Raw genomic sequence first — 144,179 nt, 5'->3', positions numbered from 1 at the left:
GCCTCGCTCGTCTCTGGTGGCTCAAAGGCTTAAACGTTTTTGGGTCCCTCTGGCTAATAAATGTTGTTGTTTTTTTGCAAATGATACACCCTGCTGAGCACAGAGATGAAGCTGAGGATGTAGAATGCTTCAGTGGGCAGTATCCTGACCTATGCGACTGAAACATGGACCGTCACGGTTAAGATTAAAAAGAAGTTGGACACCCTTCAGATGAAGCATCTCTGAATGATCAAAAAGATAAATGGTATGAATTGAAGTGAAATGAAGACCTCAATTTTCTAACTAAACAGGTCCTGCTCTCTCAAATGGTTTTTCCAGTGCTCTATGAGGTGGTATGGTCATCTGCTATGAATGCCTACCTACTTCCCTGCAAGAATCACATTCAACTTTGACTCAAAATAAGAATGAAAAAGACCCCTTGGAAGATCTGAAACACATCAGCTGAATGGTGTCAAAAGATATCTGTCCCTCATAGGCACCCTGCCCTTAAAGGCACCAGATCTGGCTCAGGACAGAACATCAAACAGGTGCATAACATCTTCGGTGACCTCTACATCGTCCAAGCAACAGCACAAGAACTAACCTGGCTAATAAAACAGCATAACTGTAAAACTTGGGGCTAGATTGCAAGTTAAACTTCTCTGCCCTTGCAAGTAGTGGGTGGGGAGTAGGAGGAACCTTAGATCCACCACACACACACTCACCAGTTGCACCGCTAGTAGGACTGGACCAGTAGGACTGAACCAGTGTGAGGGTGAGGGGAATAGACCAGAAACAAGTTACTGGGTGGGGGGAAAGGGGATGGAATTATGGCTCTTTACGCCATTTTTTTTCTTGGGGGTGCTTCTGCATTGGCAACACCCCACTCCTTACTATGGACTGTGCCCACACAGCATGATCCACCCGTTAAACAGCTTGTACAATTAAATGTTGTTATAATCTAGGGTATAGGTTAACTGAGAACAACAATTACCTACAAATCTGGCCTCTGTTATCTGGTACAGCGATACACATCAGATAAAGTTTTGTTTTTGTGTCTATGATTTGGTTCCCTGGAGTTCCATAGCAGTGCTGGTTGGGATGTTATCTGAAAGCCAGAGCAATTCTGACCACTACAAAAAATAATGTAGATACAGTAGTGAATCAGGATGTTTCTCAGTTCATGACTGGAGTGAATTGTTTAGCATTTGTAAAGCTCCCATCTGAACCGCTTATTGATTTTTTTTATCAGAACAATCTAATCTAATCTATCCATCTTTGTCTCTCAGATCCTTTCACTGGTTTTCATTTCTCTTCATTCTTTCATATTGCTGTCTCTTTCAATGTCCCCGGGCCATTACTATTCTTCACTTTCCAGCACCACTCCATACATTTCCCCATTTCTCTCTATACATTGAAATGTCAGGATAGATTGAGTATTTACTATATATTCAGATGGCAGCTTAGGAACCTGTCAGAAGGATAATTTCCTTTCCTAAATGTCTCCTTCCTCTTACATTGCTACAACTGTATAATGACATAAAATACCCTAGTGCCAGCTGCTCAGCGCCACCAACAAAATGAAGGTCCTTTACCTCCATCTTACTCAAACTCATTCCCTCTGAAGCAGTGGCCACTGTCAGAGATAGGATCCTGGGCTAGATGGACCATTTGTCTGACCCAGCGTGGCAGTTTTATGTAAGCTTCTACGGAGTATTGTCTTCTAGACTGAACCCCCTTTAGGGAAAGGGTGGTTTTTATTCAACATTATTACTTTTTATTTGCATTACCATAATACCTCCAGGCTCCAGCTGAAATGGGCCCTCACCATGCCAGGCTCTGTGCAAACACAGAGTAAGAGAGTCTCTACTTTAAGGAGCTTGCAACTTAAAGGGACAACAGGTGGCTGGGGAAACATATCACTTCTCTGTCCCTCTCACTCACCTCAGATTGCACAACAGAGATGATTGAGTAGTAGAACATAGGTCTCACAACTCAGGCCAGTGCCCTGTGCAGTAGGTGATGCTACCTTATTTTGTGTGTTTTGTACAGCACCGGGCACTTCACTGACATGAGTAATAGACCTATGCCTTTACTCACATTGAATAGGACCTTCACCCTAATACCATGTCACTGGTTCCAGTGGGACTACTCATAGAACAAGACACTGCTCATTGTAAAGGAGGGTGGCAGTTTTAGTTCCAGTGATAATAAGTAGAAGAAGCTACTTACCAAACTACTGCCCATGGAAATACTGTACCCGAATGCAGTACATTACTGCATCTCTTACAGTCAAAGACATTGTCAAGATTACTGTATTGCGGGTAACATGCTTAACTCTTATGGCACTAAGCAAGTCTTTTTGGCTAACTATCATGTCATTTACAGCTCTAAATATACTCATTGGGAAAGTTTGATTCTTAGCTAATTATATTCTAAATAGATGGTGCTATAAATCCTCCCTTATTATTTCCAAGTTAATGTAACAAGGTTTTCATGAATCTATAGATTAATAAACATTTTCCATGGGGATGAACTTCAAAAAAAATTGTTATGTTCACAGCAGTCCCAGTAAGCTGCTCATCCAAAGCACATGACCCTTTCTAGTATAGAACATTAAGTTAGACATCTTACCAGTCAGAGATTTCCTTGTATCATTTTTCAGGGTTTCTTGTTCCTGGCTGGGCTTGTGAGGAGCTAAAGCAAAGGGTTGTTTTTTTTTTAAATTGGATGATAAAGTTAGGCTTCTAAATCCATATTTATGTATCTCAATAGAAATGGGAAGGCAACAAACTGAAAACTGATATCAGGAAATGTACATTTGCATTAGCGACTCACCACTTGCCTATTTTTGTGCACGCAGTTGAAAGAAGCACATGGACGAACTGGATATTTGTGCCTGCAAATGCCCAGTTAGGCACAAAAACGGCCTTTGCGTGCAGAAATACCTGACACATATGCCAAAACAAATAAATATTTCAATTGCATATGCGATTTGCACACACGGTTTTGAAAATCAGCCACATAGGTGAAAAACAGGCAGTTAGACACAGGGAGAGGCAATAAAGCAGGAAAGTAAAGCCCTAGTCACATGCACCAAATATAAAATAGAATGCTGACTTCTTTTTTTAAATCACAAAGGTATGCTCTAAAGCACACGAGGGACATCAGCTCCACATCTGCGCCCTATTGATTGTTACCACTACTCCTTGTGTCACATCCAAAATTAGACTGCAAACTCTCTGGACATGGACCGTGTCTTTTTATTCCTTCTGCAGGGTCCCACTGTAACTCCTATTGACATCAATAGGAATCTTTCTGTAGACTTTTATGGGAGTTGGATCAGACCTAGATGTCTAGACCCTTTTGTGTACTGTAAAAAACAAACAACGAGGGTAAGCGTGACTGCTTGTTAATCTTGCACAAGTCCAAAGGAAGTAATGATTGTTTTTGCCACTGGTGACCAGCTGCCTGTCATAGTGAAAAATCATCTCTAAGATATGCATAGCATGAGGCAGAAACCAAAACAAAATCATACCCTTTCTGTGGTGGAAGAATCTCCTGAGGGAAAACAGAGTTCAATGAATAATGCAAAAAAAAATGTAGAGTAAGCCCATTGCTGACAGAGCTGAGGACAGAAACACAGCCTGCTTTTTGATTAGAAGAAAGGAGGACTGTTTCTATTGTCCTACAAAGACATTTGAGTCTGACTATATTAATGAAATTTGGTATTGGAGCTTTTGATCTTAACATTTTCTTTTCAGCGGTGTTCAAGTGAGTTAAAATAGGGACCTCAGTCAAACCATGTGCTTTATTGCATGTGCATTCTAGCATTACCATGCCCTAGTTTTGCCCTCAGTGTGGTGGTGTTTTACACTCATTTTCCCCACATGTAAATGACTGGTTAAAGTGTAAGACAGTGGAGAATCAGGTCCTTGGGTTCATTTCCATTTTCTGCTACTGACTTGCTGGATGACCTTGGCCTCATCTTTCTGTTCCTCAGTTTCCTCAGTTTTTGTACAGTGCTTTAATGCCTACGGATAAAGTGCCAAGTACACCTCTACCTCGATATAACGCTGTCCTTGGGAGCCAAAAAATCTTACCGCGTTATAGGTGAAACCGTGTTATATTGAACTTGCTTTGATCCACTGAAATGCGCAGCCCCGCCCCCCCCAGAGCGCTGCTTTACCGCGTTATATCCAAATTCGTGTTATGTCGGGTAGCGTTACAGCGAGGTAGCCGTGTATTATTATTACTAAGTTATTTACCTACAGCACCACATTAGGAGTGTGCAGTGGTTAAAAACACTGTTTGTAACGTGCTTTTGAGACACTCGGGAGCAAGATGCAGGGCCGGCTCTAGGCACCAGCATTCCAAGCATGTGCTTCTCAAGGGGCGGCACTCTGGCTTTTATTTTTATTTTTTTGCTTCGGGTGGCAAAAAACCTGGAGCCAGCCCTGGCAAGATGCTACAGAAGTGCAAAGTATTATTACTGCTGTTTAGCTATTGCCATGATGCTGACTATGTGAAAGTAATTCCAGAGTTAAGGGCTTGATCCAAGGTCAGAAGGAGTGTTTATATGGGACTCACTCAGCCTCTAAAGGTCCTATTAATAGAGAAGCATTTTTCTGAGTTCATGTCTGTGAAAGTACCACCCACAGTTCTGTGAAATAACAACAGCGGTCATATCAGCATTGGAGGCCAAGACTACTTGATGCATGTGGATATTGAATCACGCAATTTACTAGGCTTCAGAAACTGACATAAAGATGAAGGCTATTTCCAGATGGAAAAATACATGTTTAGTAAAAAAGGGAATGAAGGCATATTTATATCCTCTTTCTGGAGATATACCTACCAACCTTTCTGCATTTCTTGCTTCTGAAGAAAATAGTGAAACTTCGACAGTATTTCGAATTATTCTGTATGTCAATAGCACGTTGCAAACTTCCCTTGTCATCCATTAAATTGGTTTGCCCATAATCAATAAATTACAGCAATTAATTAAGCCATCAATTTTATCATTGCTGTCTGTCTCTTGTTACCCTTGTGATTCTGATGTGGAGAATTTATTTGTGGATGAAGAGTAATAGTGTAAAAGCAGCAAAGAATCCTGTGGCACCTTATAGACTAACAGACGTTTTGGAGCATGAGCTTTCATGGGTGAATACCCACTTCATCGGTATTTCACCCACAAAAGCTCATGCTCCAAAACGTCTGTTAGTCTATAAGGTGCCACAGGATTCTTTGCTGCTTTTACAGATCCAGACTAACACGGCTACCCCTCTGATGAGTAATAGTGTGCCTATTTTGTATGTTAGTGGTTTATTTAACTATTAAACAAGGGAATTGTGTGACTTCCATTGCTTAAGGTTTCCTTTCTTTACTTCTCCTTCAGTAAAAGTCATATCTTATTTTTATGGAAGATCTTTAATCTCAAATGATCCCGAAGTGCTTCTCAAACTTAAACTCTATTTAGGAATCAATTTGCCCATCATGGAATACGCTCCCATATGGGGTGAAATGTGGCAGATTTTTAACTATGCACAAGAGCACTCTACACCTTTCTGAAAGGAAGTGAGGAAACATACAGTATTCAACTTACAAATAAATTAGGTAGGAAGAATGATATCACCTGAATTAGACATGTCCAAGACATCAGCATTAACCTCCACTATGCAAAAAAATGGCACAGGACTGGGGTATTTCATAATAAAAAATGGCAGAGCCTTAGTCTAACATTTTCAAAAGTTGATTAGTGCTGGACACCTAGCACCTCCACTAAAGTCAATGGAGCGGATGGAAGAAAATACTCAGCATTTTTTAAAAGCAAGTCTTTTAGGCTCAGAAATAGAAACTTAGAAGCCTAACTTTGCAAACTCATGTTGGCCTTTTTTTCACATCTAATTGTAAACACATAAAATACTACCTTACAAGATGTTGATGCATAGGTTAAGAAATGACCTACACAAAAGAGTTATCTAAGATTTTAGATGTTTCCTTAGAGGCCACTTATACAAACATTGATTCAGGCTAAAACTACCCGGCTTAACAGATCTGATATGATCATCACACCTCCAGTTGGCCTTGAACCACGTAAGGTGCCCCTTTCTACCCAGGCTGGGGAGGGGGAACCTCTGCAGATAAACCCTCGAATTCTAGGGCTGCACTGACCCGGGACAGAGACTTTTGGATTGTGGGACTTTTGGGATTGTGGGTGATTTGGGGGTTGCTGGACTCAAGGGCCCAGAGGGAAGGACACGGCCCAATTTGCTGAGGTGGGTCTTTGCTCACGGTTTGATCTATGAACTCTAGCTGAGGTATTTTCCCAATTTAATGCTTGTTGTTTATCTCATGTAATTAAACCTTTTCTGCTACACCACGACTCTGTGCTTGAGAGAGGGGAAGTATTGCCTCCTCGAGGCACCCAGGGGTGTGTGTAAGATTTTCCCAGGTCACTAGGTGGGGGCTTGAGCTGGTTTTGCATTACGTCATGGGGAAGGGACCCCTATGTATTGAACCCAGCCCTTGCTGCTATCGTTTCGGCCTGGCAGAAGGGTTACACTTCTGCTACTCACTCGCAGACTATCTATTAGATACCCTTATGTACACAACCTGCATCTTATTATACTAACAAATCTACATAAGTTATCTGCAAGGTAAAGCAGTACAGCTTACGTGTTCTGTAAATCCCTCTCCTGAGGAATTAAAAAAAGAAAGAAAGAAAAAAAGAATAAAAAAGGCAAAGGGAAAAAAAGATAAAGAAAAAAAGAGCCCTCTGTTCATCTCCAAGGTTACTGAGGAACAGTGTGAAAACATCTTCAAATTATTTTCCACGGCCGAACTACATTTGTATTTAATCTTCCAGTCTCCCAAGAGAGCTGTCACTGCTGCTCTGTACTCTTTGCTTTATTTACTAGCTGCTCCGTTGCAATGACAACTGCTCTCCAAGCAGAGAGAAAAGATGGACAAAGGGATGCAGTGTAATGGCCATTAAAAAGAATTTGATGCAAGAAACTCACGTCAGAATTCACCTTAGGTAATAATAGGAGATATACCAATCTCCTAGAACTGGAAGGGACCTTGAAAGGTCATTGAGTCCAGCCCCCTGCCTTCACTAGCAGGACTAATTTTTGCTCCAGATCCCTAAGTGGCCTCCTCAAGGATTGAATTCACAACCCTGGGTTTAGCAGGCCAATGCTCAAACCACTGAGCTATCCCTCCCTAGGCAACATCCCATGATTAGCAGAGAAGACAGGGTGGTTCAGCTCCTTAATACATGAAAATGGGCTCAGGTCCACTGATTTCAATGACAATGCCTACTTACAAGAGCTAAGGATCTGGCCTACAGCATCCAGTCATTTGCAGCAATGATTCAAAACATATGAGTTGTAGGCAAACCTGGAGAGGTATTATCTGGCATGTAGAGTGAGAAATAAGAATATACAGAAGCCACCTTGAGGACGGAAGAGAACAAAGTTATTTACTAGTAATTGTTTTTTCTGGAGGCTTGTTCGGGATATTCATGCTATTCCATTTTTCAGAGTTCTACTGCCTTTAGCAGTAAGTTGGGCTTGAGCTGTTGGACTTAGAGCAGTGTTTCCCAAACTTGGGGCACTTGTGTAGAGCTGGTTTATTTACCTGCCACATCCACAGGTTTGGCCAATTGTGGCTCCCAGTGGTCACGGATCACTGCTCCACGCCAATGGGAGCTGCTGGAAGTGGCGGCCAGTACGTCCCTCAGCCCACGCTGCTTCCAACAGCTCACACTGGTGTGAAGCAGCGAACCACGGCCAGTGGGAGCTACAATCAGCCGAACCTGCAGACACGGCAGGTAAACAAACTGGCCTGGCCCGCCAGGGGCTTTTCCTACACAAGCGGCGACCCAAGTTTGGGAAACACTGACTTAGAGGAAGGAATCAAGGCAGCTGGCGCTAGAGCTGATTGGATTTTTTGTGACAAACCTTCCCCCCACCCCCGGTCAGAAAATGCAGATTTGTCAAGCCCCAAACTTTTTACAAGAAAAAGCCTGGTTTTGATGAATTTCCCATTTAGAAATTTGTTTGAACAGATAAAAGTTTTGCAGTTGTCAAACTGTCCCATTTCAAAGTTTTGGAAATCAAAAGTTCCAATTTTCAGTTTAAAATGTAAGTTTATTTATAATTTTAAAAAAAGTGTAAAAGATCAACATTGAAATAAAACTATCCAAGAGAAAAATTTTGAATGACTCAATCCAAAAATATTTTTGGATTTTGAGTTCACAAGAATTTGAGTTTTTTTTACTTTTTGTTCTGATTCAGGATGGGAAATATTTTCAAACTCTCATTTTTTTTGTGGGATGGGAAAACCACCCCTCCCCCCCAACAGCTCTATTGGGGACCTCAAGGCCTCTTAAGGGGCACTGATACAGTCCAGACAGGTACTTTTTCTCATGAAGCTTCTGGGCAACAAGCAGGGCTGCCCACAGGATTCAGAGGGCCTGGGGTCTTCGGTGGCGGGGGGCCCCCACCACCGAATTGCCGCTGAAGATCCAGCACTTCAGCGGCAGGTCCCGGGGCGGAAGAACCCCCTGCCGCGGGTCTTCGGGGCACTTTGGTGGCGGGTCCCGGGGAGGAAGGACCCCCTGCCGCGGGTCTTTGGGGCACTTTGGTGGCGGGTCCCGGGGCGGAAGGACCCCCCGCTGCCGAATTGCCACCAAAGACCCAGACTGGAAGAAGCTCCGGGGGGCCCGGGGCCTGGGGCAAATTCCCCCACTTGCCCCCCCCCCCCGCCGGGTGGCCCTGGCAACAAGGGACATAGCCAACAAGCATCACTACACAGAGGCAACACTCTCAAAGAAACACCGTTCTTAGTGATTAATCTTTCTTGATCTACTGAAACTAGCCTGGGTGCCAGGGGGATTAATTAGTCAATGTTGGTAAAGTGCTTTGAGGGTGAAACATATTAGGTATTATTAGATGGGTTTAGTAAATCTGTTTTCTAGCCAAGCCTGTAAATAGCATTATTGCTTTGGTTTTGTTATTCTGTATTCCAAAAAGGGATTGGGCTAAATATTAGCCCTACTGACATTAATGGCAAAACTGCCATTGCAACAGGATTTCCCCCTTGACATTTATATTAAAAGTAAGGATTTATCGAGATCAAATTGTAGGGGATAACAATGCATAAGGGATATAGACCCAAAGCTTCAGGCCATAACCCCACTCTGCCTCATGTGTTACGGAAAAATATCCTTTCTCTGTGTGTGTTATTGCACCGTTGTCAATTATGAGGAACATCAAACTTGCTATACTGGATTAAACCCATGGCACATCTAGACTAATGTACTATCTCTGACATTGTGCAGCACCACATGCTGCAGAAGAATGTGTACAAATCCCACAGTAGGCAGATGTGGGATAATCTGCTACATAGCTCTCATCCTGGTCTCCAAAATTAGAGACTGGTTTAAACTCTGTAGAACAAATGTACAGTCACCTTACCCTAAAATTTCTGGTAGCAGCCAGTGCCAAATCCAGATTGCTAGCCCCAATAGGTAGAACGTTGGTCTAAACTGGTGTGGCAGTTCCTATGTTCCAATGTATGTGAAATAGCATAGACCTGATTCTTCCCATATCTTGCCCCTTGTGAAATTACCGTACTTATACTGAAAAAATGAGTTTAAAATGCTGCCAAAGGAGAATGATCAAATTTTACACCTACTTTGCATAGGCAAGGCTGGCCTTACCGTGAGGCGAACTGAGGCGGCCACCTCAGGTGCCAGGACTGGGGGGGGGGGCACCACTAGGATCCAGAGTGTAGAAAATTGTGTCTGCTGCTGGTGCATATGTATTCTGTCTGCTCTAGATGCACAGAGATGGTGGAGTGTTGTGCTGGAGGAAGGAGGGCACAAGAGACATAACAGGCATATAGAGGAGAGGAATAGCAGCGCAGCGCAGCAGGCAGGAGGAGAGGAGAGAGGAGCCTCCTCTACCTCTCTAGCCACCCCCAGGAGGACTACAAAAAAAACAAAAAAAAAACTTATGGAGTACTTAGAGACTAACTAGAGACTTTCAAATTTATTGAAGCTCACTTCTTCGGATGCATAGAATGGAACACACAGACATGAGATATTTATACATACAGAGAACATGAAAAGGTGGAAGTATGCATACCAACAGGAAGAGTCTAATCAATTGAGATGAGCTATCATCAGGAGGAGAAAAAAAACTTTTGAAGTGATAATTAAGATGACCCATATATGCTTCTCTGAACCCACTTGAGGAGAACAGGCACTCAGCTGAAGTATTAGGAGCCAGTTAGGCCCTTGAGACATTAATATCTTCCCTCACTGAGAACCTGCTACCAGCCTGCTTATTTGTCCCCTTCAATTGAGTGATGAGAGCCACTATAGCTGGCACAGAACAGCAGTCATGAGTGAAAGACGAAAACACCCCTCTGGGGCAGCATTCAGAAAAAGAAAGCAAGCAAAGGAAGCTTTTCTGTCTAAGCAGGAAGGAGCTCTCCTGAGATACATAGACACAAATGTTCACGGTGAGCCTTCCAGCCCCAGTGAGGATGTGAGTGCTGAAGAGATGCCTGACCTTCTGGTTAGTCAGAGTGCAGGTGACCTGGCAGCTACGGCAGCATCCATATCGCCATCTCAAATGGATGTAACCATGCACATTCCTGAAGAAAAAGTGTAGATCAGAGAAGAATGTGGTAGAGGCGCAAGAAACAACTGCTGCTGAGTTTAGTTCCTTAAGTCTAGATGATCCAGGACTGTGGACCCACTTGAGAAGTAGCCTGAGGGACTTCCTTGTACTGCATTGGCCACAACAAGTGAAATACTTCATGTTCCCTAAAGACAATGAAAATAGAAGTTTCCATCTAAGACATTACTGGCATGAAATCCCTAATGGTGACAAAGTGGAGAGGCCATGACTTAGGTACTCAAAAACCCAGAATGCTGCATACTGTTTTTGTTGCAAACTCTTCCTGTCTAATGTTCCAGCCACATTGGGTTCTACAGAAAGAAAGGACTGGAAAAATCTGGCTAGAAATCTGGCATGCCATGAGAAGGCAGCAAATCACCAGAGAACATTCCATAGGTGGAACGAGCTTGAGATGAGACTAAGGTTAAAGGCCAGCATAGATGATCAGCAGCAAGAAAAGATTGCATCAAAGTCTCTTTACTGGCAAAATGTTCTGAAAAGGCTCATTGCCATTGTGAGAATGCTTGCTACCCAAAACCTAGCACTATGTGGCACTTCAGATACGTTTTATGTGCCAAACAATGGAAACGTTCTTAAAACTGTGGAGCTGATGGCTGAGTTTGATGCTGTACTCCAGGAGCATCTAAGAAGAGTCACCACCCAAGAAATGTACACACACCACTATCTCGGAAAAACAATTCAAAATGAGATATACAGTTACTGGCAACAAAAGTCAAACAGAGATTGTGGCAGATCTGAAGTCAGCAAGATATTTATCTGTCATTCTGGACTGCACACCTGACATCAGCCATACAGAACAAATGACTTTAATGGTGCATTTTGTGACAACAGAACCTAGTAAAAATGTCCCTGCAATGGTGACTGTCAGAGAGCATTTTCTAGAATTTATTGACATTGATGATACTACAGGAGCTGGTATGACAAATGTGCTTCTTAAAAAGCTGGAAAATACGGGAATTGCAATACCTGACATGAGAAGTCAAGGCTATGATAATGGTGTCAAGATGAGAAGAACAGAGGAGTGCAGACACAGATTTGAGAGTTAAACCCTCGAGCTTTTTTTTGTCCTATGCAGTTCTCATTCATTGAACTTGGTGGTCAGTGATGCAGCATCAGCTTCTAGTGAGGCTGCTGAATTTTGTAATGTAATTCAAACTATCTACATATTTTTCTCTGCATCAACTCAATGGCAAATTTTGAAGCCCCATCTGGGAACATCCTCTCTGACAATGAACCCACTGAGTGCCACACAATGGGAAAGTCGAGTGGAGGCGGTAAAGCCTATCAAACACTAAATTGGGAAGATAGATGATGCCATAGTTGCCATTATGGAGGCTAATGCTATGACAGGAACTATTTGTGGGAGAACAGTAGCAGAGGGAAATGGAATCACCAGAAACATACATAACTTCAAATTTCTGTGTGGCTTAGTGTTGTGGCATGAAATACTGTTTGAAATAAATGCTTTGTAAGCAAGAGACTGCAAGGTGTTGACCTTGATATATCTGGAGCAATGGAACAACTGGACAAAGCAAAGTCATACCTACAGTCTTATCCGTCAGATGAGGGATTTCAAAATGTTCTGAAGAGTGCACAGAAGTTGGAAGAGGAACTTCAAACTGAAGCTATTTTCCCACTCATTCAAGAATGCAAGAGTCACCGAAGAAGATGATATTTTGATTATGAGACGTGGAATAATCCTGTAAGAAACCCCAAACAACAATTCAAAATTGAATTCTTTAACCAGGTGCTAGATTGTGCAATATAGTCAGTTGAAGAACATTTCATGCAGCTCAAGAAACACAGCAGTATTTTTGGGATGTTGTATGATATTCCAAAACTCCTCACTATACCTGAAGAAGACCTACACCAGCAATGCAGGGCACTAGAGAGAGAGTTGACACATGATGGCATGCACTATATTGATGCAAGTGATTTAGGTGATGAACTGAAAGCCCTTTCAAGATACATTTCAGAAGGATCAACTCCAAAGGCTGTTCTGGAATATATGTGCACAAATAAGATGACCACACTCTTTCCAAATGCTTTTGTTGCTTTGCACATACTTCTAACACTTCCTGTAACAGTTGCCAGTGGAGAACGCAGCTTCTCCAAGCTGAAGTTAATAAAAACACATCTACGCTCCACAATGACACAGGAGAGGCTGGTCGGCCTTGCAACCATCTCAACAGAGCATGAGCTGGCCCAGACTGTGGACCTTCAGCATGAAGCAGTTCAAATCTTTGCAACCACGAAGGCATGGAAAGTACCACTTTGGTTATTCAAACAGATAAAAATACCAGTGTTTACTATGCAGACAAGAAAAGTTACATTTGCTGTTCAGCCATTTGAAAGTTAAGTGCTACTTAAAATTCTCCTTTATTGGGGTAGGTAGCAGAGCAGTAACATGAGAGGAGTAGAAGAGGAAGAAGGCAGAATTGAGACCTTTCAAAGTTTTGGCCCAAGCAAGGGGGCATGAAGGTGTCATTTGAGCTCCCGGCCTCAGGTGCCACAATGTTGTGGGCCAGCCGTACCGTTGCTGGACCGTGAGTGGGGAATACAAGCACAGTTGTCCTGAACTGTGACAGAGCTTTATCAGGTGTAACATGTGTGCATGTCTTCTTGCTGATATGAACTCATATTCAAATTGTGAAATTTTGAATTCACAACATAGGCTTGATAAGGGACTGAGAACACGAGAAATGTTCAGAGGGTGTGGTTACAAACACTGGATGCCTTTTGGGGTTAACAAGGAATCTAAGCAGCTAAAACTGAAGCACAAGCTTTCATTGCTGTTTCCTAGTGGTGATTTCACCCGCTGTGTCACTGTGCACCGTGAATGACCGAAAAAGAGAAATTAGAGATGAAGGTGGCCTGTAATTTATTTATATGGATTTTTACAAGCTATACAAAGAGAAAGCCCAGAAAGTACCCTCTGTGCTCTTGACAATCTTTGGGACAACAACAAACTTCATAAGGCCTGTCATTTCCTCCAGATCAAATCAAATAAGTCAGAAACAACAGAAAAACAACAAGAATTAGTCAGCCCCCACTCCACACACATACACAATCCCCATGGTCCTATATCATCATTTCCCAGTTCTACCACACAACACCCATCTCTTGGGCAGTCTTTAGATAACCACTAGTTCCATCCTCATCCACCATTATCCGCTGCACATAATCCTCTGAGTCTCAGTACCATACAGAGAGCAGGGCAGGAGCCATACACATAGGTAGAAAGGCCCAGGTGCAACTAGAAGGGTTTGTGGTGGTTACTAGGCATGTTCTTTAACTGCCTTTGAAGCTGTGCAGAGGGTTTCCATTAAGGGCAAGCAGTCTAGCAGGTACTACATATCCATTGTGGGTTGTTGTTTTTTAAAGTGGAAAAGGACAAAGTGAGACAGGTTTAAAGAGGGAGCAAATTCTGAACCAGTAGGCCCAGAACAAGAAAAGCATGAACACCTGCTGGCTTCAGATGGAATGGAGAAAGCTTAATCAATAGGTGTTGTGTGACTGCGGAAACCCATCAGCTCAAAGCTTTTAAAAGTGGGTTGTTTATTGTGGTTCAGTGGCTTCCATACCACATATACTCAGTTTTCAAGTAAAAAGACATTCAGAGCTCTGTGGAGGAAATGTCAGAAATAGGGGGAGCAGTAGACAGCTCTGTTAACTCAGTGGCTGAGTGATGCAGGAGTAAGATGTGTCTGCTGTGTGAGCTGCATTCCGAAGCCAGTGCCATTTGGCATCCACATTATAGACTCCTTGTCTCATTGGATGCTGAGGAGACAGCTAACTATTGACTCAGGGGCTGGAAATGCTGTTGACCATGAGGACCTTTGGGCTGCTTTTGCTAAGGAAATGTTGAGGTGTTTGGAGCGGAACGGTGGGGCTGCCATTCTCCTCAGGCTCTGAGGAGTCTAAGTGATACATGGGCACTTTTGATGCCACACTCCAGAGATGGAGACAATTGGAAGGCTGTGAATGTGTGCTAACGTATCCCTTGCACGGCATCTTATGCAACAGCAGCAACATGGGGAAGGCTGTGTGAAAATACCAATAGAGTTATCACATAACACGTGCCTAAGAGGTTTTCACAGGCGTTCCAAATGCTGGTTGCAGATCTTTATCTATTAAACGTTGTTCCTTAAGAAATCATATGACACTCTTTCTTGATGGTTTAACTCCATGTAAGGAATGAGCGGTGGCCTGCACTTCAGCAAAGATGTAGGCTGAGGGGCAGGAGGGGGAGTATATTAGTTATGTATAATACAGCACCCGTAACACAAGGATTTCAGAACTGAGCCCATGTTTATATTCTTATTGACAAGTGCCTTGCAAGTCTCAGCCTCCAAAATGTTTTTGTGTGTGTCAAAGTGCCATACAAACACACTGCACTCTGGACTTATGGTGCAGTTATCAATTAATTTGTTATTTAACACTTATATGGCAGTAATGCCTAAAGTTCACAACCCAGTTGGACTCATTGTGCTAGGTGCTGTACAAACATAATACATGATAGTCTCCGCCCAAACGTATTTTACAACCAGTAAGGTGCTGCTGTTGAAATTAGGAGGAAACAAATGTAGCCACTGTTGTATTGCCATAGTAATGCTGCATTTCTAAAGGAAAGCTTGAAAATCTTTATGAGTGGCATGTCCAATAAACTGTGATTTGATGAAGTTTAAATGCTGTGCAGATGGCTTATAGTCTTGACAGCTGTACATTTACATCTGATTTAAAACATAGTGTGTATATATATATATATATATATATATAAGTTTAAAAATCAAACAGTCCAAAAGCTTCTATTTATTAGTGTTTTTTTCTCTTGTGCTGATTTTTATGTCACTGGGAGGAACAAAGATAACCCTAAATTCCAAACAGAAAAGCCATTTGATAGTTCTGCTCTCCTACAATTATATTTGTTTTCAGCAATAGATGGCCCATGACTTCAGATCCATTTGGGTATGGACGCAACCTTACAGTTAGCTGCATGAAGTCATCTAATTGGACCCAAGGGTTTCATTATTCATAACATACTGTATCTTCAAAACGGGAAGGAAAAAAAGACTTAGGCTGATAACATTCTACAGTGACTCCACTCAAAGATATCTATACTAAAATATTTATATCTCCTCATATGGATATTTTCTCTCGTAGAGAGGAGCCATTTAAAGTCCTCAATGCAGTGATGTTGTGCAGAATGATGATGCTTCAAGCTACTCTGCTGAATGTATCCGTTGGCAAAAAAAAATGCACAGGGCCTCTTAGACTCCCCTCCCTTCCCTTAGCTTCTAGCTATGGACACTTCTCAGATGCACCCAGGAAGGAAATTGGATTCACATAGACAATTACCTGAGTGACAAAGGCCTGACTAACGGTGAAACATCACTCTGCCACTTTACCCATCTTACTTCAGTGAGCAGATCCAAAGCCTGTGATGTGTTTCCATTGACTTCAGTGGCCTGAAATGGTTACAAAGGACTGCAATGGTACTAGTCTGTGTTAGGTCATTGGACAACACTTACAAACTGCATCGATGGGTGCTCTATGTATTATATAGAGAGAGACAATAAGAGATATTCAGATTGTGCTAGTCAACCACATCAGGAGTTGTGCACAGACAAGGGAAGGCGAAAGAATGGTCTTGTGTGAAGGTATTGATCTAAGTTTAATTCCTAGCTCTGTCACAGACATCTGTCTCTCTCTGCCTCAGTTACCCATCTGTAAAATGGTGAAAATGATGCTTCTTTACTCCCTCTGTCTTGTCTATTTAGTCCATACGTTCTTGGGGTTATGTTTGTACAACACTGAACATACAGGGCCATGATCTTAGTTTGGGTCTCGAGATGTGATTAATAATGAAGGGAAGCTCCTGATGCGATCACTATAGGTTTCATCTGCCTTTGCTCATTTTTCTCTCCAAAATGATTTTTTAAGACCTCTTCCTGACATCTACATCTTTCCTGAAGGCTTTGAAGTTGGGTCAAAAAGTCATATGAAGAGATGCCTGAAGCCACACCATTAGTCTCAGTTTAAGTAAGAAGTAGTATCTGATAAATATCAGGAGGAATCAGAATTAAAAACAAAAACAAAAAACAAAGCTTCTGAATTTTGGCCACGTAGTGGAGCAGCAGAAGCGATCAAGGAAAGAGGTGGAAGCACAGAATGTATTATTAATGTCCAATTCAGCAAGAGGATTCAGTGAGTGTCACTCCAAATGAGTTAGAAAATCTGGAATAGCAACTGTTCAAAAGAGAGTGGAACAATGTCAGAGCTACGGGTACCCGAGGAGTTTGCTTACTCACTGCTGTTTGTTTCAAACTTTGCTTTCTTATGCTCTGTCTGGGACAATGTGACAGAGATAATTACAGAAGAGTGATTTAATCTAGAGATCTGTCATACCATTGCCATGAGCCAAGAGTAAGAGGAAACACTCAGGAGCAGGCTACCACTTTCCTCCCAATTTCTCTACTTGCTCCAAGGAGCAAGTAAACTGAGCTGGATATATACTCTCAGATTATATTCCCCACCGCACCAATGTAGCTACAGGGGCCATTGCACTGAAGAAGCAGAGCCAATGTTCCATTCCCAACGCTGTTATTTCTCTCCCTACTCTCCTGCATGAGTGGAGAAATACAGTGTCTCTTCAGAGTCTGCTCACCTACCCATAATGCCGTGCTAGCCAGCCCACAACTTGGCCCTGCAGGTTTGAACAATTTGTCATAAGGACCGTGTCTTTTATACTTCTGTTAAGTACGATGTACCTTTCTAATGCTATGTAAATAATGAGTAGCAACAGCATTAAAAAAGTTGCTCGGAAGGAACAGCGCTTCCTCCAGTTTTGCCTGGCATCATCCATAATGAAAAATAAATCCACCATCAAAGTTACAAGTTACAGAGTAGCCTGATGCACCATAAAGGCTTTTGAACCGGGAAAAGAGTTGAGAGGGAGGGGACAGCCAGAGTTCCACACTGTTATGTAGTATGAAGCTTGCTCATATAAAGAGAACAGAATTATCATAATTGTAACCCAGGTGGCATCAGCAGCAACTAAGGCCAGGTTCAATATTGAGGGGTTCCTCTTAAAAATACAAACGAGAACTGGCTCCAGCCACCGCCCAGGGAGCTGGGAAAATTAAACGCCACTCGCTGGGCACTTCTAAGAAGAAATACTTTCCTCCTCACAAGTGCTTAGTCTGTGTATAGCGAAGGAAATTTGTAATAAAAAGGCAAAGGGAACCCAGTGTTACTTTGGGAAAACACCACAACCATGATTCAAGAGCATATGGCCATGAGCAATACTCATGCAACAATATGCTGGGCAGTGCCTTGGCCTCAGTTCCTCACCTTGCGATGTGAAAGTCTGACAGACAAATGTGCCTTTAACGTGCCACTCCCCTGTCCCTCCACTGCACCCCACTTACAGCTGCTGTCCTTGGTCAGTGAAGATGGACAGTTCAGAGGTGTGTTCACGGGAGTTCACCTCCCACCCCAGGGGGATGGGAAGAAGCACTGAGCTGCTGCACCACCACTGCAACTGGCTTCCAGTTCCTGCCACTCACTCTAACACCACTGCTGCCACCCTCTGCTACCGCTGTCTCTCTGCAGTGACATCACTGTCTGAGTTCCATCACTTAATCCAGCTCCCAGTGATTTCAGCAGGCAATGGGGAACCCCAGTGCTTGTGCAGGCTTTATCACTGCAACACTGTACAACACCACATTGAAGGCTCCGCACAGAGTTATCACAGATTTCAGCTCTGGGGATCACTGAACAAAACAGGGACTCTCAATTGCATTTAATAAGCTCTGCCTTTAAACAGTGGAGAAAGGAGGGTGAAATGGTATCTAGGACTCATTAGAGAGAACCTGCACCACCAGCTAAGAACACCTGTCCCCACCCTTTCTCCCCTTCATTGGAATTTGGCATCCCTACCTGCTGCTTAGCGAGTGACGTTCAATCAGGGAAAGCTAAGTACAAGTTCTACTGACCTTTGCTCATACAGTAAGAATAACAACATTTAATTACCTCTGCATGCTAAGGTGACTTGTAACCCAACACGAGCCAAAAGGAATTATTTTAGCAAAGCACACAATCGTGCTGCACAACTGGGCAGAGTAGGCATGTCTTCGCAAACATGGTCTTTTCCCAAAGTCTTTCCCCCCCAGCTCATCACTAGATGTCAGGCAGAGCTCACCCAGACCCTGCTTACATAATTAATCACTTGATGGGTATTGGGATAGCTTTCCTTCCTCCATTAAGCTCAAGTTTCTCCCCCTTGCTTTGAAAGCTCTGACCCTAAGGCTATGTCTAATTTCAGCGGCACATGGGTTCTCCCATCCCTGTAGTTAATCCACCTAGCCAAGAGACAGTGGATAGGCTGACAGAAGAATTCTTCTGTCAAACTAGTGCTCTCTACACAGGGGGTTAGATTGGTTTAACTACATAATTTGGGGGGTGGATTTTTCACACCTTTGAGCAATGTAACTGGGTCAATTTAACTTTTTAGTGTAGACCTGTAACGGGGCCCCTGCAGGGCCCTCCTGGCTCCTGCCCCCGCTGGGCTGAGAAAATCCCACACAGACCTTTTGGTGCGGTGCTCACCTGGTGCTTTTGTCTTTGTCTTTGTCTTTGTCCCTGTCCCTGTCCCTGTCCCTGTCCTCTTTCCAGCTCCTCCCCCTGGCTTCCTTCCTCTGAGGCTCTTATCTAGCCCCAGCCTGATGAGGCAGCAGCTGTTCCAGCTTCCCCAATCAAGGCCAGGTGATCTACCCAGCCCTAATTCACCTCCCTTAATTGGAGCTGGAGTGACAGAGGGTTGGCTAAGCAGTTTTCTGCTTAGTACCCTGTCACATGCCTGCCCCCTTTTTCCAAATCACCCGGTTCAACCATAAAGGTCCCTTCTTCCCCCTAATAGGTGGGGTCCTACTGGGTAGGATTTCCTCTTTGAGGTTACCTGCTGGGGCTTCCTTGCAGGGTTCAGCCATCCCCCATCTGCAGAAAGTACATTGCGTGGGGGCGTGGGCCACCCATAGAGCTGCTTGCGCCCAGAGGTCATCCTTCACCTCTGACAGGGATTTAGGATTGGCCCCAGCTTCCTCCTGGGCACCCAGAACTTCCGATTCCCCAGTCCCCTCAAGCAGGATTTGGGCCTCATCTTCCAAGGGTCTGCCTACAGAGAGTTCTGTTGGGCCCCCTGGCTCTGCTGAGAGCCTTGGGGCAGATACTCTCTCCCTATCTTCTTTCTCCTTTTCCATCCCCCATTCTTCTTGGCTTGGGCTCTGTTGTCTAGGGCTTTATATTTCCGAGACCTCTTCCCCCTTTCTCCAAGGGTCTCTCCCTTCTCTCACCTTGGGCCTCCTTGTCCAATCTCCCTTCCTTCCTGGGCAGGGGTCCCAGTCGGTGCCCACCACCACTAGGTAAGGCAGACCCTCTACCACCCTGACCTTTTTCCAACGGAACTGACCCCAAACATAGTTAAAGACGTATGGGATGGATGAATGAACTGTAATGTGGATAGAAAGCTGGCTAGATTGTCGGGCTCAATGGGTAGTGATCAATGGCTCCATGTCTAGTTGGCAGCCGGTATCAAGCGGAGTGCCCCAAGGGTCGGTCCTGGGGCCGGTTTTGTTCAATATCTTAATTAATGATCTGGAGGATGGTGTGGACTGCACCCTCAGCAAGTTTGCAGATGCCACTAAACTGGGAGGAGTGGTAGATACGCTGGAGGGTAGGGATAGGATACAGAGGCCTAGATAAATTAGAAGATTGGGCCAAAATAAATCTGATGAGGTTCAACAAGGACAAGTGCAGAGTCCTGCACTTAGGACAGAAAAATCCCAGGCACTGCTACAGACTAGGGACCGAATGGCTAGGCAGCAGTTCTTCAGAAAAGGACCTAGGGGGTTACAGTGGATGAGAAGCTGGATATGAGTCGACAGCGTGCCCTTGTTGCCAAGAAAGCTAACAGCATTTTGGGCTGTATAAGCAGGGGAACTACCAGAAGATCGAGGGATGTGACCATTCTCCTCTATTCGACATTGGTGAGGTCTCATTTGGAGTACTGTGTCCAGTTTTGGTCCCCACACTACAAGATGGATGTGGAAAAATTGGAAAGAGTCCAGCGGAGGGCAACAAAAGTGATTAGGGGGCTGAAGCACATGATTTATGAGGCGAGGCTGAGGGAACTGGGATTGTTTAGTCTGCAGAAGAGAAGAATGAGCGGGAGGTTCCAAAGGGGGTTCCAAAGAGGATGGAGCTCAGCTGTTCTCAGTGGTACCAGATGACAGAACAAGGAGTAATGGTCTCAAGTTGCAGAGGGGGAGGTTTAAGTTGGATATTAGGAAAAACTTTCACTAGGAGAGTGGTGAAGCACTGGAATGGGTTACCTAGAGAGGTGGTGGAATCTCCTTCCTTAGAGGTTTTTAAGGTCAGGCTTGACAAAGCCCTGGCTGGGATGATTTAGTTAGGTTTGGTCCTGGTTTGAGCAGGGGGTTGGACTAGATGACCTCCTGAGGTCCCTTCCAACCCTGATATTCTATGATTCTATGAAAGTCCCTATGGTGGGCTGTCACCTACTACTCCACACTGGAACCCATGCAAGGTATCATCAAACTATTACAACCCATACTTGATGGGGGCCACATCCTGAAAGAAATCTTTCCTGATCCTCCTCTTCTGGCCTTCAAGCAATCCTGCAACCTCACCAAGATCATCATTAGAAGCTAGTTCCCCACAAACTATAACACCAACGCAAAGTGGCACCAGACTCTGCCAGAGTGTATGTGTGTGCAAATGTGTGTGCCTATGCGTGGCTATCTGTATGTGTATGATAGTGTGTGTGTGTGTGTGTGAATGCATGAATCGCTGTATGTGCATGCACAATTTTGTGCATGTTTCTGTGTGTGTGATTCTATATGTGAGTATGTGGGAGAGAGACACACTAAAAGAGGGACTGATTTGTTTTGCTGGCTTTGTATGCAATTACTGCTGCATTTCTAAGAGCTTAACTGAAGAAAGCACATTGTGCCAATGAAAATAAATATCCATGTGGCAGTTTGCAACCAACGCCTAGCACTCAAACGCCTGTAGGAGGAAAGATTATTTTAACAAAGTAATTTTTCAAGGTTACCAATGTGCGTAAGCAAGTTCCTATTGCTTCCTAAAAGGGTGAATATGAAACTGTCAAAATAATGAAACCTTTTGTAGATGGCAAATGATAAGGGCAAAACGATAAAGGGCTAAATCTTGATTGCATTCTCGGGTTTTCCTCGAGAAAGTCAGAGAAATGGAAAAAAGAGCTGAATGAAATTCAATTCTCTGACTCTGCTGTTGCTAAGAGTGATGGAGACATTAAAATCAAACTTTACTGAACAATCTGACTGCAGCAGAATTTATTAGCATGGCACTCGATGAAAGCCTTGATATCCGTGACACCTCAGTCTCTGATTTTTCGTCACAGTGCCTACATGGAAATTGGCTATGACAGAGGAGATTGGATGTGAAACTCTTGCTTTATGGCACTAAAGGTGAGGGCATAATTGCCATGATGGATGCTTCAAAGCAGCTTGAAGTAGCTCTGCAGAAAACAGTGGCTAATATGGCTATTGCCGAAGCACCTCCTCTGACAGAGAAAATAAAAGGTGCTGGTACATAGCGTTAAAAAATAGCATAAATCAGTCAGGTCAGTGCCTGGCTATTTTCTTCCCACTTCGGTGCTGTTCCTCAACAACATACATTTGCACATTTGACATCTATTTGGGATACAATAAAATATATGTAGGACATTAATTTTCGCCAATAGAAAAAGCTAGAAATATAATCAACAGTCCCAGCAGCTAGAAGAAATCTGACAACCAGCCTGGTGATTCTGTGTTGCATAGAGCTTGCTGTCAGGAGAGTTATTATTGGCCTTTTGTCTACCATAGGTATATTTGAATCCCTCAGAAAAGTTGCATTATTGACTGGGATGTGATGATGACACAATCTGGGGGCAGGAGGGTGTCCCTTTATTTGCGTGGGACATGGGTGTTTTTTGTTTACATTCAGTTCAAGGCTGCTTTTTTTGCTTGCTTGTTTGTTTTTACATTGTTTTACAACACAGAACCATTTTTTGGCCAAAACTTTTCTGGGGCAAAAAATGCAAATCATACAACACTAAAATGTTTCATGATTTCATGTAGATTTTGCTGAATTGATCATTATGAAAAATTATTCTAACAAAATTGAAGCACTTTGTTTTTACATTTGCTACATGAAATGTTTCAGGTTTTCGGTTTGAAACAACTTTCAGTTTCAAAATTTCCTCTAATTTTATTTTTTAAGTGCAAAAACATTTTAAAATAGTCAAAATCAAAATGAGACACAGCAATTCTGGAAAGATTCATTCAACTCAAAACATTTGTTTGATTATTTGTTTTGTGTATCTGAAAGTTTAGTTAGTAGTGGAGATGTGGTTCCACTCTGCAATATAACTGTCTAAGGGCTGGTCTACACTAGGGTGTGGGGGAATTGATCTAAGATACGCAACTTCAGCTACGCTATTCGAGTAGCTGAAGTCGAAGTATCTTAATTCGACTTACCTGGCTGTCCTCACAGCGGCAAGTCGACTGCCGCAGCTCCCCCGTCGACTCCGCTTACTCCTCCTGCCAAGGTGGAGTACGGGCATCAATTTGGGGATCGATTTATTGTGTCTAGACGAGACGCAATAAATCGATCCCCAATAAATTGATTACTACCCGCCAATCCAATGGGTAGTGTAGACATGGCCTCAGGCTTCATCTACATACTGACCTAACTCCTGGTGTAGACAGTGCTATGTTAGATGGACTTTTCTCATCAGCATAGCTGCTGCATCTCAAGGAGTACGTAGGCCAACAGGAAAAGCCACAGCACTGCAACTGTAGCCTGAAGGATATCATGCTTTTCCTGTTTTGGGCTGTATGGGTTTGGAATGCACTCTCCTTTTACACCTGTCTCCTTTTGTCCCTCTCCACCGTAAGAAATAACACTTCAAAATATTATATTTTTGAATGACTACTGTTGGTCTTATACAATATACTCCCTGTTTTTTTTAATGCAGAACTCTTTACTATACTATGACATTGTGGAACAGAAAGTCCCACGTGTGACTGAGTTGCAGAGTAGTTTGCAAATGCAGATCAATTCAGCATAAAGCTTGTTTACTGAATAAGCTTCAAAAGATTGTTAGATGGCCAGGATCATGACAGGTTATAGCCAAAAACTTCCTACTGTATTTTCCACTGCATGCATCCGATGAAGTGGGCTGTAGCCCACTAAAGCTTATGCTCAAATAAATTTTTTCGTCTCTAAGGTGCTACAAGTACTCCTGTTCTTTTTGCAGATACAGACTAACACGGCTGCTACTCTGAAACCCATCCAAAAACTTCTTTGTTTTCAAGTGGAATCGCGTTTCATTGCAAGCATTTTTTGAAACTGTATCAGAACTCAGTGCACACACATTCAGTTCCTATGTGGTTTAGGTCAAATTATTTAGCCTGGCTACTTAAGTTATTCTTTTTTTAAAAGAGGACGGTAATACTTCCACCTATGTTAGTGGTGTGTTGTGACAATAATACACTCTGTGATCCTGGGACCTCTTTGTGCCAACTGGCAGGGAGCACAGGGGTACATAAAGGTTAGAGAGATTCCCTGGGTTTGGGTTCTACATACTAGATCGCCAAATAATATCATGTAATGTCTCTAATGAAAGCCTGCATCACATTGGTCATCATAATCAATGTGAGATGTATGTACAGAAAATATATGAGGAGGTATGTTTATATGCTGGGAATTATGGTTTCTAAGCCTTGTAGTTAAAGGCAGGTCATTGAAGGTACCATGCCTTGTGACAAATTTCTCTAGACAGGAAATGAGAGACACTTATCTTCCTGGTGGACCACTGTATATTGTGTGTCTTACAATAGAAGTGTATTAGCATATTGAGTCAAATGCTAATGAACAGCTTGCAGAGGCTTCAGAAGGAAATTAACGGGAAAAGGTAGACAGCAGGGAGGGGGGGGACCCTGTTTCAGGCGAAGATCAAAGGTCTGGTCTGGTATATTTGAGGGTCCAGAAAGATGCCTTGGCTTCCTTCACTAAGGAAGTAAACTGCTAATGCGTTGGCTTTGTGAAAAAGGGATCTCAGCCAGGCATGGCTGAAAATGCTGGGGAGAACTTCGGGTAAGATAAACTTCTTTAGACAGGAGGGTAACATGTTAGTTAAGTTTAGACCATAGAAAGTGTGTTAAGATGTTGTTCTGTAGGTAACCCCTTTATTTTCAATAGCTCTCTTTTCTATCATAGGAATCTCTGCTCTTTGTTAAAGAAACATATACTCACTTTCTCTGTAAACAAATCAGAGTGTGGTGTGCTAAGCGGAGTGGGGATCCCGAGTTAACTCTAGTACACTGTTCCTGTGGGAGCAGAGAACCAGAGAGTTTTGTGAGTGCTTAGCCAGCCAGGGGCTTGACACTCCAGAGGGACACTCGGAAGACTTGGGGAGTGTTGTGTGCCTAGTGCTAAGCTGTACAGAGTAAGGCCAGCAAAGGCCTGGAAGTCAGTGCTTGTGTTGTCAGGCTGGGGGTTTCAGGGAGCTGACCCTCAGCAGGCACAGACAAGACTGCTTCACGCTAAGGGCAGGTGGTAGCAAGATGCCTCACATGCCTGGGCACTCCTCAGAAGCGCCACCCCCCGTACATTTATGGGAGGATGTTTCATTTGTTTTGACTAGCAAAGTGTTTTCAGGGTGAGGAGCATCATAAAATTGCAAAATATCCTGATTTGTAACATGACCTGCCCTTCTTTGGGGGTGAATGCCTCTGCTACCAGGTAGCAAGGGGATTCTGATGGCATAGCGATATAAATTACACCTCTCTTTGGAGGTATAGGTCAGACTTGTGCTTGAACTTGGAGAGTTTAGACTGCATTAATTTTTAAAGGAGCTAGTGGGGACGATGAGCAGTCAGGACTTTTTATGCTAGGGGAATAAGTTACCTACAGAAATATAGCAACCAAACATATGACTGATTTGCCATCTGATCCCAGAGTAGGCACTTAACAGCAGTTCTCAGAATTGAAAATACCAGCTGCTTCCATTTCACTGGAAGTTTATGACACAGAAGGAAACATAAAGGATGCTACAAAATAGAGTTTGGGTCATTTCAGTGATATAAGGTACAGACACAAATGCATGAGAGTGATTCTGTGGTGTTTTGGAAGATGTAGTTCATCGCCTTCATATCTTGCTAAAATTACTGTTTGTTCTTTCTTAGCATCTTTAGATGTGAGTTTGAATCTTCTGCTCTCATACAGCAGGATTGAAGACTTTCTAACATCCTAGCACAATGCTATGTTTGCATTGCTGTTAAGTACTTGATTTTACAGATCTCTCTCTCTCTCTCTAATTACATCAAGATCTTTGACAAATCTATTATCAGACCCTTATGATAACCAGTCTATTGGCTTTGTGCTAGTTTTATGCTGATTTACATTTAACAATCCAGTTCTGGTATTTCCTGAAATTGATTAATTTCGTTCAATAATTGAGAGGAACTATGATTGCCATAAATAACTGTGACTTATATTACACGAGTGACTAGTGATCCCCAGTAAGATCAGGGATCCACTGTGTTAGGTGATGTATAAACACATAGTAAGAGGTAATTGTTGCCCCAAAGAGATTACAGACTAAATAGTCAAAACCCATAAAGGGTGGAAGAAAGGGAATATTATTCACCCTGTTTTACAGATGGGGAACTGAGGCAGATAAATGAAATGATTTGCCTTGAGATCACACAGAAAGTCAATATTCCAGTCCTGTCCTTTAATCCCAATACATCCTTTTTTCTCCCTGTCTGTAGGAGCATAAATGTTTCTCCTGGTATTTGTGATGAAGATAAGTGAGTGGGAACCTGAAAAGGTGTGGAGTAAATCTGAATAAACACTCCAAAGGTTGTATGTGTGGAGAGTCATCTAAATTACCTAAACTTTTGGGGCATGTATATTTCAATTTATTTCTTGCTTTTCACTTTTACAGAAGCTTCTATTTGAGGATCTCACAGCACTTTACAGACATTGATTAATTAAACCTCACAATACCCCTATGAGGTAGGTAGTATTGTTACAATGTAGGTGGACTGTAAGTTAACTCTTCTGAGTCCTTATACTCCATCTTGATTTGGTATGCTCTTATTCCTTATAACACGGGGATGAATGCTTTAACTAGACTTAATGATGCTTTTGAAGTCATGGGGAGTTGCCTGAATATATTCCTCTGGGTAAGGATAACAACATTCAGTCCTGTGTATTCAGCCTTGCCTGGGTATAAAATGACATTGTGATAAGCGAGATCACAGTCCACCTTCTCATCTCACAAACACTCGTGCAAGTCCATTAAAGTCAGTGGGTCCCAGATGTAGAAATGAAATTTTCTTAAGTGCCAACTATTATACAACCATGTGTTATTCAACAATAGCTAGCGCAGTAGTTGGATGCTGGATCTCAAAGATACTTCTTTCAAGGACTTGGCATGAGAATTACAACAAGGTGGCAGTTAGTAACTTGCCAATAACTTGGCAAGAAAAATAGTGAGGTTTATTATTAGCCTTTCACTATGCCAGACACAAAATGAATCCATTAAGTACAGCTATCCATCTACCCTGACATCAACAGCACAGCAAAGTTCATCACAGACAGGATAGGAAATGAGAAAGTGCTGTGTCACATTAGAACAGTAGAATGTAATTGCTATGTGCTCCCAGGCAATAAATAACAATGCACTGAATTTCTACAGCATCTTCCCCCCATCTGCCCCAAAAGGAACACTGTGAAGTAGTTAGCAGCATACACATTTTACAGATGGGTACACTGAGTCACGGGGGGCTAAATGCTTTGGCTAAGGTCACTGTGAATAAGTAGCAAAGTTTGGCATAGAACCTAAGAGCATCACTCCCACATGGGGCATCCATTGGCTTCACAGGTGGTCCTGCATGTGGAGATCTTCAACATCAGGGCCAAGACCTAAGTCCCGCTATCTTCAGCTCTTCGATCATATTGCCTGCTATTAGGGAGATTGTTCACACATCCCTGGAGAGTGGAACACTGCTTCATTGGGTTAGACTGAGGATATTTATTCATGAGTAGGGCAAGTCTTAGCTATGTGAACCCATTATGTGCCCACCGAGTGAAATATCATGTCTCTTGCTAAACTTCACCATGTTTGGTTGAGTTTCTTTTGCCATAGCTACAGTACCATCTCAAGCAAGGGCTTTTGGAGCATGACATTTCAACCTTGGACAGATTGGTTGGCTGAGGCGTGGATATCATTTCTAAGTGTATTGTTATCAATGATATTTCAACAGCCTGAATGGTATAATGAAGTCTGGGGATCAGTTTGGGCTGATGTCTGGGGATTCAGTTAATACTAGGCATCAAACCATGTAGAGAAATTACATGGAAATGAATCTGAAGATCAAGAAATTTACCCAATCACGATGATGTTTAGTAAACATAATAACTGCTGAATATCTGATGTATATTGTAAAGTAGACTCTGTTGTATATACACTGTTGGAATCTCTTGTCCAGCCCTTTAAAATCTGTTTTCCATTCTTTAATAGTACTCATTATTATATCGTGGTAGTTTTTAGCATCTTGCTTTTGAATATTGCCATATTGAGGGTAATGGTTTGGGGCCATAACCAAAACATCTCCCTTGTTTCCAGAAATGATGAAACAAATCCAGATCAACTAAATGGGCTTTGGGAACTGTTTAGGGATGGAAATGGAAGGAATCCACCCCTAATATTGAGGGCAGAGCGTGTGGCAGCTCCACATTCCCCAACTTCATCCTTGAGTGGAAAAAATGAACATAACCCCTGTATGCAGTGTTGTTGTAGCCGTGTTGGTCCCAAGATAGCTGTCCAGACCTGAAGAAGAGCTCTGTGTAAACTCAGATCTTGTCTCTCTCACCAACAGAAGTTGGTCCAATAAAAGATATTACCTCTCCCACTTTGTGTCTCTTATAAGCTCTGTAGACCAGCAACAGATCAAGTGGCCAAACTCCTGCCCTCATCCTTCTATTGCCTACTGAAAACCTATCTGTGCTGGGCTATTGAGAATTGTTTTATACAGGCGTACGGAGTCCCCCTACCCCAATCCTTTACACAGTTCTTAGCACCTCTGAGTGGCCATATTGCAGTTGCCCAGTCCTTGTGCAACAGAACCAATGGGGTTTTGCTACATTAAGGGCTACCTGTACTTTCTACCCTGGTGGATGCATTTTACCTTAAGCGCACACAGTAAGGTACAGTTCGGGGGCCATATCTGGACTAGGGACAATTCATTCTGAAAACACAGAATTTGATTTTTCAAGCAGGGATTTTCAGGGAAGAAGCTAGATGTGGTTTGATCTCACCCTAGGAAATCAACTTGATGTTACTGATTAAAAAAACTTTTACTCAATACTGTTTTTCTTGTTAGAAAAACCACTGCAAGTGGCAATGCCAAATGCTTCTCTGGTACATTGAACAAAAATAACAATATTTTAATAATAATTTCAGAATGCATATGTGCAACATAACACATGGCAAGTGCATCATACATATTCATAGGTACCGTGTCCTATTGTTGGGGATTTTCTCAAATTGCTCCATATCATAAATCGTGTTCTGTTACCGCACCAGTTCATTTCCTTTTCAACTTTTTTCACTTTTAAAAAATTTCTAAACAAATCATCTTGAAAGAAATCATTGACCCTTTTGTGACATCTTGGAGTCACCAATGAGAGGCTGTGTCACTCCTGCCCTGCAACCTTGCATGCCTTAGAATACCTTGCTGGTAGTAACTTCTACTGGGGCTGCTCACAAACAGCTTTCTGGATGTCTTCCTTCCTTGTTGCAAGTTACACCCTGAATGTCTGTGTGTAACTGCAGCCTGCCAGCCACACTTAGGTTACGCTCTGGCCCTACTTATATTTCAGGGTGACCCAAACACATTCCCAGTCCTGGATTTTCCCACTGAAATATATGTCTTTTACTGCCCAGCCCTCTCCTGGACAGTCCAAATATATTAAGTCCATCATTCCTTTAAGGGAACAATATAAACCACTTTACCCCCTTAAATGGAGTTACCCAGACACTTTAACTTAAACACACCAAATTAGCTAAAACAATAAAGTTTGTTAACTACAAAGAGATAGATATTAAGTGAGTACAAGCAATGAGGCATAAAAAGTCAGAAATGGTTACTAGAAAATAAAGATAAAAGTGCTTTCTAGGGCCTAATTTAAAGCAAAATTATTCATCGCATGCTTCCAAAAGTATTACAGGACAAACTTTCAGTTTAGTCATAACAGTAATTTTCCGATGGAAAACCTCTTTTGATAATTTTCAGCTCAGCTCTAATCCTGAAGTGTCAAATTTTGAAATCATGGCATCTTGATGTATAGAAAAACTACTTTAGACAAGCTGTCAAGCTTACACAGAGCTGCCCTTCAAAAACGTGTCTCTTTCGCCAACAGAAGTTGGTCCAGTAAAAGGTAGTTCCTCCCCCACCTTGTTTCTCTAGGGCCAGACATGGCTACAACAACACTGCTTTCTATGGAAAATGTAAACTTTTCATTGAAAAACCAAAATGGCTGAAATAATCATTTTTTTTCATTGAAAGTGCCAGAATTTTCAGCAGAAAGGAATCCCCATTTTCCAATCAGACCTACTCATTACTGTTTTGGAGCACGCTCTTAAGAAAAGAGGTTGCTTAATAAGGGTGTTCTCTTGTACCACCCGTTTCTGTATTGTGTCCCCTCTGCTGATCTGGGCTCAGAAGGTAGAGTTCAGAGGACGGGGTGCTAACTGGGAAGCTGTGTGTGGGATAGTACCAGCTAATTGTTCCATACTTGAAAGGAAGGATGGTTTTGCTGGTCTTGAAGTGAGATCACTGACACTCAATTCTCGAGTCTAATCTAGATTTCCTGTGTGACATTGGAAATGTCGCTTAAATCTCACCCTGCCTCAGTTTCCCCTGTTTTAAAAGGAGATAATAATACTTTCTTTTGCCTACTGTTTGTCTGTCTTGTCGTATTAGGCTGTGAATGAGCAAAAGGATTGCCTCGTTCTGTGTGTCTGCACAGTGCTCGTGCACAATGATACCCTGAGCTCACATGGGGCCTCTAGATGCTACTAAAATATAAAGAGTAATACCGTTTAATAGTGTTAATAGTGCATTCTGTCATTATCACCATTTATATTTTACTCGTACCTAGAGATCTGAACTGGCGTCAGGGCCCCACTGTACTAGACACGGTCCAGACACACAGTGAGAGAAAGTTCCTACCTCAAATAGCTTAAAAGCTGAAAACCAAGAAAGGAATGGAGAAATAACCTCCTCAAGGCCACAGGTTACGTCAGTGGGCAGCAGAGTAGGGATTAGAATGCAGATCACCTGACAGTGTTTTATCGACAGGACTATACTACCTCTTTTGGTCCCGCCCCCTACTATAAAAAACTAGACCCTATTTGCTGCCAGCTTACTAGGAATCATCGGTGAATAAGAAGTGGGCCCTGCCTCATTTTGTAAATAGTTTGTGGTGGTGTTCTCTAAAGTACACTGCCATATTATTTTCAGCGTAACCCAACATGCTATTTGTTTGGTTTAGTGAGATCCCTCCGGGATTAATATAGTTGCACTTTGTTACTTTCAAGTCTGAGAGCAGTAAACAGGGGGTCTACTTAATGTACCAGCAAGGGGCCCTCAAATAGCATAGACAAAGAGGAAGGTCACGCATAAGAGAGAAGAGGTCACCACATTATTTTTCTACACTTCATTTTATTGCTGGTGCCTTGCACTGCTAGGGCAAGCACCAGGTTTTTCAAGCTGTGATTATTTCTTTCAGCTCAAGTAGGCTTTATCTTGCTTCCAAAGCCGGCTTGTTCAAAATGTCAGTGTCTGCTGACTGCTAAAAATGATTTGCATCTACATTCATTTTAAATTAAAGTAAATAGTTTGGTTTTATCCACTCTATTGTCTAACCAGCTGCCTCAACGAAAAGAAAGAAAGAAAGGAAAAAATACCACCATCAAAAAATACAACCACAAAATGCACTTATGTTTATGAACAATTTAGGCACAGCGGAGCTGCTTAACCAAGGATGATTGCTCATTCCACTTTTGTTAGAAACAGGACATGTCCAAATTTTAAAAAATGGAGCAAAAATTGAAATTTCCACTTAACCAAAGGCTATCACTCCCAGCCCTAGTTCATAGCTACAAGGATATCTACTTCACGCAGCGCTTGGTGGAAGAACAAAATGTGTTTATTGAAGGAGACATGGATTAAGTGCCATTTATTTCACCTTGGTCCTAATTCTGCAGATTTTACTCAGGAAAAATACTCACTGAAGTCAAACTCACTGTCCAGATAGGTTCTTGTATTGGCACCCACTGCTGTAATCCATCGGATGTCTTATGTCGTTACTCAGACAAAACTCTTTTTGAAGCTAATAGGAGTTTTGACTAGGAAAGGACTTCAAGATTTGGGGCCTGACGCAGAGTGTATTGATAATGGAATGATGCCTACTGGTCTCTTTGGCTGCTGGATCAGGCCCTTGGAGCATAACAGTGCTTATTCAGCAAGGTATTCAAGCACATGGCTTCAGTGGGATTACTCAGGGACTTAGGTTTAAGTATGTGCGTAAGCTGAATTTGAGTCAGTTGCTGAAATCCTGGCTGCATTAGAGACAATGGCAAAATTTACAGTGACTTCAGTGGAGGCTTCAGGACTTCCAGGACTTCAGCAAATGTGTCCTGAATCCAAATCTGCTGATACAGTGGCAAAAATCCAATTGATTTCAGGGAAAGCAAGATTTGGGCTGTTTTTCTCTGTGGGTTTGCTCTAACATTTTGCTCCATTTGCTATATTTTCCATAAGACTTCAGATTCCACATGTGGGGACCATAAAAGAAAGCAACAGGAACCTAGAGGAACATATCTGTGTGAGCAAACTGGAGGCTGGAAATATATATAAACATACAAACATCCCTCTATTTTTTCATCTTTTTTGTATTAAATGCATGTGTGATTTCCTTTCCTCATACTGGCAGGTATTTAATAGTGCTTAGAAAAATAACAAAGTATTTTTTAAAAGAATGAGATGGAATGAAGGGAAACAAAGAGAGCATGTGTGAGAGGAAAAAGAAAGGTTGGGCAGGGGAGGAAAGAATAATGAGAACAGTCTATCCATGTTAGTTTATTTTCCTCATGGCAGAATTACCTGAGAGTATATACCTGAGATTCCCAGAAATGCTGACCAAATATTTTCAATAATGAGTAGGTGGGGAGAGTGGAAATAATGTCCAAAGACTGTAGGCCTTATACTCTCATCAGGAAAAGAGGCTTTAACAACTTTCATATGCGTTGCCTTCATCGAATCTTTGGAATGTCCTGGAGGGATAGAGTCACCAACACTGAGGAACTCAAGCAGGCCAGCATACCCAGCATGCAAACACACCTCAAACAGAGACGCCTCCACTAACTTGGGCATGTGTGCTGAATGAATGATGGGCGTGTCCCAAAGGACATGCACTACGACGTATTGGAAAAAGACCCAAAGGACGCCCCAAGTTGTGTTTCAAGTATGTATGCAAGTGAGACCTCAAAGAAATAGACATGGATGTGGACAAATGGGAAGATCACACTCAGGACCACAGCCTTTGGAAACCAGAGCTTAACAAAGGTCTCCAGAGTTACGCAGGGAAGCAGTCCAGCTTAGCAGAGGAGAAAAGAGCTCGCAGAAGCAGAACCCAAAGGGTTGAAACATCACTTTTAAATGTGACAGATGTGGCAGAGATTGTCTCTCTTGAGTGGGTCTCTTTACCCACAGCCATGTATGCAGCTGCCATAAAATCAATTGAGTAAATTCTTTACCTCTCAGGGGCACATATCCATGGTCTCTCGATACTAATGGATGCCTACTAGTACTACAGTGCAGTTTTAAACCCATGCCACATTTCTTCCCGCCTCTGGCATTCATCTACACAGTGATACCTCTGAGCGTCTACTTTAGGGCTGGACAACTAATTGCTTAAATACCTATGACTGTCTTCACTTCCGGTGGAGCAGAACTAAACTCAGTACCAGGACTGGTTGGAACTATTACATCTAAACTGTTTTTGACATAAAACTGGGTTTTGACAAACCAATTTATTGACTGACTGATTGATTGATTGATTGATTGATTGATTGCAAAAAGTGTCTGCTTTCCGTGGGACAAGGTAATAATAATGAAAGCATCTGGTTTTGGGGTCTGATACAAAACCCACTGAAGTCAATGGAAAGCCTTCCATTTGCTTTGGAACAGGCCTGTTATTGGCATAGTGTGTGTGCTTGTGTAACCCACACACCTCCTGGGTTTGGTCGGGGTGAAAGTAGAAATAGGGACTTACCGGTACGGGGCTGGGTTGGGGCCGGCTCTGGCCCCCAGAAGGGACAGGGCCTTGGGCAGAAGGGGCAGGGATGGTGGGGTCAGAGCCAGCCCCAGCCCGCCCTGTACTGGTAAGTGCCCTCCCCTCCCCCGCCGGGGTAACAGCGGCAGCCGAGGGCTCCGGCAGCAGTTTAAAGGGCCCAGGGCTCAGCCGATGCTACCACCCCAGGCCCTTTAAACTGCTGCCGGAGCCCCCAGCTGCTGCTGCTACCCCAGGGCTCTGGCTGCAGGGCTCCGGGAGCTATTTAAAGGGCCAGGGCCGTAGAGGCAGCGGGAGCCCCAGGCCCTTTAAATAACCCCGGAGCCCCACTGCCACTACCCCAGGGCTCTAGCAGCGGGGCTCTGGCAGCAATTTAAAGGGCCTGGGGCTCCAGCCACTGCTGGGAGCCCCAGGCCCTTTAAATTGCCACCTGGGGAAGCCGGGCCGCCCCGGTACGCCGTACTGGGGTGTACTGGCTTACTTTCACCTCTGGGTGTGAGTTAATGAGTCTGCTAGAGCCTTAGCTAACAGCCAGTTGGCTTTTAGCTCATGCGGTAGAGGCTCGTGCACTAAGCTCCAGAGATCTCATGTTCAGTCCCACCTGCCAACGACAGGGGTCTGTCAACGTTACAGTTGTGCACAGATTAGTTATAGATATACACATGCATAGCTTTCAAGGGACTGGAAATGGGGGAAGAAGGTTAGTTTAAACTGTGTTTTGTGCTGACCCCAAGTGGTTTGTGCCTCTTGCTAGAAGGGGCATTCAGCACATAAAAATGCATTTGCTTCGTTTTTGTGCAAGTATTTGCAGGTCACCTTTCCCCTCAATGAAGGAATGGAAACTTTTTCCAGTAGCGTTCCATCTATCACGTTGTTCGTTTAGGGCTGGCAGAGAGGCGGGAGCCGAAGTGTCAGACACAGAAAATGAGAGACAGAACAAAGAGAAATAGGCCCCCGAAGGAAAGAAAGAGAGAGGTTCTGAAAGCAGAAATAGAAAGAGAAAGAGATAAGGGACCTTAAAATAGAGATAAATCAACAGAGAATCAAGTGCCTTGAAACAGAAGGGAAAGAATACCCTAAAGAGAGAAAGCCAAGGACAAAAATGCATCATCATATGAGCCAAGCCTGGGAGATCTGTCCATCAAAAGGGCTGCAAGTCTCCAAGCATTTTAATACCATATTGTTATTCCTGCCACAAGATGGAAACTTGTCTATGTCATTCATAGATGTTTTACTAATCATGCATGTTAAGTGTGACATTTAATACTGATTGCGGAAGAACAAGCCCTCTTTTCCATCTCCTTGGCCACACTGCTCCCTGCCTATTTGTGAGAAGAATACAGGAGGCCTCAACAGGAGATGCAGTGTGGTCTAGCAGATAGGGAGCTAGACTGGGCCTCAGGATAACTGGCTTCTATTCCCGTCTATCACTGACCTACTGTGTGACTCTGGGCAAATCACTTTGTGCCTGTTTCCTTTCCTAGTCTTTGCCTGTCTTCAATTTTTCGACTATAAACTCTTCAGGCTAGAAGTTATCTTTTGCCATGTGATGTAGGGTGCCTACCCCATTGGAGCTATGGTATTGGTTGGGAATTCTAGACACTATTGTAATCAAATAATAATGAGGCTCAAAGAATGACGTCTAAAATGGGTAACTGCACTCCAATACAGTGCCAGTCAAAAATAAATGTATGTGTATATCAGTTCTATAGTGCTGGTAATTTAAACATTATTTACAACATACAAATAATAATGAAATTATGCCTCTGTAAAGAGTTCTAGTTGTAGTAGAAAGAGATACTCTGAAGCACTGCACACTCAGAAAAGCCAGGCCATGCTATAAGCAAAAGTCAGGCCCTGGCATAAAGCAGACACTTGCTCATGAGTTCACAGTCTGGTACATGAACTTGGCAAAGGTACGGCAAGTGTTGCTAAAACACAAGCACTCCTAAGTACTAGGTATTGGAGTAAGACAAGGATGGGAGGGCAGAATAATGAATGGAGATGTTTTGTTAGATGGTACAAGGGTTGGTAACTAACGACATCAGGAGTGTAATATGCAGCTTGCTTGTATCACTGTATAGAAAGAGAAAGCATAGGAGGGGAACCCTTGATCGACTTAGGGGGCAGCAGAAAGTCCTGCCGCTGACTGAGCTGGTCCATTGTGACAGGCATACATGTGTTAGTGTACCTGAACCATGCTAGTACCATGCTTCATTTACAATAAACATGTCCGAGCACCTTCACCCTCAAACAGAGTCTGTGTTTTTTCTGGGCAATATTATTGAGGTCTGCTGAGCCAGCTAGGTGCACAAAGCTGGGACGGCACACAGTGAGCTCACACACACATGCCAACTGACAACACTAGACATTGAATGGTCATTGAGCAACAGGTTCAACTGAAGGAAGAATGGCGACCTATTATCCACCATTTCTGTGGCAACTCTGACCAGTTTAGATGGTGGATGGAGACCAACCATGAATGTCACTGAAAGAAAACACATAGACACTTGAGTCTTCATCCTGGTGATCAGGCACTTCAAACATGCGGTACGTCAGGCTTCATTAGCTCAGGGAGGCTTGACCAAACTTCACTTCTCACCGGCTTCTTCTTCCAGGTGAAGAGTTGATGCCATTTGGCTGTGATCAGTGTTACAGCGCTGGGCCTCAGACAAAAAATGTGAGTCAGCACTTTCCTAGAGTTTAGGGAGGATCAGAATATTACTCAATCTAGTCAAGTACAGTGGAAACACATGGAGGTGAGGGTAAAAATGGAATTGCTTGTGGTCATTAGAGTGTTGAAGACCATTATTAATTTGAATATAATAATAGAAATGTAGGGCTTATGTCATTTGGTTCAGGTCCCTGCAATGAGGTAGGACTAAGAATTATATCCTTGATCTTTTCAAACTGTAGCCCTGGTGTTCTGCAAATCTTTTCCTTTACCTTTTCCTTCCTTTATTTATATTAAAGGGGATTTTTGTCTTCTGTTCAGGAAATGGCTGTGGAACAGATACATTGATTTAAGAGCCTTTTAATGGCTTAAATGTCTATTGTATTTTACCACACTGGTGAATGGAGTTTATTTAATCACATATTGAGTTTTAAAGCTTTCAGTGTTGATAAAATCTCTGAAGACAGGTGTGAAGTAAATTTTGTTCATTTAATAGGATGACATCAGAGAACAAAGTGTGAGGACAGGTCCACCACTAGCTCCCATGTCTCCCAAATTTGTTTAACTCTTTTGAGGATGTCTCTGCTTACAATCTGTTCACCAGATTGTCATTAGGATGGAAAAAGCATTGCACTGTAAAAACTACCAGTTTTCCCTTGTTTTCTACCTGTCATTTGGTGAACCAAGAGCTAAGATTTGTTTCCAGTTCTGATGTTTGTGTAACCCCCTTTTTGAGCCAAAATTCAGCAGTGTTATTTACAAATGAGAAATCTGACAGCGGGTCATATTTTGCTTTTGTGCCATTGAGCTCATGGTTCTGACACATGTAAGGAGCTGTGGGTAAAGTCTGAAAGAGCCTCTGTTGGTTTGAGATTAAGGACAGGTAAACCAGTTCAGATACCATAAGGACTAAAGAGATCCTTAGCTTGAAACTCAAACTGAACTTTTGCTGAAGTTCAAATATTTTCTGATACCTCATTTCCCCATTTTTTTTCTTTTTGTGTACCTCAGTATGTCTTGGTACCTGAGGCCGTACTCCCTGCTTGACTCCCTTGAACAGTCCAACTGAGATCACTCAAGTGAATGCAGCCAATGGGATTTAGACCCAGAAATTCAGGGATCAAAATAACATGAGAGGCTATTCTTATAGTTTAGGGGCAAGAAAAATCTTTCCCCAAAGCCTGTTCTCATGTGATTTTCATTTCAGTTTAGCAGGTTGAAATGGTTCATATGCTTTGGATAAGATTCATATAAGTATTACATTTTTGAAAGCTTATCTAAAATGAGCCTAGGAGTTTGAGTTTGTACTCCTCAAGCTTATTGAGATGGCACTGGGGCCAAGCACTTAGCTCCAGTTTCTCAGCATTTATGATAAGCATGACGGGAGGTTCATTGGGTTGTATACCTCAATTCCACCTGACCAGAAACTCAAAAAAATAAATCACCTTATTTAAATCAGCCTGGAAACCCAAAGGTTAGGTTGCAAGAATGAAAATCTTCAAGGAGATCTAACATTATGGAGTGGTAGAACAAAGATTAAGTGACCTGGCAAATATCTCTGGCACAGAAACTCTCCTCTTGCTCTAATGATCCGTGGAAAAGGCTTTCTATATGAGGTGTGAAGGGAGACCTCACCCAGGCGACCAAAATAGGGTATGTAAAAAGATTTGCATGTAACTAATGACTAATGTGATTCCGCAGCACAGTGGCCCCTTGGAAGGCAGAAAGTGGCCCCTTGGAAGGCACCAGAGATTTGGCACTGCACGGTTGATACTGAAGTGAGGGAAAGACTGAAGCTGTTACATGGTGGCCTCACTAGTCTGGGAGGAGCACTGGAGAAATTGCAGGAGGACAATCTCTTCTAAGGCTGCCCTTCGCACACAGTGGTTTAGCAATCAGCCCTGCTCTGTGAGCTGGCACGGAGTGGGGCCCTGCCTCTCTGTACCCCGTTTTCAGAGTCCCCAGGGATAGCAGAAGTAAGCAGAAGTGCCTATCCCGAAGCACTGCCTGTTGTTGTGAGAGGCCCTTGCACAACTGTACAAGGGTGACAGAGGCTTCTTGGGTTGTGGAGAGAGGGAACTATGTTGATATGTATCAGAGGGGTAGCCGTGTTAGTCTGGATCTGTAAAAGCAGCAAAGACTAATGTTACAGCATGTTGTGAGGATTCTGCAGCAAGTATTCATATGGGAAATACCCCAGGCTAGTACAACAAGTAAAGAAAAGTCAGAGCATGTGCATCCTTCTTGGTGTACCTGTATTCCTACTGGGAAAAGGAGATGAGTGGAATAGAGTCATTACCATTATTTGTTCATCATTATCGCTGATTAGGTGGGATAGCTATGTACTTTAGTCCTGTGGTTTTAGTGCTTGAAAACAGCTGCAAAATATGGCTGTATTTCATAGAAGACTCCCAGAAAAGCTCAACCTTTGGCAGAGAACAGAGCTACCTCCAATAGAAACCAGAGGAGGCACTCATTAAGGATAATGTGAGTTCTGAATGTGTTTTTACTTTTTCTTTCCTCCTCGTCGCCTGCTGCCTGGTGGCTCTAAATTGATTTCCAACTGTGTTTCCATGTTAATTCTTATCAGAGCTCAGATGTGAACTTCGAGACTGTATAACATTGTCAAGGACTCTCCCAGCTCATAAATCGGAAGTGTTGGCCTGTTCAGAACTGGGGCATAAAGGCAGTAATGGTTTAAAGGCCTATTTATATCCTGTTATCAAAATTGGCAATGTCCTTATAAACATTGCCACGCTACATGAATGGTTAATTCAGTCCACTGAAAATGAAATACCATGGGCTGGATACCATTATACGAATGTGGTATAAGAATCAGAATAAAGGAGGGATAGTTTTAGAATCAACAAACATGAGCTAAAATGAAGGAAAGATGGTCTAGTGGTTATGACACTGCCTTGGGAGACCTTGGTTTGATTTCCCTTTCTGACATGGACTTCCTGTAGGATCTTGGGAAAGTCATTTAGACCCTCTGTGACTCAATTCCTCATCTGTAAACAGGGATAACAGCACTTACTTACCTCACAGGGTGTTGTAAAGCTAAATAAATGAAAGAGCTGAAGTTGGCATCCATCTCTGCTTTTTGCAGATGGATGCACTGAAACACGGATAGTTTCTTGGCCCCACTGAAGTCAGTTGAAGTTTTGCTATTGGATTCTATTCTATATAGGTTCTTTCACTGTGCTCTTCATTGTGGTATCTGAGCACCTTCCAGTAGTGCATTAAGCAATGTGACCACACAGCTGTAACATGTTGTTCATTCTCTCATCCTCTCCCAAGAGGGAGAAGTGTCTGCAATTGAGTGTCTTGTTTTGGTAGGTGTATCGGGGAGGAAAGGGTTTAATCTACATGGTACTATGTATTTATCTTAGAAAATGAAAGTCAAAGACATGTGCCATGCATTTGCAGCAGAAGGTGGTGAGTTTTCTGATGGCCCTTAGTTCCTGAGGGAGTTCATTCCACAAGTTCAGACCAGCCCCCGAGAAGTTCTATCTCCTTCCCTCATTGTAGAGAGTTCCATTGTGCCAGATTGACTTCAGTGGGGCTGGGGTTTCACCCCTAGAGATGGAGGGACACATAGTGACAAGGAATAGAATCCAGGAGTGCTTGCCTATAGCCATCTGTAGTGACAACTATCACATGGACCACTGGGTCTGAAACTACAGAATAAAAGCTAGTCAAGTAACAAACTTTTGTTCTTTCAAAAGTAAAATAACTAGAATTATGGGGAAAGCACTGGGCAAATTAAAGAAATGACACAGTGATCTGGAGAATAGTTCTCAATGAAGCAACTTGGAGCTTCCAGGTAGTCTGCACGGATTTGAAAATAATGAGACCATCAGTTTTCTTCAAAAAATATTACTTGGGATTTCAAACTGCTGACTAGTTATCCAACTATTGAAAGAGAGTTCATTGCTCTCTCCGGAAAGGATGTGGGGATGGAGGTGAATCCTAAAATGTTTTCAAATGCTTCATTTTACAGGCTATAACTGCCTTAAAACAGCAGAGACTCTTAAATCCATTAGCTTTCACACTGTGTTAACATATATTCTGATTTTTCCTCTGGGAAGTTCCTAGTTTCAGTTCTAGTTTTAAATTTTTTATATATATATATATACATACTGCAAAGCAGAAAAAAATCATATATCACAGCCACCCTATAGCATGGTAATAAAGTCACTATAAAGGCAATCTCCAGCTGAAGATGTGATAATATTTGTGAAAGCAGAATGTCCCCAGGCTACAAAGAGTGACAAAGACATGGAAATAGGTCCAGTTTTTAGTACTCACATGTGAGAGCTCATGTTTGCACAATAATTATTTATCTGAATTATTATGTTTCCTTTATTTATTAATTATTTCTCTTTCTTCTTAGCTTTCTTCTTGGAATGTATTGGAGACAAATTTTTTTTATTTCAGAAAGTGGAGAAAGCTACTACGGGGAAGGCTGTTCTATATTTGATTTTGACAAATAGGGAGGAACTGGTTGAGAATTGGAAAGTGGAAGGCAGCCTGGGTGAAAGTGATCATGAAATGGTAGAGTTCATGATTCTAAGGAATGGTAGGAGGGGAAACAGCACAATAAAGATAGATTTCAAGAAGGCAGACTTTAGCAAACTCAGGGAGTTTGTAGGTAAGATCCCTAGGGAAGCAAGTCTAAGGGAAAAAACAGTTCAAGAGAGTTGGCAGTTTTTCAAAGAGACATTATTAAGGTCACAAGATAAACTATCCCACTCCATAGGAAAGAGGGGGATAGCTCAGTGGTTTGAGTATTGGCCTGTTAAATCCACGGTTGTGAGTTCAATCCTTGAGGGGGCCATTTAGGGGTCTGGGGCAAAAATCTGCCTGGCAATTGTCCTGCTTTGAGCAGAGGGAGGGACTAGATGATCTCCTGAGGTCCTTTCCAACCCTGGTATTCTAGGAAGCATGGTAAGAGACCAGCAGAACTTCAATGATCTTAAACTCAAAAAAGTCCTACAAAAAGTGTAAACTAGGTCAAATTAAAAAGGATGTATATAAGCAAATAACAAAAGCATGTAGGGACACAATTAGAAAGGCCAAAGCACAATAACTGGAAATAGCAGGTGTGTTAAATAACTTTTGTTTCAGTTTTCACCAAAAAAGGGTAGTAACGATTGGGCATCAAACATAATGAATGCCAGTGGAAATGAGGTAGGATCAGAGCTTAAAATGGGGAAAGAAAAAGTTAAAAATTACTTAGGTAAGTTATATCTTCAAGTCATCAAGGCCTGATGAAATACATCCTAGAATACTTAAGGAGCTGATTGAGGAGGTATCTGAGCCATTAGTGATTATCTTCGAAAAGTCATGGAAGACAGGAGAGATTCCAGAGGGCTGGGAAAGGGCAAATATAGTGCCCATCTATAAAAAGGGAAATAAGGACAACCTGGGATATTACAGACCAGTCAGCTTAACTTCAGTATATGGAAAGATAATGGAGCAAATAACTCAGCAATCAATTTACAAACATCTAGAAGATAATAAGGTGATAAATAACAGTCAGCATGGATTTGTTAAGAACAAGTAATGTCAGACCAACCTAGTACCTTTCTTTGACAGGATAACAAGCCTTGTGGATGGGGGGGGAAGTGGTAGATGTGGTATATCTTGAATTCAGTAAGGCTTTTGATACTGTCTCATATGACCTTCTCATAACAAAACTAGGGAAACACAACCTAGATGGAGCTATTATAAGGTGGGTGCATAACTGGTTGGAAAATCATTCCCAGAGAGTAGTTATCAGTGTTCACAGTCAAGCTGGAAGGGCATATCAAGTCGGGTCCTGCAGGGATCAGTTCTGGGTCCAATTCTGTTCAATATCTTCATCAATGATTTAAACTGGGACATTAGTAAAGACAGTTTGTACGAGATTGCAATGATTTTAATATACTGTAATTTAATATACTGTAATTCATGATAATGGAATGATGTAGTTCATAACAATTGAATCATTTTTAAAATAGTAAAGATACCAATGATAGACACATTCAGTAATTAGAATATGAAAGAAGTGTATAAATATGCTGAAAATAGCCTCCCCCAAAAACTGACAGTGCCCCCACCAAACACATACACCTCTTCAAAAAAAACCACCAGCAAAACCAAAAGTCTTATGGGAGAAAGTCCAGGGAAGTGCAACAAAAATGAGGAAAGGTCTAGAAAACATGACCTATGAGGGAAGATTGAAACAATTGGGTTTGTTTAGTCTGGAGAAGAAAAGGCTGAGGGCAGACATGATAACAGTTTTCAAGTACATAAAAGGCAATTGTTAGCCATTTGGGCCATTCCTGAGCAACTGCAAAGCTTTGATGGCCTGAGAGCCCAACATTGGAACAGATTTGATGAACCCATGTAATAGGGGGTCTGACTCTGGGCCGCCTCCACCCCTCAGTTTGGAATTTAATCCCGGATGTTATAAGCTACTCGGAGAATGGTGTTCGCTGGAATGTCCTGTGGCATCCTTGTGACACGTCCGGAAAGCATAAGGTGGATAATGGCCCCAGTAGTATGTAGCATCCACAAGCATCTGAATTACAGATGAAGTAATTCCACTTTATGCCCAATATACGACGTTGACATTTTGTGTGGAAAGCCTCCAGATTTGTCCAGTCTGAGTGGCATAGAGTCCATGTTTTGCAGCCGTACAATAGTATGGGAAGGATAGAGCTTGAATAAATCCTGAACTTGGTTGTCATACTAAGATGATGTTGATTCCATATCTATTGTAAATGGCCCATGGCAGATGCTGCAATGCCAATCCAATGGAGAACCTCCGTGTGAGAATTGGAGGAGCTGGTAAGTATAGAATCCAGATAGCAAAAGCTGGAAAGTGATTCGACAGTTTCATTGTTCAAAGAGATTGGAGTCACAGGTGGATCTGGTCCTAGATTTTGTAGTTTTGTCTTTGACCATGAAACATAGAGACCAATCTTAGCTGACTCCTCCTCCATGTTCTGGAGTGCCTCACGAAACCTGTTGGGGCTCTGTACTAGGTTTAGGTTGGACATTAAGAAAAATTCCCTAACTGCCAGAGTGGTTAAGCAGTGGAATAAATTGTCTAGGGAGGTTGTGGAATCTCCACCATTGAAGATTTTTAAGAGCAGGTTGGACAAACACCTGTCAGGGATGGTCTAGATAATACTTAGTCTTGCCAGGAGTGCAGGGGACTGGACTAGATCAGAGGTTCTCAATCAGGAGTCTGGGGTTCCATGGCGTGTTCACAAGCAGATTTCAGGGGGGCCTCCAAAATAAACCAGAGAGCAAAGCCAGCGTTAGACTCGCAGGAGCCCAGGGCAGAAAGCCCAAGCCCAAGCCCCGCCATGCGAGGCTGAAGCTGAAGCCCGAGCAACTGGGATCCCCTGTGGCCCCTGCCTTGCTTTCTGCCCCCTAATGCCAGCCCTGGCTTTTAATCTACTGAATATGTAGAAAAACAGGTGCTGTGGCACGGGTGGGCCATGGAGTTTTTATAGCATGTTTGGGGGGTGGGAGGCTGAAAAAGAAAAAGGTTGAGAACGCCTGGACTAGAAGGTCCCTTGAGGTCCCTGCCAGTCCTATGATTCTATAATTCTCTGCATCCTCCTCTCCTTTTCTTTTTGGCTTCATCAATTATTCCTCAGATCTGATTCATCGAGTCACACATTTTAAAGGACAGAAGGGAACACCAAGCTCATCTAGTCTGACATTTTGCATAGAACCTCACCCAGTAATTTCTAGATCAAGCCTATAACTTATTTTTGAACATCTGACTGAATTACCTGATAGCTTGAATCACATCCAGAGCATGCTGCATGACCCCGATGTTTGCCCAGGGTATTGAAGATGTTGGGGATAACTGCAGTCAGAGATGGAAAAGAGATATAGAGAGAGATTAGATATAGATATATTCATCTACATTGCCCTCACTCTGGCCATTGCAGGATTGTTCAGTACAGTACTAGGAGATTTTGATTTATATTGCTGTTGTCTTTTACTCATTAAACAACAAAAATAATATGGGTCCCAAATAACCACGTTAGCTATGGCCAGGCCTAGTTAAAAAAAACGCACTGGGTCTGCATACACACTCTTGCTCTGGCTGGTTTCTAGTGGCTTCTAAAACTTAGTGAGATCTACTAGATGGCTCAGAAACTATTTAATATTGCCCTATCCATATACACTACAATAGCACAGTTCATCCTCATAGCTGTATAAACTATGGCCCAAACCGAGAAGGCCACATCTAATGAGAGGATGCATGTAAATTACACATTGCTGCAGAGGTGTGAATCTAAGTCTTGTCCTCCCTTTAGCCTTACTTAGCTTCATCTCTGATTTTGAGTTTATAGCACATGGATATGAGCCATGTGATCTTACCACTGAATTGCAGCTGCCTCTGAGGTGGGGTGTTTCACAGCATATACCAAACTAAAAAAAAAAATGTAGAATTCTATATCCACTTATAAGATGGTGAGCTTTGAGTAGGCAGACTATAATTACTAGAGAGACCAGACTGGAATACTGATCCAGATTCTGATCTCAGTTATGTTCATGTCATTCCAGAGTAACAGAGATCAGAATCTTGCCCTCTGCATCTGAACCACTAACCCAAATTCTGGTGAAGATTGGCTCCAGATCTAAACATTGTGACTCTATAATGACTTAAGGGAGCACTCTATCCCACTAGAAGAGCAGCATGCTAGAACTACATGATATAGCTACAACAACATCTCAGAAAACTGGAAGTAAAAATTATAAAACATGTTTCCATTCTATTTTCAAAATTTCATTCCAGTGGATTTTTTCTAACCAGCTCCAGGCAGAACTGCCAAGATACCCATCTTCAATCTCAGGTACCCTTCCGGTTCCCAGGGTTCACTGGACTACAGCTGATGAAGTACACTGGAAGCAGCCTAGCATGGCTGTGGCACAAAACCTTCTCCAACTCCATCTGTGAACATAAGAACGGCCGTACCAGGTCAGACCAAAGGTCCATCTAGCCCAGTATTTGTCTACCGACAGTGGCCAATGCCAGGTGCCCCAGAGGGAGTGAACCTAACAGACAATGATCAAGTGATCTCTCTCCTGCCATCCATCTCCATCCTCTGACGAACAGAGGCTAGGGACACCATTCTTACCCATCCTAGCTAATAGCCATTTATGGACTTAGCCACCATGAATTTATCCAGTCCCCTTTTAAACATTGTTATAGTCCTAGCCTTCACAACCTCCTCAGGTAAGGAGTTCCACAAGTTGACTGTGCACTGCGTCAAGAACTTCCTTTTATTTGTTTTAAACCTGCTTCCTATTAATTTCATTTGGTGACCCCTACTTCTTGTATTATGGGAATAAGTAAATAACTTTTCCTTATCCACTTTCTCAACATCACTCATGATTTTATATACCTCTATCATATCCCCCCTTAGTCTTCTCTTTTCCAAGCTGAAGAGTCCTAGCCTCTTTAATCTTTCCTCGTATGGGACCCACTCCAAACCCCTAATCATTTTAGTTGCCCTTTTCTGAACCTTTTCTAGTGCTAGAATATCTTTTTTGAGGTGGGGAAACCACATCTGTACACAGTATTTGAGATGTGGGCGTACCATGGATTTATATAAGGGCAATAATATATTTTCAGTCTTATTCTCTATCCCCTTTGTAATGATTCCTAACATACTGTTTGCTTTTTTGACCGCCTCTGCACACTGCGTGGACATCTTCAGAGAACTATCCACGATGACTCCAAGATCTTTTTCCTGACTCATTGTAGTTAAATTAGCCCCCATCATGTTGTATGTATAGTTGGGGTTATTTTTTCCAATGTGCATTACTTTACATTTATCCACATTAAATTTCATTTGCCATTTTGTTGCCCAATCACTTAGTTTTGTGAGATCTTTTTGAAGTTCTTCACAATCTGCTTTGGTCTTAACTATCTTAAGTAGTTTAGTATCATCTGCAAACTTTGCCACCTCAGTGTTTACCCCTTTCTCCAGATCATTTATGAATAAACTTAATAGGATTGGTCCTAGGACTGACCCTTGGCGAACACCACTAGTTACTAATTACAACAGAAGGGTTTCTTGTAGGTCTATACCATAGTCATTCCAGAAGCAATAAAGATGTTTCTTGCCCTCACAGCCATTGCAGCTGTGAAATGGCAGCCAGTGGAGCTATTCCAAATAGTGGAAAGTCTAATCAATCTACATCACAACAAACAGACATCCGTCCTGAGCATGTACTGTTGAGAAGAGTTCCTTGGCATAGTTTGCAGAAAAAATCAGCTCTACACAGGATGGTCTCAGGACAAGATATTCTAACCTAGACCAAGAAGTCACAACCACGTCACAGCCCTTTAAACCTGTTGCAACTATGATGCGTTGAACTACTCAGAATTGTGAGAGCTGCTAGCTACAATACAGATATTTTCCCTCCTTAGCTGATGGAAGCCAATAACGAATAATCAAATCCTCTATGAATCAAAAGCATGAATGCCTCCTTCAGAGAAGATAAAATACTAGCTTCCTTAAAAATCTAGGATTCCTTACATTCAAGATTTAAGCTAGGTCATGACACTTAAGCAGCCCTATTAACACTATGGATAACCACCTTGGGTATGTTTATTCTGCAATAAAAAACGCATGGCATGGCTGTGGCTAGCCTGGGTCAACCAACTCAGAGTGATGGACTAATAATTGTAGCATAGACATTTGGATTTGACTGGTGCCCGTGCTCAGGAACCCCTCAGGGTAGAGAGGGTCTCAAATCCTGGACTCCAGCCTGAACCTGAATGTCTACACTGCAATGTTTAGCCCCACACTCTGAGTCTATTGACGTGGGTTCTGAGGCTTAGTGTTATGGGTATTTTTTTAATTGCAATGTAGACATATCTCTTATGTCCAGGGATAGGGTGCCACCTCAGTGCTCATAATTTTCAAGTTCTCTGCAGCCTTTGATGCTGTCAAGGCTGATTCCCCACTCTGGCACTTCGAGTGCAGAAGGTGGGGGCTCGCAAGGATTTTAAAAATTAATACAGGCCACTCCAGACTTGTATTAAACTCCCAAGGTCACAGCTTCTCTATGACCTTGGATAGGTAAATCCTGCCACCACCCAAGTGCAAAGAACCTCCCTCCCCCACCTTTTGAAAACCCAGGATGGAACACTTGGGAATTCCTTCCTGTGGAGTATCCTCAAGCTCTTTCACCTCCCCCTCCGGAAAAGAGCTGAGGAAAAAAAGAAAGGAAATCAGCTGTTGCCACCAGCTAATTAAACAACATATGCACAAAACTCTTAGGGACACAAAAATCCCATCCTGTTCTTGAAAAAGGTACAATTTATTAAAAACAAAAGGAAAGGAAATACATTTGGAACATAGGCTTTTGCTAGATTTTAAAGGAGCATTCCAAAAATTAAGCACCCAAAATAGCTTTCTTGGGGGTTCAGCTTAAAGGTTAAAAGCAAACAAAAGCATCTGGGGTTAGCACAGAGGAGTCCACAAGCGAAGAAATAAACAGAAATAACCCTAATCACGTCTTTCTAAACATTCCCTGTCCCAATGAATCCTTCTAGGTATGGACGACGAATTTCAGACGGGGTCCAAACTTTACACAGCATGTCAGCTGCCCCCCAACTTTTCAACCCAGCAAGAACAACAGAGACTAAGGGAAAGTTCCCCTCCCCCTCATTTTAAAATGTTCTAGCCTTCCCATTGGCTTTTTTAGTAAGGTGCTCACTTCCTTTTTTTTTAACCTGGGGGACTTTTTAACCATTTACAGGTAAAGCAAGCAGCCACCAAGAGGGACTTTATAGCTAATTGGCTGGCTGGGTGTCTCTAAAAGGGAGCTTCCCCACCCTCCTTCATTTATCACAGATGATATGAATCGCAAAGTGCTGCTGACCCACTTATACTGACACAGTAGGCATAGATTCATAGACTCTAGGACTGGAAGGGACCTTGAGAGGTCATCGAGTCCAGTCCCCTGCCCTCATGGCAGGATCAAATACTGTCTAGACCATCCCTGATAGACATTTATCTAATCTACTCTTAAATAGCTCCAGAGATGGAGATTCCACAACCTCCCTAGGCGGTTTATTCCAAGACACATACATAGATGTATGTAATGTCTACAGTCATTCCTCTCTAATACAAACCAGAGAGCGGATCTCCCTAAGGATCCATCCTATACTTTCGCTTCCCACCACCAGATTCCGATGTATGTTACTAAATATATACAGGCCTGAAATAAATAGTCTGGAGCTGAAGCTAAAAGTTTAAGAGTGTTTAGATGGAAGGCTTTTGTTCAACTCATTACAATCATAGTTGCTAGCCAGAAAATTCAGAGCTGGAGCTGGTCTTCCCCAAGATTTTTGAATACAGGGGGTTTGTTTGTGGATTATTTAAAAATAGACTAAATCACCCCTAGTGAATGAAAATTCAGAGCAGGGAAAAGCCAAGCAGTGGTGATAATTTCAGAAGACTGGCATGTTGTGAAATTTAAAAGTTTTGCAAATGTTTTCATCAACTCAGCATGCATTTCTAATTCAACATGCTGAACGGTGCTGATAATCAGGAATCTCTTCAGTAAATGTGCCATGAGATAAGTAAAATAGGTTTCAGAAATTCTAATAAATTCCTTTCATACAACATTAGCATATTCTGCCCCCTGGATCTCATTTTTACCTATTAGAGAACTTGTCTGAGATCAGACAAAAGAACTTTTCTGTTCTGCTGGCATGCTGAGTGGAATTCATTATTAAACTTTATGCTGGGTTAATCTGATTTGAGAGAACACTAAAGATTCAGAGGATTCTTTAATATTCAGAGTTAAAGTAGATACTATTTGGGAGATATTGCCAAGTATGAGATAAGAGGGGTTTTTTGCCCCAGCCCCCTAACAAAGTTGGAAACAGCTGTAAGGAATCGGTTGGTGTACAGGACCAAGTAACAGGATTGAAGTATCTAGACTGGCATGTTTGATACAGTCCTTCATAACCCCATGAAGTTCTGTGTGAGTATCTTTCAGATGAGACCTTTCGAAGACCACAGTCCGGTCAAATGTGCATAGACAGAGGAATTCCTCTGGCACTGTTTGTAAGAGTTTTATCCTGTTCTTGTTCAAAATCTGTCATCTCCATATTGCTGTACAGTAGGCTGCTCCTTCATCTGTCTGCTGCCTTCTACCTAGGAAGTGGGTGAAATAACGAGTTTAGTCAGATCTGACCTAGTGCTGCAGTCCTTGCCCAGGTAAAACTCACAGTGACCACTAATAGTTTGTAAAGCACTTTGGATCCCTTCTTCTTGGTTGTATATATTAGAGATGGGCCAAAACAAGACCCCCAAAGCTGAATTTGGGGGGAGGGATAGCTCAGTGGCTTGAGCATTGGCCTGCTAAACCCAGGGTTGTGAGTTCAATTCCTGAGGAGTCCATTTAGGGATCTGGGGCAAAAATCTGTCTGGGGATTGGTCCTGCTTTGAACAGGGGCTTGGACTAGATGATCTCCTGAGGTCCCTTCCAACCCTGAGATTCTATGAATCTCTTAGCTTGGTCTACACTGGGGGCGTGGAATCAATCTAAGTTACACAACTTCAGCTATGTGAATAACGTAGTTGAAGTCGACGTACTTAGATCGACTTACCGCAGTGAGTCGACTGCTGCCGCTCTCCCATCGACTCTGCCTGTGCCTCTCACCGAGCTGGAGTACAGGAGTCAATGGGAGAGCACTCAGGGGTCAATTTATCATGTCTAGACTAGACACAATAAATCAATCCCTGCTGGATCAATTGCTGCCCGCCGATCCGGCCAGTAGTGAAGACATATCCTTAGAATATTTTGAGGGAGGGAAAGGTCAGCTTCAAAACCCCAGAGTCAATTTGCCTTTACAGTTTGGCTACTAGTCTGAGATGTAAAACAGGGAAGGGCCTACATTTGGGTTCCATTTTGGGTGCTTGCCCTGAGATAGCAGATATCATATAAGAACAGCTGATCTCCCAATATTTGAGGAGGAAATCTTCGAAAATCAGTGAGATTTCAGCACCTTTGAATCAGAACTCGAATTTTAGACTTAGTTCAGCTGCAAACCCAAAGTCTAGTCTAAATGTAACTGGGATTTCAATTCGGAACTGAACAAAGCATCCTGAAATTGGCTAGCTTATAAGTGTAATGCACAATCGAAATCTGTTTTGTGCTGAAACTCCTTTTAACCAAAGCATTTTAGTGTCGCCCGAGGATGTATTGTGCCCTGGGTTCCTCATCTCAGGATGGTGAACATGAAGTCTGCTTATTTTATCCAAAGAGCTTAATTTTCACTGCCATCTGGGGTTAGAGAGCCTGGAGCAGGAATCTGAACAATGAGCAGGAAGCGTTAAAATCAGGAGAGAGAGAGCAACTGGCTTTGAAGTCTTTGCTTTGGAGTTGAGGCAACTAAGGGCAGACATCAAAGCCTGCTAGCTGGTTCCCCTAACTTTACTAACGATCAGTTTCCCAAATGCTGAAGTTGTTCCCCACTGTTTTGGAGCTTATGTGCTGTGTGGTTATTAAACCATCATCACCTCATTGCACAAGGAAACAGTCTTCCCTTTAAAAAGAGCTGCATTCACTTTTCTAGGCCAGTGTTGCAGGAAAAAAACAAGCAAATCTCATCATGTAAACACAGAAAGCTGCATTTGAAAGTGAAGGTTTTAATTAAAATTGACATTTCAGGGACTCCTGCTTCTCCTGGCCGCCATCTTGCTTATGACTGACAAGTGTTTTGCAGAGCTGCCAAAACCCCTAAATTAATATTATAGGGAAAGAACAGGTGGAATAAATTATTCATACAAGGGGGATTATGGAAATTAATTGAAAATTTGAACTATTAACCCAAACTCAAATATACAGCAGCAGGGTTCAGACATTCTTGGGTTCCAGGAACATTCACGTGACAAAGAAATCTTCAAGCATCAGAAAAATATGTAATTAGAATATGAGAGATGTCAAACTTCACTCAAGGCAAAGCCAAAATGTGCATCTGTGCCAATGGACACACACTCATTATGCACATTGGTAATCATTTACAGGACATAACAACAACTTTATTGAACCTAATTTATCATATTCTAATGGGCCAGTAGATGGCTCTCTATTAACTTTTTCCATATATACATACATATCTCATTTAGAAAGCACTCTTGCAACACTTGTAAATACTACAGCTGTCAGTGAGGAAGCTGGAATTTTCCTGAGCTGGAAAATCTGAGGCCTTTAGCAATGGAGCTAAAAGAAAATTCCTTTCAGCATGAGGAAATATTGTGATGTTATCATTACTGGGACCAAGGGAAGTCCCACTGGAGGGAGACATGATCATGTGCACCAAACCAGCCCGTAATTTCAAAATCAAATCCTGACCTGTACAATTTTCTACTAATTCTATATTCCACACACAAAAGAAGTGATGAAGACGTTATAAGCATAACTTATTAATATTCCACCAATTTCAGGCAATACAATAAACCTCTCAGCATCAATGTCTGCCTCTTCGTATGCACCTTATGTGTGTTTGAAAATTTGACTCAAACTCAAATATTATTGGGTTCATGTACCACTAAAGAAAGGAGAAAAAAGGAGAAGAGAAAAATTCCAATGGGAAAAAATACAGGACAGTAGTATAATAATATATACATGACACCCATTTGGGTCTACTTTTTTTTTTTTGAAGGTTGGACTTTTGTTTTATCCGGAGCACAAGTTTCCCCTTTAAAAAGAAAAAACAGGGGGTTTGTGATGGATATGTTTTGGAGGTGGGTTAAACTGAATCACCCTCACAAAAGCCCCTGGCTTTAAATTACAGAGAAACAAAGTTTAAACATGAGCTAATTCTGGAAACCCCAAAAATAGTTCAAGAGGTTGAGATTCATGTCTGGTTTGAATTATGCATAATAATGATAATTAATAATTCATAATAAAATACTTTGCACTAATAAATTTAATCAAGGATCTCCGAAGTGCTTTAAGAGCATTAATGGTTTAAGTCTTTACAGTATGTGAGTGAAGTACAGTAGGTTAATATTATCCCCATTTACCAGCGAGAGAAACTGAGGTAAAGTGACTTCCCCAGATGAGACAATGACAGAGCCAGGAATAAAACCCAGAAGTCCTGTATCCCCATCCTGTGCTCTAACCAGTAAACTATGCTTCCCCTTTCTTAAATCATGTTTAAAATAAGTTTAATTAGCACAATCATAGCATTGGCTCTCACCTCTTCCAGTTCTTCTAATTGCGGCTCACTGCCCCAGAGGCCACACAGAGATGCCCTAAGTGCAGAGGAGTAAGTTGCACTCAGATATTGGAGGCAGAGGTGTACATTAGCAAAGTCCATTTTCTCTGCCCTTGCTCTGTCACCCATGTTAGTGCAATTGAACCTAATACTTCTAGATCTCAAAATATGAATTTCTACTTAATCTGAGCTAAAAGCCTGATTCTCTTAGCTGGACGCCACAGGCAGACTCATAAGCCTCTATTTGAATGAGTCACAACAGAGCACCATACTGTGTAAGTGTGATTTACACACTCCCGGTTGGAGAAGCTAGTGCCAAGTTGCAGAAGTCCACCCACATCAAATCCCTCACTGGGCCATCACTGTTTCATGGGATACCCTGGCGAGGTCTTTGATGGGGATTGAACGTAAGAGCTCTGGATCTAAAAGGGAAGCTTGTATTGTCCAAGGTAGATGACCCACGTATGAGTCCATAATGGCTTTAGCTCACTAATATACCTCTACAGACACTAGTAGTGGGACAAGGTGCTACATTGTGTGAGTGTGGGTTACACAAGATTAACCCTGCTACCCATCTTTTTCAGGGGAAATCTCTAGCTGACTTTTCCTACAGCTCCCCCTCTCATTCCACACCCTGGTAACTTTCCTCACTTCCACACAAAATGAAAAGAGTCTCTATTTTCATGCCGAGATTGCCTGATACCTTCTTTTGTCACCTTCTTAGGAATGAAAGCTAACAATTATGTGGAAAACTCTGCTCCCCTTCACTATGGTCTCTCACACTCGTTATCTTTTAAGAAAGGAGACTTATTTAGGCTGCTGCCATTTGCTTCCAAGAATACCTGCATGACATCTCTGTCTGAGGTAGATAAGTATTCCAGGGCAATGTGTGTTGCCTATTATTCAGCTAGACACTGAGATTATTCAAAGAACTGCATTTTATTTCTGGGCCTTCTCTTCCCCTTCCTGCTGGTGCAAAACAAAAGTTGTTTCTTGAATCTTGTTGCTTACAGTGAAATTGCTTAGGACAAGGAAAAAAGAAGCAAATTGCCAGGACCTGGCAGGAAAACCTCAAATAACACTAATTTCCAGTGAAAAGTATTTGCAATATCTTGAGCTGGGAAGAAGAATCTTTAGAAAGAAAGTCCTAAACTATTGTTAATACCTCTGAGGCTAGCTAGGATTCCTTCTTCTGCATAGTGTTCTACTGAGGTTTTTATATCAATTAATCACCATGGTATCCAGAGCACCATGGTCACTGGCAGCAGAAAAGATCATAAGACTCCCATTCCAAAACCACAGTTCCTTACAACTTCAGTTAACGATGAATCTCTGAAAGCTGTTAGCAATATGGGACCAGTGACGTGCAGTTGAGCAGTTCTGATTCTATCCAGCAGGGTGTTATGACAGGCATAAGCATGAGCCTTATTACTATTACATTTGTCTTCTTGCTCCAAGGTTTCTGTGTCAGTTTTAAATGTTTTTTTTTAACTAACCTCAGTCTAAGCTTAGTCAGTTTGTGTGTCCAGCAAATGTAACTTTTTTTTTCTTCTTTTTTTTTAAAGCAATCTCCTTTACCGGTTTCTTAAAAATTTGTTCAAGCACCAGTCAGAACATGGCTGCAAAACAGAATGAATAAGAGCATCATGTTCTTTTGAAAGGTTGGTTTAAAGGGTTTTGAACTGACTCTAGCATATATGTCCCTCGGGGGAATCTTTGATTTCTACATTGTTCTCCTGATCACACTGTGTGTTGCCAGAATGAGATTTTTTTCACTGTTTGTCTTCTTTTTCTTATTGGGCTATGTGCTGAGGCAAAAAAATCTGTCAGAGAGGAACGGCTGCATATAAATGTTATCCCTAGGATGGCTCTTGATATTATAGCCCCACATATTTGGAATATTGATCACAGAGCTGGAATTAGCAATTAAAAGCATAATTTCTTTTTCCACAGATTTTCGACTAATTTTATGCAAAAGACAGCCTAGGAGTGACATAAGGGCAATAAAAACTGCACAGAAGCTGCACCAATGTAATTGTTAAACATATGGCCACATGCCAGGAAGAAGGGACATGCGAGTTATTAACTATGGAATGAACAGGAATATGATGCAGTTTTGATAATGAGAAAGGCTTGCTTCTCAATGCTTTTATGTTCCTTCCCTCTCTCATTATATTTGCCTTCCATACCTTGTGTGTTTGTTACTTAGCTATCATGAGCTAAATCAGCTTTCACATTAGACCTACAGTGATCATGAGAAATGTTGATTTAAAGGCATAGACTAGAGAGTGTTAAATTTTAACTCTTCAGTTAGATACTGGAACCTTGATTTTATGGCATGGTTGTAAAAATAAGAATTCTAACTAAAACAGGTAGTGAGCTAATAGCAGAGAAAGGGGATTGGGGGTAATGTCTTGCTTAGATTGGTAGTTATTTGTCAGAAATTTCTTCTAGGGTTGTGATGGCTTGATTCAGATCTAAAGGGTGCAGAATATTAACAACAATATAAGCATTTTTGCATTCCATTGTGAAGTAGAAACTGGTCCCATTTGTTATCTTATTTCTTTATGGTAGTACCTAGAGCAGAGGTGAGCAAACTACGGCCTGCGGGACCATCCTGCCTGGTCCCTGAGCTCCTGGCTGGGGTGGCTCATCCCCAGCCCCTCCCCTGCTGTCCATTCCTCCCCCGCAGCCACGCCGCCGCGCGGGCAGCGCTCTGGGTGGCGGAGCTGTGCACTCCTGCCGAGCAGATCGGCAGTGCTGTCTGGCAGCATGTCTGTAGAAACCTTCTTGTCACCCTTCACATCCCTTGCTAGCTGCAACTCCAGTTGTGCTTTGGCTTTCCTGATTACACCCAGGCATGCTCGAGCAATATTTTTATACTCCTCCCTAGTCATCTGTCCAAGTTTCCACTTCTTGTAAGCTTCCTTTTTGCGTTTAAGCTCCCCCAAAGATTTCTCTGTTACGCCAAGCTGATCGCTTGCGATATTTGCTATTCTTTCTACACATCGGGATGGTTTGTTCCTGTGCCCTCAATAAGGCTTCTTTAAAATACAGCCAGCTCTCCTGGACTCCTTTCCCCCTCATATTAGCCTCCCAAGGGATCCTGCCCATCAGGTCCCTAGAGGAGTCAAAGTCTACTTTTCTGAAGTCCAGGGTCCATATTCTGCTGCTCTCCTTTCTTCTGTGTTAGGATCCTGAACTCGATCATCTCATGGTCACTGCTGCCCAGGTTGCCACCCACTGCTACTTTCCCTACCAATTCTTCCCTGTTTGTGAGCAGCAGGTCAATAGGAGCATGGCCCCTAGTTGTTTTCTCCAGCACTTGCCCCAGGACGTTGTCCCCAACACTTTCCAAAAGCTTCCTGGATTGTCTGTGTACTGCTGTATTGCTCTCCCAGCAGCTGTCAGGGTGATTGAAGTCCCCCGTGAGAACCAGGGCCTGTGATCTGGAAACTTCTGTTAGTTGTCTGAAGAAAGCGTTGTGTACTTCATCTTCCTGGTCTGGTGATCTATAGCAGAAACCCACCACCCACCATGACATCACCCTTGTTGCTCTCGCCTTTAAACTTAACCCAAAGACTCTCAACGGGCTTTTCTCCAGTTTCATACTGGAGCTCTGAGCAATCATACTTCTCTCTTACATATAGTGCAACTCCTCCACCTTTTCTCCCCTGCCTGTCCTTCCTGAACAGTTTATACCCATCCATGACAGTGTTCCAGTCATGTGAGTTACCCCACCAAGTCTCTGTTATTCCAATCACATCATAGTTCCTTGACTGTGCCAAGACTTCCAATTCTTCCTACTTGTTTCCCAGGCTTCTTGCGTTCATGTACAGGCACATAAGATAACTAGCTGATTGCCCTTCTTTATCAGTATGAATCAGGAGGCCTCCCCTATTGCACCCTTCTCCTTGTGTTTTCTCCTGGTATCCCACTTACCTCTGGGCTTAGGTCTCCATCCCCTGGCGAACCTAGTTTAAAGCGCTCCTTACTAGGTTAGCAAGCCTGCCTGCAAAGATGCTCTTCCCTCTCTTGGTTAGGTGGATTCCATCTCTTCCTAGCAATCCTTCTCTGATACAACACAGGGTTGATACTTGGGTCTCTAGTCTTTTAACCTTCTCTTCTAATATGCAGACCAGCTTGCACTTCGTATAGATGAAGTCGCTTCTATCCTCTGGGAGAAAGACAAGCATGGCACATCCTGTGCAGGTCGCAACAGCTGATCGCTCATTATCCATAATGTCTTCCTTTAAGAGCCTCTTCAGATATTGTATTTACTGCTCACAGAAGGCTGAAAGGCCAAAAAAAAACAAAAAACCCTCTGTGGGAACTCCCCGCAAGCAAACTCCCTCTGTCTGCATGTCCTCTGTTCACCACTATTTTGGAAAGGAGAACTGAAGAGACTGCCTGAATGGAAGAGTGAAAAATGTCATTTCTTTTTTGAAACCAACACCCCTTTTTAATGAAATCTAGATGGCTGTGTATTTCTAAAAGGCAGGGTGGCCTAGTAGTGAGGCACTGGCCTAGGACTTGACAAACCTGGATTCAGTTCCCTGCTCCAGGACAGACTTCCAGTGGGACCTTAGGCACGTTAGCCTCTCTGTGCTCAGTTCTCTATCTGTAAAGGGAAGAATTACCCTTCCCTATCTCAAAGGGGCAATGGGAGGGATACATTAAAGATTGTGAGATGCTTGGATACTAAACAATGGGGAGCATATAATTACCTTAGGCCTGGTCTACACTGGGGGAGGGGTCGATGTAAGATATGCAACTTGAGCTACGGGAATAGCGTAGCTGAAATCGACGTATCTTATTTCAACTTACCTCCTGTCCTCACAGTGCGGGATCGACGGCCGCAGCTCCCCCGTCAACTCCGCTTCTGCCGCTCGCCCTGGTGGAGTTCCGGAGTCGACGGGAGCGCATTCGGGGATCGATCTATCGCGTCTACATGAGACGCGATATGTCGATCCCCGATATATCGATCGCTACCCGCTGATCAGGCGGGTAGTCTGGACATACCCTCAGGCAGATACAATATCCTTTCAGTTTCAATATGTGATGTTAGCAGACAAAATAGCACCCATATATGTTGGACCTCCTATATAAATATATAGACTCATAGACTTTAAGGTCAGAAGGGACCATTATGATCATCTAGTCTGACCTCCTGCACAATGCAGGCCACAGAATCTCACCCACCCACCCACTCCTGTAACAAACCTCTAACTATGTCTGAGTTATTGAAGTCCTCAAATTGTGGTTTGAAGACCTCAAGCTGCAGAGAATCCTCCAGCAAGTGGCCTGTGCCCCATGCTGCAGAGGAAGGCGAAAAACCTCCAGAGCCTCTGCCAATCTGCCCTGGAGGAAAATTCCTTCCCAACCCCAAATATGGCGATCACTTAAACCCTGACCATGTGGGCAAGACTCACCAGCCAGCACCCAAGAAAGAATTCTTTGTAGTAACTCAGATCCTACCCCATCTAACATCCCATCACAGACCACTGGGCATACTTACCTGCTGATAATCAAAGATCAATTACTAAATTAATTGCCAAAATTAGGCTATCCCATCATACCATCCCCTCCATAAACTTATCAAGCTTAGTCTTAAAGCCAGATATGTCTTTTGCCCCCACTACTACCCTTGGAAGGCTGTTCCAGAATTTAACTCCTCTAATGGTTAGAAACCTTAGTTTAATTTCAAGTCTAAACTTCCTAGTGTCCAGTTTATATCCATTTGTTCTTGTGTCCACATTGGTACTAAGCTTAAATAATATATGAATACCAACACAGAGATTAAATAGCGCAGGTGTCTATTTGATGTAAGTTGCCATTGTTCAGTATTTTACAGCACATTTAGGGCTTGATTTGTGGCTATGAGTATGCTGGCCCTGATCCAGTGCAGCATTTAAGCACCTGCTTAACTGTAAACATGCTCACTGCAATAGGGCTAATCATATGCTTAAAGATAAGCATGTGCTTAAGTACTGTGCTGGATCCTGGTCTGAATGCTCAACATTTGGCACAGCTGAGCCTTTACAATGCTATATAAATAACAGATGTTGTCTCTAGTATTATACACAGATGGAAAGACATGGACAGAATTTGTATTCATTGGCTTTTGTTTTTATAAACCCAAATAGCTGCAGGTACGTTTCTTTGTCCCAGCAGTTTAGCTCATTTATAGCACATGGTATACACAAATACATACATATACATAATCCATGTGCTAAGGATAATGCTGAGGTCATTTGAACTATGAATTATCCAATGTATTAAAGAGACTTCACTGTGGCAGATAATAAAAGTCGAAGCTAACATACATGTTGACTACCCTCCAGATTCTAGGCTGGATCTTTTCCCTGAGTATCCACTTCTATTAGACTCAAAATAGCAATCCAGCCCTGTGCAGAAGACCAGCACAACGCATACGACAGGTAGCCGTGTTAGTCTGTATCAGCAAAAACAATGGGGAGTCCTTGTGGCACCTGTGACAGACCCAGACCAGTGGGGTACAGGAGTCTGGTAGAGGGCAAATATACTGGTCACTGGATGAGCAGTTTTCTGTTCCCTGAGTGACCAGAGCAGGGGCTGCACTAGAGTAATCAGGAACCTGCTAGAACCAATTAAGGCAGCCAGGCTGATTAGATCACCTGCAGCCAATCAAGGCAGGCTAATCAGGGCACCTGGGTTTAAAAAGGAGCTCACTCCAGTCAGGTGGGGGGGAGCCAGAGGAGAGGAAGTGCGTGTGAGGAGCTGGGAGCAAGAGGCACAAGGAGCTGAGAGTGAGAGGCTGTGCTGCTGGAGCACTAAGGAGTACAAGCGTTATCAGACACCAGGAGGAAGGTCCTGTGGTGAGGATAAAGAAGGTATTTGGAGGAGGCCATGAGGAAGTAGCCCAGGGAGGTGTAGCTGTCATGCAGCTGTTACAGGAGGCACTATAGACAGCTGCAATCCACAGGGCCCTGTGCTGGAACCCAGAGTAGAGGAGGGGCCCGGGTTCCCCCCAAACCTCCCAACTCCTGATCAGACACAGGAGGAGTTGACCTAGACTGTGGGTTCCACCAGAGGGGAAGATCACTGAGGTGAGCAAATCTGCCAATAAGTGCAGGACCCACCAAGGTAGAGGAGGAACTTTGTCACACACCTTAGAAACTAACATTTATTTGGGCATAAGCTTTCATGGGCTAGAACCCACTTCATATGAGTTACCCAAAACAGGACTTAAGTGGTGGTTAGGCTATGTTCCAGACCTCTGCACATCACTCAATTTCATTAACTGACCTGAATTGCAGTATTGCTACATCTCTTGATTTTATTGTGAGACTCACGATATTTGGTGTTTTTCCTTCAAGCACCGGCACATGGAATGATGTGATTGGATAAGAATCAGCTTTCCTAGTCCATATGATGGTGGAAAAAAGCTTGAAAATGTGAACTCTAAGGAAACAGGAAGTCAAATATAAAGAACCCGAATGTGACTTTTTTATTTTTTAAAAAAGCTCATGATTGTAGGAGGCCTGACTCATGGCTTTTAAGTGCTTGGGGTTCGAAATACTGTGACAGAATTCCATCCATTATGAGTAATAAGTTGACTTGGCTGAAAATTTTCCATCAGAAATTGCCAGTTTTCTCAGAAGTAAAACATTCCATGGAAACGTGTTGCTTTTGATGAAATGTTGTTTAAAAATTGGAATGAAGCATTCTGATAAGGTCAAAATGTTCCTTTTTTACTGTTTTGGAAGGGAGCATTTTGATTTTCCATTTCAGAATGACTTTTCATTTCAGTGCTTTTTAATTTATATTATAAAATTAAAGAGTCAAAACTGCAATGAAACATTTTGTTTTTCTTGAAATGAAATGGTTCATTTGACCTGAAGCTTTTTTTTTCTTCAAAATGTTGTTTTGCAGAACATTGTTATGTTTAATTTGTTGGTTTTGCTCCATTTTGGAATGGGACAAATCAAAATTGCAGCATTTCCCATGAAACAGAAAACCTAGATGTAATAGTAAGTATTAACAGGCAGATAAAATATTGTTCCACTGAATCCGCTGTTCCTTTAAATCTTTGCACTGGTGGAAATAAATAGGGCTACACAATTCTATGCACACGTTGCCACAGTTTCATCCTTGGCAACCGTGTAATTGATTTCTGAATTAATGACACCTCACATGGGCTGGGGATTTTTAATGCTTTGTTGCTCAATCTTCCTAAAATAGTGCTAAAAATGAACAGCTATGAAATATTTCATTTAGTCATAATGAAGGACTAAAAGAAAAGAAAAGAAGGATGAAAATAAGACTGTAGGGCCTGTATTCTTTTTAAACCTATTTCCTATGATAATTTTTGTGAAAAAGAGTAATTAACATGGCAGAGGAAACAGATGAAAATGACTCAAAATCACTCATTTTTATGATGATGAGGTGCCTTTAATATTTTCCAATAGTTTCTATTAACAGGGGGCCTCATTATAGTATTTAGAATATTACATTGTGCACTGCAATTGCATTTGCTCATTATTGATGTTCCACTCAAATTTGTCAAATGCCTGGAATTTCATTACACCCATCGTCTTCCTAAACACCTTAATCGGTTGCTCAGTTGAATTATTTCCTCAGGTGACATTGCTCTGGGAAAGATTAAGGCATGCAAGAACAAACTAAAAAAAAAAGGTTCTCTAAAATTTTTTTATTGACCCCATGTTTTGACAATACCAGGGCTTCTGTGCCCAGTAAAACCAATAATCATCAATCATGCCCTGTAGGGGGCCTGAACAAGTTTTTTTTAGGAATATGAATGTGATTTTTCAATCTGGAAAAAAAATGTGCCAAAAAACTAAATAACCTCATGAACTTAAATCATTCCCTGTTGACGGAGTTTTTGCCTTGGACCGAAACGGAGTGACGGAAACCAACTTGTAGCTGCCAATTCTGTAGAGACAATAATGGGGAATACAGTGCAATCATTTCATGATTTAAATTTAGCTCAATGAAGCCAAAACCATCTGGTGCAAAGGACACTTTCGCAGATTGAGTTAAGCGAGAATGTTGTTCTTGTTGCTGTTATGGTCCGATAACAAAGGGATAATACACATCCAAACCCATTAAAAAAGCATTTGCAGTCTATCTTCCAACCAAAGTTAGTACAATAATAAGGGGCAGAGATGCTGATTGTAATCGCACAGCCTTTCCCAACAGAGACGTCGTAAACCAATTGCCACTTGTCTGTTTGCAAACATTTTCGCTACAGGAATCATTTGAAAATGCATTCACTTGTGGCATCCTTTCATTTATGCGATAATATCATTGCCTGTGTATTTTCCTTGGCAATTGCCTAATTCCCACCTGAGGGAAATAGTTCAGATCAAATTGGAATATCACTGAATCTTTCCCTGTTTTAAGGACTGAACTTGAACTGACTCTTTTTTGAAGTTGTGCAATGTTCGAGGAGAAAAATGGGTTGAGATTTTCAGTTCCTAGCTAGGACAGGAATCCGAGTGGGGGAAAAAAACCTGGAGAAAAGCTTTTCTTGCTGCATTCCTAATTAGGAATGGGAATGAGGCATCTTGCAAACAAAACCTGTTCCTGTGAGATTTCCCATCAAGTTTGCAGATTTAAACAGTTCAGGGAGGTCCATATGTTTTAAGGTCTGAGGCCAAATTCTGAGCCTGCCTTAGTGGGATGTTTGTCCAAACGAACCTTTAATGCTGAACTGTTTTGGTTGTTTCAGCATAAAACTGATGAGGAAAACAGGGAGGTATATTTTGTGGTGATGATGCTATAATACAGCAGAAGTTTAATCACAGAAAAAAATGACCTTATTCCTAACAACATAAAAGTGGTATAGTTTGATAGAGGCAGAATAATCTAATTAATATGAAACTGGACGATGAGGTCGCAGATCTGGAATATAGGCTAGGCCCTTCCACTAATACACTTGGCAACATTGCAAAAGTTGACTTTACTTTTCTTCCCATCCTTTGTCTGTCTGTCTAGACTATAAGCTCTTCAAGACACGGACTATCAATTCACAGGTGATTGTACAGCACCAGGCACAACTGGACACCAACCTTGGTTGGGTCCCCCAGGTACTCCCATAATACAAATAAATAACAACAACAACTGTAAATGAAGGGCCTGATCCATAGGTCACTGAAGTCAATGATGATAGGTGGCTAATAATCCTTATAATAAATAAAGAAATAATAGAAAAGGATTGTCAGAGAAGAAGAAAGGTCAGCTGCACACTCCCAATGCAACAAGATTAGAATCACTTCATTGATTCACATTCACATAGTTTTAGGGCCAGAAGAAACCATTTACAGTACCAGGATTAGAATTCAAAATGACCATGCTACATTAGAGAATTGTTCTGAAATAAATAAGATGAAATTCAGTAATAAATACAAGTGCAAAGTACTACGCTTAGGAAGGAAAAATCAAATGCACAAATACAACATTGGGAATAACTGGCTAGGTGGTCGTGCTGCTGAAAAGGTTCTGAGGATTATAGTGGATCACATATTCAGTATGAGCCAACAATGTGATTCAGTTGCACAATCGACATATTTTGAGGTATATTAACAGGGTATCATATGTAAGACATGGGAGGTAACTGAGACCTCAGCTGGAGTACTGTGTCCAGTTCTGTGTGCCACACATTAAAAAAGATGTGGATAAATTGGAGAAAGTCCAGAGGAGCGGTACAGAAATGAGCAGAGGTTTAGAAAACCTGACCTATGAGAAAAAGTTAAAAAAACTGGGTATGTTTAGTCTTAAGAAAAGAAGACTGAAGGGGGATCCGATTAACAGTCTTTAAATATCGATGGTCTGTTATAAAGGGGTTGGTGATCAGTTGTTCTCCATGTCCGCTGAAGGTAGGATGAGAAGTAATCAACTTAATCTGCAGCAATGGAGATTTAGTTAGATATTAGGAAATCCCTGTCATTGGAGGTTTTTAAGAACAGATTAGACCGGGGGTTCCCAAACTTGGTTTGCAGCTTGTTCAGGGTAAGCCCCTGGTGGGCCGCAAAATGCTTTGTTTACCTGAGTATGGCCACTCGCAGCTCCCAGTGGCCGAGGTTCACCGTTCCTGGACAATGGAGCTGCGGGAAGTGGTGGCCTGGCCCATGCCACTTCCTGCAGCTCACATTGGCCAGGAACGGCGAAGTGCGGCTACTGGGAGCTGTGAGCGGCTGTACCTGCGGACACTCAGGTAAACAAAGCATTTCACAACCCGCCAGGGGCTTTCGCTGAACAAGCCGCGAACTAAGTTTGGAAACCCCCGGATTAGACAAACACCTGTCAGGGATGGTCTAGATTTGCTTGGCCCTGCCTCAGTGTTGTGGGATGGAATAGATGACCTTTGAAGGTCCCTTCCAGCCCTGCATTTTATGGTTCTATGATTAAGTCATCTAATTTGACTTCCCAATATCTTAGGTCATTAAATTTTATGCAATAACCCCTGTATTGAGCCCAATCACTTGTGTTTGACTAAAGCGTAACTTGTGTTTGGATAAAAGATGTCTTCCAGAAAGGCATTCGGTCTTGATTTGAAGCTATCAAGAGATGGAGAATCTACCACTTCCTGGGGAGTTTCTTCCAATGGTTAATCACCCTCTGGCTTCAGCTTCCAGCCATTCATTCTTGTTAGGCCTTTCTCTACCCGATTAAGAAGCCATTTAGTATTTGGTAATTTCTCTCTATTAAGCAAAGGTGATCAAAAAAATGTCAATGGAACAATTTTTTTCTCAAAAATGCAGTTTTCTTGAAGTTGAAACAAAACATTTTGACGTTTATCAATTTGATTAACTTAATTTAAACTTTTTTACATAATATATAAAAGTTGAAACAAAATGAATATAAATGAAGTAGAAATGAAACATTTTGATGGTCACAAATAATTTTATTTTTATTTTTATTTTGTAGGAAATTTTAAAAAATTCATTTTTTTGGTCCAATTTTTTTTCCCCAAAAAATGTTGAAATTTTCTACAGAAGAGAAATTTCAGTTCCTGATCAGCTCTTCTATAAAAGTACTTACACACTAATCAAGCCACTTCTTGATTTTCTTTCTGATAACCAGAAATTGAGTTCTTTAAGCCTCTTAGGCTTTGTCTAGACTACGCAGTTTTGTTGACAAAAGTCAGCTTTTGTCAACAAAACAGTGTGGATGGACACACTGAAATGCTCCTCCTGCCAGTGTAACTCCCCTGCCATGCCAACATAAGAAAAACACCTCAACGAGAGGCATAGTTAGTTAGAGTTTCCTTACATTGGCTGTTGGCTGTCATTCATGAAATTGACAAGAAAGCCAACTCCCGGCTCCCGAGCTGGGCTGCTGCCAGGTCTCCGCTCCAAACTGGGCTGCCATCCAGGCCTCTGGCTTGGGCTGCCAACTGGGTTCCCTATTCCATGTTGGGAGCCTTGCTGCCCCATGGGGTCCCGGCTCCCCGCTCCCTGCCAGGAGCACAGCAGCTGACTGGACTCCGTGTGCGAATCTCTCACCAAAGGTGAGAAGTTCCAGGCGGCTCCCCCTGCCCCTCCCAGCTGGAAGCACAAAGGAGAGAAGCCCTGAGCGGCTGCCTCCTGACCCGAATGGGAAAAGGGAGGCGAGAAGCTGGACTCCCAGTGGGGAACTGCATGGAGCTGAGAGCCCTGGCTCTCAGTCTCCCATCCTGCCTATCTTCAGTTGGTGGAAGAGCTCCTGGTGAGGGCACACACCACCAACAGAAGTAGGATCATGTGGACATCAGTCAACACAGTAATTAATGCAGTGGTTGTAAGTCAACCTAACATACATTGATTTAAGATTGTAGTGTAGACACAGCCTTACAGTAAGGCATTTTTTCCCATCTCTTGAATAATTTTTGTGGCTCTTTTCTGCACTCTCTCCAATTTTTCCACATCCTTGCTGAACACCAGAACTGGACACAGTATTCTATTATCTGTCTCACCAATGCTGCATATAAAGGTAAAACCACTTCCTTACTTCTACGCTCTGTTCCCCTCTTTATACATTCAATGATCAAGGAAAGGGAGAAAGAGAAGTGGAACAGGATTTGCTATTCCTGTTTCAGCTGATTAGTCAATTTATATATCAAACTTTACCAGGGTTCCTCCCACTTCCCCCATTACAGTCAGTCACGATGTTAGCAGGGCCAAGTAGGAGAGTTTAGGAAACATTACTTCCCTTTGTAGCTGAGTAAGGGCTTTTCCCAATTAGCGCTGTATTAAGCCCTGATCCTGGAAACATTTACTCATGTAAGCCCCTTTGTACAGCTGACTAGTCCCACTGAGTTCAGCTCAGATGCTTCAAGTTACTTGTTCACATGTGGTTTTACAGGATTGGGGACATTTAGGGTATTCTCCACACTGTTGAGTAACTCACTCAGCACCTTTCATCATCAAGCCCCTTAACAATGTTTTAACATCACCGGCAAAGATTTTTTTAAAAGTTGCTAATTTCATTTTATTAGTGATTTTTCTTTTGATGTACATCTGAAAATAATTAAAGACCAAGACTGTAAGGTAATGTCAGAGTGATTAGTATATGGAGAATATTAATAGGGCAAGCTAAGTAAAATAAATTGAACAATAATGAAGCTGAAAGGTCACCCTCATCTCACTAAAGTTCATGCAGCCTATTATCAGTCAATAAAGCTTTTTAATATGTAAGATGAAATTGATGAGCAGAATAAGCGCATCGTTTTCTTTTTTCATCGAGGAAAAAAAATGTCTCTCTAAATATTGTCAGATAAAAATAACAATTTGCATAAAGTCATAATGAAACATATGGTTTTCAGATAAGATTTTCTTTGAGAATTATAATAAAAAAATGTTACTTTATGGCACAATTATAGCAGCAGATGTACGATTCCCCCATACAAATTTTGACAAGAGTTAACTTTGTTGCACTTCTTACCTTGTACAAAGAAGGAAATTGCTTAATTTCAAGTCATGAATAAACAAACAACTTTTATATATTTGCAAGTAGTTAAAAAAAGAATTAATTAGATCCTCCAATTATAGCACTGCAAACGTTGTCTTCATTTGACAAATTTACAAGGATGTAAAATACCTGTGTGAACAAATAAACACTGTCTTTTTTTCAATTAAACCATCCCTTCCACCCCTCCCCACGTTTTAATTGCATTATTAATGTGATAAATTAAACTGTCTCTCTGAGAACCATACAGTAGAAGTTTGGAATGTATATTAGTCCATTTTGCTATTTATGCACAAAACCTGAATTTGGTCATGAAATTATACAGGAGGGGTTTTTGAGAGGGGTTTCCTTTAAAGGTTTTAAAAACATAATGCAAGATAAAGCCTTAATTGTAACTTGCCATGTGCTTCAGGGCTAAAATGTTTGGCATTTTCCAGCAGTATAATACATCATGCCAAGCAATTTGCACCCAATCCTGTAGTCCTTGGCCAACTTCCCAATGAAACTGAGGTTATGTCTACACTACAGATGGAACTGCAGTACAGCTACAGTGCTGGCCAACTGCAGTGTAGACACTTGCTACGGTGATGGAAGGGTTTTTTCCCACTGCTGTAGTCAATCCACCTCCTTGAGAGGCAGTAGTGCGGTTGATGTAATAGTTCTTCTGTCAATCTAGTGGTGTCTGTACAAGGGCTTAGGCCAATTTAACTCCTTCTCTCAGGCTTCTACCTCTGTGATATAGCTAGGTTGATCTAAGTTTTAGATGTAGACCAGGCCTAAGAACTAGGGTGACCCGGTGTCCCGATTTTATAGGGACAGTCCCAATATTTGGGGTTTTTTCCCCTATTACCCCCAGCCCCCTGTCCCGATTTTTCACACTTGCTATCTGGTCATCCTATTAAGAACAAAGGGTCATCCTGATCCTAATCACACTAGTTAGTAGCACCTTATACCATTTAAAACAATGGGACTATCATATGAATAAGGTGCCACTCAGCATGAGTTAGGTGATCACAATCTGTCCCTTATTCGGGTGGGAGAGCACTTACTCATGGGAGTAGCTGGTCCCATTGGAATCAGTGGTTCAGATTCTGTCATCCATATCCATGCAGAGTAGTACTTTAATCTGGTGCAAATTGTGGCTTTGCCATCAACCCTGAACAAGGGACAGCAATGAGTTCAGCCTCCCCAGAAGAAAAACAGTTGGTGTTTTTGTTGTGTGGTGTGTAGTTGCTGGTGAGTATTTGCTTCAGGTTGGGGGGCTGTCTGTAAGCAAGGACTGGCCCATCTCCCAAGGTCTGTAAGAGTGAGGGATCGTCTTTCAAGATAGGTTGTAGATCCTTGATGATGCGCTGGAGAGGTTTTAGTTGGGGGTTGTAGGTGATGGCTAGTGATGTTCTGTTATTTTCTTTGTTGGGCCTGTCTTGTAGTACGTGACTTCTGGGTACCCTTCTGGCTCTGTCAATCTGAAAACAATACTCACCAGCAACTACACACCACACAACAAAAACACCAACCCAGGAACCAAACCCTGGTGCCAACTCTGTCCAAATATCTATTCAAGGGACACCATCACAAGACCTAATCACATCAGCCACACCATCAGGGGCTCGTTCACCTGCACATCTACCAATGTGATATACACCATCATGTGCCAGCAATGCCCCCGCCATGTGCATTGGCCAAAGCGGACAGTCTCTACGCAAAAGAATAAATGGACACAAATCTGACATCAGGAATCATAATATTCAAAAACCAATAGGAGAACACTTCAATCTCTCTGGTCACTCAGTAACAGACCTAAGAGTGGCAATTCTTCAACAACAAAAACTTCAAAAACAGACTCCAACAGGAAACTGCAGAACTGGAATTAATTTGCAAACTGGACACCATCCGATTAGGCCTTAATAAAGACTGGGAGTGGTTGGGTCATTACAAAACCTAAGCCTAATTTCCCCAATACTAATTTCCCCCTACTGTTACTCACACCTTCTTGTCAACTGTCTGAAATGGACCACTCTCATTACCACTTCAAAACTTATTTTTCCTTCCTTGGTATCCTGCTGTTAGGTGAATTGTCTCATTAGACTGACCTCACACTTGGCAAGGCAACTCCCATCATTTTGTGTATTTATACCTGCTCCTGTATTTTCCACTCCATGCATCTGATGAAGTGGGTTCTAGCCCATGAAAGTTTATGTCCAATAAATTTGTTAGTCTTTAAGGTGCCACAAGGACTCCTCGTTGTTTTTAATAAATCAAGTAATCTAGTAAATTTCAAAGAAATTTACTAGACCAGCAACAATTAACCCATGTATTTGTAGTAATAGAGATCAAGGGTAGAGGCTAAGTGTATTTATCTGTGTTTACATGTATCTGGTTAGAAGTTTAACAAAATGATCTAATTAGACTGCAGTGCTAAAATCCTGTTCCTGCCTGATAATGCTTCATTACTGGATTCTATTCACTCAAAGATCAAAGATATAAGATACTACAGGAACTAAAAAAATATTATTTACGCTGTCTTCAGCTTAATTATCTGTGCTATAATGAACGACCTTGATAGTTTGAATGGCTAATTGCCTTATGTGAATGGATGCAACTAGGTTATCTGTGTATGCATAGGAAATAGAAGATTAGCTTCAAAGCAACAATCTACACCAGGGATGGCTCCAGGCACAGCAAGCGTGTGCCTGGGGTGGCAAGGCCGGGGAGGGGACGGCGGGGGGGCCTGGCGGTCGTCATGAGGGCGGCAGCCAGGAAGCCTTCGGTGGCGTTTCTGTGGGAGGTCCGCCGGTCCCGCAGCTTCGGAGGTAATTCGGCGGCTGGGACGCGGAAGGTGCGGGACTGCTATATCACCTGCAGAACCACCGCTGAATCTGCGTGACCAGCGGACCTCCCGCAGAAACGCCGCCGAAGGCTCCCTGACTGCTGTGCTTGGGGTGGCAAAAAACATAGAGCCGCCCCAATCTACACTGCCTGTTCTGCATCTGGGGAAGGTCCTATTGTGACAATTGCTGTCAAGAGGCTTATCAGCTTGCTAGGAGACTATAAAGAAAAAGGCCCTGGTCTGATCCTTTTTATGTCAGGTCTGCTTACACTTTGACAGGGAAAGTCTAAGCCATAATCTTGAGGTCACGAAGTTTACTCTGGTTTACCCTGGAAATCTCATGGAAGAATTTGAACAAACTCTACACCTGGACTGCTTATTGGATGGACTTTTACAAATCAGCAGCCTGACCCTCTCTGCTATGAAACTGACCTAAGGACTTTTCACATATCTATATGTATATTGATCTCTTAACCACTGCAATTCTCTTCCTTTTTTCCTTTTATTATTAAAACCTTTAGTTTTAGTGACTAAAGGATTGGCATCCGTGTAATTATTGGATAAGATCTGAAACTTATATTGACCTGGGGATCAGTGTTCAGTCCTTTGGGACTGGTTAATCAAACATATGGTGAATCTGGTTTGCAGTAACCACTCACTGTATGAGACTTGGATATCTAGATGGGGATATCTAGATCTATGAAGAGTTGGGATGTTTAAAGGGGAATATATTTGGCTTTTTGGTAACCAGTGTGGCATTGCAGAAGTTGTTTTGTTACTGGCTTGGTGAATCTAATTATAGAACAAACAACCTGTTTTGGGGACTGTCTACCCTATTCCTTGCAGTCTGCCCTAAGCATTGCATCCTCAGTGTGGCCCATCCAGGCACTTGGTCACAATGGATCTTTTAGGGGGGGAAAAACATCAAAACAAACCATTGTGACTCTTTTCATTTGATTTTGTTGCTGTTGTTTTTTAGTTGGCTGAAACTATTTGCCAAATTCAACCCTAATGTGTAAATAGTTTGTTGCCCCAAATTGCATTTTTTTGGCAAATTTACTTTTCAACCGCAAACTTTTGCTTTACTCAAAAAAAAAAAAAACCAACACCCTATGCCTGGCACAGATTAGCTCATCTTCTGAGCTGGCTGGTGCACTGCAGAAGCCGAGTCAAGGCTCCAGCCCTTCCCCCATCCCTGCCCATTCCACACTCACCTGCATGGGAGGTTAGTGATGACCCTGCTATGGTTGTACCCAAATGCAAATAGCCCATGCTAGGACGTAAGGGGCTCTATACACCTCTTTACTCATAAGAAAAGGCATACTGGGTCAGACCAAAGGTCCATCCAGCCCAGTATCCTGTCTACTGACAGTGGCCAATGCCAGGTGCCCCAGAGGGAGTGAACCTAACAGGCAATGATCAAGTGATCTCTCTCCTGCCATCCATCTCCACCCTCTGACAAACAGAGGCTGGGGACACCATTTCTTACCCATCCTGGCTAATAATCATTAATGGACTTAACCTCCATTAATTTATGTAGTTCTCTTTTAAACCCTGTTATAGTCCTAGCCTTCACAACCTCCTCAGGCGAGGAGTTCCACAGGTTGACTGTGCACTGTGTGAAGAACTTCTTTTTATTTGTTTTAAATCTGCTGCCCATTAATTTAATTTGGTGGCCTCAAGTTCTTATATTATGGGAACAAGTAAATAACTTTTTCTTATTCACTTTCTCCACACCATTCATGATTTTAGATACCTCTATCCTACCCCCAACTTTTGTAGGAGTTGGGGATAAGAATGGGAAAGCCAAGGGAAAGAGGAAAGGTCAGTAGTACATCCATACTGAGAAAAAGAGTGCATGCTTGTCAGCTAACACATGGTAACTAACGTAGCAAAATCCTAGTGAAGACAAGGCAGTTGTTTTCACACATGTTAGCTGGTCACAGTAAAGACTAGGGGACAGCATTAGGTTAGTTACCCAGTGTTAGATAAAGAACAAATTTTTGTTTTCCTAATGAAGACAAGGCCTCAGAGGTATGAATGAGGAGGAAGGAATCAGAGAAGATGGTGAGTCAGGGCAGGCATGTAAATCTGAATGTTGGCATTAAAGCAAGTGAATTGGAAAAAAAAATGGTGGAAGAATCAATTAGCTGTTGATGACGAAGTCTGGCACATTGGGTTGCCTGCTGATGGACTGGTGCTCAGCTGGGTGGATCATGGTCTATGGCATCTGGAGGACTGAAGTAGAAGGAACAACTGCAGTCCATGAAGATGTGTAAAAGGGTCATAGAGTTTAAGGCCAGAAGGGATCACCAGGTCATCTAGTCTGACCTCATGTATATCACAAGCCACCGCCACCACCCAGCACCTGCACACCAGACCCAACCAATGAAATTAGACCAATGTATTACTGCCCACATGAGGCTAAATGATTATGGGCCACAGGCAGAGAACAGGAGGGACCCAGGTGCACCGATGCTTTAGGTCCTGCAATGTCAGGGAAATGATTAAGTGAGGTATACCCAGATAATACTGGCAAGTGACCCGCGCCCACACACTGCAGAGGAAGTCAGAAAACCACCATGGTCACTACCAATTGGAACCTGGGGGAAAATTCCTTCCCTACCCCACTATGGTGATCAGTTAGACCCTGAGCAAGTGAGCAAAAACCAGCCAGCCAAACACCTGAGAGAGAGAACGCTTGGTGCCACCTCAGAGCACTAGCCCACCCCTTCCAATGTCCCACCTCAAGATGTAGCCATCTCTGATGCTTCAGAGGAAGATTAAAAAAAATACATGGGGGTGGGGTGAGAAAGGCAAACTCTTGACCCCTGCCGTGACTGGCTGAAACCCTGAAGCATGAGCTTTTAGGGAGATAAGACAGTGAACCCCAGGGCTGCTGAGCCCTGCCCCCTACCATCACAAGCAATGCAGGGTTATGATGCAATATGGCCTAACTAATTTCTGCCCTTATATGTTACCATCCATTCTGTCACCTTTGGTTAAAAATAATGCTTCATGTAGCATATTGCCATTCCACCAGGTTTCTCTTCCTTCCTAACATCTTGAGTAATATCTATTCACTGTGTTTACTGGAATCCCTAGAAGGAAATTCCATCCCAGATGTTCATTACAGACTCACTGGGTATTTCATTATTCCACACTATAACTGAAAATGGAATAATTCATACAGATGCTGAGCAGTGCACACAGTAATATCCAGGGTGTGTGGTTTGGTAGTTTGTTGGCTCTCTCCTTCCTGCCTCCTCTGCTCGGTATGGAAGGAAGCAAGGACAAAATGATTGTTGTTTCTGTGGGCACTATAGGATCTATATTAAGACTGGACAGGAAAAGGTACACGGAGGTTAATAAAGAAATCATTGTAAAGTTTTAAATGGCTTTACTGTGAATTTGAGTAAATCGGGTGTAAGCTGTATTAAAGGCTGTACATTGTCCCCATGCAGTGCTTTGCTGTAATAGCAGAGGTAACATTTCAACACTCTAAAATGCATATAAATACATTTATAGGATGAAAAGGAGCAGCAGAAAGGAAACCTATATCAATAAAAGTACAAGGCTCAAGCTAGGCGTTTAAGGGGGCTCTGAACATTGCTGCTGCTGTCTCCTTAGTGGTAAAGACAATTCAGGGGCAGAAGTCTGGGGGATGATCCCCACATAGTATAAATTGCAATGGCTCCATTGACTTGAATAGAGCTATGACAATTTACACCAATTGATGATCTGCCCAGAAAACTTTATTGAGTTAACAGAGAGCTATCTGTGACTTTCCACTGTGATGTAAAAATTATGTTAAGCTACAAGAAAAAGAGAAATAGGTTATATCTAGAGCTGTCTTCTGCAAAATAATTTGGTGACACATTTTGCAGTAGCTTGGCTGAGAAGAGTAACTCTTAGATTTTGACTCTTTCAAGCAAGGGGTTAATTAATTAGATTTCTTTATTGCAGTCAATAAAAAAAATTGTTTAAAGTGGCCTACATTCCAGGACTGTGATCCTGCCCCCATGTGAGGAGCAACGTCCTTGATGAAAACATGCATAATGCCACATGTACACAAAATCAGTCTGGGATTTGCAAAGGAGCCTAAGGCAGTTAGGAACCCAAATTTAACAGTGATTTGGGTACTGACTCCTGTGAGACCTTTGAAAATCTTCTAAATCCCACCCTGCCTCCCTGCACCACACAAGGGGTCCACACACAGTAAACAAGTTCCCAAATCTTGTTTTCATTGGGCACCAAGTATAAACTATACAATCATGGAAGAGGGGTGGGATTTTCCCTGTAGTAAAACGTTGGAAGGATTTGCTTTAGCCACTGTAGAATGAAGTGAAGTCAGCACAACAATTACCAGAATGGTGTTGCAGTTTCATATTTAAAAGCATGGGGGCTGAGTCAGCAGCTTCAGTGGCGTTTGGACCAGTCCCAGCAATTCCATGCATTCAGTTCCATCTGTACTGGCTGTATCAACACAGCAGTTGTATCATTTTCAGGGGTATTTACAAGGAAAGGAAATTCCTTAGGCCATTGCAGTGCCCTTGACGGTGGGGGTCAAGATGACGTTCCATCCCCGTTTCAAAATGTTGTAATAGAGTCTTAACTCACATGCTCGTTAGCCAGCACAGCCTGGCTTGTCAAATGCAGAAGAGATAGAAATGAGATGTCCGACTGATTCAAGCTCCCGTTGGCACAGATGACATAACGAGCCTAGCAATGTAGCTCCTTCAATAGTTTGGGGATTGGAGGCATTTGTTGCTCTCTGCTCAGCTATCACACTGTCTTTGTGCCAACATGTTGATAAGACCTTTTTTGTGGCTAAAGGAGTATGTCCTGTTTTTAGATTCTCACTGTGTAGCGTTTTGTAGCTTGTCTTTTTCTGTAGAATAAGATTTTTCTCCCTTGTTCAAGGCCAGTTCATTGTCAAATGTCCCTAGGGTGCTAAGATATTTTCTTTCCACATAACACAATTCAATGATTGGCTCACACGTCTGAATTTTGTCTCTTACTCTTCCCCCTCATGGCTAAACTAATAAGGGCCATTTGGAAAGCCCCTCAGTACTGGAACCTCCTTAAGCCAAGTCATTTCAGGCTAGATTCACAAAAGGATTAAGTTGTCTAACTGCCACTTTAGGCACGTAAATCCCAGAATCAGGCCCTGTTGGGATTCGCAGTGCTCCCGCTCGGCTGCCTAAACTCACTCGGTGCCCACATTTTTGCAGCAAAAGTTCCCTGGGTGCCTATGCTTCTGCCTCTGAGCATGTGCATTGCAGCCCCATGCCAGGCATGCCTAAACCCCGGTGTGATCCTCTGTCCCAGTGATGGGCAGAGTCCAAAGAAAGGAGTTCCTCTGCCTAACTCTCCTGCAGAGCCTGATTCTGTAAGTGTGTTCAGACTTCACCTATGGGATCAGTCCCTACAGACAAACGTACACAAAACGGTGTCGTGGAGGAGGGCTTTAGCCCAGGGGTTCTGGTACTCAGCTGGGATGGGGGAGATCCAGATTCAATTCCCTCCCCCCGCATTCCCTGTGGAGCAGATGGGATCTGACCTAGGCTCTGACACCTTTCAGGTGAGTGCCTTAGTCAATGGACTATCATTTTCTGACAGGGGGCTTGCTCAATCTCTGCTGTTGAATCACTTTGGATAAATCAGTTTAAAAAGTTGGAGCGAGGGGACTGGATACTGGGTCTCCCACCTGGGGAAGTCCTCATCGCTCCCTATTCCCAAATGGAAACGTTTTGTTTTGGCTGTGCTTGACTTTAATCCTTGTCCCATGAAGTGCTGTGGTGCCTCATGGGAACCATAGCTCAGGAGACTCATGCCTCCATTCCCTTCTATGGGCTAGGCTCCTTGGCCTGACTACATCCCCTACAGTGGACTGTGTTCACATGATTGCTATGCTCAGAGCGTCATGTCAACTACTAGGTAGGCCGTATTGAATCATGGGAGATGGAGTCCACCTAGGAACCTCAGCCCATGAAGGAGATTTAGAGCGTGAGGCACCCAAATTACAACTCCTATGAAGCACAGCAGCAGCAAACTAACCGGATGCAAAAATACTTTGATTTGGTTCAACAGACTGAAATGTTTAGCTTGGGGTCGACCCTACTCAAATAACATGTTTTTTTTTTTTTATGTTTCTGACAGAAGATTGAAAAAAAAAACAGAAAATTTGAAGGAAAATTCTCGACCAGTTTTATGAACTAGCAGTAGGAAGGGATAGAGAGAATTTGTCAAACATCTTCATAGAGCCACACTTTGAAGTTAATGGAAGATATGTGACTAAATCTGCTACACTGCTTTGAAAATCTCAGTGAGGGAATTTATCCTCGCTACCCCTGTGAAGTCAGAAGTTTATTTTTCAGATGGGGAAATCAAGGCACAGAGAAATTAAGTGATAAAGGTCAAACAAGAAGTTTATATTAGAGCCAGTGCTTCCCTTGTAAAGAAAGAGGAGCAGGGCCTCAAGCAACAATTATAATCCCATTCCTAGAATGAAGTGGTGTCCTCCACACAGCGTTATCTTGCATGCATTGGTCTACAAAATGTCATCCTTCATATGGTGTGACCTCACACACCTGGTACATGTGAGGTTTTGACTTGCCTGCAAGTGAAGAATTGCTTGCCTTACTAAATGCCACTGACAGAAGAGGCAAGCCCTGGCACAAATTAGGCTGTGAGTAGAGCTGAGAACTATACGCACATCTCCTAAGACCTAGGCCACTATCTAAGCCACAAGACCATCCAGTCCCATTTCACAGCTGTTTCCAGGTTAGATGATCCAGTCGGGCATCACTATGCCATTCGTATGCTGTGCCGGATTCATCCCTGTGTCAACTCATTCAGACTCCACATCTAATTAAGTTTAACAATAAACCTTTCCAAGAGATTCTCCTCCTTTAATTAATGGCATCCTTGTACATTACATGTGGATCAGAGAGTGCTAGAGATGCTCACGCCAGGTTCTTTTGCCATATGGTTTTTGATTCTTTGTGGTTTTGATCCTATAGTCAAAAGAATATTTCTTTCATTTCCTTTCTATTCAGCTATCAGTAGGCAAGAAGCAGCACTCGACAAAGGCTGAGAGCCTTCTTTATTTGCATTCCTGAGTAACCTTATCCCTTATCAATTTGTCATTTTGCTGATGGGCATCTCATACACCAAGGTATTTATAAGATTAATTATCGGTATCATGCCAAACTACGTTTTGCTGTGCTGCCCTTGATGGATGGGTCATTATTATTATTTTGTATGCTCTGCGATGCCAAACTGCTAATATCTTTTGTGATACCAGCAGTCTGTGTAAAGCCAGAGTTAAGCTTAAGTATGAGGTAACAGCTGTCAGCTTGGTTGCTGTCAGAGACTGAATCCCAAACATCCACAACTAAAGCATGAACCACTAAAGCTAGACCTAAGACCAGAGTTTCCAAAAGATCTCAACACCCACAATTAGAGGCCAGTAAAGCAATATGTCTTCATGTAAATAGCAACTTTACTGGAAATCAGGGCTCCTGGGTTCCACTGCTGCCTAGTTTACCAGGGTTTACATACAGGAACATTTTTAAAGGGTTTAAGAACCCACATTATAAGGTGCTACTTTGGCAACTTTGCAGTCCAGCCTGAGTAAGGGGCAGCATGTAGTTACACTGGCATGGGAGCAGATCAGCTTTTGAGTGGAATAGCCCACAGTGGATCAGCTGCAATGGCTGGTGCTTCGGAGGTTGTGGAATTGAAGCCCTGCTCATGTCCTGTCCCTATCCCTATCTTCTAGGTGGGAGAGTCAGCTCTTCCACCCATGCTGCAATTGGCAACAGAGACAACCCATAAAGGAGGGGGAAGGGGGACTAGCTCAGTGGTTTGCACATTGGCCTACTAAACCCAGGGTTGTGAGTTCAATCCTTAAGGGAGCCATTTAAGGATCTGGGGCAAAAATCTGTCTGAGGATTGGTCCTGCTTAGAGCAGAGGGTTGTACTAGTTGACCTCCTGAGGTCCCTTCCAACCCTGATACTTTCTGAAAGGTTGGGGGGCTGTACTCACCTGCTTAGGCATGTAGGGCAGCTTACTACTGAGCTCAAAGTAGTATGTAAACACAAACTACTATTATTCTTTCTTTAATTATTTACAATTCAGAAAACATGCCTTTTTTATCTTTACAAGAGACACTTTGCTGGGCATGTGAGTAGCAACTCCCTGAGTTGGTCTTTTCATATGTTATCCCATTAGAATTTCTGCAGCTTGTTTATAGTGCTGCAAGGCTGTGAATCAACGGCTATGTGTTGGATTTATGCCTCGGTTGGCATTTCATTGGTTTAGAAGCCATTTTGATGGTAAGCCCATGCATTTAAATGACAAACCAGTTGGGCCAAATTCCATAAAATACAGGTGATATAACACATTTCATGCTTCAGGGAAGTTATTGCTGCCTATAAAGTTATAGCCTATTGGGGGGAGACAGCAGTATCTGCTTCCAATTTCTACTCGGTGCCCTGTTATGCATATTACTCTACAGATGGTAGAGGAAGCACTCTGCAAATGAAAGCTGATTGGTGGCTGTCACTGCATAATGCTACTCTTTTTACATGGTGCCCATTTTAAGCTTGGTGAAAATGCAATGCACTCGGGAATATTTCAGTATGAGGCCTTCATTAGATCCATTTGCAAAATGCAGTTCTCAGACAGCATGGGCAAAGCATTGTGGGAAATAAGGCTACCCAGAACAGGGACCATCCTTCCAAAATGTTTTAAAACTGCCCTAGCGCATAGTGGGGGCTACTGCAAATTAATAACTAAAACCATGATGGTTTTTGCATCTGTATTATCCTACTGCCCACCAGAAACCCACCATCTACCACTTTTAAAATGAAGTGTGAAATAATCTCCTTTCATCTTATTGAAACAATCAGTTCAAAACAAAATATTCAAAAGCACTATTTCAATATTATAAAGCCTGATAAGTAAGTTAGCATCATGGAATCAAAGAAATGTAGAGCTGGGAGGTATCTTAAAAAGTCATCAGGCCCAGGTCCCTGCACTGAGGCCAGGCCAAGTAACCCTAGACCTTTCCTTAGGGTGTTTATCAAATCTATTCTTAAAAAACTCCAATGGTGGGAGTTCCACAACCTCCCTTGGAAGTCTAGTCCAGTACCAAACTATCCTTATACTTTGAAAGTTTTTCCTAATATCTAACCTATATCTCCTTGTGGAAGATTAAGACCATTACTTCTTGTCCTACCTTCAGTGGACACGGAGAACAACTGATCACAGTCCTTTTTATAACAGACCTTAATATATCTGAAGACTTATCAGGTCCTCCCTCAGTTTTCTTTTCTTAAGACTAAACATGCCCAATGTTATTTTTTAAATTGAGTCTTCAGGGGAAACTTCAATGTAAGTAACATATTAGCCATTATTGAAATATGGTGGAGCTCTACTACACCGACGGGCAGAGTCCATTAATCCCGGACACATTACATTGTGTCAAAGACACAGCAATAATTAATCAGGGTGCAGTGTAATGATTTATAAAAGGATCCTTTGGTGACACTTTAAAATGGCTTTTACTAAACGTGCATTTAATTTAGATTAGAAAATATATGCTGGGTCAAATAACTATAAAGGAATTATTACAAACATATCAGTGCCAGATATTATTGTAGCAGTAACCAGAGCACTCAGTCAGGATTCCATTATAGAGGGCATGGGACAAACACACACAATTTGTTCCCTGCCCCACAGAGTTTACCTTCTATGTTATAGGCACATATATACCACTCTAGTCAATCATCGGTTTCAAGAATTACTTTGTTTGTTTGTTTACAGCACTGTTGTAGCCATGTTGGTCCAGGGATATGAGAGAGGCAAAGCAGATGAGATAATATATTTTACTGCATCAACTTCTGTTGGCCAAGGAGACTTGAAGAAGAGCTCATTAGAGCTCAAAAGCTTGTCTCTTCCACCAACAGAAGTTGGTCCAATAAAAGAAATTACCTCACCCACCTTGTCTCTCTCAAGAATTATTTTAACATACAACAGCTCTTTTAGTTAGAGTCCCATTTCAGTACAAAGGTATTACATTTATCACTCAGATTGTTTCTATTGCTAATAATGATAGCACTTATATAGTGCTTGTGATCAAAGTGCTTTACAAGCATTCATTAATTAAGCCTCAGCAACTCTGAGAATTCCTGTGAGGAAGGGAAATATTGGTTATCTCATTATATAGATAAAGAACCAGATTTAATTCATTAGGAGGGAGTCAACAGAAGAGAATCAGAACTCTTGGTTACTAGGCCTCTGAGCTAGCCATCAGATCTGTCTCTCTCTGGTTTCAAGGTGTTGCTGCCAAAGCAGCAGAATTCTTTGTTGACATTGTGCCATGTTTTGGCTTGATCATTGGCTGCAGTCTCCTGGTTTGTGCTTCGGTGCTTAAATCAGTCTCTAGCTTATTGAGATTAGGATGAGACCTATGTGTAGCCCATAATTATTATCCCAAACCTGCCTATTATGGGATACTTACACCTTCCTCTGAAGCTCCTGTGATTCCCAGGTTGATACCACACTAAAAGGCACCTCAAAAAAAAATCCTAAGAGAGAGAAAGCCCAGGAGCACGTTACATTAACAGTGATCCCTTTCAGCTGATCTTTAACCCAGTGTCCTTAACCTAGCAGGCAATCTTCAGCCTTCCTAGATGGGACATCCTCCTTAAACTGGGGGAAGTCTATCTTAAACTGGCCTGCTTTAAATCCTCCTTTGCTGGAAGGACAGGAAGTGGCACGTTAAGGGTGCATAGGGTGTTAGTGGAGGATAATTTTGGAACATCATTCACAACGTTACATCAGGTCTCAGATCTGTAGAGAACCTCAGGGGGATAGTGATGGTGGCAAGGCAGAATTATATAACAGCAGTCATCAGACTGAACTTTCCAACGCTCAGTTCCAACAACAGTCAGAAAAACATTATTTGAGAATGAGAACAAAGGACTCACATCTAAATGAATAGCCTATTAGACATGGACTGTAGGACTCAGAAGTAATGTCTGATGCTTTTTATTCCTTTTTTAATGATCTTCTCCAAACTCTTGACCTTTATACCGTGTATGCACCTTAACTGCATGAAAATGCTGTCATTTTAAAGTTGGTTTTAGCTTTTACTGTTCTGACAGTTACTAATTCATAATCTGTCTATTGATTTGTGCATAGGGTGGCAGTTCAGGATTTTACATAAACGACGGGTTTGATCAACTAGACAATTTTTAAAAGCTGTTATATATGGACCAGATCCTCAGCTGGTGTAAATTGGTGACAAAACTGACTTCAATGAAGCTACATGATTTTATACCAGCTGCAGATCAGACTTAACATACTTTAGCACTTTACCTTTGAAGAGCTCAATTTACTTTACAAACATTCACCAAGTATTGTAAAACCACTGAGGGATCCGGATTGTCACAACCACTATGATCACTATTTCACAAACTAACAGAGATACAGAAAACGTTAGTGTTCAAGGTGATGCAGAAAGCCTGTGGCGGAGTTAGGGAGAGAAACCAGATCTCCTGAGTCCCAATTTTTGTTTGATCACACACTCAAAACAATCATGAAAATATGTTAAGTCTCCATGGAAGGCCACTCTTAAGACAATCTCCTGAAAAACCACAGCAGGCTTCTTTTTATTATTTTTTAAGTAGCCAAGATATCTCCAGTTCAGCAGACAGATAATATTGCAGATGATGAGTCACAATTTACAGTCAATTTGTAGAAGGAGCTTCATGGATATACCTTACATCTAATGATTTCAATTTTCCAAAGCTGCAATTTAGAAAGTGGTGTTATAGAATGCAATCCGGGGAAGATGAATGCTTTTAGCAAGGTCACACCAAAAACACTGACACAGTGGATAAGCAGTTAATGGCACAGATAAGCTCAGTTATTCTCATGGTAGCTAAAGTTTGTTTGCCATCAGGCTTGCATTCAGGACAGGGGGATTTTGAATGAAGTCTTCTGTGGTTTTTCAGGGGATTGTCTTAACAGTGGTTCTTCTTCACACAGCACATGGTCAACTTGTGGAACTCCTTGCCTGAGGAGGTTGTGAAGGCTAGGACTATAACAGCGTTTAAAAGAGAACTAGATAAATTCATGGAGGTAAAGTCCATTAATGGCTATTAGCCAGGAGGGTAAGTAATGGTGGCCCTAGCCTCTGTTTGTCAGATGGTGGAGATGAATGGCAGGAGAGAGATCACATGATCGTTACCTGTTTGGTTCACTCCCTCTGGGGCACCTGGCATTGGCCACTGTCGGTAGACAGGATACTGGGCTGGATGGACCTTTCGTCTGACCTTTCGTCAGTATGGCCATTCTTATGTTCTACAGAAGTGGTGTTGGAATAGCATCCTGCCCTTGCTCATGGCAGCACAAAAGGGATACAAGACATGAGGAGGGTCCCCAAGCCAGGGCAGGACATGACTGTTCAGTGCATCTGTGGCAGTGAGGAGAGCAAAGCAGCCTGCAGAAATTATTATTATTGTTGCTCAGGCAAATAGCCACTTTGCCAACATTGTAGAGGTTTGATCCAAAGCCCATTGAAGTCAATTGACTGATTTCAATGGACTTTGGATCAGTTCTCATGAGTAGAAGGGCCTGTGGGGGGCCAACCTACATTTTCATGTTAGCACAGCACATACTCTGAGGGGATGTGGCCTACCAGTAGCCATGTTAGCCAGGCCCATTGCCTAGGTCCCAAAAATCAGATTTGGCAATTCCAAAAAAATGTGGGGGGAAAAAACATTTTGGGTCAAACCAAAACTGGATAGTTCCAAAATTTTCAGCTAAAATTAAAAAAAAAAAAAAAGTGTTTTGGGTCAAATGAAGCACTTCATTTTGAGAAAATTAAAATGTTGATCCTGACCGCTTTTTTAAAAGAAATTATTTTTAAAAGAAAAATTAAAGGAAATTTTGAAACAAAAAGTCATTTTGAACAAAAAAATAAAAATAAATGTCGAAAAGAAACCCCCTCACACCCCGAAATAATTTGGCAAAGTCAACACAAATTTGCTAAATATTTTGATGTTGCCGAATCTGTGTTTTTTGCCCCCACAAACGTCGCAGCCAAAAGTTTTGCTCCCAAAATTTTGCCTTTGATAAGGTGCTGAGCATATTCAATTCCCATTGCAGAATGCTCAGCCCTTTGCACAATCAGACCCTTAATTCTCAAAGAAAGTGGTGGGCCTGCTTCTGGATGGTGGACACATAGAGTAGGGAGGGAGGTTTCCGTCACTGTCTTTCCCACTACCATCCCTATTGAATAGGGCGGCATTCATCCCGTGCATGCTTGATGTTATTCACATGTCTAAATGAGATTCTTAATGCACTAAATGAGCTGAGATCTCATGCTATACACTGTAGATATTAGCCTTGGTTATTTAGTCCACAGTGTCTCAATTTTAATTGTTTAATTAATTTCCAGGTAGGTTGATCAGCCACATTTTCCTTTATTTTAGCTTTTCTCTTCCGTGCCCACTCAACTGTGTAAAAATCCCACACTGTCTTGTACCATACACACATGACAGCAAAGGAAATAACACCAGATGATTGCCCCATCAGTCACTAGCTTGTAAACCAATCCCTCTGCCATGAGGGATGGTGCAATGCTGTTTCAGCATAAAACTTTCAAATGCACTGTAACCTGGAATGCTTAAATAATAGCAGAAGGAAGGGGAAGCTGGGGGACTATGATGGGATTTGTACACACGCTGCACCAGAGGAGTATTGATGGGTTTATCATGGATACTAGTGTTGGGGGGTAAAAGTTGTGAAAGTGGGTCACAAGCACACCCAATTTAGACTTAATCAATTTTTGCCTTTATTTATACAATTTCGGACAGAAGTATGGTCACATATAATGCCTGGAAATGCATTTATGCCAGACAAATAATAACAGACAAGACAAAATTGGTAAATGAGCCCTTGTTACCAAGGTACCAGGAAGTCCTTCCATCTTCCATGATAGTCACCACCTTCCCTATTCCCTTGGTCTGGTCCTTCAGTGACATCCTTCAGTTTCTGGTCCAGTGTTTCTCCAGTTTGGGCCCATGTTCATTAGGTCCCTTATACATTTCTATATTACAGATTACTTAATCTTCATCCAATTTGCTTTTAGCACATCAACCCTTTGGGTTTAGGTAGGCCATGCATTACACTGGCGCAAGCTTCAATTACCCAGCTTCTGCTTTTTTTCCTTCTGGTTTTACAGTTTCTGCATCATGTCATTTTCATGTCACTCTGCCCTAGGTCTGCCCAGAAAAAAAAGGGCTTGTTGTTGTTACACATTTGCGTGTTTTTACCTCAAAACGTCCAGCACAATATGTTGCCATTGTTCTGTATTTTTAAGATCAGCAATTCTTTGTAAAAGAAGAACTGGCAAAACCGCGCTTTTGCCAGCAAGACCTTGGCCTAAATGTTACCTCATTTGTACTCACTATCCATAATTACAGCTCATTAAAATATAATTAACAAAGCTTATAATTTTACCATTTAACAGTCCTTCGTTTTTATACTTTAATGTTCTAAGTCAGTATATGTTATTCCCTTCATCTATTTGGGGAGGAGAGTTTGGAGAGCACACAATGATTCTTTGATGTCAACATTTCTTATCTTCTTTAAACATGGGTTTTTCGTTCAAAATCCAGTTTTGCTTGTGAATCATTACAAAGAAAATGTATTAGAAATTTTCCTATTAATGCATTTTCAGGGGGGATCTCAAGTTTAGGATCTGGATATTTAGTTGTTTTTAATAGTATCCCAGCACTAGGAAAGAAGGAATTCTGACTGGGACAGCCAGCTGGGGTTCTTAACCTATGTAGGAATCCTTTGCACCATGGAAGCAGCGCAGAAGTAAGAGTGGCAATACTGCGACCTCCCTACAATAACCTTGCGACCCCTCCACCACCCCATTTTGAGTCAGGACCCCTAGAGTTACACCACCATAAAATTTCAGATTTAAATATCTGAAATCATGAAATTTATGATTTTTGCAATCCTATAACCATGAAATTGACCAAAATGGACCATGAAGTTGCTCGGGCCCTAGGGCTAACTAATGCTGCTCTGCACTAAAGAAAGAGCAGCTCCACCAATAAGAAAATGAATTAGTGTGTCCCATAACTGCATAGCAATGCAAACTTCAGCTTTGATTCTCTTCCCACTGGCACTGGTTTCATACCAGTGTGATCATTACACTGACTTCAGTGGAGCCACACCTGATCCTGGCTAAGAGGGGACTCATGGCCATCAGTTCTTCTGTTTTAGTAACAGAAGTTTAAGGCCCAACTCTCTTCTCCGTTACTGATGTTTTACGCTGATGCAATTTTCATTAACTTAAATGGAGTTACAGTGATGTAAGGTCAGTGCAATGGTGTCACGGTTCCACAGGTGTGTGCTGCCCCAGACTTCATACAGTCTCTTGGGAGGACTCCTCTTTTTCTGGCAAGCCCAAAGGTTTGTCTTTCAGATTCTGCAGCACTGGGCCTTGTCGCCTCAGCACTCCTGTTTCTCTCCGTGTGCTTCCAATAATGAGACCAGCTAAGTTCAGACTCCTGCTTAGAAATTTCAGGGAGCAATGCAACTAGTATGTATCTGGAGTGACACAGCACAGCCCTTTCAAAACAAGGGAGCATTTATTAGTCAACAGGAATACAGCATCTGAGAGTCCTTAGGTCAGGTTAGGATGGAAACACCAAGCTTAAGAGACAGAGGCAAAAGCAACTGCCCCAATATCCCTGGCTCTCCTGGAATCCATCATCTCTCTCTTTCTGTCCCTGTGCTCTCAACAGCAACCTTAAAAAAAAATTCTCATCACACCTCATTTGTGTGTTCTCCTGTACTTGACATTGCATTGTGATTCCCCCCAGAGAGGATGGAGCAAGTAACTTGTTATTTGCTGAGGCCCATTAGGAGTTGATGGTCCAGTCATTGAATCTTCCATTCAAATGTGTTAATTCCAGTCAGCTCTTGTTAATGTCTCTGGTTTCCACCCAGACAGACCCATTTGTCTAGGTGACAGCTAGCTATGCCTCACTCCTCCTATCTCCAGAGTAGGAATCAAACCCTTTACACTTAGTGGGTAAACTGAGTCAAACATTGTTCATAAAAATAGTATCAAAAGATTCCCACATTTTCTACAGAGAGAGAACAAGGCCCTAATTATTATTATTATTTATTCCAACAGATTCACAAGAACATTTTCCCCTGACTTTCTTCAGAAACATAAAAATGCAAAGCAGGAAAGATCAATTTCTACCAATGCCTGCTTCCCCCACAGCCTTTGTCATTAATAACCCAGGAGACTACAGCTCCCAGAATGCAATGCATTGCTCCCTATATTGACGAGCTTTGTATGAATTAAGCCGGAGCATTCCATGCTGGGTCTTGGATCTTTGGGCCACATCTCTACATCAGAAATGATGCTGTTGAGTCTGAACTTTTCATGAGTTTAAACTTAACCCAGACTTGATGTCTCTATCTGAAACTTTTAATCAAAGCTCTGACCTGCGAACTACTCATGACACCCCCCCCTTTAAGTAGCCATCTCCTCCTTTGTCTTTTCTAATTTACATTTTAACCTGTTTTATCCTGTAGAATCTTGATTGATTATGCATGACCATTATGATCTGTTAATCACTTTGTTTACTTCTGTGTATAAACATTGATGCTCACCCCTAATAAACTTGCCACACTTACTCCGAAGCCTTTAAGCTAAGGATAGTGTGAGCCCGTTGATCAACGAAGTGTTGTCTGGTCTCTGACAGATTGTGAGCCCCATACCAACTCCGCACGAACTCGGGTGCTGGAGAGGTGAGTAAGGACTTGCTTTTTACCTAACAATGCCATCTGCAGCACCCTACCCAGTGCAATGCAAAGCTGCAAACAGAGGGCCGAATTCTGATCCCACATTGATGTAACACTGGAGCAACCCCATTGTCTGCAGTGGGGTCAGCTAAGTTCCCTCTAAGCTGTGTGGCCATGCAGCAAGCTATCAAGGGCTGCCCAGAAGGGGAGATGCACCTCTCCCCCGGCTCCAGGCCCTGAACTGCTGCAGCAGGGAGAGGTGCCTTTTCCCCACCCAGGGTGCTGCAGCGGAAGAGGGATAGGGGCAGTCCTCTCTCCCTACCACAGCTCCAGGGCAGCCTGCATCCCATACTCCTCATCCCTGGCCCACCCCAGAGCCTGCAGCCACATCTAGAGCCCTCACCCCCCTGCACCTAAAAACTCTGCCCCAGACCCCAAACTCCTCATGCCCAGCCCCACCCCAGAGCCTGCACCCCCAGCCACAGCCCTCACACACACCCTGCACCCCAATCCTCTGCCCCAGCCCTGAGCCTCCTCTCACACTCCAAACCCCTCATACTTACCCCCACCACACATCACCTCCATATTGGTGCACATAACAAAACTCATTCTGCACCTAGATGTAAAAAATGAGAGGGAACATTGGGCGTCAGTGGTGTTTGACATCTCCAACAGCTGCCGAAAGGCTGGACTGTGTTTTAACAAGTAGCGGCTGTGTAAGGGGAAGCATATTGCTCCACCAGCCTAGCAGCAACCCAGATAATTCCTCACCAGCTCCTCTCTTGTTTCCTGAATGTGACTCCTAGTGCTAGCAATTCACTTCTCACTGCACACAGCTCCTGCTTCCCCTTGTGTGTGTGATTTTGCACATCATGTTCTGCTGGCAATTGGAAACAACGGTACCTGGAACTTGGTGATATGCACTTGCATCACTCCATCCAACTACCGCTCTACTTGTACCATTCAACATGAGCCCTTCCAAAACACGCTAACAATGCGATCCTGTCCATTTGTTTCCTCAGCTGTCCTTTTCAATAAATATTGTTGAAAATAGAAAACTCAGATTCCTCATTTTTAAATCAAGTTTAGTCCATTCCAGTTTTTCATTTCTATTTGTTTATTTCACTTATGCCAAGAAAATGTATCTGCAGTGGGTTCATAGAAATCATATGTAGCTGCAACTGCTCCTATATTAGCATAATTTTATTTTCTGTTGTGTATCAGACAGATCATGCAAGATTAAGGTTGTCACTGATTTGCTATTACATGTCCTCCATGCCATAAACTGTTCTATGCATTTTTCTGAATAAATTGATTATTCTGCCCTCCGCTGGATAAGTGATTGTATCAGATTATGAATCATTCCTATATACATACTAAGCTGGTAGTTCACTCTAAGGTTGCAGCTGTGGCAGGTTGATATGCTATTCAAATAAAGTGGCAGCAAATAAGAAGGATGGTCTTGTGGTTAAAGCACGGGACTGTAACTCATCAAGAGATATGAGTTCAAATTATGGCTTTACCCCAAGTTTCCTATATGGTCTTTAATAAGGTTTGTTTAATATCTTTGTCCATCTGTAAAATGAGGGTAATAATACTGTCTGTCTTGTCTATTTAGATTGTGAAGTCTTGAACGATGGACTGGCTCTTACTCTGTCCATATAGCACCTAGCGCACCAGGGGCCCAATCATTATGCTACATTAACAATAATAAATAGAACTAGTAAATATCCCGTGTCTGTTTCTTTGGCTTCACCATGCTTCAACTTCTGTGTTGCCCATAGGACACGAAGAAAATCTTGTTGGATTAACGTCACTTGATTGCTCTGAGAAACTATCTCCAAGTCTCTGTTGTTATTGCACTGAGGACAAAGCTAGCTCATTCCCTTTGTTCATAATATCCATATCAGATCATATGGCAAAATACTTCAGAGAGCTTAGACTTGTTATGTGATATGTACAGTAGACCCTGGGCAGATAATACATTCTGTCCATATGGTGGATTCCCTTCTTTCACAAGCTGAACACAGTCCCTCTGTCCATTCCTTATAAAGGCTGTTAGAGTCTGCTAGTTTTGTTTCTTGTACTGCTTTTGTTTTTAAGAGCCTTTAGAGTGACAAGGCAAAGAACAGCACATTAGAAGAAACATTTTGAGCTGTATGTAACAGGAATCAGTGGATACTGACCCACATTGCACGTAAACACATCATGGTTATACTATATATGTATCTATATGTGTGTTTGAAGAAAATTAAAAGCAGAAATTAGTTCCTGGAGAGGTATAGGGAATGGTCTTGCTTCCTACTGCAGGTGATCACTTGGGTTTTTCTAAAAGAGATTCATCTAATAAATTCAAGGTTGTTCTCACTGAGGAGCTATTGATCAGATGCTGTATCAATACTAAAAGACCCCAATTCTGGATTAAACATATAGATATTACACAAGTTAGAATTCCTGTACTGTAGTTATACACATTAGTGCCCTCTAGTGGAAACTCCAAATAAAAACTCCAATAATATAAACTATTTCCATAACATTACCCTTCTACAACCTCGAACTGAAACTCAACCAAAACTGGCAAGTTTTACTCTGATTCAGGCTCAGAAGATACCAAATCCTAAATCTGGCAAAGTTTGCTTAATATTGTGCCCAAGATCTCGTGACTTGTGTTCACTGAAATATTTGCAATTCCTCAATGAAGCTGGCCTGAATTTTGAATTTGTAACGATACAGGTAGTGTTACAATGGAAGTTTAACATTGATTTCAATGAAATCAAGATCAGTCCCGTTATCTCTACAGTAACTTCTATGAATGAAGCCTCAAACGCATTCTTGGTTGGCTCTGTGTGAAATCGTTAGAAACCACGATTATGCGAAGCAGAAACAATACAGTAAGGGAGAAGCAATCATACTACAGGGTGTTCTGTAAAACAGTGGGCCTGGGATTTGTCATTTTTGCAAAAGCACATGGCTAGGCACGTCCTTTAAAGAGCATGTAAAATATATTCTGTTTAAATGGGGAAGGCACAGTAACAAGCTCCCATGAAGTCTCTAGCATGAGAAGTTACTATAGTTGTAGCTAAGCCTCTAGTTAAGAACACAAGAATGGCCACACAATCATTCATCTAGCCCAGTATCCTGTCTTCCGACAGTGGCCCATGCTAGATACCTCATAGGGAATGAACAGAACAGTGCAGTTATTGAGTGATGCATCCCGTCATCCAGGCCCAACCTTGGTGATCCCTGTTTCCTGTGTTATATGAAGGTGTAAATTACATTTCCCTGTTCTCTTTCTCCACACCACTCACTATTTTAAACACCTTAGTCATATCCACACTTACTCATCTATTTTCTAAAATGAACAGTTCCAGTATTTTTAATCTCTCTTCAGATGGAAGCTTTTCCATACCCTTAATAATTTTTGTTGCCCTTCTTTGTACCTTTTCCAGTTTTAATGTATCTTTTTTGAGATGAGGCAACCAGAACTGCATGCAGTACTCAAGGTGTGAGCAGACCATGGATTTATATAGTGACATTTTATCTTCTATCTTCTTATTGATCCCTTTCTTAATGGTTCCTAACATTCTGTTAGCTTTTTCACTGCTGATGCACATTGAACAGATGTTTTCAGAGAACTATCCATGACGACTCCAATATCTCTTTCTTGAGTGGTAACAGATAATTTAGACCCCATCATTTTGCATGTATAGTTGGGATTATGTTTTCCAATGTACGATACTTTGCATTTATCAACATTGAATTTTATCTGCCAATTTGTTGCCCAGTAACCCAGTTTTCTGAGATCCCTTTGTAACGCTTGGCAGTCATTTTAGGACCTAACTAGCTTGAATATTGTCTGAAAACTTTGCCACCTTATTGTTTACCCCCTTTTCTAGATCATTTATTAATTCATTGGACAGCACTGGTCTCAGTACAGGTCGCTAGGATAACCCCACTGTTTACCTCTCTCCACTGTGAAAACTGACCATTAATTCCTACTCTGTTTCCTGTCTTTTAATTAGTTACCTATCCATAAAAGGACCTTCCCTCTTATCCCATAACTTGCTTACTTTCCTAAGAGCCTCTGGTTTTACACCGTCTCAAAGACTTTCTGAAAGTCCAAATATACTATATCCACTGAAGCACCCTTGTCCACATGCTTGCTGACACCTTCATAGAATTCTAATAGATTGGTGAGGCATGATTTCTCTTTAAAAAAGTCATGTTGATTCTTCCTCAACATATCAAGTTCATCTATATGTATCATAATCTTATTCTTTACTATAGTTTCAAATTGTTTGCCTGATACTGAGTTGTAATGGCCAGGATCACCTCTGCATTAAAAATCAGTGTTACATTAGATATCCTCCAGTCATCTGGTAGAGAGGCTGATTTAAGCAATAGGTTACGTACTACCATTAGTAAGTTCTGTAATTTCATATTTGAATTTCTTCAGAACTCTTGGGTGAATACCATCTGGCCCTGGTGACTTATTACTCTTTAATCTATCAGTTTGTTCCAAAACTTCTTCTACTAACACCTCAATGTGAGACAATTCCTCTGATTTTTACCTAAAAAGAATGGCTCAGGTGTGGGAACCTCCCTCATATCCTCTGCAGTGAAGGCTGTTGCAAATAATTCATTTACCTTTTCTGCAACAGTCATGTCTTCCCTGAGTGCTCCTTTAGCACCTCGATTGTCTATGGCCCCATAGATTGCTTGGCAGACTTCCTGCAATGTTCCAGGTCTTGAACCCAGGCTAGGGAGTCTCCAGACAGCCCCTGCATCCAGGCCTCTACCTAATGTCTACTGAAACTTGATGGGCTGAAAAGCCACTCGGACCATAACGCCAGCCAAGGCACCACACATAGGAGCCTGAGTGAAGAATCACCTGGCTCCACAGATTGGTCCATCTATGCTGTTTAAGCCAGAAGAAGGAACAGCAAGTGGGTGCTTTTCTGTTGTGGCTGCACTGGATCCTACTTATGCCTGCTTCCTACACCCAATTATAACTTGATTCCTGCCTCATCCTTTACCTTTGCTCCTGTTCTGTGTTTGATAATATATGGAGATATACCAATCTCAGAGAGTTGGAAGGGACCCTGAAAGGTCATTGAGTCTGCCCCCCTGCCTTCACTAGCACAACCAAGTACTGATTTTGCCCTAAATCCCCCCCCTCAAGGATTGAGCTCACAACCCTGGGTTTAGCAGGCCAATGCTTAAACCACTGAGCTATCCCTCCCCACTTTCCTCCTGCTTTTACACCTCGCCTCTAATCCTGTTACCTGACTCTGACCCCAGCCTCTGACTTCTGAACCTGACTCTGGCTTGACCCTTGCCTTTGTCATTTGGTATCTGAGCTCCGCTCTGACCCTGAGCTTTGATTCCTGGCTCTGACTCTGGTTTGTCCCCTGACTCTGGTAACTGGCAGTTGACTCTGGTGCCGACCCTTGGCTTTTTCCCCCAAAATGGATGCCTGCTCGGCCCACTAGACCCAACTCCTGCTCTGACTACTAGGCCAGACTGTCTACATTCCAGTTCACAACAATTGTGATATACTTTACAAAAATACTGTTAAATTCTGTTTCTTTTGCTACTTGCTCTTCACATTATTTTTGGCCTGCCTGATTATATGTTTACACTTGACTTGTCAGAGTTTAGGTTCCTTTCTATTTTCCTCAGTAAAATTTGACTTCCAATATTTAAAGGATTTTTTTTTTGCATCTAGCTGTTTCGTTTACTCTGTTGTTTAGCCATGGTGGCATTTTTTGGCCCCCTTACTGTTTAGTTTGGGGTTTTTTTGTGTGTGTGGGGGGGTCCACATTTAGTTGAAGCCTCTTTCATAGTGTTTTTAAATAGTTCCCATGCAGCTTGCAGGCATTTCACTCTTATGACTCCATTTGGCTCAGATAGATATCCGGATGGTTTATTTCACAACATAAATAATTATGTTCTTGCCATTGCAAGCATCTTCCTTAGAGAATTTGCAACTACTAATGAATTCAGCCTCACTTCAGCCAGGTATGTGGCAAGTCAGTCACATCACCCCATTCTGCAGAAGAGGAAACTGAGACACAGAAAGTCAAAGTACTAAGGCCATATAGCAGGTCAGTTGCAGAGCCAGGCATAGAACTGGTGACCCACATTCTGGACTGTGTGCAGCTGCTTTGCTTCAGACCCGTGGCACAAAGCAGCGCTAATGCTGGAGTGATTAGTTGCGTGTAATGGAGGAGGGGATCATAGAGTTGGTTTAGCATATTGTCCATCACCACTACACCCTGTGATGAGTTAGGGGAAATAATTAGTGGAAAGGGGCACAGTAAGAGGGTCCCTGCACCCCACTGATCCTCAATTTCCTTATCAGTTCCTTGGGGCCCTTGGTAGAGGTGAAAGTAACTGCACTCCTCTGACTGTCCTAACATGCTGGGAAACTGAGCTATCATGCAGCTTGCCCAGAACTGAGGGGGTGCAAATGTACCGTGAAGTCCTTTTTTGACGAACAACCCCTCTTGCACTGCCCCAATTGGAGACGCTCTCTTCTGAGTGGTAGTGTTGTTCTTTAACTACTTGGCTATCCTCTCTCCTTTGTAGACTGTATCATAACCCAAATATTGTATAAACAAGAAAAAACATTGGATTATTTTTGTCCTCACAATATAAAATGCAGTTTTCTATTGTAGTCTGTTTCAGTCCATTGTAATCATTGATCCAGTAAGTTCAAAGTCTGATTTTTTTCCCCTTAAACAGATATGTTCAATGTAATGAAATATCTTTTTCTATAATAAGCAGCTGCTGTCTTATTCTATTTCCCAACAGAGGCTGTATCTAATACCAACAGGGGAGTTCCCATCAGCTTAATTATTTCATCACATTGTATTTTTGGAAGAAAAGGGTGGGATGGGGAAGGAAAGGAGGTAGCTTTATTTATTTTAAGGGAGGAAGGAATAGTTTGGAGAACTAATCTCTGGTGAATTTCTAATTCATTTAATTTTTCTGGCTGATAGGGTCTCTTTAATTTGACCATCCGTTTATTAGTGTTGGGATATGGATGAAGATGGAGAAGATAATACTTTGTAGAACTAGAAAATGGACCCACATCCTCAAAACTTCAGATCATGTCCCTAAAATAAACTAAGCAGTACAACCATTGCTTTGTGCAGTGTCTTTTTTGCAAGCTGTGGTTCCCGTTCAACAAGACACTTAATCATGTGTAAATTTCATCACACGAACAGCCCCCCTTCTAATTTCCATGGGACTATTTGTGGAATTAAGGCATGAGCCATGGTGCATTAGGGCCACCATTCAGAAAGCCTTTACAGAATTAAAAGACAGTGAGAATTAAATAACTGGCAAGTACCCAGTCCTCTAGCCAGATCTACATGGGCAGCTTGTGTGTCTGTGCACAAGCACAAGGACTTACCTACATGGCTCCAAAGCAGGATAGGAGCCCAGGAGTATAATAAACCTTTTCCTTGTATTCACTGTTGTCAGTGAGGGGTTCTGGGTATGCCAGGAATGCAGGATCAGGCCCCAAGGAAGAAGAGAGAAGTTGAGAGGTCCAGCAATGATGAGCAAATATGTTTTCAGATGAGAATAGAAAATAAATGGAGAGCTGATGAAAGCCTGAAAGTGTGTTCCAGATGGCAGGAGGGAAAGGCTCTAATACCAGCACTCACCATACTGTGGAAAAGGACTAGTGCTAGATAAGCAAATTGACTAAGAGGAGTTTAGAGGGACAAGTAACTGAAAAATTCAAGTGGGACAAATCTAGGGAGGGTTTAAGAAACAAAAGCAGGCCATTTTTTGAACTGAGTCATGAAGAGAATGAGAACCAACTGGTATTGCTTCAGCTTGGTGGTGAAGGGTTCCTTCTTTGTACATGGGAGAGCAAAAACCAAGACTGTTCTACGCACAACAGGGTATAAAGAGCTGGGACATAGATCCATAGACTTTAAAGTAAAAAGGGACCATTATGATAATCTAATTTGACCTTTTGCCTAACACATCACAGAACCTCAAATAGCCATTTCTGTATCAAGCCCTGCATTTGCACATGTAGTTATGGGATGGAATTAAACAAAGGCTTTGGCTACCCTACAGTGCTTACATCCAGTGAGGTCGCTCTATGCCAATGGGAGAGAGCTCTATCAGCAGTCTAATAAAACCACCTCCGGGAGAGGCAGGAGCAGTTCTCCCACCGACATAGCACTGTCCAGAGTGACATTTAGGTCAGTGTGATTTATTCACATCCCTGAGTGATGTAAGTTACACCGACATATGTGGTAGTGTGTTCAAGCCCTAAGTCGCTTGAGTCGTACAGAATTTTAAGTTATCACCGTCCCAGGCCCAGTTGGTTCCTATTTCAGTTTGCCATAGTAAATGTGATTATAAAAATACCCAAACACTATGGATGATCGTCATCCTTGGCATAACTCCGTTACAATCAGAGGATGTCTTTGGTCCTTATGTCCACAACTAGAAACCTTTTATAAAATAGACCAATTGAAATAAGTTGTTTATGTAGCCAAAATAATTAATTGCCTAGATATCTCTATACCATGAGTAAGGATGGTCCAGTGCTTAGGGTGCTACTCTGGGACTCAGGAAGCCAAGGTTCAGTTAACCATAGACTTCTTGTACAATGGGCATAATAGTGTAACCCACTGATGAGCATTTGCTACATGTCCCGATCTGCAAGGAACATGAACTATTACAGTCCCCAGCTAGAAAGCTGTAACAGCCCATGCTTTTAGCTCCCGAGTTCCCTGGTTCAGTCCCGAGTGTGTCAGCCAAGTTGGCAGCCATCCCAATAGAACTTCCCAACCTCACAGGAGTGCTGTGAGGATACATACATTAAAGATTATGATGTGCTCAGATATTATGGTAAGAGGGCTGTAGAAGTACTCAGGATACACAGTGTTTCTGTTCCTGAAGACTGGCCATGGTGTCAAAAAACCAGCACAGATAGGAATGGACCTACTGAATCAGACCGGTGAAACTGTGCTCCATCTAGTCCAGTATCCTGTCTACAACAGTGATCAGCGCCAGATGTTTCAGAAGAAGATGCAAGAAACCTCACATCAGGCAGCAATGGGCTAACCTGTTCCCAGAGAATGTTTTCTCCTATATTTAAAGATTGGGTTCTACCCTCGAGTATGAGAGTTTATTTCCCTTCCAAAACTTGTGTGCCAAACATCATAAATGGCTCACTGAGGCCAGAGAGAGGGGAAAGAAACCCAAACACCAAGATAGATGAGTTTATTCAGATTCCAGTGCAACCTCAAATAGAAGTTCAAGGGAGGTAAAGATTTGTCACATAAAAATAGTTTCCTAGAATCAACTAGATTCTTTCCAAACAAAAGTAAAAAGTATGTAGCTGGTTTGATTTCATTTCAAAGAAGTATGCTACCAGGACTGTCACAGGCATGAAGATGCCCTGTACTTGATATATATTTCATACTCATGGATGACAACTTGATGATTTGAAGTCTGAGTTTATTATTAGCAAAACAGAGGGGAAGATGGCATTTTGATCTGATTTGAGGGGGGCGGTGGAGAAAGTATCACATTGTGTACTTCAACAGAAGCCCCAAATGGATCTAACAGAGAGATAAAATGTTCTCTCCTTTGTCAAGGGCAACCCCCTGAAGCTTGCAGAGCTGTGCAGAATGTTTAACACATAAAGCAGAACCAGTGGATTAGGATGTTTCACTGAATTGAAGAATGAGACTCAAATCACTCTGCACTTTGACCATTTGCCTGGTGTTGCCAGAGAAAACTTTTTTTTTTTAACACCCTGAAATGGATCTTCATCCAAAAGACAAGCCATGCATGCAAGCCGTGATTGCACAGGGAGGATGGAGACAAAGGTCAAAGCATAAAATCCATTTGTTACACCCCTCCTTCTAGTCTTGGGTTGTCCCCAGTGGAACAGCAGCACTGATGTTAACACAGAGGGATTGAGCTAGATGCAAGAGGGACTAGCAAAACACAGCATTGGATGTAAATAGTTTAAATATCATTGTCTTGAATTAATCGCTTCAAAGGCATCAGAGAGGTTAAGGTAGGGTTTCCAAGCCTCCAGGATTGTTCTGGAGTCTCCAGGAATTGAAGATTAGTCTTTAATGAAAGATTATGTTATGTGATGGAACTTCCAGGAATACATCCAACCAAAACTGGCAATCCTAGGTCAAGGGCATAATGATGGAGAACAGGCCATGGGATTGGCTAAAACAAGGTTGTTGCAGATTTTGGTGAGAACAGTATCAGTTGAGGGATGGGGCAGACACTACATTTGAGCATGTTAGAGGAGAGGAAATCAATCTAATTGATTTAATTAGCCTCCTCCACGAGTTCAGAGGTGAAGAAGAAACAGGAGGGAATCATGATGGTAGGTGAGGATACAGGAAGAGTTAAGGGTATCTTAGTTTAAGGATGGAAAAAACAAAAGCATGAAAGGACAAGAAGTTGAAGGAGCAGAGCAAGCAGGGGGTGAGAGCTGAGATAAGAGAAGTGAATAATTGGAAGGGAATATGGCTAGAGGGATTGAAAGTAGAAGGCAAGCAAGTAACCACAGGGACAGTGACTGGGGAGAAGAAGAGTTTAGAAGGGGAAAGATCCTGCCAGATCTTATCAGCTTTCTCCTTGAAGTATTCAGCAAGGTCCTGGGCAAAGAGAAGTTTGACCAGGGTGACAGCCTTAAGTAGGGAGTGACAAACAGTTGAGAGAGGTTGCTCTACAATAAAATGGGTCCCTTATCATTGCTATTCCCTTAAAAGTACAGTACTGGGCAGATTTTGCCCCCTCCCTTCTTCCTTACATTAAGGGGTAGATCTGGTTGGGAAATGGAATTTCCATTCTACAGGAAATTCTAACATTTAGACATTTGTTTTCATTCCAAATTGGAATAAGTCAAAATTTCATGATTTTCTGTGGAATGAAAATTCTAAAAATGGATTTGTAAACATCAAAACATTTCATTTGGATAATGTCGGAACATTATATTGTAATATCATAGTAAATATGATAAATATAATATTTGACATAAAAATAAAACCAAAACCAAACAAAACTATAAAGTCAACACCAAAATGTTTTATGTTATCCAAATGTTTATGTTATTCAACATTATCCAAATGAAACTAAAAAGCCAAAACTATTTTCAATATTTTCCCATTAAAATTTTAGTTGAAATCGACACATTGCCGCAAAATGTTTTGATTTCAACAATACAGTATTTTTCAATGGAACTTCTGCCAATTCTTTTTTCAATAAGCTCTACTGAGAAGCCTGTTATTCCCCAAGAAATCCCACTGAAATTAACATATTACTCCATGTAATGGAGTGGCAGGACCTTAATGAGAATCATAATATTCACAGACTAGCAATGCATTTGTTTTGTTTCTAGCAAATCCTAGTCTCTCTTAATAGGCAGCAGGTTTAAAATAAATAAAAGGAAGTTCTTCTTCACGCAGCGCACAGTCAACTTGTGGAACTCCTTACCTGAGGAGGTTGTGAAGGCTAGGACTATAACAATGTTTAAAAGGGGACTGGATAAATTCATGGTGGCTAAGTCCATAAATGGCTATTAGCTAGGATGGGTAAGAATGGTGTCCCTAGCCTCTGTTCGTCAGAGGATGGAGATGGATGGCAGGAGAGAGATCACTTGATCATTGCCTGTTAGGTTCACTCCCTCTGGGGCACCTGGCATTGGCCACTGTCGGTAGACAGATACTGGGCTAGATGGACCTTTGGTCTGACCTGGTACGGCCATTCTTATGTTCTTATATTATGTTCTTTTTAGTAAAGTATTTTGCCATTATTTTTCATATTATTTGGGCAAGATCTTTCCCAATGTAAGTGTGCCTGAATCCATGAAAGTCAATGAAGTTCTGCTGATTTATACCAGCGGAGGTCCTGACCCAGAATTTTAAATTAAAATGCCATGTGGTACGGCTGACTGATCGCCACACTATAATCTATATTGTTTTTAGAAACTGGAAGGTTATAAAATCCTTAACAAGGCATATGGTCTCACAGACTCTAGGCTACTTTTTTCAGTTCAATAAAAAGGTGGGGAAAGCATAATATATAAAGCTGTTAAAAATAAAAAAACAAAAACAAAAACATAGAACAATTATGAGGAAGCATCTTCCACTCTAGATCTAGGAAATAAATATCTGTCAGGACATTCTTGACAACATTTTTGAAGGTAAAGATGGGTGGATTTAATTCAAAAAACAACCTGACTTTCTTCTATAGAAACTGATGTCCCATATTCAGAAGAATGAGTTCATAAGCCCACAGAGCTCAGCTGTTTGGCTTCCCCCTCTTTGACATAGTTGATCTTCCTTGTGATTTTGTATTTTTCAATGAAGTTATAACAGTGGCTATTAGTCGATTGCGAACATTCAGAGCTGGGATTTGGAGGCAATAAATCTTTCCCACCATGAAAGCAGGGGCGGTTTTTCAGTATGAGCCACCTGCTCCACATAAAATAAAATCTTAGGCTATTACTATGCAGCAGGAAACATCTGAACTCAATGAAAAAGAAGGCATTTGATTTACTAGTAAAAACAAACAAGGGTGTAATTATATTTGGTTTTACAGGTCACATCAGTAAAATTATTGGGAAAGCCAAGTACAGCGCACATGGTACTAAAGGTGTCATGTGGTTTTACCTGGAAATAGCTATTTGATTTTATTTTCTCACTCCAGTTACCTTTACAGAAGCCTCTAACATAAGTACACACAAAACCAAGACAGAGTGAACTTGTAAAGTACACAATCAATGGAAAAGCTGCAAGCATTACAAACACCAGTGACATTTCCATTGACCATCCAGAGAAGTATATGTAAATCGAATTCAGATATGCCTTGATCCTAATCTCATTGAAGCAAAGAGGAGACGTTCTTTTAAATTCAACAGGCTTTGGATCAGATCGATAGACAACAAAAAGTGAATCAATGACTAACGTCCAAAGAAGTGATAAATCAGATTTTTGCTTACCTTCATGATATTATAGTGTGTTGGAGAATAGTAAAGTACCGACTAGGATTTTCTCAAGAAATGCTAAACTTTTATCAAATAAAGATTCACCAAGAAATGAGGGATGAGTATCTCATAGTATTCAGGTTTCAGAGTAGCAGCCATGTTAGTCTGTATCCGCAAAAAGAACAGGAGTACTTGTGGCACCTTAGAGACTAACAAATTTATTTTAGCATAAGCTTTCATGGGCTACAGCTCACTTCTTCAGATGCATAGAATGGAACACACAGACAGAAGATATTTATACATACAGAGAACATGAAAAGGTGGAAGTACCCATACCAACTGTAAGAGTCCAATCAATTGTTCTTGTTGGGAGAATTTCAGAAGATCTCCTTTTCTTTAAACTAAAAAAGCAGATGGAACATTAGATGTAAAAGCAATCTTTTCTCTGATCCTAATGTCACTCAATAGGTCATTGTCAGAACCAGGATTAGAACCCAGTGTGACACTGGCAGACCAGGTGCCAGCTAATGCAAAAGCCTCTAGGCCTTACCGAACTCTGACAAATGCATAGCTGGAACCATTCTGGCTCACCTGGGTTTCGCATTGTTAAAATAGATGTTAAGTTCATAAGACTCTATTTAGTGTTCAGACTTGATGAAATGCTTGTAGGATGCTGCATGTATTGCTCTCACGTATAAAATCTGTATCCCATGATATAAAGTTAGGATGAATGTTTGCATTGTAAATCTCTAACTGTGTAACTCACCGAACAGAAAAAAACAAATTTTAATAAATGGAAAATACTGGTCCTGGAATCAAGAAGGTCCATTCAAACCAAACGATCCATTGTGAAATATCACAGGACGAACAATTTGTTGACTCCCCCAACACATACATATCCATGAAGAGAAGACAGGAATAGACACTTCTCCCATCGGTTTGAACTCTGGGAAAGGGGAATAAAAAATTCTGACCAAAAGGAACTGTATCAGTGTGCTGCTTGCTATTTGGAGAGGGCAATATTTCTAAGCATAAGCAAGGGATCCCCAAGCTGCTTAGCTTGGGTTAGCTCTAAAAGATATAGAAAACTTGCATATCACAAAAGTGTTATAGTGCTTCAGGAGATTACACTTATTCCGTGCTTGGTGAAATCTAAGTATAGAACTCACAACCAGATTGAGGTTTGTGCCTTGTTTCTTCACAGCCTGCTCTGAGGTTGATGCTCATGCTCATGAGCTACTTCAGACAGCTTGACACCCAGCTCTTGACTATACCCTGCATTGTAAATGTTACTTGCAGTAAACTCTCTGAGCCTCAATTTTCCTATTTGTACATTGGGAGCAATAAAGATTTAAGGTGTCCACAACCATATTCAGATCAATAAGGAAGCTTTATTGTGTCCATTTTCAACAAGTCTTATGTAGGTCATATGACTTTCCCAAAACCACAGAACAACTAATTATCTAAGAAGGAAGATTATGTGTGTTGCTCAGGAGGTTAAGTGTTGCACTGTGGACTGTTTGGTGCTTTTATATGTGTGCATGTGCGCACACACACACACACACACACACTCTCTCTACTCTAGCCTGCTGCATGGCTATCATCTGAACTTTGTGCAAAGGAGTCATGATATTTTTTTCCACAAGGAATGTATGGCACCAGAACAGCCTTTTCCAACACTTGACTTGGTAGCTTTAGAATTGCCAGGGGGTCCTGCCATCTGTGTAGCCTACTCCTATGAGTTGTGCAGGTTGCTTTGTCCTCATGGATATTAATGTTCTCTTACTATACGTTATGCTCTTGAGAAATGTGCATACTTCATTGCCAACCTCAAGTGGACTTACCTTAATACATTATATATACACATGCACACATGGAAATCTGGCCTACAGCTAGTTATTTCAAGCGCCTCAATTTTTGATTGTCCAACCCAAGGCTACTTAATGGAGTCTGATTTTCAGAGGGCTGGTTCACAGCTTCTCTTACAATCAGGTCCCTTTAAGGTATGTCAAGTTGGACACCCCAAAATTGCTGTATATAGTGTTGTTGCAGCAATGTTAGGCCCAGGCTATTAGAGACTTACAGAGATTCACTTCACCTTCAATGGTCCCTTAGATATGTGCTAATTACTTACCCTAAACTATCTGTTCGATCTTATATTTAGCTGTGACTCCCTAAGAGCAGGTCTACGCTAGAAATGCTGCATCAGCATACTTGCACTGAGGCCTCTGTGCTGCTGTAGCACGGGGGTGGGCAACCTGCGGCCCCATCAGGATAATCTGATTGCAGGCTGCAAGACATTTTGCTGACACTGACACTATGGTTTGTGGGGCCACTTTCATGAGATTTTAGGATCTGACTCCTGATTTTTGATCTCTTGAGGTTGGCAGGACTGCAATGAAGATAGTGAAATGCAATTCAATGTTTTCTTCAACTGATTTGAAAAGAAATGCTTTGGGTCAGTTCAAAAACAAAATATAAGGCCCAACTTACCTTAAATGAAATTTTTCCTTTATATTTTCCCAACAGAAAACTTTCTGGTTTTGCAAGAATCAAAATTTTCCTGTGGAAAATTTAGATTTTGCAGAAACTGCACTTCCTATCAGAAAATCATTCTGATGGTAAATTCCCCCAATAGTTTTAATGCAGACCAGGAAGCACTTTGGCCAGACAGATACACCAATTTTGGCAACAGGTTTGAAAACTTTGGTATAAGTGTCTTGTCCAAGGTCAGTCAGCAAAAAAAAACAAAAACCCTAATACTTGATCCCCTCAGCCAATTGCTAAAACATACATTCTCTCCTCTGAGGAGCCTGTATCGTAGAGATAACACCAGCCAGAGTAGATCCAATATAGAAAGTACCAGGCTCTGAACTCAGTTATATCAGTGTCGGTCAAGAGTATTTCCATTGACTTCATTGGACTTACTCCGGATTTACACTCGTGCAGCTGAGATCAGAATGTGTACCCAAAAAATAGTCATAAACCACATATTAATATACTTCTTTTCATAAGCAGCATACATTATGCATGAAAGAAATATTAAAAAGTATGTCAATATTTTATAAGGTGCCTGAGGGGAAAGAGAATAGATGGCGTGTGGAGGGGTAGAAGAGAACATGTGATATGTTTCTGTAAGCTGACAGAATGAGCTAGACCTTCCAGTGATGCAAATTAGCACAGGAAAGGAGACTTCAGTGGTGCTACACTACAAAATTAAGTCAACCTAAGTAATTACTGGGGTGGATCATATCCACACTACGCCCTTCTTTCGGCAGTGCGCGTCCTCGCCAGGAGCGCTTCCACTGACTTAACTATATTCAGCACTGTGGGGCACTGACAGCTGGATCCCTCCTGCCCCTGGGCCAACAGCCCGAGCTGTCACCTGACAGCCAACAGGCAATGTAAGTAACGCACCTGTGGTGCAAACAGCTACTGCAAGGCCTTTCATACTACTTAAGCCTTACATTGGGGCTGCACCGGGGGAGCTGAAGGTGCAATCAATGTGCATGGGTGTGTTATGCACCATGGAAAGGCCCCCTGCACCAGCTCTTCAGGCCTCCATGGAGGTGGGGCAAGGACCCACAATAACCCTAGTGGGAGTTCGCTAGGATTCGTCCTCCCTAAATGGAGTGGGCAGAATGCTGCTACTATTCCAGCCCATATGACCAACCCCTGATTTATGGAGATTATTTCATCTCCACAACCCCTATGTGCCCCATTGTGATATTACATGGTGCAGTGGGTTTCACCAGGTGTGATCAAAAGACTACTTTAAGGTTGGCTAGAAAAAGCAGAAGTATTTGATTTAAGACACAGTACAAGCTTGACATTTAAGAGATTAGAGGGAGGTTGGTAGAAAATTGTGATTTTTACTGTAATGACAAAATTGTCCATTGTCTGTGGTCAGCTTCTCTCTTTGTGCACCATGATTATCATCCCCATTCTCTGTCTGTAACTTTGAGAATCTGAACAAGTAACTGATTTCTCTTGATAATGATGCCAGTTCTGCATCTATCTCCCCTATAATTATTTCTGAACAATTTCAAGACCAGCTTTCTCTTCTGTTTGTAATGTACTGTTGTCTTTAAAACCACATATTAAGCATTGAAAAGAGAAGGGAGCAACCTTTGTAATTCAGGAGTGGTAAAAGTTTCCTAGTTCTTCATTTACTATTTTTGCCTGTTATTTTTTACTATTGCCATTGTCCAGTTGCCATGTCCTATATTTAAGATGATGACATAGGCAGGCAACACAATAAACCATGAGCCAACATGGATTACTTGAATGTAAATTTGGAAGTGAACACATTTTGTAGGGTAGCAGTTTGTTCTAGTGGATTGAACATTGGAATAGTAGTCAGGAATACAGCTGGGTGGATTTTTTTTTTCACTTTTGGTCTCCCCAAAACTATCTGTGAACTTGATACAAATTAGCCAAATAGTTTCAGTCACTTTTTTTTTCTTAAGGACTTAGATGCCATTCTTGAACTGGCTGGAGGAGGTGGTGCCCAACGTATAACATCAGCTGAGGATCTGGTGCACTACATTGCTTCTCTATGTGTATTTATACAGCCCCTCCACCACTGTCATATCTGAGCCCCACCCAATCTCTAACGTATTTTCCTCTTCAACACTCCAAGGAGGGAGGGAAGTCTATTGTCCACTTTTTTGGCCTTGCCTACACTACAAAGTTGTGTCGGCAAAAACTGCCTTTTGCCGACAAAACAGGGGAGGTTTACACACTACAAAGCTACTTTTGGTGGCAAAACTCTGCTGTTTTGCCAACAAAATATAACCAAATCAACAAGAGGCATAAAACCTTTTGTCGCAAAGTTAAAGCGACAAAGCATCAGCGTAGACACTGCTGTTTGGTTTGTTGACATAAGTGGCTTCCATCAGCATCCCACAATGCCTGCCTTGACCCTCTGGCTCACTGTTTTGATCTCTGCTGTCCTGCAGGCATATGCCCCTCCCCTTTCAAAGATCCCGGAAGTATCTGACAGCTGAGCCTGCTGCTCCCTTTGGGGAACAAAGAGAAAATAATTAAAGCGGGATGCTCCTATTCTGCCCTGCACTAGGAACACAGCAGCAGGCAGACTGCTGCTGCAGCGACAGGACTGTTGTGCTACTTTGACATATTCTTCAGCAGGGCGAGCTCACAGAGCTGTTCAGGATGCTGCTCCCGGCAACTGAGGAGGCTGTGGAAGAACTTGCAGGGAATCACAAAACCATGGGCAGGCAGGCAGAGCAGGCTACTTCAGGAGAGACTGCTGTTCTAAGCAGAGCCCGAGGCTGATGTGGGGGGGTGTCCCCCTCCCCCTGCCTCAGGAGCCTGCTGTCTCCTCCGCCTCAGACACACCACTCTCCTCTTCCTCCCCCCACCCCCACACTTCAGTTGAAAAAGCTGCTGACAATCTACTAGGATACCCCTGGAAGGATGGGATTGAGAGACCTGCTGGGGGAGAGGTAGATATGCTGGAGGGTAGGGATAGGGTCCAGAGTGACCTAGACAAATTGGAGGATTGGGCCAAAAGAAATTGTATGAGGTTCAGCAAGGACAAGTGCAGAGTCCTGCACTTAGGAAGGAAGAATCCCAGGCACTGCTACAGGCTGGGAACAGACTAGCTAGGAAGCAGTTCTGCAGAAAAGGACCTGGGGATTACAGTGGACGAGAAGCTGGATATGAGTCAACAGTGCGCCCTTACTGCCAAGAAGGCCAACAGCATATTGGGCTGCATTAGTAGGAGCATTGCCAGCAGATCGAGGGAAGTGATTATTCCCCTCTATTCAGCACTGGTGAGGCCATATCCAGAGTACTGTGTCCAGTTTTGGTCCCCCCACTACAGAAAGGGTGTGGCCAGATTGGATAGAGTCCAGTGGAGGGCAACGAAAATGATTAGGGGCAGGGGCACACGACTTACGAGGAGAAGCTGGGGTTATTTAGTCTGCAGAAGAGAAGAGTGAGGGGGGATTTGATAGTCGCATTCAATTACTTGAAGGGGGATTCCAAAGAGGATGGCACTAGGCTGTTCTCAGTGGTGGCAGATGACAGAACAAGGAGTAATGGTCTCAAGTTGCAGTGGGGGAGATCTAGTCTGGATATTAGGAAACACTGCTTCACCAGGAGGGTGGTGAAGCACTGGAATGGGTTACCTACGGAGGTGGAATCTCCATCCTTAGAGGTTTTTAAGGCCTGGCTTGACAAAGCCCTGGCTGGGATGATTTGTTGGTGTTGGTCCTGCTTTGCGCAGGGGATTGGATTAGATGACCTCCTGAGGTCTCTTCCAACCCTAATATTCTATGATTCTATGTGATGCTGTATCGGACCCATGAGGCATTGCAAACCCTTCCCAAAGCACCCTGTGGCTAGTTGCACAGTGGGGGATAGCTATGACAGTGCACTACTCTCTGTGTCGATGCAAGAGCCGCTAGTGTGGATGCACTCTGCTGACACAAGGAGCTAGTGTGGACAGGCAACCGTGATTTTACTTAAAGCAGCACAATTTCATAGTTTGACATAGTTCAAAAAAGCACTAGATAAATTCATGGAGGATAGGTCCATCAATGGCTATTAGCCAGGATGGGCAGGGATGGTGTCCCTAGCCTCTGTTTCCCAGAAGCTAGGAATGGGTGACAGAGGATGGATTACTTGATGATTAGCTGTTCTGTTCATTCCCTGATCATTAGAGTGAATAAATGAAGACTTGGCACACCACTACTGAAAGGTTGCCGACCCCTGTGCTAGAGGGTAGGACACTTTAAGGAGGGCTAAAAGCAAGAGAGTCATCAACGCTGAATGACTCTTCCCTTCTGGAACTTTGGGTTTTCTATTGCGGGGGCTTTGATATTGAAAGGACTCTGTATACACAAATGTGTCTGGAAGGAAGGGGCTGGAGTTCACCAGTCTAAGAACCGTTGGGAGAACTGCAGTAACTCTGCTTGACCAACTGACTAGTAAGGAGAGTCTTTACATAGGGAGACTGCTTCTCTGAGCAGGGATGATTTCACTGCCAGTTGTAAGAACTTGCTGGGCAGAGTGAAGGCAAGAGAGACTGTCTGGCCAAAAGATGTTGAACAAACCTAAGGATTCCCAGGAGAGGTGGAAGATCAGACGAGGCAGCTGCATTCAGGATTGCTGAATGTTCTTCATAGATCTATAACTCTCTTGTGCTTTTTTTAAAGAGTTAGGTGCTAGGAAATTCCTTTGTTAAGCCTGTTGGCCTTGCTTTACTGCCACATTGTCCCTCAAAGGTGTAACTGGGAAATCAGAGCTTCCAGAGTCAGGTGGAATTTGGGAAAATGTGTTTAAGTGACCGGGAGCTCGGGATAAATGTGGGACTGATTCTGGGGTCTAGGCAACTGGACTGCAGGACTACCTAAGAAGGGTTTGATACATGGGGTCTACACCTGGGACTGTTCCTGAGACCCCCAGAGTTAGAAAGAGTGAGCAGTCACTGCTCATGTGGGACTGGGTGGGCGGTGGTAAGATCAACTCAGAACAGACTGATGTCCATCCAGAGAAGGGAACTGGGCCAGGTTGTGACACGTGATCCTAGTTAGGGCCTCTAGGCCCTATTGTAATATAAACAACAACAACATAAGAGCTGAATACTGCAACCATTGAAGCAAAGCTCCCATTGACTTAAAAAGTGCAAGATCAGGACATAAGTGGAAGATATATTATCCAGATGATACCATCGCCCATTTGCTCAATCTAGGCTTAACATCTTCACTCTAACAGGCTGCTCGTGCATCATCCTGCGGCACAATAAGACAAATAAAATTAATAGACCCCCAAAGGGACTATTTTACAGTTTTAAAAATTGTGTTTAGGTTTTTTCCTCATCTTTCCGAGTGTTTTTCATTTAACTGAAGAAAAATTTGTCATCCTTTTTGTCCTCATCAACTCTTTTGTGCCTTGGACCTGTAAATACTGTTATGCCATATGACTAACAAAGGTTTTTTTCTCCCAGGAAATTACCCTAGTTCCATTTACTAGCATTTCCCTGCAATGTGTAGCGAGTGCTTGTTTGTTTAGACAGCGCTCGTTTTGTCAATGCTGACTCTGGATAAAATCTAATGACAGGTCCGCAGATGGTTTAAGTTTGAATGGCAAGTATGTTTATGATGAAATGGTAGAGTTCATGATTCTAAGGAATAGTAGGAGGGAGAACAGCAAAATAAAGACAATTGATTTGAAGAAGACAGACTTTAGCAAACTCAGGGAGCTGGTAGGTAAGATCTCATGGGAAGCAAGTCTAAGAGGAAAAACAACAGAAGACAGTTGGCACAAAGGGACATTATTAAGGGCACAAGATGAAACGATCCCACTGCGTAGTAAAGATAAGAAGTATGGCAAGAGACCACCCTGGCTTACCCAGGAGATCTTCAGTGATCTAAAAATTAAAAAAAAAAAGTCCTACAAAAAATGAAAACTAGGTCTAATTACAAAGGATGATTATAAACAAATAACAATGTATGTAGGGCCAAAATTAGAAAGGCCAAGGCAGAAAATGAGATCAAACTAGCCAGAGACAGAGGGTAACAAGAAAACATTGTACAAATACATTAGAAGGAAGAGGAAGACCAAGGACAGGGTAGGCCTGTTACTCAATGAGGGGTGGAGAGGGAACAACAACAGAAAATGTGGAAATGGCAGAGGTGCTTAATGACTTCTTTGTTTTGGTTTTCACCAAGAAGATTGGTAGTGATTGGACGTCTAACATAGTGAATGCCAGTGAAAATGAGGTAGGATCAGAAGAGACTAAAATAGGGAAAGAAATTACTTGGACAGATTAGATGTCTTTAAGTCACCAGGGCCTGATGAAATGAATCCTAGAATACTCAAGGAGCTGACTGAGGAGATATCTGAACCATCTTTGAAAGTCATGGAAGAGGGGAGAGATTCCAGAAGACTGGAAAAGGGCAAAATATAGTGTCCATCTATAAAAAGGGATATAAGAACAACCCAGGGAATAACAGACCAGTCAGCTTAACTTCTGTACCTGGAAAGATAATGGAGCAAATAATTAAGCAATCAGTTTGCAAACATATTGAAGATAATAAGTTGATAAGTAACAGTCAGCATGGATTTGTCACAAACAAATTGTGTCAAACCAATCTGATAGCTTTCTTTGACAGGGTAACAAGTCTTGTGGCTAGGGGAGGAAGCAGAAGACATGGTATTTCTTGACTTTAGTAAAGCTTTTCATACTGTCTCAAACAAACTAGGGAAATACAACCTAGATGGAGCTACTATAAGGTGGGTACAAAACTGGTTGGAAAACTGTTCCCAGAGAATAGTTATCAGTGGTTCACAGTCATGCTGGAAGGGCATAATGAGTGGGGTCCCTCAGGGATCAGTTCTGGGTCCAGTTCTGTTCAATATCATCATCAAGGATTTAGATAATAGCATCGAGAGTATATTTATAAAGTTTGCAGATGATACCAAGCTGGGAGGGGTTTCAAATTCTTTCAAGGATAGGATTAAAATTCGAAATGATTTGGACAAACTAGATAAATAGTCTGAGGTAAATAGGATGAAATTCAATATAGACAAATGCAAAGTACTCCATTTAGGAAGGAACAATCAGTTGCACACATACAAAATGAGAAATGACTACCTAGGAAGGAGTACTGCAGAAAGAGATCTGGGGGTCATAGTGGACCACAAGTTAAATATGAATCAACAGTGTAACACTGTTGCAAAAAAAAGGAAACATCATTCTGGGATGTATTAGCAGGAGTATTGTAAGCAAGACACGAGAAGTAATTCTTCCACTCTACTCCATGCTGATTAGGCCTCACTTGGAGTATTGTGTCCAGTTCTGGGCACCACGTTTCAGGAAAGATGTGGACAAATTGGAGTGAGTCCAGAGAAGAGCAACAAAAATTATTAAGTATCAGAGGGGTAGCCGTGTTAGTCTGGTTCTGTAGAAGCAGCAAAGAACCCTGTGGCACCTTATAGACTAACAGACGTTTTGCAGCATGAGCTTTCGTGGGTGAATACCCACTTCTTCGGATGCAAGTGGGTATTCACCCACGAAAGCTCATGCTGCAAAACGTCTGTTAGTCTATAAGGTGCCACAGGATTCTTTGCTGCAAAAATTATGAAAGGTCTAGAAAACATGCCCTATGAGGGAAGACTGAAAAAACTGGGTTTGTTTAGTCTGGAAAAGAGAAGACTGAAAGGGGACATAACAGTTTTTCAAGTATGTAAAAGGTTGTTACAAGGAGGAGGAAGAAAAATTGTTTTTCTTAACCTCTGGAGGATAGGACAAGAAGCAATGGGCTTAAATTGCAGCCAGGGAGGTTTAGGCTGGACATTAGGAAAAACTTCCTAAATGTCAGGGTGGTTAAGCACTGGAATAAATTGTCTAGGGAGGTTGTGGAATCTCCATCATTAAAGATTTTTAAGAGCAGGTTAGACAAACACCTGTCAAGAATGGTCTAGATAATTAATCTTGTCATGAGTGCAGGGGACTGTAGTAGATGACCTCTCGAGGTCCCTTCCAGTTCTATGATTCTATGATAGATTTGGCAATTTCCAGCAATATCCTTGGGAGACCTTGCTAAATTAAATTAAAATATGTTTAGGGTCCATTGTATTAAGTGACTGGTTTATGTATTATTGTATGCAATTTCTCTCTGCAGGGGGATGGGATGTGAACCCAGAGAAGTGCTATGAATGTCAAAGGACTATACTAAACAATGTGCCAGACAAAGATGGACTTTTGGGGCAAACAGTGCAAATGGTTTGCCCAGAGGGAGGTGAATGCAAATTCTTCTTCCTCTCTGACTACGGAAAAAACAAACTTTTGGAAGCTACACCCTGAGGATGGAACCATCATCTGCTGACTACCTTGTTCCCAAAGTGTCAACATCAAAGGCCCAAGCTGTATAAAGGAAAGAGTATAGGGAAAGCACCCATTCATGAGTGTGCTAGTTCTGAGCTGAAGCTGTTATGAACTTGGAACAACAGAAAAAATATTTGGTGGAGTCTGAAGGACTGACTCCTACCAGAGCCCTTGCTGGAGTCTGGGAGTAGGGAGGCGGGGGTGGAGAGAATTTCTGGTAAGCTTATTAGCATGTGAGTAGGTTCCTTGATTATTTTAATATGTTTTCTCTGTAATGCTTTCACCTTAACAATAAATGTGCTTGCTCTTTAAGAGCTGTGCAGTAACCGATGACTGCTGGCAATTACATAAGTTCATAGTCTTCTGAGAGAGACCAAAGCACAGATGCTGGCCTGTTTACACAGTCTGGCTTGCTGAAGGTATTGCAGTGTAAGCAGGGAATTGTACAGCCTGGGAAAAAACACCAGTCAGGAGAGAGAGAAATGTGGATCTCTACACAAGAGAGTTGATGGCTGTGGAGCCTGGAGCGGGTGCTCTTCAGGAACCAAGGAAGGGAATATGAGTACAATTGTCCTGTAACGGTATTGATCTGGCTCCTTTTATAAGAGCAATAGGAAGGGGCCCTGTAAACGGGTCGACTCACCCCTGCGGCGCCTCCTACTGGTTGCTCTGCGAATTTAGCTCTGTCCATCCCTGGAGCACCCTCTGCAGGCTGGTGGTCCACCTGTTCGTAGGCCCCCCGTGTCCCTCCCTGGACCCGGTGCCCTTCTACATGGGGTGCTGCCCCCTAGCAGTAAACCCCCATCTCTCTGGGTCTCCCCTCCTTAGGGAACCCTCACCCTCTATCCCTACCTTGCCTCAGTTTTTGGCTACTGCCAGTCATTGTCTAGCCCCACACTCTGGGACAGACTGCAGTCTCAGCCTACTCATCACAGGCAAAGATGGGTTTGGACCTGCTGCTTTGTCCTACCCCTAGGTTGCCCCCTGCAACCCCCAGTACCTTTGACCCACTGCTAGGCCACAGCCTGGGGCTTTCTAGGCCGGAGCTCCCCGGCTCCTCAGCCTTCCCCAGCCCTGCTGCACTCAGGTATCTAGTCTCAAGCCCTAAGCAGCCAGGCCCATCTCTCTCTATTGCCAGAGAGAGACTGTCTGGCTCCTGGCTTCCCTGCCTTGTTATAAGGCCCTGTTGCTCTGTTTGGGGCGTGGCCCCCAGCTGCAGCCACTTCCCTGATCAGCTCAGCCTTGAGAGCCACTGCTCTCAAGCCCTGTCGGGCCACTTTTTAAACCCCTTAAAAACCCCGGAGCAGGGTCCACCCTGCTACACGCCCAATGAACAGCTATGTTTGGCTAGAATATAGAAATATATAAGAAAGTCAAACACTTGGAGCTATTGAGAACTAGGGTAATACTGCAAAAAGATATGCATTTATTAGTATGTATTAATTTAGATTTAAAGCACCACACAAAGAGCTCTCATCCAGATCTCTGCATGTCCTTGACCTAAATTTAAAACCACAATAAAGAACAAGTTACACAACTAATCCAGTACAATCACTGATCAGCAGTCAGAACTTATTTGTATCATCACCCAGAGGCTCTGAACAGGATCAGGGTCCAATTACAATAGCACTGTCTAACTACATAGAGACACAGTCCATGCCTTATGCACAGTCTGGCTAAGGACAAGAAATGACAGACATTGGCTGGCGGTAGGGAATGGAAGATGAGTTTAATAGGAATGGGAACATAAAATTACGTACAATCATTAGATTGTACACTTCAAAAGACAGAACACAGCTATTCCAAAATGCAGCTGCAAATATAATCCTATTCTTACTACATCACATTTTCTAAGTAACAAGACCACTAGATTATACAATATCAATTAATATTTTTACTACTCAAAGCCCTGGTGAAATCAATGGCTCAGGGCTGGTCTACACTAGAAAATTAGACCAACCAAGCTACATCACTCAAGGGTACCACTGTCATGGTTTAAGTGTAGATGTAGCCTCAAGAGGCCCTGTTTGTCAGAAGTGGAAACTAAGAAGGCAAGTTTGCACCACCAAAGATGAGAAGAGCCTTGAAGGAGAACAGAATAGGTTCAGGGAGACTGTCCTCTGCATAATGGGAATCATGAGTGATGGTACGTGTGGGAGATGTGAACAAAGTGGTAGAAGCTGACCTTAGTGGCACAGCAGAGTGGGCAGGAGATGAGATAATATATAGGAACAGAGAAAGAAGGGTGGGGGCTTCAAGCTAATGACTAAAAGTTTGTGTTTGATGTGGCCGAAAAGGGTAAGTTAGTGGAGGAGACACAAAGGAGGGAGTGACATGGTGAGAACAACAATCCAGAAGGTTGATCTGTAGCAGCAGTGTTTTGAAGAGACCTGAGTGAAGTGAGGTGAGTGTCAGGAAGGCTAAAGAGAAGGAGACAAAATGGAAAAGGAAAAGTACCTGGACCAGGGTTTTACCGGCGGGACCAGCTCTGGGAATGCTGTACAGGGAGAAGTGACATGATTTCATACACTCATCTGAATGAAAAACCACAACCCACATTTATTTGTTTTCCTTGAACATTCAGACAAGTTAGGTTTGTTTGCAGGAATGTTCTTGTGAACATTCACATGAATGTGGACTCACATGGGAACGTTTATACAGTTTTCTTGAAGTCTCACATCTCTCCTTCCATCCAGAGGAGCATAAACAATATCATGTGACTTAGGTGATCTATCTGTCAATAACCAAAATAAAGAGCAGCCAAAGGAAGCCATTTGCAGTGCACAACAAGAAGATGTATTTGTCCTACAAACCCCAGGAACTGTGTGTGTATCACATCCTTGAACTCCCACCATTGGCACCTTGTCTATTGACAGGTAGAGATCACTCCTGTAACACTATCACACACAGGGCCGCTGAGAGCGGATTTGGGCCCGGGTGAAAAAAAATTTGAGGGCCCCCCAGCCAGGGTGAACCAGCTAAACAGGGCCGACGAAGCCGGGGAAACCGGGCCCCGAGCCCCCTTCTGGACCGCCGGGCCCGGTAATGTGTACTGGCTTCCCCCTCCTCTCATCAGCCCTGATCACACATCCTGAGAAAAGAATATTGCATAATATATAGCTTGAGACCAACCCGTAAGATGAACTCTCCTCCTATAATGTGTTTGTCAGAAATTTTTTAATAATGAGCACACAAATAAAATTCAAAGTCTGTTCCTGGGCAATTTTCAGAGATAATAGGGCTAAACTGATCCAGTAAATTATTAGCTGTGAACAGTTCATCCAGCTGTATTGCAGATTCTCTCTTTTCTATGGCCTGGCCTTCAAAAGCGGTTGGTATGCTATACGAGAATGTGCTGTTTTGAGAACTGTTAAAATTACACACTAAGACTTTTAAGTATAAGGGGTTTCCTGATCCTGTATGCAGGCTATGGGGCTCTGTAGAGAAGCATGAGATCCGGGCCTTGACTAGTTCATCTGCAGAGTGCTAGCCTAGAGCAAGGTGGGTTGAGTTGTGCTTCTCTGCTTTAAGGAGCAGCCTGCTTTCTCTCTGTGTTTTGGGGGTCTTGTGTGTTAGGGTTCTGGATTCTAAGCAATAAAGTAGTGTTATGTTGCAACCTTCCAAAAAAAAAAATATTGTAACTTCTCTGTGTGTGTGTGATGTGTACGTAAGTGAGTAGCAAGGACAAAATACTTTTTTAAAAAATTTAAACACTTGTTTTAATGGGTGGGACAAACCAATATAATAAGGTAAATGGTAAGTAGCTCGCTTCTACTGCTGTAAAAAAAAAAAAAGACGGTGGGAGGATCATAGCTAAGCATCATAATAAAGCACTGCTGGTTTTCATCTGAGCATTTCAAAATGCTTTACAAACGTTACTACGTTAGACATTGCAACCGCTTTGCACTGAGCCTATTCTACAGGTTCCTAAAGTAAGGCTCAAGTAGGTAAAGGTAGAGAATATTCTGAACCAAAAAAAGCCCCAGACCCAAATACTTTGGTATGGGTCTCAATGGTGTAGCTCAGGTCGATCTCTAGCTTGCCATTGCCCGGATTTCATAAGTTGTTTCATGTAGGCAGATGTGTACTTCCACCTAGAACCCTATTTACTCAACAGGGTTCCACATGTACACTAGGACTGGGGGTGAAGTTTACATGGGAAGGTGATCTCCCAGGTAGGAAAAGCGTCCAGGAGTCTTGGCTTCAAAGTCACCCCATGCTCTAGCCACTAATGCCCTGATTTAGCATGCAAAGCACTTTAGCAAGTGGCTGAGTCCCCATTGATTTCATGTGCTTAGATGCTTTGCTAAAGCAGAGGCCTAAGAAAACCCCTTTTCCTGTAGCGTTTGTAAGCCAGGAGATGAAAATCATCACAGAAGATACAAATGAAACAGAATTAAGCATTTGATCCATGTCAGAAAGCTGCTTTGTCAAACTGGTTCAGGGAATTTGCAAACTCCAGAATATTTTTAAAGACATGTACGCATGCAGAATACACCTCACATTTCTCTGCACAATGAAAAGAAGCATGTAAATCTCTCTATGGATGTGTTTCTTACTGATCACAATTTTACATGCTGCTTTTATGTGCTGCCAGTGAGTTAAGTGTCTGTTACTATTTGGGTGCTCAAAGAGTCAACATGCGTTAGAAGTTTTAGTTCAATCTTTGATACTTTAAATTGCTACATTTAGTTTCAGGGGGTGAAAAATCCAGACAATCCTCATGGGACACCATGCAATTTTTCATCTGAATCTCGCATTTTTTTTCTAAAGTGTAAATAAATTCCTTGTTAACACTGTGGGGTCTTTGCATACATTCTGCCTGCCCCCTTGGAACAGATGATTAATTTAATGTTTCATTAGCATGACTTAGCGTGGTCTCATTTGTTTCTAATAGCTTTGCCTCCAAAACCTGTCAGAGAGACACTGACGGAAGCTGAACCGATCCTCCCTTGCATAATGATGAATCCCCAGTGGCAAGGTCTCTCCGTTAATAAGAGCCAGTGGAAGTCTCTACACATTTCACTCCTCTTTCAACTTCGTAAACCTGAAAATTCAATTAGAATGAGTTCTCGTGCTACGTTGCTCTAAACTGTCATGGGTAAGACCTGAGTGAGATTTTTTTTTAAATTAAGCAGCAAATTAAGCCAGAGCTAACCTTTGACTCAGCAGTGTGGAACAAGCAGCAATGGCATTGATTCTGTCATTGGTAATGTATCTTGACTTCTTGCTGTGATACTGCATTCCATATTCTTCATAGTGATATTATTGCGATATGATTATGACATAATTATGATGTATTTTATGCAAGAAAAGTCATGTGAGGTGTCATTGGAAAAGTTCTGATTTGCTGAATATGATTACTCTATATTTATGAATGTATCATTTTTGTATCTAAAAGTTATTAATATTGACTATTTATCTGTATTTCAAATGTAGTTACACCTGGGTAATGCCCACTAGACAAGATGCTTTCAGTCTAGATAGTGACTGGGGAAGGGCCAATTCAGGGCAATGGGTCATTAGGAAACAACAGTAGGCCTTAGGAGAAGCTTATCTCCCACCTGGAGAGCCTTCCTGAGAATGCTCCAAACAGCCAGTGAGTAGTGGCTGCTATGACTCTATAAGGAGTGTGATCAGACAACATGATGCTGGACTCCATCCTGGGATGTCAGTATTTTTCCACACTGGTCTGAGAACCAAGCTTTGAAACAAAGGGTTCCCACCATATGCAAAAACTATATAAGCCAGGGAGTGACATCATCTCGCATTCTTCACTCCCCACCCAAGAAGACTCCTGGAAACACCTGAGGAACAAAGACTGAGCTGAGGGAAGTGCTGGACCCAGACTAAAGGGATTTCTAGCTTGTAAATGAGACACCTGGAGATTCCAAGCTGTAAAGCAAGTGCAGCTTTCTCCGCAAGAATCTGCAGCCTGCTAGTATCATCTCTTCGGGTGAGAATCTGCTAATTCATATCCAATCTATTGAGTGTATTAAGATTAGTTTGTGTTTTTTGTTTATTTGCTAGGTAATCTGCTTTGATCTCTTTGCTATGACTTAAAATCTATCTTTTGTAGTTAAACAACTTGGTTTTGCTTTATTTAAACCTGTGAGTTGGAGTGAAGTATATGGGAATCTTAGCTTAAGGGACAAAGGCTGTTGCATATTCCTTTCCACATTGAGGGAGGGGGAGAACTTTGTGAGCTTATGCTGTATAGATCCCTGTACATCACAAGGTGGTATAATTTGGGGTTCATACTCCAGAGATGGTGTGTGCCTTAGGAGCTGGGAGTTGCCTTGGCTGTAGCCTTCCTATGCAGGGTCTGGTCAGAGAACCTGCATGTAACTGCAGCTGGGTGTGTCCCTACCTGTATTTGTGCTGGTGAAAGTGCAGGCTGGAGGGCTTTGCAGCTTGTCACAGCAGTATAGTGTGAGAGGGAATCTAGGCTGGTGGGTCAGGGGACTCAGTGGTACCTCAGTTCCAGATGGCATCCCAGGGGGAACCCATCACACTTGCCCTTATCCATTGTATCAGGTCATCACTCTCATGTTGTTGTGTGTTCAAAGTGCCTGAGTAGCTGTAAAAGCATTTGGGAGGCCAACGCTGGGAGCATCGCAGTCTTCCCAGAAGATCCAGTATGTCAGTAGAATTTACTGAAGCTGCAGAAACTCTATAATTCACAGACACAGGGGATTAAGAGAACTTGAAGGTTGAAAGGACCACTCGGGAGAGGAGAAAGCCCAGTAAGAGCCTGGTTCTGGGGCAGCTGCATAAGGGAGAACCCGGAAATAATCCATTAGCACCACCCATAATTTCCTATTATCCTAGCTTCCGCTGGCCCAATGACCATTGCTCAACACTGCTCCATAATGTTAACACTTCGCATCTCCGCAGCCCTTTGCATCCAGATATGTGAGCACTTCACAGAAGTATCACTCTCCCTATTTTGTTGATGGGGAAAGTGAGGCACAGAGCACTTAAAAGGCTTGTTCAAGGTCACTCAGCCAGTAAGTCGAGGAGTCAGGAAAAGACACCAGATCTTGCGATTCCAAGGTGCTCTGTCCAATGCACTGGACCATGTTGCCAGCATAATAGACAGGAGTAAGGTTGCCTAAAGTGGGTTCTCACTTCTTGGCCCAGCAAAGCCCAGGGGCACTTATGGGAGGGCCCTGCCAAATTCATGGTCCATTTTGGTCAATTTCATGGTCGTAGCATTTTTAAAATAGTAAATTTCATAATTTCAGGTATTTAAATATGAAATTTCGCCCTGTTGTAATTGTAGGGTCCTGACTAAAAAAGGAGTTGTGCATGTATGTGTGTGTGTGGGGGGGGGGGGTTTGCAAGGTTAATGTGGGGTGGATTGCAGTACTGCTGCCCTTACTTCTGCGCTGCTGCTGGCGGCGATGCTGCCTTCAGAGCTGGGCAGATGGAAAGCGGCAGCTGCTGTCCGGGAACCCAGCTCTGAAGGCAGAGCCGCTGCCAGCAGCAGCAGCACAGAAATAAGGATGGCACGGTATGGTATTGCCAACCTTACTTCTGCACTGTTGCCTGCAGAGCTGGGCCCTCAGTCAGCAGCTGCCGCTCTCCGACCACCTAGCTCTGAAGGCAGCAGCGCAGAAGGGAAGCATGATATGGTCTTACAATCCTTACTTCTGCGCTGATGCTGGTGGGGCACTGCCTTCAGAGCTGGACGCCCAGCCAATAGCTGCCAATCTCCAGCCACCCAGCTTTGAAAGCAGCACATAATCTGACATCAGGAATTGTTACATTCAAAACCAGTAGGAGAACACTTCAATCTTCCTGGTCACTCAATAAAAGACCAAAAAGTGGCAATTCTTCAACAAAAAAACTTCAAAAAACAGACTCCAGCGTTAAACTGCAGAACTGGAATTAATTTTCAAACTGGACACCATCAAATTAGGCCTGAATAAAGACTGGGAGTGGTTGGGTCATTACAAAACCTAATTTCCCCGTCCTTTTACTCACACCTTCTTGTCAGCTATTTGAAATGGGCCACTCATTACCACCACAAAAGTGATTTTTCCTCCCTTGGTATCCCACTGCTAATTGAATTGTCTTGTTAGACTGACCTCCCACTTGGTAAGGCAACTCCCATCTTTTTATTTGCTGTGTATTTATACCTGCTACTGTATTTTCTACTCCATGCATCTGATGAAGTGGGTTCTAGCCCACAAAAGCTTATGCTCAAATAAATTTGTTAGTCTCTAAGGTGCTACAAGGACTCCTCATTGTTTGTACAGCCCAAGTGGAGCTTAAGGTTGCCAGCACCATGATGTGACTCCTTGCAGATGGTGTCCTTTCACCAGCGCACACCCCAAACGTGCAGCCAGAGATGACATGTAACTCTTGATGGTGGGAGTCACAATTTAAAGGCTTGGGGAGAAGGGACATGACTGCCCCACGTGTCACCTCTGGGAGGTGGGGAGACATGGGGAAAGTTGAAACTTGCCGCTGGCTTTGGCTGGACTTTGGCTGGCAGCTGGTGCAGAGCCGTTCACAGGTGAGAAGCCTCGTCCTGCAGAGTGGCCAGCAAGCGGGCTGGCTGATGGGGAGGTGGGCAAGGCTGCGGTTGGGAACTGTTTTGCCTGTGTGTGTGTGAGCCTGGGAGCAGTGGTGGAAGGGATCCCAACCCGGGGAATGAGGGGAGTTGAAGGGGAGCTCAGAATGAACTGTGGTTCCGTTAGACCAGCTGCTTCATTCCCAGGTGGAGAACGTAGAGAGGGGAAGGCACTGAGTTGTTAGCAGTCAAGCAGGACTCAGCCCACACAGCCCAGTGCACCTAGAGACAGCAGGGGACTGGGTGGGCTCTGCCCTCAGCACTTCAGGGAGCAGGGCCAACTGGAAGGCAGAAATCTGAAGCAGGGGCAGGAGACCCCTCCTGACCCCACCCCATGCATTGCCTCTGGGTGCAGCAAGCTTTTCTATGAGAGCAGTAGGAGAATCTAACCCTGTGATTGCCCTGCAGTTGCAGAGAGACAACTTCCTGGGACTGGGTTCTAAAATGAGTGAGAATCAAGTACTCTCCTGGATTACACCCTTTGTAGTCACAGTGAAGTCAGGGGGGATACCCTGGATGTAACTGAAGTCAAAATCAGTCTGGAATTTAGCCATTATTATATTATGTTGAGTTTGAATTAGGAGAAGAACCTGAACTGGATTTCTAGGCCACTAAATATGGGGATGCTGTTGTGATTAGCTTTCCCAGGAAGTTGCCTGATACATTTTCCCCTTAAGAACTGGGGAAGGAGTGCAATATTTATATAGCTCGCAAAGGGCCTCATTTTGAGCCACATCACTCAGTGCCGTCTCAAAGCTGGCTACATTCCAAAAAAAATGTAGCGTCCTCTTGCTTTACTTGTTGAAACTCAGGTGTATGAGAAATAAAGAATCATGAATTAGCTTATAGAAAGAACGATTGGCTCTGAAGGAATCAATCCCACAGCATTTTAAACTGGCATAAATAATTTTTTTTGTGTTCCCCATCCCACAACTCCCCCTCTCCATTGGCAGGTTTGAGAAGTGCAGCGATATGGTGGAGAGAGCAAAAAAGCAACTGTCAAGATCCCAACTCTCAAGTATCAAGATTAACTCCTCTGTTCACTGGGGATGATAAGAAGAAGATCTACCTACACTCACAGAAAGGTTCTTAGCATTAAATAAATGAAGGTTGGAAACAGGGTGCATTGATTTAAATCAAGGCTGTTTAAATCACAAGTTAAATCACCAAGTAGAAAGGCTGGATTTAAATCATCGATTTTAATCAACTTTTCCATTTGTACTTGTTACTTTCTAAAGAAAGGTGCATTTTCATAGGTTGATACAGCCATTAAAATATCTTGATCTATAACTAAATACAGACTTTACACCAGAATTGGTACATCTATTTGCTACCTAGGAGGATGCACTATAACAATATACATTTATTTAAGTAATTATATAGGTGGGTTTTTTTCAGATTGATGGATATTAGAAAATGGTGAGTGATATATTGCTTATTTACTAGATAGTGATCTATTTTCACATGATTTATGTCAAGCTGCATTAGGATGGTAACTGGAATGGAATTAAACACATAAAACAGCATCTAAAATTTATTTTTATTAACGAAAACGGGCCCCTAATAGAGCACATAACCTGATTTGTCGTATTTATAAAGATTGAAAAGCATCTTTTAACTCAAGGTTTTTGATAGATGTTCATGGATTCAATATATTTTTTTATTTAAATGTTTTAAGACATTATAATAACTTTAGGCTTTAACATATCGTGTTTTAAATTCAGATTTCATTTTAAACTGGTTTCTTTTTAAAAAAGAAAAATCTATTTAAGTCAAAAATCTGATTTAATTTTTTTAGAAACATGATGATGATGATGGTTAGAAAAGCAGTTTGTGATCTTTAAAAATAAAAGCCACTTGTTGTGAATCACAGAAGGAATGAAAAGTCAGTGTGAAGGTCAGAACAGAATCTTCCATCATTACTTGGATTACAATAGCACCTATAGGCCTCACTGAAGATCAAGGCCCCATTGCGCTAGGCTATAAATACCTTTCAGTCCAAATAGACAGGACAACCTAAGGGAAACAGTCACAAAGAGGTCAGTGACAAAGCTGAGGCTAGAAAACTGGTGTCTCAGCTCCCAGGCCAAAGATCTATACACTAGACCCCACTGCCTTTCACATACCTTACACCCAGAAATCAATTCACTAGTGTATATTACATTGATTTCTGCCTTTCTGACCAATGCAGCAATAACCATGTTCTGTGTTTACAGGCATTAGCCTTGCCTACCACACAGAAAATTTGGTTAGAAGCCATTGTTTCTGTATTGAACAGTGACAGCTGGAAGTAATAACTCACCACAATGTACACCAACTTAATTGTATTACCTCCAGGGTGGGGAGGAGGGAGCAAACAGCTCCTACATGTTTTTCGCACTGTGGATGTCTGTAATATGCTACAGAGAGAGACTAACTGCATTTGGTGAAAGTTCAGGGAAAGGTAAACCAAGGAAATAGGCAGGGCCAGGAGATTAAAGGAAAATGCTTTTCACACAACAATATCTTATTAGATGTTCTCAACTTTCATTAGAGTCTTTGTCACATTGTCTCCTTCCCCATCTACCCAACTATGTTGGCAACAATAACAGACTTTGACAGGTGCAAGAATAAAACCCAGCTTTCCAAGAAAAACAATTGATACTTTTGAAGTGTCTCAAACTCCATACCAGAGCCTGAATACACAAATAATGAAGGTGCAGCCCTTTGTGATCAATGTTTTTCATACCCATAGAAGATTTACAGTGTTCCTTTTCACACTAAAGAGGCTGCTTTCAATCTTCAGAATGCCATGAAAATAAAGCTAGACCTACCATCAACATAGAATTAGGGTCAGACTCTGCCCTTGGATACAGTTGATGTGTGTGCGAGCATCTAAGGCAATGTTTGGCCTTTCATTAGTAAATTCCGATGGCATAGCTACATGATCCAAGAGGAAGGAAAAAACGGTTACTAATCTTTCTGTAACTGTTATTGTTCGAGATACATTGCTCATGTCCATTCCACATTAGGAGTGCATGTGTCATGTGGTGCCGCACGTTTATTTGCCAGTATAAGGGACACCGCCAGCAATGCACCCTCTCAGTTCCTTCTTGCTGGTTAACTCTGACAGAGGAGCAGGAGGGTGGGTTATGGAATGGACATGAGCAATACATCTCAAAGAACAACAGGTATGGAAAGGTTAGTAACCATTTTTTTTTCTTCTTCAAGGGCTTGCTTCTGTCCATTCTACTTTAAGTGGCTCACAAGCAGCACCCAAGGAGTAGGGCTCTGAGTTCATGGACATACGAATTGCAACACCGCTCTTCCGAACTTGGCATAATCTCTGGCCTGCTAGGAGATGGCAAAGTGGATATCTCATGTGGGAAGACTGACCTACTGCTTACTGGTGGGTGGAAGGCTGAGATTGCCCTAGATGTACCTTGATAGATGTGAGGGTCAGAACTTGTTGTTTTAGGTGGAGTAGGTATTCGAGAATAGACTGAATGGAAGACCGAGTAGGGGAAAGACATCACTAGGATTACCATATCAAAAAATGCCTCCACTTGGCCAGGTAGGTAGCCTAGGAGACAGCTTCCTACTACCTACCAAGAACTGGAAGACTTGTTCCGAATAGGCCTGGTTCCCTGGGTTCAACCATAGAGCTACCACATGGTTGGGTGAATGGTCCCAAGGTTTGGATGGAGTAAATGGCTGTGGTATTGAGAGATTATGTCCACATGGAATGGGAGAGATAGCAGGGGGCTTTGACTACAGCATGTGCAGTACAACAAAGAATCAAGTTTCAAGTCTAGGTGGGTATAACCAGTTTTGTTTTGGTTTTTTCCACTTGGCGGTTCTTTCCTGGCCAATGGGAAATGGGAAAAAGGACTAGCTTCAGTCTAGTTCCTAGATAACAAGTGTTCAGATAATAAAAAATGCTAATTTAGCACCATTCTTAGTAGAGGGATGCTGAGGCAATACTATATACAGGGGCGGCTCCAGGCACCAGCACGCCAAGCGTGTGCCTGGGGTGGCAAGCCATGGGGGGCACTCTGCCAGTCGCCGTGAGGGTGGCAGGCAGATTGCCTTCGGTGGCATGCCTGCGGGGGGTCCGCTGGTCCCGTGGCTTCGACGGACCTCCCGCAGGCGTGCCGCCAAATCCGCAGGACCGGGGACCTCCTGCAGGCAAGCCGCCGAAGGCAGCCTGCCTGCTGTGCTTGGGGCAGCAAAATACCTAGAGCTGCCCCAGACTATATAATTCCAATATACTCCCCTTCGTCCTGCACCTTAGCTCAACTCTTTTCAGGACTTTTCAGAAAACATTACATAGCTTTAAACCTCAGGGCTTTTGTATGTAAAACCCTGATAAGTAGGTTTCAGTAGTTCCCAGGTAACTTCAAAGAGAGAGTACCATACAGTTTCTTAGTAAATAAATGTTTGACACACACAAAAGCATTGTAAATTGTATTTAGACTATCATGAATAACTTTAAACAAAAGCTGCTAGTCAGTAAATCTAGTATTGTTCCTTATCCAAACTTCCCCACTTTGTTGTTGTTAAATATATTTATATATAAAGTTCCGACATAACATGTATGCTTCTGTTCTGTATCATGCCCATAAAAGCACATTCTCTTCTGACCCTCTCAGAGAAGATTTTAGTCTTTGTAGTGGGGCCCTAATATATATTATTGTGTGTCACCTGCACTCTTCAAAGCATAGCAGAATGGCAGCATCTCTGTTCTTACAAACACTTCAGAACCTTTTCAGTAAACAAGAGAGTCTAGGGAGTTCCACAGCTAAAAGCATTCTAACGCTTGGCTTAGTACCTGACTTATCCTCAGTTGTTGGCGTTTACCAATATATGCTAGCCAGCATATATCATGTGAATAATATATATTATCCACACTAATCTCTCTCTCTCTCTCTCTATATATATATATATAAGCATGCAATAAGCATAAATAGTTTTAAGCACAACTATAATAGCATTTATATAGCCTAAACTGGCCTATGCTTTTTATATAACTCTGTTCAGTAATGCTAAGTATCCATAACCCCTACCATTTACTGAAGTAAGTTTTTGAATTGGGCAAATAGGGAAGCTGTTAAGACCAGGACAGATGAGTGCTTTACCGCAGCACCAGGAAGAGAGTTATTCTCACTGCCCTGTACTGGAATGTCCCAAAGGGAGAGGATAAGACATGATTCTTCTATCCTAGTACAAACCTAGGAGGTGCCTGCACACCCATTGGTGCCTAGTATGCATGGCTTCAGAACAAAGAGATAATGGTATCAGAGAAACAAGGTAGAAAGCTGATTGATTACATCTCGTTTCATTGGAGGTACAAAATACCTTTTACTTGTAAGCAGGTAAGGTATCAAAAGATGGCTTTAGGGGTGTTACCTGGGGAATATACCTTCTGCATAAGATTAATGTAACAATGCTGCATAAGACAGCTTCCTGGAGACTGGTATCATATAGAACCTGTCTCCTGCACTATATTATTATTGACTTATTCTAATTAATCTGACTGGCGTTGGTTATTAGGTCTCTTGAGTATATTTCACAACAAACCAAAGTGTGGTCACACAATTGACTATGCAATTTCTCAACACCGGGGAAACAAAAATCTGTAACCTGTATCCAAAATGGAATGGATATTGGGATCAGCATATATTAAAAAACAAAAACAAACAACACTCTTGATTTCTAGGGCTCTCAATTCTGAGGGGCACTATCTTTTTTCCCCATAAGTCTAGTTAAGTCAGGTATGTCCAGACTCTCATTTCATTCAGCTCTGTCCCTGTTCTCTCTTTAACTGAGACAGAAACCCAGTTCAAAGCAGTTAGCTAATATCTAAATGTAAGTTCCACAAGCTGTGTAGCACCTAGAGGAGACAATTGCCCCTCTCCAAACTCTCCCTCCACGTCCACAAAACCCAGTCAATAGACCAAACATTATCCTAATGTAGGACTTCCCGAGTAAGTAAAGCTGGAATAACACTAACCTGTATCCAAAGTGGCAGAAGCACTGGGAACCAGCCCTTACAGCAGACATCTCTTGATCTACAGGACTGTCTTTAACTGCTATATTTATAGCCTCTCCCCAGCCCCCAGTGCTCTGATTGGCTCAGCTATCAAATAGTGAATATCCGTGGGTCCTTTCAATATAGCTTCAGAAGCAGCTACTGAGCATGTCCAGTAACTGCCATACCCTACTTTTCTGGATGATTCTGGGCCTTTCTAGCTGAGTTGCCCTGACATGCACTCTGCATATGTGCAGAGAGACAGTATTCCAGCCTCCTGCACACTGCTTCTCTCCCTTTTATGGGTCAAGCAAAGTCAAATGCTGTTGTAAAAAGCATTTTGTTGAAGAATAAAGTCTATGGGCTATATAGGAAAAGATGGGCTGGTGACTAAAACTGTGGGGTAAGAGGCGGGATTCCTGGGTTCTAGTCCTAGTTATGCCAGAGTTTGTGTGTGATATTGAGCAAGTCATATAAGCCAACATTTTGAAACCGGGTTGCCTAAATTTAGCCACCTAAATTTACATCGTCTTTACATAAAGAGACTTCATTTCCAGAGGTGCTGAGCATCCTCTATCCAGGGCCAGATTTACACCTTATGTACCCTACGCACAGCATCTTCAGCACCCCCGGCTTACAGCCACACCCCCACCCCACTGCCACTTCCTCCCCCACACTGGCCGAGACTGGCCTGGCTTCTGCAGTGGTCCCAAGGAGCTCGGCTCCGGGGAGGCAAGCGACAGAAGTGGGTTAGTGGAAAAAGCAGCCGCCTTTCGCTTCCCCAAAGGGGTAGGGGGAAGGGAAAAGAAAGGGAGAGGGAAAGAAATTCCACCCCCACTGCCCATTGCTCCCCACCCACCAGGGAAGCTTATATAGGGAAGTCTGCAGCTACCCTCCAGGCAGGCTACATGGGGATTACCCCAGCTCCAGTTACAGGGAAGGGAGACACCCTTCCCCCCCGACCCACCTGTCCCCAGAGAAATTACTAGCCACTTTGCTCAAAATGTTGCTTGCCGAGCCACCTTAGGCTTCATAGTCCTGTCAGCAGGCGGAGCTGGTACTTGGGACACAGAGCAGGGGCGAGCTGCCCTGGCAAGTCATTGGGTGACACTGATTCTAGAGAGTCCAGAAGCTCCTGCTGCTATGACAGCAATCCTCCAGCTCCTTTCTCTTCCCAGCAGCTGCAAGTGTCATGAGCCAACAGGTCAAATCCTGGCAAAACAGAATAGGGAAGACCACTTCCCCCTACACCCACACCCTGTGCCCCAGGTCTCCCCCCAGGGCCAGCATTCCCAAAAGGAATAATTTCACCGGAAACCCTGCTTTCCAAGGATTGTGGTAGATTCTCCATCACTGGTGATGTTTTAATCAAGAATGGATGTGTAGTTCAAACAGGAATTATTTGGGGGAAGTTCTTTGGCCTGTATTCTGCAGGAGGTGAGACTACATCACAGTGGTCCCTTCTGACCTTAGCATCTATGAATATCATTTTGAAGTAGTTTGTCATGTCCTGGCATGGCAGTAGTAAATGGTCAGATGGTTGAGCGGAGTAGAGCTGTGTCTGTTTATGCTGGTTTTGGAGTTTGAAGAACATTAAGAAATTGCATCAAGTAAGCTGCTCTACAGTACATTTCTCCTTTCACTTTAAGATCCATTTCATGTCCTTGCTTTATAAAGCACTATTCGTTTTGTTCCAGTCTCTCTCTCTCTCTCATGACCCTTCCTTTCTCCATTCATCATGGAGCTTCAGCCTTCTTTCTGTCTCATCGCTCTTTTGCATCAACCGTGCAAACAGTTGCACACACGCTTAACTTTATGGCTACCACACTGCAAATGACTTGTCAGTGGCCAGGAGTCCCATTGCACTCAAAGTGAAAAGTTAAAGCCCCGTTTATGTGTTTACATGATTGGTCCTTGGTACAAAAGCCTTTTCCTCTGCAGCTCTGGCCATCAACAGCAGCCTTCCTGAATCCCTCCATTCTCCGCCTCTTTTTAAATCCCATTTATATATAGGTAATTTCTGTCTTGCGTACACTTCTCACGCTCTCCTTTCATTATTTGGGGGAGGAGAGGATTAGCTGTAACTGTTATTTTATTCTGGAAAACAAGTTGGGGTACAATTTGTATTCATAAATATGCAGCTTTTCCACATGATTAGTCAGATGGCTTATGAGTATTCAATGAACAATGCTGTAAAACATTATGAAACTGACTGACCGGTTATAATACTATCACAAGAACATAGTATTGCATCTGCTTGTTTAAAAGTTGTGATGATGCATTGGATAAAGCCACTTTTCTTATACAGATCTTTTCCCACTAACAAGCTGATATCAGCCAGCAAATGAACATGCCTTACTCCGGCATATACCTGCCCAGGATTTAATACCCCATCACTTGCCTGGGAGCATGTAACATCAGTATCAATGTAATTGCTATAATCACCAAAAGACAGGTAGTACTGAAGAATAATTCTTTCCACTGCAAATATCACTGGGTGAAATACTCTGGCCTGTGTTATGCAGGAGGTCAGAGCAGATGATCATAATGGTCCTTTGTGGCCTGAAGAATCTACAAATAAACCTATTTATGGACATGCTCTTGGCTAAAATCTGATCAATAGAGATGCTGTCCTCAGGTGACTTTAACTCTCAAAATACGAGGCCTTGTTCCCAGCATGACTATCTCATAGGAAGAAAGAGCACAGGGCAATCTACTCAGCTGTGCAGCTGATTTACCTCTGCTGAACACGTCTTTGTAAATTGCTGTCCCCAGTACACGTGCAATTGCTTGCGTGGTTTGGCACCTGCCTTGAACACAGGCTTAGTGATGTGTCACTGTCCTGTCCCTTTTACCATTGCACTAAAATGCAGCTGTGAAATGGAATAGTTTAGAGAACCTGATGCATCAGATTCAAAGGAGACGTAGGAGATAGGGAAGAATGTGTGTGTTATTGTTGATGAGTGGATGCAAATCTAATAAATGAATCTAAGGGAGTGTCCGGAAATTTGTGGAACTTGTATGTTGTGGCAGACAGAAGAAGGCATGTGAATAAATTATAGGATTTGCAAACGTATTAAGCCAGCAAACGTAGCAGCTACTGGGTTCTCAGAACCTCTGAAAAACCAGGCTCTTCATTTAGTGTTTTTGGAGGCTTTCTAGGCACCCTTTTAAAAAAGTCTTGACATTAAGACTCCTGTGGTACATTATCTCCATGGCATTTTAAACTGCATCCGTATTCCCAGTTGTACCTAAGAAACAGCAGCAGAGCCTTCACAGTGGAGCAGGGAAATACCACATTCTTGAAGCATCTGAGTAGCCCCATTGACTCAATGGGGCTGACTCACATGCTTAAAGCTAAGTATGTTCTTGAGTAGGCCCTCTGAAGTCAATAGCACAATTCAAACACCGATAACTAACAATGTCCCAGGCTTCCGAGGTTCACTCTGCTCAACTCCCTATTTATTACACCACACAGCAGGTGGGACATCATCAGTCTAGATTGATCCTGCCACTGCAGGAATGCAAAACATGGGCTGCTGCTATGTGAGCTAAAGGACCCCATTCCATCAGCCAAGCCTGTAGCAGGCTTGCCAACTTCTACCTGTGGCCAAGCCACCACTATAAGGGGACAGGGTGCCACAGTGACTGTGTTACCTCCTCAAAGAAGAGCCAAGATACACATGTGCATTGCCACATGGAACAACTAAAGATTTTGTCTGCTCTGCCACTTTAAGAATGGGAAGGTTCGCAAAACTCTTTTGTGTGTCCAGCTTGATTAAAACATACTGGTTTATTTGTGTTTTCAAGTCAGCAAGTACATTCTTGCCAACGGCTTCCCATTTGTTAGGCCTTATGCGACCTTTGTGTTTTGAAATTAACTCTCCGGGTAGGTCTTTCTGGACTTACAATGGCATTCAGCTTAAATAAAGCAAAACAGTTTGCAAAATATCATTCTCCTTCTCGAAAACCTCTGTGTTCTCCATAGTGACAGGCTAACTGAACTGATGGGCTTCACTTCTCATAAAAGTGAGGAATTATTCTGCTTATCTGCAGTACTTATACCCCTGCAGGTTACAATGGCCAATAGAAATAGACATTTCCTGAGATGCAGCAAAATATATGTTTTGTTTTGGACCCCGGAGGAAGCTCTTTTTAAATGACAACAACAAGTGGCAGATACAAGGTAGATGAGGTAATATCTTTTCTTGGACCATCCTCTGCTGGTGGAAGGTACAAGCTTTCGAGCTACACAGGGGTCTTCTGCAGGTCTGGGGAAGGAAATCAGTGTCTGAACTAAGTACAAGTTGGGACAGATTGTTAAACATAAGGGGTCTGTGAAGGGGTGTTCACCCCTCCCTTTCCCTGAAAGGGTTAATGTAGACCTAGAAGAGGCTAATTAACCCAACAGGCCACAACTGAGGGGAATCAGGTCACCAAGTAATCCCCTGACTGACTGAGGGATCCCAGCTGAGGAGGAATGAGCTGGGCTGGACTTACAAAGACAGGGAAATAGAAGCAGAAAGGCTGCTGGGAAAGTCTGCTGTCACTCCCTTGCAGAAGGGAGGTGCCATTGGGCTGGCAGACCCAGAGCAGGGGGAAGCCAGGAAGGTAGGGCAGGACTCAGAAAGGGAGAAAGGTCTAGAAGGGAAGAGACCTTAACTGCTGGCTAGAGAGTCCACGAACCAGAACCTGGAGTAGAGGGTGGGCTTGGGTTCCCCTGCCAGCCACTGTGGGAGTGGTACTCTGAAGCCATGAACAGGATCATTGAAGGAGACTTTGGAACCTCAGAAGGGGAAAATGCATAGAGTGACCTGGCCAGAGGGCTGAGCTCGTGGAGCAAGAGAAGGGCCGCAGACCCAGAGAGAGAAGTGGAGGATGGCGTGCAACTGTAAGAAGAGGTGTCAACCTCGTGAGCTATTCCCCAGAGTGACCAGGAGGAGGCACCATCCTAGTGGTGAGTGGAGCACACAGACAGTTTGTGGGAGAATGCAGGCATGACGGTCTCCCCTGATACAAGGGGAGTGTGAGAGACAGTTTGAGACAGCTGCCCTGATATGAGGGGAGTGGGAAAAGCTGTAGAAGAAACAGTTGGAACAAAGGGACAATAGCCCTCTCTGATGGGGTTGGGACTCACCACCGTGGCACCTCCCGCTGGTCGCTCCAGGAATTAGCTCAGTCCTTGGTGGAGCGCCCTCTGTCGGTGGTGTCCCGTCCCCCATCTGTTCCTTGCTGGTGTCTGGACCCGCATTGCTCCCTGCTCAGTGGAGTCCTCTTCAGGCAACTGCCCTCCAGCAGTGCCCCCTAGTCCATCCTCACCCGCTTCCGGGGGGGAGGGGGGGGTAGCAACAGTCCTTGCAGCTGCCTCAGTGGCCAACCACAGCCCCCAAAGTCTAGCCCCTTGTCTCAAGGGCTGGTTTCAATTTGTCTCAGCCACCGCATGGCTAAGTGCAGTACAAGGGAGAAGAGGGGGACCCAGGCCCACCCACTACTCTGGGTCCCAACCCAAGGACCCTTTAGTGGCAGCCTCCCTGCCCTTCTTCTCTCCCCTTGTGCACCTCTCTCCTTGGGCTGCTTCCCCTTCGGCCCCTTTGCACCAGATAGGCCCTTCCTTCAGGACCTGCAGCCCGGCAGGTAGCAGGCTGGAGTTCCCATCTGCTCCCCTGAGCCTGCCCAGCACTGCACTGCACTGCACTGTCCCAGGTGCTGGTTTCCTCACTCAGGAGACAGACCTTCCCCTCTGAAGGTCTGGGAGAGACTTCCTGCTGCTCTTCTGCGCAGCCTTTATATAGGGCCAAGCTGAGCCCTGGTTAGCTGTCTCCAATCTCGGCCCTCATTGGCTCTCAGTAAGCCCTTTCCTGATTGGCTGCTGGCCTGCGCAGCCTCTCTGGCCTACTCTAGCCCCCTCTCACATGGTGGTGGGACTGCTGCCCCACCACACCCTCCAAGAAGTGAGCTGGGACAAGAAAAGAGGTCCCAGGGTCTGGAGGCCAGAAGCCCAAGCAAGATATTGTTACACCTGTGGGTGGAGAAGACACCTTAGGAGAACTTGCCCTTATTGGGAAGAGAAGAAGCCTAGCCCTAAAGGAGGGAAAGGAAGAAAGCCCCAATGTGTCCAACTTGTGAAGAAAACAGGAAGGGGAGATGCTAGTTTCACCTGTGGGGAACCAGGACATACAAGGAGGCGGTGTCCTTAGAGACAGAACAGTAGTCCAGGGAAGAGCAGAGTCCCTGTGTGAGATGAAATCAAAGAGACAAGCCAGGAGAAGGACAAGGGGTCCAGAAAGAATCAAGCAGGACATCTGGACAATTCTGAAACTATTTTTTCAAAGCTTTTGAGTCTTGAAATTTGTGGAAATGTTTGTCTTGAAATGTTTCAGTTTCAACTAATCGGCATTTTTTTAACCAAAAACCATTTCGTCGAAAAATTCCCAACCAGCTTTACCACTTCATCAGTGTGAGGAAGGGGTTCACAAACTGCCTCTTAATAGACCATGTCCATTTCTTCCCGTGACATTTTAAAGGGTGAGCTTTCCTCCTGCCACACATCTGGAAAGGTCTCTGAGGAGGAGTTTAGTAAAGAGCAACATGCTGATTTCATGTGTCAGAAGTGGCAGAGCAATGCAACCTACCATAAATATGTGATCATATGAGGTGCACAGTGCATGGATCTTTTGTATTATGATCCTTGGTTTGCCTGCTTTGGTTCATATTCAGTCCTAGCACAGCATATCCAATTTCATTATATTTTACATGAAGGGTGAATTTGTCTCCTACTGTGCTCTTTTGAAATCTAATATGCACAAATTCCTGAAAGTAAACAAAAATATATAGTATACTAGTGCTCAATATTACAAATTAAAATCAATTAACTGACATATTTTCCACTCCCATTTTCATTTAAATCAGTGTCATGTGTTCAGGAGATGATTATACAAGGAAAGAGTGTTATACAAGATTGCAGCACACTTTGTCAAAATAAAGTCATCATTTGAAAAAAATCCTGTAAAAAGACATTTCCTTATCGGCATCTGTGCACTGAAGCTAATTAGCACCCATGAGAATTTTGATGGGTTTGGGGGTGCATGTATCATCATTTCAAAATCTGGAATGAAGAAATGACAGATTTTAGAAGTAGGAAAGGGGCACTTTTTTCTCCTGTCATTTATGTTTTTTTTTTCTATTGGGTTTCTGGGAAACGGGGAGGGCAAAGCCCGCCCCATGCTAACGGATTCCCCCCCCCCCAGCCTAAGGGGAGGTTCCACAGGGCCTCAGAAACCCACTAATTGCGGGGGACAACTAATAAAAGAACAGGGACAGGAGTGTGGTCAAGGTCATAAGAAGGGAGCCTGACGGGGACACCGAGCAGAGAACCCCGGACAGCGCCCACTGCTCCTCGAAGGCGTCAAGGGAGCCAGCGGACGCCGCCCAGAGGAACTCCGCCCGGAGACGTGAACGGACTAAGGATCGGAAACAAGCCCCACAGTCGCAGGAGTCTCCATTGGCCAACCGCCTCTCCCTGGTCACGTAGATGGCCATTTTAGCCAGGGCGAGGAGGAGGTTGACCAGGAGGTCCCACGACTTCATGGGGCCACGGATAGGGAGTGCATGGAGAAGGAGGTGGGGGGAAAAGTGCAGCCAGAAACACAATAGGATATTGGTAAGGAGCCGGTATAGGGGCTGCAGCCTGGCGCACTCTACGTAAACGTGTGCCAGGGTCTCCCTCACGCCGCAGAAGGGGCAGGTGTCTGGGACAGGGGTAAACCACGCCAAGTACACGCCCGTGCTCATGTCCCCATGGAGGAGCCGGCAACTGATATCCCCGACGGGCCTCGGGACCAGGGTGGAGTACAGGCTGGCCCACCGGGGCTCCTCACCCTCCAGAGGTAGCAAGAGGTCCCGCCACTTGGTGTCGGGGCGGGACACGAGGGTGAGGAAGTGAAGGGTGTGGAGCACGAGCGCATAGAGATGCTTCCTTGGCGCGGTTTGGAAATGGACCGGCTGCAGATCGTGCAGCCGGCTGGCGGAGACGGGGTGGGGGGGGCCGGTCGGGTCCACGGGGCAGGGGCCCGATGAAGATGTCCTGAGGGCTCGGGGTGGGGGGTGGGCGGGGCGTGCCCTCACACAGGACCCGGTCGAGGTAGGCCCGAGCAGCGGGTGGCAAAGCGGCCTTCACCTCCTGTAGTACGCACCGGGGAGTACAAGGTCTGGAGAGCCTCATACACCGAGCGAGCGTTAGGGGATCCAGCCAGTCTCCCCGGTCGTAGTCCAGGAGGTCTGCGACCCTGGTAGCTTCCGCCAGGACCAACCTCTAGCGCACCGCGGGGGACTCCGCCACCTGCACACGGAGCTGGGGGTTGTGTAGCAGGGGCTCCGCGAGGAGGTCCGCCCCCTTGGTGGCCGCCACGGACCTGGTCGCAGAGAACAGCAACCAGGTCCGGAGGAGGTCCTGGTAGAAGACCGGCAGCCCGGAGAGGTCTTGCGGAAGGCCCCTCGGATCGAGATAAAGGAGCTGCCAGTCGTATCAGAGCCCTCGGAAGCGGCGCAGGAAGGCGTGCGCCAGGGCTCTCCACGCCGGACTACCCGCACCATAAGGAGCCTCTGCAGTGCCTGGAGGCGGAAGACGTGGACCTGAGTGCGAAGGCACTTCAGGCCCTGCCCTCCCTCCTCCAGGGGCAGGTGGAGCACCCCTTCAGGGACCCAGTGCAGTCCTGGCCAAAAGAACTCCAGAACCACCCTCCGGAGGTCGGTCAGGAACACCGGGGCCGGGATCAGGGTGTTGAGCCGGTACCAGAGCATGGACAGGACTAGTTGATTGAGCACCAGTGCCCTCCCTCGGAGGGAAAGGCACCGGAGGAGTCCTGTCCATTTCTGGAGCCGCTCCACCACCCTGCCCTGCAAACCTTGCCAGTTCTCCGGCGGAGAGGGATGCGTGTCAGAAAGGTAAACGCCGAGATAGAGCAGTGGACCCGCGCTCCACCGGATGGCCTGAAGCGTGGGTGGGAGGGAGCTCGCCTGCCACCCGTCCCCGACCACCAGGCCAGAGCTCTTGACCCAGTTGACCCGGGTGGAGGAGACCGCCGAGTACACGGCCTGGCAGGCCTCCACCCGCGCCAAGTCGCCCGGGTCCTGGACCACGAGGAGCACATCGTCGGCATACGCCGACAGGACCAGCCGCAGCTCCGGCTCCCGAAGCACCAACCCTGTCAACCTCCGGCGGAGGAGACAGAGGAAGGGCTCGATCGCCAGGGCGTACAGCTGGCCCAAGAGGGGGCACCCCTTCCGCACTCCCCGCCCAAAGCTGACCGGCTCAGTCAGGGTCCAGTTGAGCCTGACCAGACACTCTGCGGAAGCGTACAGCACCTGGAGAAAACCCACAAACTGGGACCCGAAGCCTAACGCCTGCAGAGTGTCCAGGAGATACCCGTGGTCCAACCTGCCGAATGCCTTCTCCTGATCCAGGGACAGGAGGGCGAACGACAGACCATCCCTGCACCCAAGCTCTAAGAGATCCCAGACCAGATACAGGTTATCGAAGATGCTACGGCCCGGGATGGTGTAGGTCTGGTCTGGGTGGATCACGTCCTCCAGCACGGCCCCCAGCCACAGCGAGATGGCCTTGGCTACGATCTTGTAGTCCGTGCTGAGGAGCGAGACGGGACGCCAATTCCGTAAGTCGCGGAGGTCCCCCTTCTTCGGCAGTAAGGCGAGCACGGCTCGCCTGCACGAGAGAGGGAGGACCCCGCTCCGCAAGGACTCGGCCCAGACGGTGACTAGGTCTGGGCCGAGGACGTCCCAGAACACGCGGTAGAACTCCACGGTCAGCCCGTCCATGCCCGGAGACTTGTTGGTGGGCATGCAGCGGAGGGCTTCCGAGAACTCGGCCAGAGAGAGAGGCAGCTCTAGCCGGTCCCGGGTGCCCGCGCTGACCGTTGGGAGCCCTTCCCAGAGCACTCTGCAAACGGCAGGATCGGTCGGATCCGGGGAGAAAAGGCGCGCATAGAAGGTCCGGGCCCTTTCGCACATCTCCGCCGGATCCATGAGGGGGGAGCCGTCCTCCGCCAGAAGGCAGGTGACGTGCTTCTTGGCCCCCCTCCATTTCTCCAGGGCGTAGAAGAAGCGGGAGCCGCGATCCATCTCCCGAAGGAGGCGGATGCGGGATTGAACAAAGGCGCCCCGGGCCCGATGGTCTTCGAGGACCCGGAGCTCCTCCCGCCTCTCCCGGCATGCTCCGCAAAGGGATGGATCCTCGGGGCTGGCGGCCAGACGCCTCTCCAGCTCTAAGACCTCCCGCTCCAACTGCCCTATCGCCGCATCCCTCCGTCGGCTGGCGCCCCAGGTGTAGTCATGGCAGAAGAGCCGGGCACGCACCTTCCCCACATCCCACCTCCGCCGCGCCGAGGGAAAGGCACGCCGCTGCCCTCGCCAGGCCAGCCAGAACTCCCGGAAGGACGCCACGAAGCCCCCATCCTCCAGCAAGCTGTTGTTAAAGTGCCAATAGGCCGGCCCCGGCCTTTCCGCACTGAGAGAGGCCGTCACGGTGACGAGGTGGTGGTCCAAAAAAGGGGCCGGCCGGATGCTGGAGGACTGGGCCCGTGAGAGATGGAAACGTGACAAATAGATGCGGTCCAACCGGGAGCAGCGCAACCAATGGGCTTCCACCCGGACATAGGTGAACGTGGAGACATCGTCCGGGTGGTGGTTGCACCAGACGTCCACCAGGGAGTGCTGGGTGACAATCTCCCGGAGGACGTCCGCGGCGGCCGGGCTCTGCTCGGTCCCTGAGTGGTCCCGCTCCTCTAGGACCGTGTTAAAGTCCCCGCCCAGGACCAGGCACTCACGAGGATCCAAGGAGCCGAGGAAGGCGGACGCCTGCTGATAGAACCGCAGCCGCTCTGGGGCCGATGTCGGGGCATAGACGTTGACGAGGTTGACCACGAGCCCCTCCATGCGGACCCGGAGGTGCAGCAGGCGGCCCGGCACAGCCTCGGCGACCCCCAGCACCTCAGGCAGTAGGTCGGGGGAGAACAGGGTAGCCACTCCAGCCCTATGGGTCATGAGATGGCTGAAGTAGACCCCGTCCCCCCACTCCAGCCGCCAGCTGGCTTCGGCGGCCAGATCCGTGTGGGTCTCCTGCAGGAACACCACAGAGTACCCCCCCTCCAGTCTGTTTTTGATGACAAAACTTGCTAGCGTAGACAAGCCCTAATTAACCAAGGGGTCTTGATCCACAGCCCAAAGAAGTCAATGGCAATCTTTCCATTGACTGTATTGGGCTTTGGATCAGCCCGATAAAACACAACAAGAATAACTCTTCTGGACTGTCTCTGTAGAGTGGCAAGTTAAATTACATGTTGCTAGATGATTTTATTTTGCTGCAAATCATTCACCGAGCATTATGTGTTCTATTAGGTGAAACCTTCAATTTCTTGTTGCTACTGCGATATGAGCTTTTGGGGCGACTCTTATAAATGTAGCTTGGAAAATGTTATTAGACTGCAGTGACCTGTTCAACAGTTGGGGCTGCTGAATAAGAAGGAGGAGCAGATTCTCAGCTCCTGCAAATTGTCATCACTCTACTGGAACTGTGACAATTTACACCCGCTGAGGATCTGTCCCTGAAAGTAATAGCTCTCCTCAACCCTAAGTGGCTTAATCCTTCTTTGTATTTGATGTTTTAATTTTATACATACACAATACAGCTTCAATCATGCAAGCAGTTCCATGCAGAAACGCAACCGAACCACAGCCACAAAGATTCACCCATACAGAGCTGCTCACAGAATCTGGGCACACAGCACGTTCCATGTATTTTAAATAATAGGAAAATGAGTGGGGTTTCTTTACAATTTGCAACAATGTTTTAAAATGTTGAGGGGGTACTTTTTGTACACTGCAGAAAATATGTATTTCCACACCTCTGCCCCACATCCCAGATATGGATTAACCAGTTGGTGGTGAGGTTTCTTTTTTTTTTCTTTTTTTTTTGTAATAGTTAAAGCCACAATTCAGCAAAGACCTGTCAGCAACGCAGAGGTGAAAGTAAGCTGGTACCGTCCAGTACGGCATATCGGCAAGAGCCAGTACGCTGTGCCGGACTGGACCGGCTTCTCCAGTGGTGATTTAAAGGGTCCAGGGCTCCAGCCACTGCAGGGAGCCCCGGGCCCTTTAAATCACCGCCAGAGCTCCGGCACCCAGGCTCGGGTGGGGATTTAAAGGTCCCGGAGCTCTGGCCCCTACGGGGAGCCCTGGGCCCTTTAAAGTGCTGCCCGAGCCCCGCTGCTGGAGCTTTGGTGGCACTTTAAAGGACCCGGGGCTCCCCGCAGCAGACGGAGCCCCTGGCCCTTTAAATTGCTGCCGGAGCACTGCTGCCACTACCCCAGCAGCGGCAGGGCTCAGGCAGGGATTTAAAGGGCCCGGGGCTCCCCCACAGGGGCCAGAGCTCTGGGATCTTTAAATCCCTGCCCGAGCCCGGCTGCCGGAGCCCTGGGCCCTTTAAATCACCGCCGGAGCCCTGCCGCCACTGCCCCGGGAGCTGGGCTCCAGCAGGGATTTAAAGGACCCGGGGCTCCATTCAGCGGCCGGAGCCCTGGGCCCTTTAAATCACTGCCAGAGTCCTGCCGCCGTTACCCCAGCCCTAGCCCGAGCCCTGCCGCCCTGGGGTAGTGACGGCAGGGCTCCCTCAGTGAATTAAAGGACCCAGAGCTCTGCGGTGGCTGGAGCTCTGGGCCCTTTAATTCGCCCCCGAGCCCCGAGGCTCCCAGCCACCTCTGCAGCTGGTAGCTCCAGGGTGATGTAAAGGTCCTGGGGCTCCCAGCCACAGCTGGAGCCCCAGGGCCTTTCGATCTTGAAAGGCCCCGCCTGTTCCCATTGAGGCCACGCCCCTTCCGGTTGAGGCCATGCCCACTCAGGACTCCGGCATTCCAGTAAGTCCTTTAAGTTACTTTCACTCCTGCAGCAACGTCAATCAAAGTTAAAGGCATACTTAAGAGCTTCAGTGAATCAGCACCTAAACCTGTTGGTTTGTTGATCATATGGAACCCTAAGACTATTTTTTTAACTTCTGTGCCCAGTATAGTATTCTGCAGGTTATATGAGGCACAACAGGATAGGCAAGGGAATGCACACAGAATTGGGTACTAGGCAGGGGCGGCTCTAGGCACCAGCATCCTGGGAGGGCGGCATTTGGCTCGGTGGAGCTCCGCCGACATGCCTGGGGCAGGTCCAGCGGACCTGCCGCAGGCATGACGGTCCCGTCTTCCAGCGCTCGGTTGAGCTCCCGCGCAGGTCCGCGGCTCCGTGGACCTGCCGCAGTCATGCCGGGCGGAGCTCCATGCCGCCTCCCAGGATGCGGGCGGGAAGAGGGGACCCGCCGCGGGACTGGGGAAGGGCGGCGCAGCGCTCCGCGCTGCTTGGGGCAGCCTACTTTGTAGAGCCGCCCCTGGTACTAGGAGTGTCGTTTCCTGCCCCAGGCCTTGGCTAATCAATCCTTACCCAGCTACGCTGCAGAATGCATCAGTTGTAGGAAAGCTGGAGGTCAGATAGGTGCAATAGACTCATCTACACCAGTTTCACCACAAAGGTGCCTACATAACACCCATTTTACAATCCCAGTCCAGAATCTGAACACTTGTTTGCCAAATACTTTCAGCAATGGGGAAACAATATTTGAGCAGAATGGTTTCCCTGAGCCATTCGCAGGAAGCTGGTGAGTCTTGCTAATACTTTGCTACATCTACACTGGCTAACTGACACAGGTACTTATCTATGTATATGCTCACGCATGTACCCCATATTCATGCCGAGTGCCCAAATATACTGTGCTGGACATGAGTACAAACTATGTACATGCATATACCCATGTCCACTCTGTGCTTTTTGGTACATGCATTTGGCATTAGCATTCAGGGGCACTAACCAAGAGTTGTGTGTGTCATAGGAGACACATTAGAAACCGCTTTGCAATGTGTTGTGCTATAGCCATGTTCATACATTGTCGCTGGCAGTTCCCACTCACCTCTCCTTTCTGCCAAACTGGGTGAAAGACATGACCCACAGTGTGATTCTGCTTTTTCTCCCTCCTTCTTACAGGACAAATGTTTATGTGTTGAATTACGCGACCGGTGAATATCTTGGGGAATGGACTTGGACCTTTCTCACAAGCCAAAGAGGAGTGACAAGGATGGTGGCTGATCCACTGTTGCCCCATGAGACAGAGATGCAGAAGACTGCCGGTGTTGTCACTGTATGTCCATGGTTGGACTGCCACTTCTGGATGAGGAGAACCATCATGGTGTGGTGGGACCTTGGATGCCAACCAGTGGCTGCAGAACCTCAGAATGAGGAAATAGATGTTTTTGAAGCTCTTTGAGGAGCTGGTCCCAACCCTACAGTGCCAGAACACTCAATTCCAAAGACCCATGTCAGTGCAGAAGCAAGGAGCTATTGCCTCATGGAAGCTGGCAATCCCAGGCAACTATCAGTCAGTCACAAAGCACTTTAGGGTGGGGAAGTCCACTGTCAGGGTTATGGTGGTGCAGGTTTGTGAAATTATAAACACTCTCATCTATCCACTAGTGGTTGCCATCATCAAAGTTTCAGAAATCATAGCTGGATTCCAGATAATAGGGTTTCTGAACTGTGCAGAGGCCATTGATGGCATCCACATCCCCAGGCCTTTCCCACCAAAAGAAGTGAGTGAGTACATCAGTTGAAAACATGATGATTCACTCATTCTTCAAGGCTTAGGGAATCACAGAGGCAGGTTCACGAACACTAATGTAGCACACATGGGAAAGGTACATCATGCTGAGGTGATCAGGATTGTACTTGAACAATGAGGAAGGGACTTTATTCCCCAGAAATGATGTGGTTCTTTACAGCGTCTCCATGCCCGTGATTATTCTGGGGGACTCCACATACCTGCTCCTACCCTGGATAATGAAACCCCACCCCAACATCAATGACTTGGCAAAATGGGAATTTAACTTCAAACTAAGCAGCTGCAGGATGGTAATGGAGTGTGCCTTTGGCTGGATGAAAGATTGTTGGTGATGTCTATGTATCCTGTTGGCTGCCTGTGTGGCCAATGCCATCTGCATTACTGTGATGTGATGTGCTATGTTCTTCATAACATTGGTGAGACTAAAGGCAAATACATTAGGACAGAGTGGACATAGGACAGGGTTAGATAGTCTGATCCAGTGAATATTCATATTGATGCTAGTTCCTAGTGGGATAGGGAAATCAGGGCTTGTGATAAATGAAGGGGTGGGTAGCTATAAAGTCCCTCTTGGTGGCTGTTCTCTGCTTGCTTTACCTGTAAAGGGTTAACAAAGTCCCGCAGGTAAAGAAAAGTGCACCTGATCAAAAGAGCCAATGGGAAGGCTAAAACTTTTTTAAATTGGGAAAGAAGCTTCCCCTCTGTGTCTGTGGTTGTTCTCTGGAGAGCGGAGACACAGAGCAGCAATGCTATAAGCAGCTTTAAGCCAGGTATGATCATAAATCATCAGATCATACCTCGAACTACTTATCTGGAAATCCGAAATCTGTAAGTAAGATCAAGAATGTTTAGAAAGATGTGATTAGGGTTATTTCTGTATGGCTAATGGATTCCTCTGTGCTAACCCCAGATGCTTTTGTTTGTTTGTAACCTTTAAGCTGAACCCCCAAGAAAGCTATTTTGGGTGCTTAATTTTTGGAATGCTCTTTTAAAATCTACCAAAAGCCTATGTTCCAGATATATTTTCTTTCTTTTTTGGTTTTAATAAAATTTACCTTTTTTTTTTTAAGAACAGGATTGAATTTTTGGTTTGTGCACATGTTGCCTAAGAGGTTTGTCCACATGTTGTTTGATTATCTGGTAGCAAAAGCTAATTTCCTTTGTTTTCTTTCTCAGCTCTTTCCTGGAGGGGCAGGGGGTGAAAAGGCTTGAGGGTACCCCACAGAGAGGAATTCCCAAGTGCTCCTTCCTGGGTCCAAGGTTTTTTTTTGTTTTTGTTTTTTTGCATTTGGGTGGTGGCAGCATTTACCAAGCCAAGGTCAGAGAAAAGCTGTAACTTTAGGAGTGTAATACAAGCTTGGAGTGGCAAGTATTAATTTTTAAAATCCTTGCAGGACCCACCTTCTGCACTCCAAAGTGCCAGAGTGGGGATTCAGCCTTGACAGGGATATATCTTGAATATCAGGCGGGCATGATGTTCTTTCAGCTCAGCCCCAAACAAGGCTCTAGACCACATCTAGCTGCTGTAAATACACAAGGGGAAACAGTCCTACTTGCTTGTGTTTCAGTGTCCAATTTAGTTCCCCTCCTGCTGACCGTCATTAGCTGGTCTTTTAGGTAATGATTCACTGGGTAATTGGGACAGACGCCTCTGCAGGCATAACAACTTTTGGTTTGTGATTGTTCTGTGGAGGGTGTTTACCCAACTAAATTGCAGTTATTGTTCTTTCACTTTTTGTTACCCTTCACAGCTGTTAGCCAGACCATAGTTTAGAGAGAATTATTCAGTGTTTGAAGGATCTTGAAAAATGTTGATGAAGGGCTTGGGCGGGGGTTTTGCAAGTGGTTTCACTTATCGGCTATTAATGGAGTACCCCCATGGTTCTCAGTAATCATGGTGTTTGGAGGTGGACCTGAGGAGAGGCTCTTGGGCTGTTCAGTATGTGACAGCACAATGACTTTGTTTTCATGTTCTCTGTTTTGTCAAAGGCCTAGGGAAGTTTATCCACCCTCAACTTTATTAACCGAGGGGGGAAAAAGGAATCTGTTTTGTCAGTGCATGTTGCACTTTCAGCATATTTCCAGCTTACTTATTCACATATACCTAAATCGGGAGTTGGGGTTGAGAGGGATACGGAGCACTTTGCACTGGGGACTTATGCAACTTAAGGCACTGATTTGTGGAGCCCAAAGCCAAAGGGTAGACTAAGGTTGCCACCTATCTGAGTTTTACCTGGACAATCCAGTTTTTTGCTTCTGTGTCCGGATGCCATTTAAGGTTGCCAGGTGTCCAGTTTTTGACTGGAAAGTCAGGTTGAAAAGGGGATCTGGCAACCCTTTTTGGTACCTGAACCAAACAAGGTTACCGCAGGGTGTGAGGAGGCACCAGGTCATTAACCCGTGCCAGACCCTGCTCAGCCAGGACCACCTCCTACCTGAAGGCAGGCTCTTTGAGATGATCCAGCAAGCAACAGGGGGATGGGAGGTAAAGAAGTGAGTGACAGGGGCAGGGCCTTGTGGAAAGAGGAGAAGAAGGGGTGTGGCCTTGGGGAAGAGGAGGAGTAGGGGCAGGGACTTGCAGGGGGGAAGGAGGAGAAGCAGGGAAGACTGTTGATCTCAGGACATGGAACACATCACCTACCCCCATCTACACTGCAAAATGGCACAGGTACAGGGCCATGCCACAGCCTAAGGCGTGTTCATACCCACACTCTCAGGTGTGCTTGTGTTCTTGCCCCCACCCCCGGATTGGTTTTTTGGCATAAGCATGTGTATGAACCTGTGTCCAGGCACCATGTAGATGTAGCCTGAGAAAGGAAAGTGTTTTTTAGATCACGTGCCACAAACCAAACAGACAAAAAGATTATTATTTCTCTTACTGACATTGGGACCCCATTGTGCTAGGCACTATATAGCCACCTCACATGAGTCTCTGCCGCTGATAGCTTACACTCTAAAGGGCAGAACAGAGAATGGAAGTATTGGTGTCCCTATTTTATAAATGGGGAACTGAGGTGTAGCTAGATTAAGTGACTTGCCCCAGATCATGCAGGGGGTCTGTCACAGTGCTGAGAAATCATAGAAGATCAGGGTTGGAAGGGGCCTCAGGAGGTCATCTAGGCTAAACCCCCTTCTCAAAGCAGGATCAATCCCCAATTTTTACTGCTGATCCCTAAATGGCCCCCTTAGGGATTGAATTCACAACCCTGGGTTTAATAACCAAATGCTCAAACCACTAAGCTATCCCTCCCCCAAATCTCCTGAGTCTCAGTCCAGTACCTGAACCCCAAGACCTCTCAAGAAAGATCTGGAAGTTTACATTCCTGAATAAATTACATAGGAGGCCACCATGGCAATTGGCATTAACTGCAACTTTTTTGACACTCTCCAAAATGCTTTAAAACCAGCCTGACGTCTTCCAGTTACAGATGGTCCTCTATGGGTCAAAGCCGAACTATGTGAACAGTAGCTATCTCAAGAATTTTGGCTTAAAAACATAGGAACCACCTTGTCAGTGCAGGCCAATAGTAACCTGGCCAGTCCCAGATGTTTCAGAGGAACATGCAGCTATGGTGTTGCTAGGCTTTTATATATGACCTGTAGACAAATGGAACATCCCATCAGCACCTTTTCATGGGCACTCCAATTCTCTCTTTAAAAAGGAAAAAATAAATCATAAATAAAAATAGAGAGAGCATTTTATTTCCGAGAAATGCACAGATGGTCTTTCAATTGAGTGGTATATAAATTCTCTACCCTGAAGATAGGGGGTCTAAGCTAAACCAGTTTCATTGTCTCTAACTACTTGCCATCCCTGCATAACTCTTTTCATTTGAAAGCTATAAAAACAACCTTGTTTTCATACTTTTTAAGACAAAAACCTGTATGACGGAGCTGTCTGAAAGGAGTCATCTTTCAGCATGACAGTGTAATAGGGTCTTTTCATCTCAAACAAACAGCTTCTGCTATAGAACTGCTGTGAATTCATAATAACTCTGCTGTACAAGTGTATAGTCCCTTCAATTCTGAACGTCACTTCTGAGCAATGGATCTTTCAGTGTTGGTATTCAGAAAGTAGCTTGTAGATACAATTGTCCAATAAATGTGATGCCTTCATTTCTTTAAGACCGCTTTCTGAGATTTTAATTAAAATCTATCATTGCTTCAAAACAAGCTGGATGGCCTGACAGTCATTATATATATGTATCCATTATACTATTATATATAAATAATATAATAAATAATATATATATATATATATAT

The sequence above is a fragment of the Mauremys reevesii genome, linkage group 5 (genome assembly GCF_016161935.1).
Source record: "Mauremys reevesii isolate NIE-2019 linkage group 5, ASM1616193v1, whole genome shotgun sequence".
Lineage (NCBI taxonomy): Eukaryota > Metazoa > Chordata > Testudines > Geoemydidae > Mauremys > Mauremys reevesii.
Note: the sequence above shows the minus strand (reverse complement) of the source record.